This window comes from Diorhabda carinulata, chromosome 2 (genome assembly GCF_026250575.1).
Source record: "Diorhabda carinulata isolate Delta chromosome 2, icDioCari1.1, whole genome shotgun sequence".
NCBI classification, from domain to species: Eukaryota; Metazoa; Arthropoda; class Insecta; order Coleoptera; family Chrysomelidae; genus Diorhabda; species Diorhabda carinulata.
Genome location: NC_079461.1, coordinates 10,044,814 through 10,188,992, shown reverse-complemented (window position 1 = coordinate 10,188,992; position 144,179 = coordinate 10,044,814). Strand labels below are relative to the sequence as shown.

The 144,179-nt window shown below is 31.2% G+C and overlaps 10 protein-coding genes across 19 annotated transcripts; 7 read left to right on the top strand and 3 right to left on the bottom strand.

The window, feature by feature from the left end:
* Positions 1-14,234: 14,234 nt before the first annotated feature.
* Positions 14,235-19,818, bottom strand: LOC130904186 (peroxisomal biogenesis factor 3). The gene is made up of 5 exons (XM_057816807.1): positions 19,761-19,818; positions 19,354-19,694; positions 18,514-18,720; positions 18,219-18,398; positions 14,235-14,593 (listed from the first exon to the last, which is right to left on the bottom strand). Exons 2-5 carry the CDS (start codon positions 19,681-19,683, stop codon positions 14,285-14,287), a joined length of 1,026 nt encoding a protein of 341 aa, XP_057672790.1. The 5' UTR covers positions 19,684-19,694; positions 19,761-19,818; the 3' UTR covers positions 14,235-14,284.
* A 431-nt stretch (positions 19,819-20,249) lies between these two features.
* On the top strand, positions 20,250-24,535 carry LOC130903642 (m7GpppX diphosphatase). The gene is made up of 4 exons (XM_057815868.1): positions 20,250-20,638; positions 20,692-20,837; positions 21,865-22,086; positions 22,952-24,535. The coding sequence occupies exons 1-4, from the start codon at positions 20,284-20,286 to the stop codon at positions 23,225-23,227; spliced, it is 999 nt and encodes a 332-aa protein (XP_057671851.1). The 5' UTR covers positions 20,250-20,283; the 3' UTR covers positions 23,228-24,535.
* On the top strand, positions 23,229-24,314 carry LOC130903641 (E3 ubiquitin-protein ligase E3D). The gene has a single exon (XM_057815867.1). The coding sequence runs from the start codon at positions 23,229-23,231 to the stop codon at positions 24,312-24,314; it is 1,086 nt and encodes a 361-aa protein (XP_057671850.1).
* Positions 24,536-27,937: 3,402 nt separating the features above from the next.
* On the bottom strand, positions 27,938-30,698 carry LOC130903640 (uncharacterized). The gene is made up of 2 exons (XM_057815866.1): positions 30,459-30,698; positions 27,938-30,379 (listed from the first exon to the last, which is right to left on the bottom strand). The coding sequence occupies exon 2, from the start codon at positions 30,320-30,322 to the stop codon at positions 28,793-28,795; it is 1,530 nt and encodes a 509-aa protein (XP_057671849.1). The 5' UTR covers positions 30,323-30,379; positions 30,459-30,698; the 3' UTR covers positions 27,938-28,792.
* Positions 30,699-30,777: 79 nt separating this feature from the next.
* On the top strand, positions 30,778-31,620 carry LOC130903459 (vesicle transport protein SEC20). Its single transcript, XM_057815563.1, has one exon. It carries the CDS (start codon positions 30,917-30,919, stop codon positions 31,589-31,591), a length of 675 nt encoding a protein of 224 aa, XP_057671546.1. The 5' UTR covers positions 30,778-30,916; the 3' UTR covers positions 31,592-31,620.
* A 3,569-nt stretch (positions 31,621-35,189) lies between these two features.
* Positions 35,190-47,780, top strand: LOC130903465 (nuclear transcription factor Y subunit alpha). Of its 5 annotated transcripts, none has more exons than XM_057815574.1 (8): positions 35,190-35,437; positions 36,311-36,546; positions 39,869-40,016; positions 40,900-41,069; positions 42,973-43,143; positions 46,004-46,095; positions 46,925-47,051; positions 47,341-47,780. In XM_057815574.1, exons 2-8 carry the CDS (start codon positions 36,334-36,336, stop codon positions 47,392-47,394), a joined length of 975 nt encoding a protein of 324 aa, XP_057671557.1. In that variant the 5' UTR covers positions 35,190-35,437; positions 36,311-36,333; the 3' UTR covers positions 47,395-47,780. The 5 variants fall into 5 exon arrangements, with proteins under 5 accessions (XP_057671557.1, XP_057671554.1, XP_057671558.1 ...); XM_057815571.1 differs by having other exon boundaries at positions 40,900-41,087; XM_057815575.1 differs by having other exon boundaries at positions 35,419-35,761.
* Positions 47,781-50,441: 2,661 nt separating this feature from the next.
* Positions 50,442-123,351, bottom strand: LOC130903865 (centrosomal protein of 135 kDa). Of its 5 annotated transcripts, XM_057816220.1 has the most exons (22): positions 122,993-123,313; positions 122,655-122,781; positions 122,451-122,570; positions 120,481-120,665; positions 117,758-117,935; positions 113,264-113,423; positions 112,782-112,984; positions 112,311-112,447; positions 110,356-110,658; positions 106,558-106,668; positions 105,315-105,479; positions 104,829-104,924; positions 102,171-102,400; positions 101,307-101,517; positions 101,139-101,254; positions 67,907-68,032; positions 66,272-66,623; positions 66,037-66,213; positions 64,243-64,445; positions 53,210-53,748; positions 50,664-50,909; positions 50,461-50,611 (listed from the first exon to the last, which is right to left on the bottom strand). In XM_057816220.1, exons 1-22 carry the CDS (start codon positions 123,155-123,157, stop codon positions 50,589-50,591), a joined length of 4,173 nt encoding a protein of 1,390 aa, XP_057672203.1. In that variant the 5' UTR covers positions 123,158-123,313; the 3' UTR covers positions 50,461-50,588. The 5 variants fall into 5 exon arrangements, with proteins under 5 accessions (XP_057672200.1, XP_057672202.1, XP_057672203.1 ...); XM_057816217.1 differs by having other exon boundaries at positions 50,442-50,909; positions 122,993-123,351; XM_057816219.1 differs by having other exon boundaries at positions 50,442-50,909; positions 105,315-105,476.
* LOC130903867 (uncharacterized) lies at positions 56,572-58,876 on the top strand. The gene is made up of 4 exons (XM_057816225.1): positions 56,572-56,887; positions 57,090-57,312; positions 57,841-58,134; positions 58,593-58,876. The coding sequence occupies exons 1-4, from the start codon at positions 56,687-56,689 to the stop codon at positions 58,850-58,852; spliced, it is 978 nt and encodes a 325-aa protein (XP_057672208.1). The 5' UTR covers positions 56,572-56,686; the 3' UTR covers positions 58,853-58,876.
* On the top strand, positions 80,925-98,118 carry LOC130903866 (uncharacterized). 2 transcript variants are annotated; one of them, XM_057816223.1, is made up of 6 exons: positions 80,925-81,540; positions 91,161-91,334; positions 91,449-91,645; positions 91,756-91,950; positions 96,283-96,425; positions 97,394-98,118. In XM_057816223.1, the coding sequence occupies exons 1-6, from the start codon at positions 81,517-81,519 to the stop codon at positions 98,053-98,055; spliced, it is 1,395 nt and encodes a 464-aa protein (XP_057672206.1). In that variant the 5' UTR covers positions 80,925-81,516; the 3' UTR covers positions 98,056-98,118. The 2 variants fall into 2 exon arrangements, with proteins under 2 accessions (XP_057672206.1, XP_057672207.1); XM_057816224.1 differs by lacking the exon at positions 80,925-81,540 and adding an exon at positions 90,313-90,383.
* On the top strand, positions 114,632-116,726 carry LOC130903868 (uncharacterized). The gene is made up of 2 exons (XM_057816226.1): positions 114,632-115,598; positions 116,713-116,726. Exon 1 carries the CDS (start codon positions 114,695-114,697, stop codon positions 115,565-115,567), a length of 873 nt encoding a protein of 290 aa, XP_057672209.1. The 5' UTR covers positions 114,632-114,694; the 3' UTR covers positions 115,568-115,598; positions 116,713-116,726.
* Positions 123,352-144,179: the final 20,828 nt, after the last annotated feature.

Sequence of the window (144,179 nt, the reverse complement as noted above, 5' to 3'; positions counted from 1 at the left end):
CAGGTTAAATTCTTCTTCAATGAAGACGTGGGAATTAAGGTCGTTCCAGAACATGCAGTTATGCCGATTAACCGTACCGGCTAGATTGAAGATTGCTTCATCCGACCACAACATGGAATGTAGGAATGTGGATCATCCTCACTCATCCGAGGTACCACATCCCATGAGACGCCGAACGAGGTGGTTGAAATGGACGTCGAAAAGTGCGCACTGAAGAAGCTCTAACTGCTGTACAGGAAAGCCGGGAAGAATTTACGAAAGTATGGTGTTGGTTTTATTTAAACAAATGAACTGTATATGATTCTTTACTTTACATAAGTCTTACTGAATTTATAAATTTATAACAAATAATAGTTGTACATTACATAAAGCAACGTTTTCTCGTCTACCACTTGTAATTATTAATCTCTTATTTATTTTCTCGTTAGCACTCGTCTGTTGCGCTGACGCTGTTTAATCTGAACTCTGTGACAGGGCCGGAGCGAGCGGGAGAGTTATTGAATTGTTTTAAATTTTAAAGATTCAACTTATCCAAAGATTAAAACCAAACTACAATGTTATGCGCCGCCAATTTGACGAATGAACTGAAGCACAAATTGAAATTGATATCAAATTCCCAAAGAAAATTTTGATTTCCAATGAAGCCCAGTTTTGGTTATTAAATGGTTACGTAAATGAGAAGAATTGTTGCATTTGGAGTGAGGATTGTCTACAAGCTTGTGTAGAAATACCATACATCTATAAAAAATTTCTATTTGATACGATTTATGGGTTAGTGGAGTCATTGGTCCATATGCTGGCATTCATTTGCTGACATATAATTGCAATAAAACTATTACAAACTTGCCCAATGATATAGACTATGAAGCCGGTCCTATTCTAATATGTTATCGAAACGAAAGTTGGTGGATGTGCCGGTAATTTGTTTCTATTCATTTTTATGTTATGTTTATGTTTTTATAGAAAAAAATTTTTTGCATGGCAACATGAGATTTGTATGCAGGGGCGTTATCCTGCAAAAACAAAACACCTTTGGATAGCTTCCCGTATCTTTTCTCTTTAATCTTTTCCCGTGGAGTGGTCTGTAAGGTTGAATAGTAATCTCCAGTTATTGTTCTACCCTTTGTGAAAGGTCCAGAGACGTTGCAGGTTCGCTGTAATAAATGTATCCAATCAAGAGGAGAATATGTTGAGTAATAAAATATTTTGACATTGAAATTTTATTTTGTTCTATAGTTGGCTAAGAATTTTTCAATATATCGTCATTATGTGTATTTGCTTATGGCTCAAGATCAGGTTTAATGTTTATCAGGTACCATATGAATGTACATGTAGTAAAATCTTGATCAACCAGGTTCTAATTCAACTCCCAAGTTTTATTTATTCAGTTATTTACACAACTCGACGCCCCACGAACCAATTAATGAGAGGGGAACATGTACCTAAGACTTAAAAATTAAACATATAATAGTAATTTGTATGAAGAGAGAGGAAAATGATCATTTTCTTTCCGTGGATGAAGGGATCAAAAAGATTTTTACATGTGAGCTTTCCGCTTCCCTAAAATAACAAGTCATATTCAAATTATTTATTTATGGAACTAATAACCAAAATCTATTTATTATTTATACTAATGTTGAACGTGCAATTTTGAGCAGTGCTTATTTGAATACTACTAGAAGTGAGATCTAGAACCAACGCAATCTCGTGATATTTTCATTAACAATATTATTATTCAACTGGTATCCCCCGAAAGTACTCGCACTAAGCTGATTACAATCAATTTCATTAACTTCAGGGATACCCATAATTAAGATCAAATTTTTTGCAGGAGATTTCTGCACATATCCTTCAGGAATATTTGTGGAGTTCCAGCCTCCGAGTTGTTTTAAAGCAAAAATATCTTCTCCAGAATTTGCAAGTAAACTTGCCTAGGTTCTTCTGAAACTATGCCCGGTATAATTTATGGCATTAGTCAGTTGTAAGAATTCTGCAATTTTTTAGGTACTTTACCAATATTATTTTTTCCAATCCTTTGATACATTTTCCTGCTCTATAGTAGACAAATAAACATGTCAGATCTCTTTTAGGACATTTTTTATAAATGTCAATACAATTAAACCCCTCCCATAACGTTAATTTTACTTTTCCTCCCTAGGAAGGGAAAGTACGACTCTACACCCTACAATGAGGCCAGGATATGTATACTTTAGATAGAGGTAGACGGAATTTTTTTTTATAGAATTTGATTTTATTATTCAATATAGTTTTCGTCGTGTGCCATACAACGATTTTAGCGGTCATAAAATTCTCATCTCACAGTTTTGAAAAAGTAAACTATTAGAAACGTTTTACTTTTAATGGTTTAAGAAAAAATATTTTATAGCATCCGTAGAAAAATACTATTACAAGCTCGTCCACGACATAGGCCATGAAGCCGGTTCTATTCGGTGATAATCGAATTCTGAAATTTGGTGAATTGGCGGCGCCTTTTATATACTTTTTATAAACAGCGGCGAGATATTTATGTTATTATTTCAGAACTACTTTCTAGAAAGGTTATTTTATTTATTGGTTTTTGTTTCTTTGCTTTCTAGAATTATAAAAATGTCGTTAATAATTAGTTAATGTATAAGTTAGTTTAGACTAGTGTTAATGTTTAAATAAATTAAGTAAGTAACAGAGTAAGTGTATATATTCACCCCACCGTTGAAAAAGAATTTAAATAAATTATTAAATAGGAAAAACATTACAATACTATTTGTTATTCCATACACAAAAACTTGAAATTACCCATTATGTAAGATTCACTTGCTATATAATTATTTCCTTTTGTTGTATACAATAAATAGTTTCTAAATGCAACGGGTTATCTTTCTTGTTTTTCCAGTTTTTATTAGTACCATTAATTCTTATCTATTTGGTAAATTAACGGTGCGAAAGGAAATTGTTGGTATTATCGGCGAAACTGTTATCGTTTCGCTTTGTTTGTCTGTTTAGTGTGATATCATTTGTGCAATTCTCGACTTTGTGAAATTCAATGCCCATCGGTAATTGTATGCACCCCCATATGAGTGATATTTGTGGATGTGCAACGGCTTTTATTTGCAATCAATGAAATGGGTTGTTAGTATACATGGAAGGGGACGACTCGAATAGTTTCAATCTGGCTACTACCTCACTAACTATGCTAAGTTTCTAAGATTAAACAAGTTTCTCGGTAGCAGTCGGGTCATCGTTTGTGTAGTGAATTTCGGCTTTGTGTTATTACTTCCGTTTGATTTATTTTCAACAATCTGCGGAATTAATTAAACTTTGGCAAATTTCATTATTTTGTTGCAGAGAATGTACGTATGAACTTGTGTCTTGTGATTATTTGAATTGCTTCTCTTGATACAAGTTATTGAAAACAGTGTGGCGTTATTTCTGAGAACTGAAGTTATGAACCCATAAAATCCATAATTGGTATTGTGCAAACAAACAAAGTTTCGACAAATAAATATATTCTTAAAACTTGTTAAGTAGAGCAATTGAGAAGACACTACAGGGTGCTCCGGGACTTTGCAATAAATTCGGGAGTGAGTAGATGAAAATAATGCTGTGACATGAAAAAAAATTCTTATACGACTCCTCGTTTCGAAGTTATTTTCTAAATTATACATTCGAACATAATGAATTTTCAATGGATGATTACGTATTTCCATGTAGTGTTTGATGGAATAAATTATACTACACTACTATCTACTGCCAAAAAAACCGTTCGCCATAAAGAGACATTCTGACAAAAATTATCATAAATTGTAATTATTCATTGAAAATATTCACAGAAAGTATTAAAACACAATCAAATATTTCTAATTGAACTGCATACTCATTTCGTTCCTTGCGTTTACCGATGTTGCATACACCAAGACATCCCAAAAAAAAATGAATCCATTGTATTTAATTCAGGGGAAAGTGGTGGCCATGCAAATGGGCCTCCCCGACCTATCCACTTATTGGGAAAATCTTATTAAAATGATTTCTTACATCATTTAGGAATTGGTTTAGTCCGTCTCCATTTCAGTCCTCTCTTTTCCATATTATTCACTATTTCCGTACTCCATTTACTTCTAGGTCTACCTCTTCCCTTTTTTTGTTAGTTTTCTTATTTTGTCTAGTATTTAACTCTCGCTATTTTCCCAGTATTTTTATTTCGCACGTTGTAATTTTTTGTTTCAATTTGTTTGTTATCACCCAGGATTCGCAACCATCATAAATCAGCATTGACAGTAGATTCTCGTTTTTGTATCTTTTTTATCTCTTTTTTGTTGAAAAATACTCTGTAGAGGAATGCATATGTGGATATTGTCTAATTTATCCTCTTGGCTACTTCTTCAATACAATTTATGATTTTATAATTTTAAATTTCGTAACTTGCAATGCGTCATGTTGAATTCCAGTGTTTCACTTTTACAACATTCGTAAAAACCTGTCGAAAACGCAAAATAATACGCAAAGCGTTTCAATTTATTTGCATTCGAAATTTTCAGTAATTTTTGTAAATTTGTAGATTTTACAAGGTATTTGCATTTTAAATCAAACTTCAAATGGCATACATTACTCCGATATCAGCACAAAACGTACCAAAATAACAAAGTTGCCATTCATATACCAGATTTAGATTAACTCTTCATTTTTCTCTAATTCTCGAAAATAGTCTGTTAATAGGGAAGTATTCAAATTTGTCACTTCAACACAAATATATGAATATTTCAGTTCTATTTCCACTATTATCACTACAAAATTTACACTATAATTATTGTATGTGCTGTACATTTGTATTATCTCTGCTTTGTCTCCTTTTTATTAAATATATTTTCACATTTGTAGCAAATTTTCTTCATGTTTCCATATTTTCTATTATGAGTTCTAAGGGTAAAGGTTTGGAAGTGGAATCCACCCTATTTGTTTCCGAAAAGTGTATTTGAAAATTTTTTTCTTCAATGAATTGACAGAAAATTAAAAAATGGACATTTTCATTATTTTTTTCCATTTCTTGGTGCATTTAATATAAAAATGCAAGTTTGAGAACCAAAATTTTCAAAACTTTTTTGGTCAATAAAAAAAAATCTTATTATTAATCCTAGGTATTATTACGAACTCCCCCACACTGTTATAGAAGTTAAAGTTTGGTGGATGCGCCAATTATTTTGTTTTTATTTTTTGTGGCCTGTTTATTGTGCCTGCTTTGCATAGAAATAATTTTCAAAAAGGCCTTTTTGTGTGTTTATTGCAGTCTCGACATTATGATAATTCGAATATTCTAGAAATGATTTCAATACATAAGATTGGTTGGGCTAATGCCTTTCAAATAAAAATATTATATCACATAAAGATGACTATTTTTATTCCATGTTCACAAATTCACTGAAAACGTGACTTCTAAACAAATACTAAACAACGTGGCGTCCTCAAACTTGAAACATATGCTGTTCAAAGGCGTCATTACATTAAACATCCTGACCACCTGGACGACCACCTACAAGATGGTGTGAAAGCTGGTTTTCATCATCCCAGCTGCAACTAGGCAATTGATGCAAACACAGGACTTCGCCCTAACGTACGATGAAGAAGAAAAAGAAGAAGAAATTGTGATTTAACACTTTCACATCGATAGATTATAATCTACCGATAAACATTGCCTGGAAATTGTAAACAGTATAATACAGATTACAATCTTTCAACCGTTTACAATATCGCGAGATAGATTATACTCTAACGGTATTTACAAGTTTATAGTGACATCTATATATTATAAACAATAGCTTTATTTGCGAGTGAATTTAGAATCGATTCCGAAACAGTTGGTTATCAATTTAGAATCATTGTACAGCATAAATTTGATTACGAATCTACCGCGAACGTAATCAATACTTAATGTGAACCGCGAACACTAAAAATTTGGAATTGAGTAGGCCGCGAACGACAATTTTGAAAATGTATACACCATCCATAGAGAGACCGACATATAAGTGGTATTGTAATATTGGAAGGGAGAGAAAGAGCATCGGTTTACCACTCTCTATCTCCCTCCACTCGCCTATAAAATCAAAACTTTTTATTCCCCTCCTTTGTCACTCCTACCACTCGAAACATCGACGTCATGCCGATCTAATCAGAATAGAGTAGAGAGAGAATGAGAGTGGTAAAGCGATGTTCTTTCTCTCTATATCAACAGTTTTGGAAAACAGGCAAGCTCCTATACCTCGCTCTCTCTAACTTTAATATTAACTCTACGATACAATAAGTCCCTAAACTGATTCGAAATGATACTGGCGAATAAAAATGATAGTCTTCCAGGTAACATTCAAAAACTTGAATGGCTAGCTGTTGTACAGGCAAGAAATAGTCGAACTGTCAAAGAAGAAGAGGGAGGTAACAGAAGTTAAAAATTTTTATTGCTATTGTCAATTTGATTTTAGTTATTATTCTAAGTTGTTCTGAAAAAGTGTAAAACATGTTGAAAGCAATTAGGGATTTTATAAGCTATTGGTATTTTAGATATCTCTTAGTGACTGAATTGTATATGGTTGAAAAATGGGAAAGAGCAATGTTTCGTATCCTTTTTCTAATGGTTATTGTTTACAAAATCCATTAACCTCATTTAGTTTCACAATATATAAGCCAAAATTTCAAAATAATATATCTTTTATATGTTAATGAACGGTAATTAATTATTGAATTGATAAATATGGATGAAGTCATAAAATATCAACATTACAGTACAATAAAACATATATGATCAACAAATGGCTAACAAATACATTATCAAATTTATTCCAATTTGTCACTAAAATTGTTAGTAGATAATACCTACTGTTTAATAATGATTATATACTTGAAATCCTATTTTTGTTCACAATTCTAGTGATAATATGAAATTGTCAAGGAATTTCCATGCTGCCTTGAGATTTTATTATCAATAAGTTCTAGGCATGTGAAAAATAGAAATTTTTATTATTGGCCTAGGTATGACCTCAAATGTATAGTGGAATAGTGTCTTATCTACTAATCAAGACAACCCAGATCTAAACAACATTTGAAAATAAAAGTTCAATGTTTCACCTGTGAGGAGAATTGACAGTATAACTCAACATAGATATGCAGATCTGTAGTTAAAGTGTAAATCCTTTTAATCTGTTGTAACTAGAGAGTGCAACATAAAACAAACGATAAATGTATTGAGAAACAGAAATAAAAGAAAGTAGATAAACATTGGGGACATCAAAAAAATGTATATATAAGAAAGTTTACTTTATCCCAGGTTCAATACTACAGTAAGAAATAAAAATGAAATTATGAGAAAGATGCAAAAGATGACTGAGTTTAAGGAACAGCATAGCAAAATGCACATACATAATTATCTATTGAAAACAGCTGTGGAATTTACCTTCGCAGAAAGATGGTAAGATAACTCTGAACATATCCCATGTTACTGAGGCGTTTCAAGAGAAATCAAAGCAGTGTAGTATTTAATCTGGTTTATTATATAACAACATATATATTGTAACTATTAAAAAACAAATAGTTTCAATCAGATTACTCATTCTTCTCTTTTGTCTCATTCAAAACAAGACATCACCCTAAGATTTGTACTCTTAATATTATATATTTTCTTTAATAACATTTAGATATTGTATTGGCAATAATCTTGTCAATTCTTTATCTCTTCAATGTTACAGTGGTATTGGGATTGGTGAGATGGATTTCAGCAACACATGTCAAAATGAATATTCAGACTATAACAAATAATTGAATTATTTCGAGTAACAGCTATTCTTATTCATTCAATAGACATTTTAACCTAGTTATTATAGAAAACAATAATAATTGTAGTTGATTGTGAAGTTTCGATTATATATTTGTCTTATAAATAGTATCAAATAAAAGATAAACTTTAATGTAATGTAATAACATTCTAATGTTAATAAATATATCTAATAATTTTCATAGTTATTCACACATCCAAAATCACATCTATTAATTGCTCAAATAGATGTAGATGTACAAATTAGATTTCAACAAAATTCAATACACTTGTTAATCAAACACGCTATAGTGAAAAATAGAAATATAGCTTGAAAAAATACAGTAGCTCATTCAATTCATAATGTATAAAAAATATATTAATATCATTTTTAAGTACATAAAGTTCTTAATAAAAAAAGAAATTTAGTTTTTTGTAAATATTTCAAAAACTCTTGACAACTGAGGAATTCTACTTTCACAAAACATGTAAAATTTCATTTATGTAGTCTACAAGCAGTTTGGAGCGAGGAGCGATCGACAGCTGCTCTTCAAACTTTAAACAAGTTATTCTTTGTAACCAATCGACATATTTATTAAATTCGTGGTGCGTTTTATTTGATTAGTTGTATTTTACCCTAATATACCAAAAAATTGACAACAAAATTTGCCATGGAAGAAAAAGTGGAAAAAAAACGTTCATTTTACACATTTTTTAATACCTGTATTTTGTTTTTTTTTCAATTTTTTATCCAAAGGTGAGAAATTGCGATATTAGCTACCTTCCTCTTTAAAAAGCTTTTAAAAAGAAAAAAATAACCGGTACTAGTCCATTAAAGGAAAACTTCCTTAAAAAAGAAATTGGAGTATTAAAATTAATTTAGAAACTTTATAAAGTTGGATACAAATAATTCAAAACATTTTTTTATTTTATGTAGTCTTTTTGATGCCTACTTTATATAATAATGTCTTAGAAATTTTAATATTCATTTCGTTTAATATAATTTTTTTAGCACTCAACAAGAAATCGAAGTGATGTTATGAATAATTTTTAATTATCATTATCACTTTATGGTTTTGGTGTCAACCTTTATTGAAATGAGAAAAATTGTTTTCTTCACTGCTTTACTAAAAAATAAGTTTTTGCGATTATGTTGTCGTGATTAAAAAAAAGCCTTGTCAATAACATTTTTGTAATTAAAAAAAAACATTTTGAAAATAATTGTATTATAAAGAAAATATGGTTTATTTTGAATTACATAGTCATTCACAGAATTTTCAGCAGTTTAAAAAATAAAATATAACAAGTGTAGAGAGACAGAGATTCACAGGTCAAATTTGGTAGGATAAGGAGGAGGGTTTGTTGGAGTGGGCCCTGATATGGGAATTGCTCCTCTGCAAGGCTGGGGTTGTATTTGCCTAACTAAAAAAAGGCGAAAGGGAGCTTGCAAGCAATTGCCTAACTAAAAAAAGGCGAAAGGGAGCTTGCAAGCAAAAAGGTTCTCAAATTGATTTTTTTTTAATTGAAAATTTAGGAGGCGGGCGGGTACAGCTGCGTTATTTCCTATAGTCCGCCATTTTGCTGGAAAACCGGTTCACCTGGTTGCAAGGAAACTGCAGAAAACCAACAACACCGACGATAACAAATAATTTCATTTAGCGTAAATTCGATTCAAAAATATTATGAATTAAATTAATTATAGAGAAAATATTAAAACCAATTTCGACTTTTAGTGAGGCGTTCTAAAACTATTGAATGGTTGACTTTGTAAAGAAATTCATTAGAAAACGTTTATTGGCCTATTTTAGTCGGTTGTAGCAGTTAAATACAGAAAATCTTGTACTCGACTTTAGGGGTGATCTGCATCATGGAACATTCATCTAGACCAAATCAAGCGGGGCCCAGCACGCCTTATAAGTCTTACTGGCTCGATTATAGGAGGGCGTCGCAATGAAAGGTTAAACATGTTTTAGTCATAGCTTATAGTGAGATAGTGGGCGGTCAAAAGCTGTTAAGCACATAGGCCTGTCATGTGGGGCTGGCCCTAGTGTTTGAATGTTGGACACTACTAGATGACGTGATCTGCAGTTTCTTCGTACTCCATGTATCAGCGGCACCCAGGGTCGTCCAATGATGCTTATAGTGTGGATATCCCAAGCAGCACAGTGTCGTTACTATGACGTCAATTATAGGCCATTGGCGACCAATGGGGACGTCTAAAAAGACGTCTAAAATGACGTGATTATGACGGGTTAATGTCACATCCTACAGACGTCAACTAATGACGTACCTAGTCCGGCTGGTGAGACGTCAAAATGACGTACTTACTTTTGACAAATGACGTATAAGTAGGATCAAAAATATAAAAAAATGCGTTCAAATTAATACCAGTTTATTACAAAATCTTAAAAAACTACATACTATTACACTTATAGAACATAAAAGTTGAAATAAGGAATTACTAATGATGCAATAATGAAAATGACAACCATTCCTGCTTGAAAGGAAAAACAATACAAAACTTTGTGGCAGTGCAATAACTCGATATACTCTGATAAATTTTGGATGCGATAAACATAGAATTCTTTTGAGTCGACAGGGTATTTGTAAAATGAACGGTAATCCTGAAACCTCCTACCTAATATAAAAACTGCTCCATTATTATCCACTACTATATTTTCTATTTTGAAAACCAGTCCTTCGAAGGTAAGACAAAAACAATTTGCTTCTGAATATGATGCAATAGAAAAAATAAAATCTTTATAATGAAGCTTTTTATACTGCTTGCAAGAGAAATTTGGCGTTGGTCCTAAGAAATGGGACAATTCACATTTACAGAAGTGTTCATCATCAGGTGAAGTAGAGTCATGTTTTTCGTACACTGTCATTTCAATTTCTTTTAAGCGTCTATTAATCTGTTGTAACGGTTTATTCGGAGACTGAACTAACGATTTTAAATGGTGGAGATAATTTTCAAATGGAAATGCTGACGAATTGTCTAGTGGCCCGAAATTTTCAACGTCATCTGCCAAATGTAATAAGGAATGTACATTGTAAACTAAGAACTCTAATCCGTAGATCTTTTCACTGTGCGTTACGAATAAATGCAAAAGTTGGCGCGCAAATGGAACTCCGAATTTTTCAATATGGCGTTTAGAAATAAGTATCATAATTGAACAATGAAATAGCAAAAAATGCTCATATATTGCCAAATCGACATTCCCATACAAAGCAACTGGCCCAATATACAGTAAAAATGTTCGAAATTCCGTTGCTTTCCAATCTGCCAACTGAGACAAACTGCGCCCTTTCCGATTGAATTCTACTGGAATACATTTACTGAGAAAAACAATTTTTTCAGATACATTTTGAAATGCAGTAGAGCTCATTTTGGCTCGGCTTGCGCGTCCTGTCCAAATACGCAAAAGTTTTTTCATTACACCTAGACAAACTAGGTGCATATAGTCTAAAGAAAAGACATAGATCAAATCTATAGGAAGAGCTATTACAGGGGATTCTCCATGATGATGAGATACATCAATTTTAGTCCGAAAAGATTCGTTGTCTCTCTTGTTAAAAGGTAAATTTTTGAAAATGACACGTCCCAGGTGTTCTCCAGAGTTGTCGCACCTTTCACAGGAACTATACCCTGAATGGGTCTTCACACATTTCAGATATGCGCGCGCAGGAGCATCGCAAACAAAGCTGTGAACTTTTACTTCATCGATATTATTATTAATTTCAATGCCCGTGGTAAGTAAGTTCGATAACTCAATTAAAAAATCTTCTAAAAACGCTGACAATAAATTTGGTTTGCCACTTCCTAAAAAAGAACCAACAACAAACGGCTCACTCTTAAAATTTTTTACAAGTGCTAAAATGGGCCAGAGATCATGTTTCTGACCATTTCTATAAATGGGCAGTCCATCTACATTAAATGAAATGTTGATAATGCTGTACTGAGAAATATTAGGCACTGACAATAACTTTAATTTTAAAGCGTTAACAAGTCCAAAATGACAATATTCGCCATTTAACAACGATTTTGTTTTCGTTTCTCTGGGCGTTTTCAGCAGCGTTCGACTGTCTAACGGTAACTCATTATGGTATGGATGCAAGATATGCAAGAGATGAGTAACTACTGTACGTCGAACGTACCTTGAAGCTGCCCAGTTTGACAATTTCGAATGCAAATCGCTAGGCGGCGGTTCATTAGAAAATAAATCGTTAGGGGGCACGTTACTGGAATAGGAAGTCAAATGGTTGTATAACGTCGCATCATTGAAGAGCAAATTTTCATTAGGCGAGTTTACATTAAAATCTAAATCTCTTGAGGAACAGGTGTCATGTTTACTTTCACACATTGAATCAGCAAAAAAAACGGAATTTGATGATTCATTGGAATCATTATTAACTATTAAAGATGTATTATAACAATTCTGACTCACAGGTGCTAAATTTGCTTCTGCCACCCTTCTGTAGAGTTGTCTTTGACTAACAACACTTTTTTTCTTACAGGTTGCCATGCTGCTGCTTTTTCAATTTCTCTGGTGCATGTTTCAACCACACCTTGATGGTATCGTCTATTTCTTTCTGACTGACTAGAGGGGAGCTTTTTCTTACAGCACCTAAAAATGTTGTTTCAGATTAATAATAAATATGCACCTACAAGTGAAAACACTTACCAATAATCACATCCTTTACGTTTAAGTTTTTAAAAGCCTTTTTCTCACCTCGTTTGCCACAAAAATTCCAATTAGTTGCAAGAGAATGAGTGAACAAAAAATTTAAAATGCGGTTTGTATGTCCAGTAAAATCTCTCCCTCCAAAAGTCGATAGATATGCCGACTGGAATCACATAATTTAAATTGTAAAATACATATTAAGTGGTACAGAACACCCACCAAAGCCAGGCAATTATTTTTTTCACTCAGGTATGTTTCCAATTTGGTAATATCCTCTTGAGAATTCAAAGGAAACTGTACGCCTATATCATCTGGTAAATCTGTATTACTGGCGTGATTGCCACTGCGATCTTGTTTTCGGATCCACTGCAAAATTTGATTGTTCTGTTCTCTAATGGTCTTCAATAAAGTGATTACATCATCTTGAGTGTTTGCTGGCATGGACAAAATATACCTTAGTACCAAAACAGTTTTTACATTATTTTTTGGTTTTTACCTCCATTACTTTCCACTACAGCTCTGATGTTGCTCTGTACATCAGTTGCTTTACTAGTTGACGGATTATATGGTGACGAGTTCGAAACAGCAGCCTGGCAAAATGACTGATTTGACGCAGAACCTGTAAAATAGAGAATTAACAAATTCTCCTAGGAAATAATGGACATAAATAATAACTCACAGTTTAAAGTATACATTTTAAACAATTCATGCAAATGGACAATTATATTTTTTACCTCTAATAATTTGTCCTGAAGATTTAGTCAATTGAGTATCTTTTGCTGAATGTTGAGGTGGCAAATAATAAAGTTGATTTGTAGAATCACTATCCTCAAACGACCTTTGCGATTGTCCAGCTGAAGCTAATGGAAAAGTTTGAATTGGGCCAGAATAATCTAAAACAGTAGACAGTTAAAAATTTATATGTGCCAGATATCTTTAAGTATAAATCTCATTACCAGATAATATGTTTGTAATAGACTTCCGTATTATTGGTTTTGGTCTAGGTAGGGGTTTCTTGTTTTTTGGAAAATCATCTTCTGATGATGACAGCACTTCTTCCTGCTCATCATCAGTGGAAAATTTCTTTGGACGTATTTTCCTTCGATGTGAAAGCCGTCCGCCATTACGCGCACACGCGTTCACACCAGCAGTCCAGCACGCATGCGCCTGCACGTCTCGTATCGTATCGTGGCATTTCGATTAAAAACGCGCCAAAATTAAATCTTGGTCGACAGCCTCGACAGGAATCGATGCTAAAAATAATTGTTTCCTACTAATAAAATAGTTAAATAATTGTTAATTACAACATTCTCACTTCATCTTTAAATTCAAATTGCATTTCCACTTAAAACGTCAGTTTAGTATTTTCATTGCTAATTAATGAATTTATATTTATATCCAAATTTTAGGTAAACAACAATTTAAAATGTACAATTTTTTATAAAGCACGTATAGGGCTTAGTTTTTGTAATAAACTTTCGTTCTAATTTTTTTTATAGTTGATTAAAAAGCACTTAAAACGACCGAAAACAAACGTACGAAAGACGTCTCTAGACGACGTCAAAATGACATCTGAAATGTCACGTCATATGGACGTCGCTTATTGGTCTACGACGTCGCCGACTAATAATGTCCAATAATTGACGTCATTATAACGACACTGTGCTGCTTGGGATGACGACTTGATGACCATGTCCGGTAAAGGTCCAATCGCTGAGTATGTCTTATATAATTAGGTGAGCTCACTAAAAACACTTGAATGTCATAAAAATATATTCAGTAAAAATAAATTTAATTATACATATTACTATCACAATAAACTTTCATAAATATTGGCATTAAATGTTTGTATTTTTTTATTTGTATTGAGTTGTTGAATAAGAACTTGTGGAAATGATTGTTTTGTTAATAAACCATTAATTAAAGGTATTAATTTGGCTAAAGGTTTCTGTAACTCAAAAGGATTTATAAATGATTCCCCACTACCATTTGTTGTCATGTCACTTTTTGAATATAATTCTGCCAGTTGATCTCCTAACGTTATGAAACCTTGGTTAATACAATGCGTTACTAGTGATTTTACTTCTTCGCTTTCAAGTAGATCAGCTGTATCTCTTACCTGAAACAAACATCCATGCAAGGTATTGAAAAAATAATATTAATAATGTTCAGTATCTAAATTAACTTATTCAAAAAGGGACTTAAACTAGAAAAGTTCTCCAAATATATAAAACTGTTTCTCAAACATCTCACACTTTTTTGGGTCTAAAATCACCTCAAATTGGATAGAATCAGGAGTTACATCAGAGCTGTTTTTAACATCTTTGCTTCCATAGTTTCTAGTATAATGAATCTCATCAGATGCTTCCTAAGAAAGTAGCATTGAAGTGATTCTCTTCCAAAACTTTTACTCATAGATGCATTTTCCCACACTGCAGAAAGGCTCTTTATTTCCTTTTATCCCTATTTTATCAAATTTCCTATGGCACTTCCATGCCAGCTTGAAATTGATGAAATCAGATTTCAGTGAATTGATAGCTGCTTGACTATCAAAATGAAGTTTTTTTTCTGTCTATCAAATGCTCAAATAGGAGTCTAACAGGAATTCCCGTGTCACCTCCTGCAGTAGTTCTTGACCATTTATTCACAATTTAGTGGTATTTTCTGGAAAGTTTGAGTGATTTATTCCTTTTCTCAGCCTTCATTCTTACTTAGCATTGTGGTAAAGTTAGATGGTTACTTTATTACTCATTTTGTCATTGGGAGGATTTATTAACACGTTCGCGGACAGTGACGGCATATCACGTCATTGACTCTTGCTTTGCCAGGGCACAAAAAATAATCGAGATGTGTTCAAATTGTCGCAATGATAAAACGTGTATTTGAATACCTAAAAAAAATGAAACATATAGCTGGAGAATCACATTTTTTATAAATACATTTGTAATATTAGTTAGGTATGCACATAATTGACAAAAAGTTGCAAAAATCTTTATATCAAAAAATAAACATATATTATAGGAAAAAAAACGTATATTCTTGTGCTGCTTTGGTGAAACTAAGTAAAATCAAAAATCGCTAAGCATGCCAATCTTGGAAACATGTTCCTACACAAAGTGGTGGCTTGCCTATGCATTCGCGACACTGCCAGGCTGTTTCTTTTCTTTTTTCCTTAATAGAGCAATGCTTACAGCGCTTATAATATTTTCCTTTTTTCTTAGAGTCTTCTGGTATAGGAATGGCCTCGAAGACATGACCTGTATTCTTCCTAGCATTTCTAGATGGTACAATTTTCGATTTTTTTGGCATACTATTAACAAACTCTCTGCCATCTTTTTGATCAGGGGAAATTCCAAGTAATGATTTAATTATATCATTTCTGAATATCTTCAGATCCTTTTTTTCTTGATGGCAACTGTTATATAAATAGAGCGAGTTTCAAACGGCTATATCCAGTAGGTGGAATTTGTACCATCGGATAGTTTTCCTAGGACACGAGTAATAGCTTATTATTTGGTCAGCCCTATCAATACCTGACATGTTTTCGTTATAATGACTGATCACTGCAGGCTTTGTTTTTTTCTGTCCAAACCTGTTGGTTGTCTCAATTAATTTAAGTTGGTAACATGTTGTAATGGATAGGACATCACGTTCATCACGCCATTTGGAAACATACACATTACCATTCCTTTTCCATACGTGTTACCCGAGTTTCAATTTAGCCCGCGAGTTATTTCTTTGGGATTGTCTTTTCTATTGGAACGTAATGTTCTGGTACTATGCATCTTTTACTGTAATAACATTTTTGATAACTCGACACTATTATAGAAGTTATCTATATATATATATATATATATATATATATATATATATATATATATATATATATATATATATATATATATATATATATATATATATATATATATATATATATATATATATATATATATATATTTGAACACAGTTAATAGAATTTGCTTCCGTATTTACTCTTTCTATTTTTTATCGGAACTTCAGCCGTCCCCGATAAAGTAAGAGTGACTCATCCAAAGACAATGCTTTAGGAGGAAAATATCTTTTGACTTAACCTTATTATAGATTTCAGTAACCAACTGACTTTATAAAGAGGATCATTATTCATATCTTTATCATCTGAACAATTGAGGAGTCTTAAAATTTGTTCAAATCTCCTTCCTGACATGCTAGCAGGAAATATTGGATGATAAAATAACGGATCGAAGGAAAATAAATCACGATTTGAACGAAATTTCAGTTTACCAGCCAAAAGACACAAACTAAAAAATTTCTTCAATTCGTCTAAGGATACTTGTCGGAATATTTTAAACCGCTCGTTTATTTACTTACGTCGGTTTGAATCGTCGCTGGCATAAGAAGAATTACTTTGGGTGTATTCTGGATCCTCTACGGAATCGTCTGTACTATAAGGATCGTGTAAGCTTTCATTATCCGCCTTAAACCTTCCGTTTACACGCCCAATGCGTTTGTCAAACGCCTGTCTGGTGGGACACTTGATACTTTAGAACATGCAAAATGGACGTTATATACCATTAGAAGTATTAAGAGGCCAATCTTGAATTGACGGCAATTGCCGTCAGTGTCCCATTGGACAGAATGGACGTTGCGGCTTATGACGGCACTGTCTCACTAGACACATATCAACAGAAATGAGTGTCCGGAAATGTGTTAATGAGATGTACGTAACTAGAGGAAACTAGGCTCTTTGTTTTTTATACCCTCATTGCCGGTACCTACACATTCAGAGAATATTTCATGAGCCTGATCAAGTGAAATGTATTTTACTTTGCTTCTGCGAAATGTACTAGATTTATTTTGTTATTGCTATTTTACAAGTTACCTCAAATCAAGAAATATAGGTCATTAAATACTACTATGTTATCAGACTAAATACTACAACCTGATCAAATAGAAATTCCCATCTCACTAATTCATATATTCTGAAAAGTGATTCAAATTATGAAAATTCACATTCAAACAAATAGTGTGTACTAACTAGTGTTATAGTAAGATGTTTAATGGTACTAAGGAAGAATATAAATATTACCTTACACTAGGGTATAATTGTGGATTTGAAATAAATAAAACTGTGTGTCATACAGCAAGGGGTAATTGCGGCAATTGCATTTGCTGGTCAGAAGTCAGAAGAAAACAATAAGTAAACATCAACTAAAAACAATTTAACAGTGTCGATAAATTTATAGAATGATTACTTCAACATACTATTTCCTTTTTTGAATCATTTGTTTTCTGCTATATAAATTTTTCATATATAAATAAAAAATATATGAAAATTCATACGATAAAATTATTTTTATATATATTTTTCAATGATTAAACTACTGACAAATCCACATCCTATGTCCAACATTCTTGAAAATAAAAAGAGAATTATGTATCCTCCATGTGCCTCCTGATTACCGCAAGTAAATAACAAACATTCCAGAATCAATGCTAATAACAACAATACAATTTCAATATATGTACTTCAAAACTGGCCTATAATGAGAAGATTTAATTTACATTATCATAAATGGATCAGTAAAGGAAGTTAAAAGCTCAAATTGAACAAATTATACAACCCCATTAGTTGGCACAAAATCATCAGATTTTTCAGTTATAATCACTTGTGATTCAGAATCCACTATAAAATGACATATTTTCTCAAATGAAAATAAAACCGTATTAGTGGAATTAAAACTTACCATGCTGTCATATACAGAATCAGATTTATTATTTTCTTCTGGAATAATATATTTTCTAAATTGTTCAATTGGACCATACTTTAAAGACGAAAGAGATACTTGAAGTGACCAAAACAAACTCTCTATGTCACCCAACTTCAACAGTTTGGATAATTCCATACCACTAACTAATTTTTTCATCTAAAAAACATAATTGATTTACATCATGTTTTAAAGTCAATTTTTTTTAAAATTGCTTTAAAATCATTGAATGTATTGTTTTTGTTATTAATATGATTAATGCACTAACAACTACCTCATATTCTATAAGTTCGGCCAATTTTTGTATACCAAGATTTATAAATTTTTCTGACAGTGATAAATATTTCTCTTGTATGTCTGTAGGTACACAATTTGGATCTTTGTACATGTATCCACCAATTACCGTCAACTGTACATTTAAAACTACAGCAAGCATCACAATGGAATATACTGTAACTGATACTTTTGTAAACACTAACAGCTGAAAAAGAAAAAATATTAAGTATGCCAGAGTAACAAAATAATAAGCCTTCTTTGAAAATTGTTTGGCACAATCACAAAAAATGGAATGAAGCAGGAAACTAATGTTTATATGCACTAACTCCCTAGAAATAGAAGTAATTCTCTGCATTTATGAATAAATATCCCAAGTGCAAGGTATCAAGTGTAAATTCAAATGAAAAGATTTATAAATAAATATAAAAAAAAAAGTGAACTACTTGGCAATTAGACAGAAATACAGATGTTTTTAATTGATCTATGTTATTTTAAGGTAACTCAAAGGGCAGAAAATTTCAAACATTGTTTTCAATTAATTACATATTTAGATGTGTTCAAAAAGATTATGAAATTCAAGGAAGTTGTAAGACTATCTATGGAAACTTTTCTTCAAGTGAACAGCCTTGTTTTACTAAAGAAGAAAATATTTTCAAGTGCTGAGTTAAGACCAAATTATTCCTATCACATACTGAAACAGTTATCAATTTTTGGGAAACATGGTTATTTCATAAAGTTTTCACTATAGTAATTGAAGCGTCTTTTATTTGTTACGGAAAACTAGTTTATAGTATAGACCTAAACCAAATTGCTCACATACTTAAATTTATAACTCTACCTTTAAACTGTTCCATAATTCTACTTTCTTATCTGGGTTAGCTTTAATGTTTTCAATAACTTCATCAGTATTAATTATTTCTGAAATTAAGTCTAGTAATGCTACTGAAAAGTTAGACAACGTCTGATTAGTAGTTCTTCCAATACTTTCAAAATGATTTTGTTTGCGATTTCGATCAAAGAACTCAGAAGTTTCTTTTTCTTGCCACTCTTTAAACTTATATTGAGCATATTTCGTAAGTATTATTGACCCCGATATAAATGCACCCCCAATTAAAAATTTGTTCTTGTGTCTAGAAGCAAATCCTTGAATTCTGGAAAGTACCGACATGACGAATTTCACTAAAATCAATTATAAATCAAGAATTAACTTATAAGTAATTAAATCTATTATTAAAATGAAACCACCGATTATAAAAACTTCTCCTCATTCCAAATGGTAACCTCAATTTGTTTTCAAAAGATGTCAATCAACTCTTCTGTTCTATAGTGATGTAATTGATCTGTGTCCATAGTGACTTTATATTCAGCTCCTATATCTGAGGATGTTAAATATTTGAACTATTTGTACCACCAAGGCTTGTATATGAAAATAATAATTACATTCCTCTCTCATATTCTTTTACTTTAATTAATTTGTTATCTACACGTCCTTCAATAGACTATAATATATCTTCCCGTTCTACTCAATTCCTCTTCTCCAGGTATGTTATATGACCTTGTTTAATAAATTCCACATAACATCCTTAAATAATTTAGAAAAATGAGCTTTTTATTTTCTAATTATCAACGCAGTCCTAATTCTAGGACATTTAATAATAATAATCAAGTCTCTCTTCTCTCCATACAATTACCTGCTGATGAATTATCGACCAAAATATAGTCCAAGATAAGAAAAACGAAGAAGAAGCCATTAAAAGCTTGGTTAAAAATGTCAGCATTGCATTCAGTAGACTCAGCAGAAAGCCCTATTCCTAAGAGAATAAAGTTAGATATTGATGAGAAAACAACTTCTGAAGACAGTATCCATAATGACCTTAACGATCTTTCAAGTTTTAACATAAAAAGTGTTTTATCAAATAACACCAATCTAAAAAGACTCATTTTGAGGGGAACATTCGACTCAAAAGAAGGTGATGCAGTAGTAATTTTACAGAAAACTGCGTTTGAAGAAGAAGACTTGGCATCGTATAAAAACCACTTTACAGATACAAATCCTTTAGAAAAGACATTTCAAAACGATATTTATGGGGATTATAAATATTTCGCGGACAAAGATTTAAGTGGTAAATGAACCAATATTTTAACAGATTCAATTTTCTCATTATTAGATTTTTAGTTATTAAAACAACAGTGATCCATCCAGCAACTGAGAAGCATATTATTAAATTTTCGACCCAAAAGTTATATATTGTTGACGAAACTCCAGCAATATATAAAGAAGTAGTTCTTCCACAATTAACAGACGAATCCCTGCATCTACAGGTATATTTTAATTTAATTATTACGTTTCAATTTTTCAGTAAATATATTATCATAGGCAAGACTATAAATATTAGTTTTTGTTCATCTATTATTTTCTCTCATTGAAAGAATCCTTATTTAAAACTTCCTAAACATAGTGGCAAATCTATTCTACTGTCCAAAGCTATGCTCTCATATTTGCAAAACAATAAAAATAGGAGAAAATTTCAATTCAACTTTAATGTATCATATGGCTATACCCAATGGCTCCAAATTCTAGTATATTTTTTGCGTAAAAATTTTTATATTTAATCAATTTAATTAAATAAATCCCATTGGATAATTAACTTTATAAAAAATGAGACCTTATACTTTTACTACCAAATGAGCAATACCAATTTATTCATTGGGATATGCACTATAAGAAATATCAGTATGAGGAAAAAAAGTTCAAATGTTGAGATATTCATATGGAAATAACCAAATGTATGCATTTTTAATTAGGACTTATGTTGTTTTCATATGCAACTATTTGACTTCTACTTCTTAAATTCCTTTTATGCACATTACTTATTACAAGCTCCAGTGATATATTAAAAAATGTTGCTTTTAGTGATTCAATTTATCACACTCTTTATTAAATATTAATTCTTCATTTTGCTTCATTCTGCCTATGATCATCAGCACAAATTTTAAAAACAGTGGTTCGCAATCAAAGAATCCTCTAATGGAAGACAGTATGAAAAGAAATCAAATGTGCAGATATTGTGTATATATAGTAAGTTTTACTTTCCTCTTTAAAATGCTCTTTGGTGTACGACTTGATCGACAAATTGGTCTTACTGGTGTTCCTCTATCTGCTTCACATGACATAACCATCATTGGAGATTGTTTTGGAGAGTCATTTTTTCTTTACAGCCACTCTTCAAGATATTTTGTAAAAGACTTATTGTTCTGCTTCCAAAATGCATAGACTCCTCCCAAATCTATTGCCACCTGGTATTTCAAGAGTTTTCAAACTTGTTTCAATTAATTGAATTTTTTGTAGTGGGTATATAATATTATTGAACATAAATCAGAAGTGGAAAGAATAATATTTGAAGATACAGATCCAGACAATGGTTTTGTAATGCTACCAGATTTGAAGTGGAATGGACATATAAATACTCTCTATTTGTTAGCTGTCATCAATAGACGGGATATAAAATCTATGAGAGATTTGACAGGAAATCATTTGGAATTGCTTAGGAACATAAAAAAGAAAGGGGTGGTGAGTATCTATTAATTTTCAGCATTTTACATATTAAATACCCAAAGTCATCACTTTACTGTCAACTAATGTAATAATTTAATTTAATATGTGCTGGTGTTTATAAAAGAGTGCTTAATACTATAACTGTCAATAATGTATATAAATTAAGTTGAAATCGTTACTCTCCAGTGCCCTTTTACTTTATATGCAGTTAGTTTATATCTTCCTTACGTAATCATGATTATAGACAATGTTATAGTTTTCATATCATACATGACAAAACTCTGTACTGTGGTATTCGTAGCACTTTTTACAACTATATTCATCTAAAAATGCTGGAATCTTTCAGCGTAACCATATGCCCTATTAAGCTACACAATATCCATATCTATTATATAGAGGCACTCTCATATATGGGTGAATATACGTTATTTGAATTCCATTGGACTTATTTTTATTATTGTTTCTCTTTGCTTAAACAATAAAGAATATGACATTTTATCTGGCCCACATAGTCTATTCATGATAATTGTTCAATTTAGGAAGAAAGCCAGCAATAAGAAAGAAAAGAGACAAATTAAGAGCATATATGATATGACTGAAAGGGAACAAAGAGCAATACAGAGAAAGAAGACTAGAAAGCAAACTTGAAACATATGCTGTATAGATTGTGTACTTTCTAATACAGTGGTATTTTTCAAGCAACTATCGCCATTTCTAGGTCAGGCCAGTTACTTCTAAGCATCCTTGTAATGAAATTTGTTAAACATTTTACATTGGTATTCATATGTCCCCTTCAATATTTACCACTACTGTTTAAAAATATGTTTACTTAAGTGTAGTTATATTTATCATAGAATCCTCGAACTTTTTTTAATTACAGGAAGCCATCAAAGCCAAGTTTGGATTAGACGAGTCAAGATTAAGAATATATCTTCACTATCACCCATCATTCTATCACCTTCACATACATTTTGGTTTTTTACAACATGATGCACCAGGAATTCTAACAGAAAAAGCACATCTTTTGTCACAAGTCATCAATAATATTGAACTTTTACCTGATTACTACCAAAAAGCAACAATACCATTTGTTGTTAGAGAGAATGATGTATTGTGTAAAAAACTTCAAGAACACGGTGTTTTAAATATTTCTTAAAATGGCAGAAGTGTACAAGACTGTTCTTTTAGAAATTAGACCACGATTACAATGTGTAAATGCATTTATTAAGTTGTGTTCTAATAGGAATCCCATAGAAGTTGTTCTTGAACATGATGCCATATTGCTATTAATAAATAAGGAAATCACTAAAATTGGTTGCAAGAATATGAAAATAGTGACAAATAGTTTATCTTCATTGAGAGTGACTGATAATTTTTTAAGTTTCAGATTCTTGACAGAAATAACTCATGAAAACAAAGGTAGTTTTAAGGCAGAATTTTTACAAAACACAGTAGCTAGTATAGAATCGTTAAGTAATAAACCATTATTGTCAACTAATTCACGATATATTATACAATGTGCTAATTGTAAAAAATCACTTTCAAACTATCTTCATTTTCATCGAGTATTACCATTACCATCAGAAACTTTAGATGCCAGTGATTGGTTTTGTCATAACCACGGGAATTCTGGTAGCATCAGTTTAGACCCAAAACCAAATGACTTATTTTATTCCCAATGTTTTGTACATATTAACATTGAATGTGCAATTAACTTGAAAGTATCAAATAATGTATTGGTTTGTAAATTTTGTTTAAAATGGTTAGGAAAAAAACATACCAACAACACTATTAAATTGTGGTTTAATACAGTGATGTTTTCAAATGATAATACTTCAATTGCCTCATCAAGTTTAGAAGACAGTTTTCAAGTCATAAAAAATACTCTTAAACTTTCTTTGCATAACGCATCAAAACTGATCCTGTCTTGCCAGACTTCCCGTACAAATACTGATACTTTATTACTGTGGGTCTTGGAAAAGAACCTTCATATATTATTTGGAGAAGAAAGCCTTAAAGATTATCATGTGGCTAAAGTTTTATTCAAATTTGTCAAAATAGATGATATATTGCTTAAAGAATGGCATGATGATTCTTTGGTTAGTAATATAGACATATCTAAACCTATGATGGTGGATTTGTTGACCAATTTGTATAAATGTAATGAATTATTTCCTTTAGAATATTCTAAATCCAATGATTTTAGAGTATCTTATTTATTTCTATCTGAAATTTTCCAATAACAATTCCGATTTTATCCTACAGGTAATAGAAAATATCTGCTCCCTGCTATTTTATATATTTATATGTACCTACCACTAACCATTTGAAAAGGTTTTATATATTTTGTATTATGTAATTGGTACATGAAATATAGTATTTGTAAAATTGTTTCAATTATTTATAATAAAATACGAAAATTTGAATATGCAAGGTATCTCATAACTCCTAGTTGAAAAAAAAATACGAACCACAAGATGTACATTAAAGATATCTTATAGTACACATTGTTAAAATATTGGTCGAGATTTGGAAAAATATGTAAATGAAATTACAAAACGAACAAAATCAGAAAAAGTCCTCATTGAAATTTCTTTATCTATTGCTTTCACAAACTCTCATGGACTTTTTTTATCTTACTAAATTATTCATTTAAATACAAATACATATTGCTCGAAATAACACCAACTGGAGCGGAAAAATAACAAGATGGAGACCTTGGGGAGAGAAAAGAAGCACCGGCAGACCACAACAAAGATGGTATGATGATATCAAGAGAACAGCCGGACTTAACTGGTACCAAGTGGCACAGAACAGGGAAAACTGGAAAAATATGAGAGAGGCCTATATCCAAAGGATAGAAAACGGCTAGAAGAGAGAGAGAGACATATTAGCACAGCTGTGGATACAAATATAGTTGAGAACTGGATAATTTGATTTGCTTAACGGACTGTATTTTATGTGTTTATTACTGTGATATTCGTAATGAACACACTGTTTACACCATCATTACACCAACAATCACAATTACACAGAGACTGAAGGTAAACAGTTTACCTTCATTCTCTGTACAATTGTGATTGTTAGTGTAGTGGTGTAAACAGTTCACCTTCAGTCTCTGAAGACGATAATTTGGTTATCGAAACGCGCGTCAGACAATATAATTTGAATGTAAACAGTATTCAGTTTTAATGTAAACAACGTTATGTTCGTTCCCCATGTCAATATGTAGCCAGATTGTGATGAAATACCTAATAACCTGTAAAGTTGTATGTTTAAATTTTTTCAAGTTGTTTTTCGATTTAAATGTACACTTAAGTCCCGCTAGTCCGATCACGGGTAATCCGAACACGTTCCAGAAATTGTTTGTAAATGAAGTACATAATTTGGTCTAATGTAAATATATATTTTACATAATTAAAAGTAGACAAGGTGAATTATGTTGAAAAGAAATGAATTAGTATACTACAAGGGCCGAAAGTTAAATTTTCGGCTTCGCCACCGGTATCATGATGAGCAGGATCGAGAATTTAACTTTTGGCCCGTATATTGTATACGATTTTTCTTCATAGTCGGTCGAAAGTACGATATTAATTTCACTTTTTATGATATTAATAATTATTTATTACTAATGACAGCAATTAAAACTTTGTCAAAGCAAGAGAATAAATAGTCCCTTGTTACGAGTGTAATTACGCATGAGACATTTTTTCCTCCCGCAAACAATAAACAAAAGAACAAATATGAAGTCAAAAAGATTGTAGGTACATACCGTACTGAATAAAAGAATAAACTTTGTTTTTAGTCGCGCAGTTCTGCCATTTTCTCGTGAACAAGACATACGCGGTGTTGCAGTAGACTGTTGCTCCAAGTAGCGAAGGGCAAGGTCAAGAGCAGCTGCTGTCACATTGTGCGAAACTTTATTCTCTCCCTCCGCGCACCCTTGCTCATCGCCGCTCCCCTCCTCCTCGTCGCACTGAACCTGTTCGAGCGTCACGTCTGCGATGATGTCATTATCTGTCAAAGATTCGGCGTCTGCCGCCATCCATTCATTCACGTTTGCTTCGACTGCATTCTCATAACTTGGAGTGTCCATTGTTTATTCCAAGATTTTCTTATTGCCCCAACTGTAACATTTTCCCAAAACTCAGCTGCCCAATAGACAACATCTTTACGGTTGTTTCTTTAATCTTTTGTACCAAAGGGATGGTATGGTCTTGAATTAAAGATTTCAAAAACGGTTTTGGTATTTCAACTTCAGCGCCCGCAAAACTTCCTAGTTCATTGGCTGTAGTAAAGGAGTCACATTTGGTGATAAAAAGGCTGACTTTATCTCACCGCAAATTCTTCAATGTCTGGGTGGACGAAGTATTGTCAATCAAAAGGATAGCACGTGGGAGTAGATCATTTTCCTTACTAAACTGTTTAACAGAAGGCACGAATTTATCATGAAACCATTTTTTGAATATTTTGCCGCCCATCCATCCTCTTTTCTGGTGTCTATAAGTGACTTCATGTTGATATGTTTAAAGGCTCGAGGCTTAGCATTTTAAAACCGGTTTCGTCGGCATCATAAAGTTGTTGGGGCGAATAATTTGATTAAGCTATCAAATTTTCAAATGTAGCAAGGTACTCCTGTGCTGCAGCATGATCAGAAGAAAGCTGTTCTCCAGTTATAGTTAACTGTGGTATACCATGGTGCTTTTTCAATTGGCCAAACCATCCGGCACTGACCATAAATGAATTTTCGGCATTTAATAATACGTCCAACTACATAGGTTTTTTCTGAGTAGATCCACTTAAATGGGAGAACTACAGAAAAAATGCTTCGTCAACTTTGTCATACTGGACCGCAGCGCTATGTACCGATTGTCAAGAGTTGCCTCGGAAGACGTTGAAGTTTCGCACGGTTTTTTTTCCAGTCACACATTGTTGCTTTGCTAAAGTTTAACTCTTTTGCTAGTTTTAGTAGCCATTTAATTTTCTTTTCACATTTCAAAAATCTAATATTTCGAACACAACAAAAAACACTACAGTACAGTATATTCACACTTACACAACACGCACGATTCCACAGGTGACTGACCGCAGTACAAACAAAATTAAACTAGATTTAGGTTATGTTGGCTCTTGAGTTATGAAGAAGAGAGAGTGCAAAATAAAACACTACGGCGGAAATCGGTGCAATAACGTGAATATTTTTCTAACCAAAAAACAAGGATAAAAACCAGTACCACCAATACAGTCCAGGGTTGCCAGATCCTTGATTGCTGAATACGGGACAATCTACCTTCCACAAAAACAAGAGCGGGAAAATCTTCATAGAAATAAAGAAACATAAAGTTAAAAAAATAATCTTTAAAACGTAAAATTTCCTAAAATGTATTATCTTGACCTTAGTATTAATATAATTAATATCCACTTTTTAATAACATTTTAATCAATTAAATTAAAATATAATAAATAAACGAAAGTTTGGCTTAAATCAACTTGATTATTAGAAATGTTGATTTGTTTTTAAGTTCATTTTACTTTGATCAAAACAGTATTTTAACCAGATATTTAATCTTTTTTCTTTTTTAAATAGAAAGAGACAGCTTTCTCTTACAATGCAAATACATGTAGGGTAATACAGTAAATGAAAGAGTATTAAAATAGCTTTTACTCCTTTTCTTTCTAATTGAAAATTCCAAAATAATAGTGTCATAACATTACAACTTTACATTGTGGTATACATTTTATGTAACTTTTCATTCAATTTTTTTAATTCTGTCTCTCGTGAAAGTAAAATTCGGCACAAAAAGCGTCCCGTTTCACTTTCACTTCTACTAAGAGAATCAGTAAAAGCATAAATTAAAAATCTTGATATTAGTAAAAACATTTTATTAGTTTTTTGGAGTACCGATACAAATAATGAACAATTTATAACAAGAAAAATCTGCATTTAAAGTAATAAGACAAAATAAAAGTAAATTAAAACCAATTTTTTTTCTAAAGAATAAAAACAAATTAATATTTTTTATTCATTTAAGCATACAACGTTCTGCCTTTCAAGATATGTGGTAACCTTTGGAAATGTGGCAATGTTTAGTGTTTACATCAGCATCGAGTAGATGCTTTACAGAGTGGAAGCACCAAATCCATCCATTCTGTGAATAAACTATTAATACTTTCGTACCTTAGCTTAGATTTTTTGGGCAGCTGCTGAATTCCATTATTTATTGCAATAATCGCAACAAAAACTTTGAAAAAAAATTATTTATTAAGCTACATTTTCTCAAAGAAAAAGCCTCTGGAAAATAGGTACTTTCCGGACGGTTGCCGAAAAAAAAATTTTCCCCGTGGAAATAAAATCACATTTACTATCCCTAGTTTGCGTTGGGTAGGATAGATTATGGAAATCCTGCCTAAGTTGTGAGTGATTTGTATATATATTTACTGTCACTAGTATCAAACTGTAATATTTCAACGTGGTTTTCATAGTAATATGGACATTAACTACAGCTACAATATAAAATTATTTCCAGTCATACAGAATCCCAGAAGTACTTAAACAAAACATAAGATTTTTTGAATGAAAGGCGCCATATTTAATCATATTTTCAAATACTACATGATAATTTTGTCAGCTGTGAATAAACTTAGATTTTGTCTTGGGGGAAAAAGATTCACTTCCAAATTTGTGTTATTCACAGACGAATCTACTTTTTACAATAAAATTTCAAAAAAGATGCCTTCCATCTTCTAGAAATAAACATTTTACATTTAGTTTATGTGAAATCGGGACCTTTCCTCCTTTCCCTTCTACAGAAGCCCAAAAGACGTCATCATTAAACAGTAAAAGCTTCAAATTTCCTTCCATAAGTGCATAATTATCTTCGGTATAATTATTATAGTGATATTTTATATGAATCAATATATGCAATTGGTACCAAATAAATTTAATGCTAACTAAATATTGTCTAAATTTTACATAGCAAATACAATAAGGCCATAAAGGTTCAGACATAAAATATATGGAAAATTCAGTTGTATGAAAATATTTTATTCGTTCAAACTTTGAAAAATGGTGCACTTCTTCATAATGATTCTCAAAATCTGTATAAGTTGAAATAAAATTACAGGTGTTTTTTACACATTTCATATTTGACTGTTTTATACAAATAAACTGGTGACTATATAAGTTAGAAGCATTGAAAGCATACCCACAATTCCAATAGCAAAAATACTGTAATTTACTGTAGACACTATAAGGAAGTATTGTTTCTGTAACTCTAAGAAAGTTTTCATTGTTGAAAGTTTTGTAATAAATCGAACAATAATAACACAGGAAGTGATGCTGAGAATTTTCATAAAGATAATGACTTTGATAATATAATACAGAGTTCAGACAAAGCTGATTACAAAAATAACATTCTAAACTTATTTTCCCCAGTAACATATCACCACTTTGTCTAACTGCAGAGATATCTTTTTCTGATAATTGAAGACTTGATTTACACATATCAAAACTAGAAACTTTCTCCTGAGGTATATTGAATGTTTTGAATATACTATTGATTTGGAAATCAAATTCAATATAAGATACTCCTTGACATTTTGGATTATTCATTTTTATTTTGGAAATATCAAAATTATGGGAATTGTTGGAATACAACGGTTTTATTGGAGATTCTATACTGAACTTTGAACAATATCTAAAAATATATCTTTGTGTTCCAACAGCCTCTTGTTGATTGTAGCCTATCAATCTAGCATTAACCTGTAAATGATTCTCTGCAAATTTATCAAAACTTATATTTACAACAAATAAATTGTTAAGATTATGATAAAAATAAATTTTACTTGTAACTGATGGAATATCTTGTAGATTAAGTGAAATATAATTACTATTTAAAAGTACTTGCTTATGTTTTCGCATAACATGATTTTTCAATAAATAAATCCATATATTTTCCATACAAATAGGACACAAAAATTTAGTACTCAAACAAGTTTCTTCGTGTTTCTTTGCATCATTGTAGGACAAGATATTTCTGCATCCTTCATAGACATTGATACACTTGAATAAAATTTTTTCTGCAACTATCCAATAAATGGAATCTATTCCAGGGTCGTTTGGAATTTCTGGACATCTTCCACATTTTACTTTTCGATTATTGTAAATTTTTATGGGACCAACAGAAAGATATTTTTCACAAAAACTGCATATTAAAGAATCCAAAACTTCATCTGATACAAGCACCGGCATTTTAAATAGTGTATTACAGATATGGGTAATAATAAAAGCCAGAAACAAGAAATATGCCTAAAATAAAATTGATAGTTTTCGAGTTATCTTATATTTTTTGAATCGTCACATAAAATAAAACATATAGTATAGGTACCTTCAAATTTTGAAAAATATTGTAAAACCAAACAAATTTATACACGAAGTGTTATATACAAAATCAATTTGTAACAAATTATTTATTTTTAAAAGTATCCGCGTTTTCACATTTACGAATAATATTTATGAACTTAATATTTTCATTTGCATATCTAATCACATTAAATGCAAATATTTGATTCAGTTATTTTAACAGAAAGTACATTCAACAGGGAGTATGCCTTTATAGATATGTAAGATCATTTACCCTGGTCTCTTATTGGGTATGTAGCTATGGAAGCTGTCTTTATACCGGTGCATACAAGACCTTCATACTGACGTGGCAATGACAATAACAAGTAAGTTAGGTTATATTGTAAGCTAACTAGTTTTTCTTATAAAATTTAACATTCCTTAATAAAGATTTCTATGTTAGGATGTGAATTAAACCGATTGTTATACAATATTATATAAATAATGGATTCACCTGTGTTCGTATTAGAGACAATTCGACAAGGAATTACCGAAAATAATTTGCAGCTTAAAGCTTTAATTCAAGATATTGATGAATGTGTGGGGCCTCTTGTAGAACTACAAGCATTAAATAATGCAGGTCGTTCAAAAATAAGTACTCTAAGAAAATTGATAGGAAAGCTAAGCGATATTGCAAAAGAAAGTAAGCAGCCACATTTACTTAAAGATGTTCTTTTACATAGAGAACAATTGGCAAGTGGTATGGCTGCTTTTAAAAAAGCCAACCTTAAATCTATGCTTGCTATAGAAAAATGTGCAAAAGAAGAATTACTGAAACCTAAAAATGAAGAAACAACCCTAAAACAACGCCAGAAACGTAATAAGGAACATATGGCCACAATTAGCTCTAATGTAACAGATCAACTACTCTCTATTAGTAGACAATTAGCAGATACTACAAATAAAAGTGCAGTCACTTTGGAAACATTGGCTAGCTCCTCTGACAGTGTGACTGGTACACAACAGGAACTTAAAGTTACTTCAGGTGTGATTGGACAATCTGGAAAATTGTTAGCTAAATATGGGAGACGTGAATTTACAGATAAAATTTTAATGTGTTTTGCATTTGCGTTTTTCATAGCTTGTGTTGTATACATAGTTCAGAAGAGGTTATTTTAATAAAAGTGATATTTATTTTAGACTAAAAATAGGACAAGAGTTTTTTTATTCATCAATCAGTAATAGGTGATATATTCTAGATTGGTATTTTCAAACCTTTACATTGCTCTTATAAGATATTTAGAAATTTTCACATTGATTTGAGAAATAAAATAGTGATTTTCTTATAGGAATAGAAATCATATTTGATTTAATACAAATAAAAAATGTAAATTTGTTATAGATATCATATGAAAACTAAAGGAAAAACTATGTTCAAAAGAAAAGTTTTTCTTACCTTAAGGCATTAAAAATTGTTTTGCAATTTGTAATTTTTTATATTTAAAAAAGATGTAGTCTACCTTTACTCTTTTATTAAAGATACTATTTCCACACATTAAATTCATTTTGAAGATTGATGGGACAGGAGTGAATGTACTGTTTCAAATGTCTACATAAATGGAAAATCTATCTACTAAATTTGATAAATGAGTTGCTACTAAATAATATCACTTGATTTTATTTAAAGAATAAAAAAAAATCCATCTGACAATGATAGAATAAACTAAAATTGAGAATATCAATGAGCAATTACCCAAAGAGTTAGCAGTCACCTGATAACCTAATGGCATATTTTAGAACTGAAATAATTTGGAAGTTCATTGATGGGATAATTAAGTACAAGTTAGGTAGATTAGGTTAATAGGTTTCCTTTAGTACCTAAAGACGATAACTACTGTGTTCAGTAGGAGTGAAATAAACAATGCTGGATATTGTATAACAGCTTTATTGAGGAACCCAACAATGTATTCTAAACACACTGTTTACTTTACTAGTACATTAACACACATTATTATACTATTTTTCACACGTTTTAATAATTAAGTTATATCTTCTTCAGAGACTAAAGGAAAACTACCTAGTAGCATAAGCAGTGTTTAGTATTAATATTGATAATGATCCAGAGATTTCAACTTATCAACAATAGTTTATGGCAGAGAGGCTACTCAAAGAAAAAACAATTGAAATTCTTGAGCTCACAAAGTCACATAATAAGAATCTTGAAATTTGATACAGTTAGAAATTTCAAAATAGAATATAGGTACCTATTAAGAATGTATTACAGAATAGCTGAAAGTTCAGCTAAGATGATATGGATATGTCCAAAGAAGATCAATATCTCAAACAAATTTTGTATTAGACATCACAACAGAAGAAAAAAGCTAAACTTGATTAAGTTTTATATTTTCTGTTTTGCCATTCGTTAATATTTATCTCAAAACGCCTCGTAAGCCATTCCACGTGAGTTTACGATTATAATGCTCTTATTGGAACGAGAAAGATCCTGGTCGTGAATGCTTGAGTGGAATGCATCAATTACGAACAAGAGCTATTTTTTAGAAATTTGAGGACATAAATACCTATATTGATGGATAGAGAATCGAATTTGGAGAAAAAATCAGTACCTACCATTGACCACCAACCGTACCTCTCATATTCAATTAGGATTACTAGGAGGCGAGTAGATATACGATTACAATATGTTCAAATTACGAGCATTCGACCCTTCGGATAAGAGAAAAAATTGTTAGGCTCTAGGTTATCCATGTTCCTGCGGAACAGGTGCTTTTGAACAATTGGGGATAGCGAAAAACTAAAAATTGTGTTAGAAAGAGAAATAGCCGTCGTGTACATAGATCCTATGTCACGATTTTTAAGATGTTGCAAATATATAGGGAAAAATTGAAAAGTGATTCACCTAAAAAATTTTTCTCGATCTGCAAGAATTCCAATACACCTGTTTGAGGGTCCCAATTTTTCTCTTTCTAAAAATGTGTATTATTGTGATTGCCCCCCTTTTTGGGGGGGTTTAGATGAAGACAAAAAAAATCCATAATCCCATGTACATATTGTATATCGTGTTTCTGTGTACTTTTGATTATGTATAGTGTTGTTAATTTTTTAAAATTACTTTTAATAAATGTATATAACATTACAAATCTAATAATGTAATACATTTGTTCCCAAATCCTCATAAGGACTTAAAATGTTTTAATAGATAACTTATGAAGTTCAAGTGATAAAATGTATCAAAATTGGATCTAATTACTTAATATGTGACATTTCAATTAGCTATTTTTGTATGTAATATTTTATTTGAAAAATATTCTTCAGTTTTCAATTTTATTTCACCTTATGAATAAATACACACACTTTATGTTTAGATTTTTACTATATTTTAAGAATTATCAGATTACTTTCAAAATCTTTTTTGTCTACATTTTACTTGAGTAACGAAATAAGTGCTCTTACAATAATTTAAATATTTTTCCTCTAACAATATTACAACTAACAAATTTTCAAATTAATTTTTTTTATAATAGGTCTCAAAATTTCATCATTTGTGATATTTATCTTGAAAATATGCCATTTTAAAAAATATGAAGAAAAACATAAATTTGAAAATTCATTAGTTCGGAGGTACCAGTATGAACTACATTAAGATAATTCAAATTACGCGCCATGAATAAAATTAAATTCGACAGTACTTAAAGAAGGATGTCATATTCAAGTTGAGACTCCCAGTCTACGTCAATTTGATTCTAATAAATCCATCTAAACAAAGGTAATCTATGGTTAAAACCCCAGTCGATGTTAACTTGGATAGAACAAATATGGAGGGTGGGGGGTAAGGAGAACCATCTCGGTCTATCGAAAACTGTGTTGAAAGGAAGCAAATTAAGGTGGCGCTATCGTAGCAAGTGGAAGAATTCTAAAAAGAACGCTATAAACTATTGGAGTAGGATAGTAAATTAAATTCATAACTATTTCAAAGAAATTATTAATATACAAATTCATTCGAAAATTGTACATAAAATATATAACTGCTAAATTCATATCATGCTACACTAGCGCTACTTTGGCCATTTTTCGTATTATAATTTGCTGTTTACAGCTGGACACATTTTCAACTAATCCCTCTTACAAGACGGTTCTCCTTACCTCTACCCTTCATAAGAACAAATTACATTGTCGTAAAACATCTAAATTTAGGTAATTTATGATATAAATTTCAATTTTCAAATACCTTACCGAATTCAAATATTGAGAGGAATCTATTCAAAGTTAATGTATTGTTATAATATTCTTAGAATAGATGGCGCTACCGTTTACGTGTTTGTAATAACAAACTTTTTGTTTTAAAGCAATTGAAGTCATTATTTAATTATACCTCAAATTATTTCGATAGGGTCAAGCTAAGTTACTGAAAAATGTGATGATAAAATTTCCAATGCAATTTCTAGAAAGGGGATTTGTATTTTTATTTTATCTAGTATGTCATAGATGACACCGTCGGATAAATTTAATAAATAAAAAAATTCTTTTTAAAAATATTCAATCTAACATATTTGAAAAAATACGAAGTAGAACTAAATTGTGTTATAATAATTTATGAAAATATTCATTATCTATTTACCTGAGGCTCAGTTGGCTGAAAATATAAACTGTCAAATTAGTGTCTATTTTGTAGTTATGTATTTAAATAAAAGTTTTACATTTTAATAGGATAAAAAATATTGAGTTTGTTAGCTGTTTTGCCATTAAAACTCAACGGTGACGAGGGTTGTGTGTTTTTAAAACATATAAGTCACTTTTCCTTTTCTACTTTTGTAATTGGCCGCCAGTTTCCCGCGCCTGTAAAATTTCTACTCATCGATAAGCCGACGGAGCGTCGTCCGAATTTGCTGGTAAGGGAGTGGTAGTGAGTAGAACCAATACGTACCGTGTTTGTGTGTAGTGCGTTGAGACCATTGGTCTACAATTTGTCGACCAATCATTGGGAAAGTGCACACTAAAATATCCAATGTAAGTTCACAAATTATCAAACATATTCTAGAATACAATTGGGGGTTGAACCGCCAGTTCAAACCAAATATTTGTTGCTAATATAATAATTTATACTTATATTTGATTTTCGACTTTATATATGTAATGGCGACACTTGTAGAACAAAGACCTTGTAGTGAAACTGATGTTCATATTAAGTTAGTACCTACGTGGATTATTTTCATCATCTTTTCTTGTAAATTTGAAGCACGTTCTTATAAAAAACGCTGTAAATTATTAAAAAATCCTCAGTTTTACAAGGACTCTCAATATTTATCAAATGATGTCTTCAAAGTTATATTTGTAAGTACATAATTAACATTTCTTATTTTCAAGTAAGCTTATCGCCATGTCAAAACATTTTCAATTAACAATGAGGTTAAAACAAAAGTGAGGTTATACAATTCTGTGTAAAAAATTAATTTGTGTTAATATTTATGTACCTCATAATTTATTGAAATATTGCCATATTTGTTTATTTCTAAAGTTTGTTCATTAAAGGATATACATTACATTATATTATTTGAGTCAACATGTGTGCTTACAGCTTTTACATGTTGTTGGGTATAATACGTTGTTATAGGTATTTAAAGATTCAATTCACTACGAATATAAAATAAACATTATTTTTTACTTCTTGAAACCCATTTTTATATGTTTTATACACATTTATAAACATTAGTATGATCATAGTTTTGATTGCTCCTTGATAAATTTAGAATTTATAAAATATTCGTTTCTATAATATGTTGAAACACATTATTAAAAGACAAAGGTATTGGGCGAATTGTGAATAAATTTATTGATACTGGGATTAATAATTCATTAGAAATATATTCATTATATTTTCAGTTTTCAAGTGAAAATTATCCTACATGGAACAACAAATAACCACTACAGCAGATGGCCAAGTTGTCATCCAACCTATTCAAGGAGTTGCTCCTGGACAAGTTCAAGTGATGCAGATGAATGCTGGACAAGTCATTCAAGGGGCTAATGGTCAGCAAATAATGGTTCATACAGTACCATCAGGTGGGCAAATTCAAGTTGCAGCGGCTGGGGCCGCACAAGGATTACAGCAAATACAAGTAAGAAAACTTCAAATTTAGTCAAGAATTCACTGAAATAATATCAGAGAAAATTACATTTTTCATTTTTAATGATGGGTTATCCATAACTCATCAACCATGATCAAATTTTATAGGTTAGGTATGAATACATGAACACAGAATTGCATGCAGTATATTTAAAGTGACCATACATCCTGTATTACGCAGGACAGCCCTGCTTTCCAGGGTACTGTCTGTACAGTCCTGTTTTTGTGAGAGACTATTTTCTTTATATTTTAGTGATAATACTTGACATTTCATTTCTCTCTCTAGGGCATGCTAAGCTTGTTCTCCTAGTTCTCCTAGTTCTCCTTTTTATTTATCTTGCAATGGTCTTATCAGTGCAGTGTTTTCAGTTGTTGTCACAGTTATTATTGACACTGTGAACTGTGGTCGATGTCTCTGTAAGATATAAAGAAAAGTTCTGTTAGCTCAGCATTTAACCCAATACCTGCCTGGTGACCATCCACCTATCTATAAATGTGAATAACAGAATGATGGTAGCCGCCTTGGCCACCCACTACCACTTAACCCCCTGATACCTAGGATGGTTTTTCTAGGGTGTCTATCCACCTATATGAGTCCTGGTTGATATTCTGTTCTGATGGCCCAGCGAAAATGGGGAAAAGCGTGATTAGTTCAGTTTTTAAAAGAAGTCAATTTCAAAAGTAAGTAAAATGTCTCAACTGACATCTTTACATATGAATTTCCTGGTACACATGACTCAACTGATAGGGTTTTTTTGTTAGTTAACAAAATGTGGACAACAAAAAAATTTCAGTAAAATATAGAAACAGTAAAAGCAATGATAAACGTAAATCAGAATCTGGACTTGAGTTGTAACAAAGTTTCATTCAAATTGGAATTATTAAAATTTACTTCCCAATTTTCCCACTTGACTCATTCTTTCATGATATGTAGCTAAGTTTCCTGCATTCAACTCTAGAAAATATGGTCACTTTACACATAGTCGCTCATTCAAATGGTTCTTTATTTTAATTCGAGGTTTTCAGCATTTTAATATGTACGATTTGGAAAGTTATTTTGACATTTATATCCAAATTTTCAAGGTGGTAATATAAATTTACATAAAACTGATCAAATCCATTTTACGAAATTGGTGTTGATAAATTTGATGGATTTGATAAATAATTTACACTTTAGAACTATGATGAGTAATAATGGGAAAACGCCATTTTAAAAAGTTTAGTGTTATACAAATGCAAAACCTTGCAGTCAAATAAAACCCAATAGGACTATCTATTGGAAACAGTTTTATGGCAAAAACAATAATAGACGACTTAACTTTGTAGATATGAACATTAGGGTGGTCCTCAAAATATGGTAAAAAGTTTTTCTGGGGCATACTGTCATTTTGTTCTGTTCTGTAAAAAATATTTTTTTTCATTAATAACATAGTTTTAGGGGTCGCTGCCACCAACTAAAATTTCATATTTGAAGAAAAGAAATGAATAACCGAACCCTATTTTAGGAAATATAATATTTAATAAAAAAAAGTAAATAATATTTATAATTGATAAAATCAATGTTTTCAGCATTTCCATTTGAAACTTTTGTTGTAAAAGGATATACACTCCACTATGAATCCTGGTATTTGCCGTGGTCATATGCACTTAACTTTATCTGTGTTTCCCCATGATTCTAAGACATAACTAATGGCACATTCTATTTTTTCTCCTCTTTCGAATTATAATATTTGAACCGTAAATAACTGTTCAATACCTTTTCCTGATACAATATTATTATATTAACCAATACTTTTCAATGTATTGGTTTATATAATAGCAGCTGTTGTATCACTTAATTTGGCTAAATCAAAACATTATTGTCCAAAACACATTTCTTCAAACTCTTTTCTTCGGAGGAGGATTACCAATTGAAATCACCTTATCCAACATATGATTATGCTCACTTTGAGATGAGCTGTTTCCATATTCTCATTTATTTGGAGGTATTTGATTTTTTCAAATAACGTTTTGGATTTTTTTATCTCCATGTATTTTAATTCTTTCATTACAAAAATTTTATCAACACATCCCATTTTACCAGGACATCCTTTTTGTCTTCAAGCAATTAGATAATTTTTATTTTTTACCATGTATTGCTCAGTCACTGTTAATCAAATAACTAATTTTGCAGAAAAATTATGTTAATATCTAATTCAGAATAATGCGAGTAAGAAATTTGCTTAAAAACAAAACTATCAATAAAATTGTCTAACAGTACGAGGTATGATAAAATAGTACGCCAAATTATTTCATTGAAAGCAACATAAAAAGGTAACATTACTTAATTTAAAAGATTAATTAGATTTGATTATTGCCTTGGCTAGCAAGTTGAAAGAAGTTTTCGGGAAGATTTTTTTTGGAATAAGTTTCATCTGCTATGTTGTCATCTCAGTGTCAAAATAATGCCAAAATATTTCTTCTTTACCATTTTTTTATATTTCGGGAAGATCTAGGATAGTGCAATAAACAAATAAAAACTCGCCAATCAAAGACAAGGATGGTTTTTATGATATAAAGATGTTTGCATATTTTTCAGGTCTATTTTTTACCAGCGACAACTTTCATGTTATTAGCTTTTGAATAAGCAATCGCCCTGTTACAAACAAGTTTTGCCATTTTTTGTACATTTTCATATATTTATAACGTCGTAGGATGTCCCTGAAGGTTCCTAGTCCGTAAATAACTTATTTCCATTTTTAAATTCCCAATACTACTTGTAAATAATCTTCAAAGCTACTAAACTATCACTGTAGACAGATTTTAATTTTTCATTAGTTTCTTTGGAACTTATTTTAACTGGAAACAAAATAATATTAATGCATTGTTGAAGATTCATGTTCGATGTAAACATGACCTCACTAAAGAGGCTATAGTAGTAGGCTGATGAGCCAGAAGGGGTTCAAACTTTCAATGTTTATTTCAATACATAAGGGTATGAGACATACTATTTGGTGTAGATGCAGTATAAGTAATTGGTGATATAAAAATTAGTATAAATACCTGAGCGGTAAATAACCTCATTGTCACATTTTTATGAATGAAATAACTAAAGTAAACATTGAATAACAAAAAAAACATACAATTGGTTGTAAAAATTGAAAAGTTTTCCAAAATTCAATCGCTTCTTCTTTATAAGTGAATGCCGCCTAATAGTATGCCTAAACGATTAATTGCTATAAAAAACCTTTATTTAAATATATAAAAAATAAAAATATATATTATCCTTAAATCCTCTCAATCTAAATTTAAAATTTGTTTTTTATTCTGTCAAGGTGGTACCGGTAAGCAGTCTGCAGACTGGTCAGGTATTAGTACAACCACAACAACAACCACAACTAGTACAGACATCTGATGGTCAAACGTTCCTCTATCATCCAATGACACTAGAAGGAGGAGGAATTCAACAAGCAACACCAACAGGTAGGTAATTACTAACATATATGAATGGGATTTTTTTCCTTCATTTCACAATGTTTGGTTACTTCCTTCAAAGATCGATCACTGATATTGAATCTAGATACCTCCTACACATAAAAAAGTTTTAATTTAAAATTAAACTTAACTTAAATACTTGTCTTTTTTTCGTGATATTTCATATCTCCATAGTTTTTCTGTGTTAATAGACCATTATTCAATTGTATAACAGTTTCTAGGTGTTCAATAATTATTACAAAGGATTTAACGAATGATATTGAACCTATGGGTCTATTATTTTTTTTTAAATTACACCGGAAATGGTTACTAAAAGCGGAACCTTTGTATTGAAATATCTTCAATTGCAATCCAACTGAATTTTTATGTCGATAAGTTACAGTAGATGAAATTTGGGTATACTATTATACTCGAGAAAAAAAATACTATCAAAACAATAGACTTCGCCCCAAACATGTTTTCAAGAAAGCAATAAATGTTTTTTTTGGCCATGTCAAGGACATTTGATCAGATAAAATTCATTGATTACTTAAAAAAAAAAGAAAAACTATAACTGGCTAATATTATGACGATTTTTTGACGTGCTTTAATACCGATCTAGAGAAAAAACGTCCACTTTTGTTGAAGTTAAACAATTGTGTTTCATCACGATAATGCGAATGCCTATTTGTCCACCATATTCACCTGATCTGATTCTCTCCGAACACTTTTCGGTTCTCATACTGAAAAAATTACTTGGCGAAAAGTGATTTCAGATAAAGAAGAGGTGATAAATGCAAAACTTCTGAAATATTAATAAATTTTTATATTGGAAGTCATTTTTCCGTTAAACATACAGATATATCTTTATATTATATATATTTCTTTTCAGTTATAAATATAAATGGTAATTTGGTACAAATAGCGGGTACGACTCAGGCTACGACAAATGGAGTTGCTCAAACGACGGTGGCGTCTCCTACATCACAAGTGGTACCTCAAACGTTGACAGCAGCTACTTCGCCCAATCAACTAGCTATGGCTAACGGAAATTTAGTCATGGTGAGAAACACCACAGATGTACGTTAAGATAAGCTCATTCCTAATGTAGTTTTAAAATTTGCTTTATCGACTTTTTTTGGTGATATATTAATCAAAAACATTTTTTGTTTAAAATAGAGAAAAGTTGATGTGTTGTTCCTTTTCATTGAAAGGAAAATAGTTGTTGTTAAATTTCTTGTTGTTCATATTTTCATTAGCTTACTTTAGTGTCTGTTTATTTGTTTGCTTCTAAATTTGACATTTTAATTTGAAGCACTTCTGATGGGACTGAGCTGAAATTTTTTACACAGCATAACAATTTAATATCTAATACTTTGTTACAATTAATTTTATGCAGAAACTATTTTAATTATTGAAATTTGGCATTTGAAATTATGTGAATTTTGTTGGTCTTTCATATTTGAGTTTTTTTATTATACTTAGATCTGCAAATAAAATAAATATTTTTTTTTAAATATTCTTACAAAATATGTAAACACACCACAATTTTCATATAGTTGATGCTGTCATAAAATTTGGTATTTTCAATAGTATTACGGGAATAAAAAGTACTGAAAGTTTCTATTAATTTGAAAATTATTTACCTTTTAGACATTATAAAAATGAGCTTTTAGAGATTTTATTTTTATTTTAGTTTTTATAGTGTTTTTCAGATGTATGCATATTTATTTCTTATTTTGTTAATTAATGATCTTAATTCTTAATATAATAAACAGTTTTATACTGTTTCCCAAAAAAACTATTTTTTACTCGAGTACTTTAAACCGGGACCTAAAATTTACGTTCAAATATGCAATTACCTCCATTTTTATTAATAGTAATATGTTTTCTATTGTTTCTTTTACGATACTAATGCAAATTCAACTATAATTACATGTAACTTTCAATGCATCCATACAACTTACAGGCATCCAAATTATTTGTTAGTGATGATAAATATTTAACAGTGTATATCAAAAAGACACATAAAAATGGTAGAAGAACTAGTGACTTGCGAAAGTTTTATTCAAATTTTAAAAATAATTGAAATGAAATCTGTTGGGTGAAATCCAAAAATATCCTTTGACAAAAAGAAGTTATTGATAGAATAACTGAAATGAAAGTAAAAATGCAGTGACAAGAAAGTTTCAACTCAATAAGTACAGACTATTCGTCCAAAAATATTTCACACTAGAGTGTATTACGGAGATAGAATAGTATCCTTTGTTACCAGTACTTTTTTAATCAGACATTTTCGTCAAACAACCTTTCTTAGCTTTTCTTCTTCCATTACCTTGGTTTCGTCTTTAGACTGTCCCATACCTCTCCTCAAAATTTTTGCAAAACCTCTCTTAGGTGTAAGTTAAAATCATAATCTTGAAAGATATCAAATAGTTACGTTAATAAAAAATATCATATTTACCTTTTTCAGTAAATTGTGAATGACATTAAATCAAATACTGTATTAGGAAATCCAGACTTTTCAGGGTAAATTCATTTGTTTTGGAAAACCTTGATAAAACCCTCAATTGAATCTCAGGAAACCTCACACAAAATGAAATTCCAGTGTTTTGGAGAGAAATTAATTTCTTGCAGCCATTCTTGCAAAATAAAATCATGATGTTTCAAATGTCTCATCTCCCAAACATCACACCTTCCCTTAAATGGACGTTATTGCATATGATCATAATTTTCAAATATACTTTTGGTTTAAATCCATATTTTGTGACAAACCGCATATATGACCGAAACAATTTGGTGGGATTTTAATATCAATTTTGCAACAGGCCGAACTTTGTACAAAGAATAACAAAATTAATGATTTTAATGTGTTTCCAACTTTGAGAGATCTATATTAAAAGAACATTTCCTATGTTTATCAATAATCTTGTTTCAATTTTTGATACCTCTTCTAATTTTTAAGATGGTCCCAAATACTGCAGGCCAACCGTTCCAAAGGGTTCAAATACCAGGTACAGAGTTCCTAGAAGAAGAGCCATTATATGTAAATGCAAAGCAATATAGAAGAATACTCAAGAGAAGACAAGCTAGAGCAAAGTTAGAAGCTGAAGGAAAGATTCCCAAAGAAAGACCGGTAAGTAAATAAAGTAGTCAATTTTGTCAAATACTTGATAAAGAGATTTTACATTAAGTTTGCATTTTGAAATTTTTAGTGCCAATTGTAGCCACTAGACAAAAACTCGACACTCTATCCTTGTAATTTATTGTTGTCAAAATCAGGCAAATCATGTCTGTGCAAAATATTAAGATACAATCGGCTTGGGATCCTAGCAAGAGCTAATTCATTTCTAAACAATTCATATCTGAACTTTTGCTATTATCCCACATTGTTCTTGTAATTGTTTTTTATGGTAATCTATATATTTGTACTTCAGTTGTTTCTCTATAAAAAAAGATATAGAATATTAACCTTTGAATTAATGAACGAACATTTGAATTAATGATATCATTCTATAATAATTGTACATTTCCTTTCTTTAAACTTTTTAAATAAATTTGATTTACCTCATTCTTGATAATATGCCGCTTAGAGGTGAATTCCATCGTCATTTTTAAATTTAAATTATACATAACAAATACTATTATAGAATATAATAAAAATCAAATGTTTTTTGAATGAACTAAATTTTTTTAATCAGAATTACCAAGTACAAAACTTTATATTTTTCTGAACTATGGATCTTTTCCAGTAGGTCTTTTTCGCTTTGAAGGATTGTATAAAAATCTACAATTTTCTTCATAATTAACTTTGGTAAATCATATCGCTTTAAGTGTGTCTATTTCAAGTAGTCTTGTTACTTGTCCAAAAGCTATTTATTAAAGAAAATATTCTTACGGTAGAAGCATTTTTCTTCCGTATCGTATAATTTCATAAAAGCATACTCGTCGTATATATCATTTTAATATTAAAATGAGCTTTAGTATCGATACGTTCACCATGACTGATTGAAAAATCTGCACCTGACATCAGAAGAGCTAATCGTTTTTTTATACAAAAATATTTAACTCTTCATTGAATCTACATTTTCTTTTTTTAGAACCCATTTCTATAAAAAATAATTCACTATTTCATTTATGAAAAAAAATTAATTGAATAACTTTCCTTACAGCAAAAGCAAATAAAAATCACAAACTGAATATTAACTTAACCTTGAATTGACAAAAACCTGACTTAGCTAAGTAGGTATCTCCATACTGTCCAACTACCTCGATTTTGCGTTTTCTCTTCTACACATCGTGTCTCTGAGCGTTCGGCGGAAGGGGTTTCACAGAATCGAGAGTGTATGCCTCAAATGGTTTAAAGCGTACCGAGATATGCACAATTTTTTCGGTGCAAATTTTGTAAAAATAATTCTAGTTGAAGTTTATTTAAAGTAAATATCGAAAATAAGAATCCTTTCAAAAATTCGGGACAATCCGGTATAAAAAACCTGAATCCGGGACAAATATTGGTTTAGAAAATTTCGGGACGCAAGGTGGACATCCGAGAGTATCTTCGGCCAATCCGGAACGTCTGGTCACCTTAATTTCAAGTATTTAATTGGATTCTAATGTTTTTTAATTTCTTTCCAATTAAGTTTTGTTTCAAACTCTGTAGTCAAACTAAAATGTGAATTTCCCAGATTCAATATGAAATTTCCTCATAGGAATTCTTCTGTTTCATTAATTTCCTAAGTTTTATTTAAATAAATTTCAGCATTAGTGTAGTTTCCTTTAAATCACGTTTTTTTTCAAATTTTTGGAGAGATCAAAAATTCACATGCTATTAAATCTGGTGAGTAAAGCTAATGTGATCAACAGTAAGCCTTTAAGCGACTTTAAAAAAGAGAAATCAATTGCGATTTGACTCGCAGTACATTCTCAAGTTGTCGAAGTTTGGTCCATTTTTCAGACCTCTTTGCAATGACATTTTAAGCTCTTAACGGCGCTTTGGAAATCTTTGCACAAACCGCTATTGAGTACTTAATTTACTTTTTAAGGGTTTATAGCACTTATAAACAGTTTTTAAAGTTACCTCACTATCACTGTTATAGATTTCAACATTTTGTGAACTTTTTTGGCACATTGTTTCTATTTGAAACATAACGTATTGTTTGACGAAACGTGATTTCACGGAGAAGTCCAGGGCTTTAGCGAGGTTCCCAAAATCCCTAAAATTCTCTTTTTTATTTTAGGTACTTAAATAAGCCTTTTATTGCAAATTGGTCCTTTTTTTTAAATTTTGCATCAAAGATTGTACGAGTATGATATGTGTTCGAATAACATAATTTCAAATATTTATGTTATTCATATAAAATTAATCTGTTAAATGAATCAAGGTATGCAAATCTGAATTTTAATATCTTTATTCAAAAAATAAAAGAAAAACTTTGATAAAATAAAAGGTTGAATAATCTACATAAAATTATGGAAATCTCAAATTCTACACAAGCATTTTTATAGATTTTATGAATATTGTGTTGTCATTAATCAACTGTAAATGAAAAATGTTATATTCTAACTGCTTGATTTCGGGTATTGTCTTGCCCGGCTTACACTTGGTAGGAGATTATATATAAAAAAATACTCATTTATTTATTATCGATATCCCTAGAAGGTTATGAAACTGTTGTAATAGATGCAGCACAAATTGCTGCTGTACAAATTTATTCACCGCATTTTTTAATCACATTTCAAAACGTAATCAAGAGGAAAGGGGGAAAAATGATGCTCAAATTAATCGACATTTGTGTTATATTCATGTAATTTATAACTCCCGATATGATGTACTTTATTTTCTCTATATATTCCTAGTAATCTTCTTGTTGTTACTCAGATTCTATTAAGAAATTTTCAAAAATATCAATATTTTTTGTTTCCCTGTTATATCCTAACTCTCAGTTTACAGTTAGTTATAATTTATATTGAAATTACAAATTTTTATTTGTTTTTAGAAATATCTTCATGAATCAAGACACCGACATGCAATGAATAGGATACGAGGAGAAGGTGGTCGTTTTCACTCAGGATCAGTTAAAAAACGAAGGTAATTTAGTATACTCAATATAATTGTGATTAATATTCCTTGATTTCATGATAATATATATTTTCATCAATATTTCATCAGTCATTACTAGTAGAGGTTTTTCTATTACATACATTATTAGGCTAATTTTTACTCAATTCAACATACTAAGGTGACACTGGGTAACGTATGGTAATTTTGTGCCATTTACTCTAGACAACTAATTATAAAAATTCAAGCTTATAACAGTTCTCATACCATGGCAATATAAAAGCTTGCTCAATATATGATGATAGTTAATGTTTTAAACTGAATCTTCATATTACTGGCTGAATATTGTTATGTTGCCTTTTACTAGCACTGATTTTGGAACATGTGTTGTTTTTTAAAAGTAAACTGAAGACAACTGGGTACTATATATTATTCTTTATTATTTTAAGAATGTGGGAAAATGAATTGGGATGATGAATCAAAATTAATAAATAATAAAAAAAAAGGTTTTTGGCCAATTTAATCAATGACTATGATTGTTGTATTTGTTTCGACATAATAAAGAATATGGTCAACCATTATTGTTTAATAAATAGTTTACTTCAAAGTAGTTTTAATGTTTTAATACAAAGAATATGGTCAACCATCATTGGTTAGCCCGAAGATATATTATAGTATCAACTTTGTATACTTTAGGTGAATAAAACTCTGTCAAGAATGAATTTGAATGAAATTTAACAGTGGTTTTATACACATTTCAATACAGACTGCAAATGAAAAAAAAAACAAGCTTCTTTAATGAAATCTTCAACATCTGTTTCAAAATAATGTAATACGAAATTAAATATAATTGTTTTAGGGAAGAACAAGAGAGGTTGCATCATCAACAACAGCGACACCAACAGCAACAAACGCATCATGAGGTTCAAGGTACAATAGGAGTATCGTATGGTAATATTGAAATGGGTGCACCTATAATTATAGAGGTAAGAGAAAAAATTGAATAATTTTTTAGAAAACAATTTATCTAATACATTTTGTTAATCATGTCCAATGACTTATCAATTTATATACTTTTTAATGAGTATTTTGAATAAATTGAAATGTCTGAAACTATTAGTGATATTTATAATGATCACACTATTTATTACAACTGCTCTGATGCTCACAATTATACCGCCCTTTATGCGTTTCTGTAACCAATTTATCATCTTTGAAAATTATAATTGTAATATTAACTAATGATATTTTCAACATATGTTGTTTCTGTTTCAGGGCGTGATGCCAGAAATAATAAAAACGGATCCTTTATCTGTAGAAGGAAATTGAGTAATATAAAATTAATTCAATTATTTATTTCCTCCCTAAGATGAATGTTGAACATGTAAATAGTTTTATTGTTTTATTTTGTACTATTTATAACTATTATGCTGACTTTTTGATCCATTTAATATCTGAATATGTGCAAGATATAAAATTTTTTTCCAGTGATACGTTAAAAACGCATCTTAATGTTTCATAGTGTTAGATGTCAAATTGTCAGGATAAGAAACAGTTAGTGACCTGTTAGGTGGATATTTTGATTTTTATTTGAACTGTTCCGTGTATAGGAGTAAGACATTTTGTACAATTGTTAATACTTTTCGACTGATCGATTTATATTAGTTGTATTTAGAATACATAATTAGTTATACAATAAACGAATCTTTATTATATTCTGAATTTTCAATCACTCGCCATGTTAAAAAAATTTGGTTTTATAACCTTACTTTCCTGGTAGGAGACTCTTCCTCAGGAAGTGGTATTTGGCCTCAGTTAAAGTATATAAATAACAAGTACTCAAATGGGATGAACAACTAATATTAAATTGGATGCCACCAGCTTTTTAACCAACGATGTTAAAAATTAATAAAAAAAGGCGGAAAGCCGGAAACGTTATTAATTAAAATAAAATCACCACAAATATACATTTCGAGGTTTTATTGAATTTCTCGAAAGTGTGTAATAATTATGGTATAATGATTTGTTTTAAATACTTGCGTGATTTAATATTTATACCAATAAATTCCATTGCATATCTAATAGATTTCCGCGGTCAGGATTACAAAGAAAAGGGAAAGAACTAGGTTCACGGGTTGGGAATTTGAAAATTCTCGACGTTTCGGCTCTCGCTTTGCAGCCATTATCAAGAGATGGGTGCTTATTCGTTCATTGGTAATTAAGAAGTGATTCATTTCTGTGGCTTCCTTGGAATTTCACCGAGGAAATGAAAAGCTGAAACAAAAAAATATAAAATGATTAAAATAGAAAATAAAAATAATATGCTTACCATGGAGAACCCTGTTGACACTAACACAATCACTACTGGTCTTAATCTAACTGGGGAGCTAGTCGCCTGGACCTTGTAATTATAGGGGACCTATTGGCCGGTTTTGGGTTTTTGGCGAGCGTGGGAAATATATCATTGGCGGGAGGGGTTATAAATGTGTGGAGATCGGCTTCTCGGGGGGTTTTAGAGGATATGTTATTGTTGGCCGGAGTGGTAATGGAGCGAAGTGGATGGAGAAGGTATTTTAAGTTGCCGGTAATCTCTGGCTGACGTCTCTTGTTTTCAGACAGTTTGAATGTTTCTCTATTTCGATAGCTTCTCGAATAATCCTGGACTTGAAGGAGCAGAGTAAGGTGATGGTTTTGGCTCTATTGATATCGATTATATGTCCGGTATGGACACCATGTTGTTTGGAGTTGGATGTTGTTTCACAAAATTGAGTTGGTCCGGATGATAATGGGATTGAGCGTTGAGGAAACGATTAGTGTTAGTGGGTTTGCGATAGATGGAGTGAGAGAAACCATGTGGAGGAGGTTTTTTTATTATGACGTTAAGGAACGGCAGAGATGACTCCTCCTCCATCGAGAATTGTAAGATAGACAAAGTTTCATCGATGAGGATGTTGGTAAATAAGGAGATAATATCAAAGCTGACAATAATAAAGAATAACTGTGGGAGAAATATCGAAACTTTTGAATAGGATTGGGATTGTTCAGCAATTGGCTGAAGAATATCAGCATGATATTTGGCCAGAAGTTGGACAGGACAATTAAATGCATTAGCAATGGGACGTAGTGGATAATCGGGTTTGTGAATTTTTGGAAGACCGAAGAGGAATGGGAGATAATTTTTCTCGAGGTATGAGTGTGGCTTTGATGACTGAAGGAACTTTGGATTTGTTGGTAAGATTTTTTTTTGTCTTTTCTAGATATATGGTGGCGTCATTGGGGACAATTTTATATATATTCAGCTTTTCATTTCCTCGGTGTAATTCCAAGTAGGCTGATTGAAGCCTTGGAATCAACAAAAAAAGATGATTCATTGCGTGGAGTAGGCAGATTGAGAAGACTGAATCGGATCACTTCTTATCAATGAACGAATAAACACCCTATCCCCATCCTTCTGTTGATAATGACTCCAAAGCGTGAGCCGAAACGTCGAGAATTTTCAAAATTCCCAACCCGGTTATATCCGTGAACCTAGTTCTTTAGTTCATAATCCTGATCACAGGAACCTTTCCGAATTTGACAAACAAATGAGCCATTTAAGAAGTTTTGATCAAAAAAATACTTTTATCGAACTTTTCAGTACGTTATCTTCGTCTATTCTGTTGTAAATTTCGATTTGATAAGAATCTGCTGTAGTTGTTGGACGTTAAATTGGTAGTAAAGTATGCTGAACCGAACTACTCCACAAAGTTGGTCGTTGCATAATGTATATCAGGATTAATTCATCATTTTAATATGTTTTATTTATATCAACAAGGCAGAAGTAACAACTAATTTTTTGTTCCATTTGTCATAGACTAACCACTCATTTTTTTCTGTCTGCTTTAGAAAATTCACTAACCAATATACGCAAATGTACTTTAAATTAATCAAAATCATTGATTAATTTTTAATGACATTCACTAAAAATGAAATAAAACACTGCGGGTTATTCAAGCATTTTCTCTTTGATATAAAAATGGCTTAACTAATCAATATTGTTTGCGCCCACCCTCATATAAAATACAAAGAATTAATAACCCAAGCTGAAAAATGGAAAGGTAGATAGGGAAGCACCGTACCAAAATCTACAGAAAAAGTGAAAAAATTGTAAAACTTTGTTAAAATGTTTTTTCAAAGAAAGCTTTATTTGTGCTGATTGATGTCACCTTTCCATTATCACAATTTTAGTTATTAGAGTAGGGTCGATTAAACAAAATTATTATGATAAGAAAATTATAGTGAAACAACTGTTTCGGAGGATAGCTTATTGAATTTCAAAATTAATTTTATTGTGCCTATAAAGGATTTTGAATTATCCAGATTAATAAGAACAACTGTTTTTTATATTGTCAACGATTTATCAAAATAATCTTTAGATTACAAACAGATGTGATTTCAAACATTCGTCCTGGAACATTGCTTATCATAAAATATATTTTGAAACTGAAGATTCATGGGACAATTTGAACAGCATACACTTTGATTTAAAATATCATCTCCATAATAACTACAATGGCATTTGCAAATCAATTTGCATGGGCTTTTTTCTCTATTTTTACTTAATAATTGTTTACAGCAATCACAATTCCGCTCCAAACAACTGCAAGTGTTTTTTATAAAATCTGTTGTTTTTCCAATATTTTTGTTTTCTCTTTCGGACAACTTTTCATATCCAATTTTATCTTTCAAACAACCACCCAAATCAACTACTTGTATTACTTGTTCTGCATCTGTATCTTTCTCTGAATCTCTTTTCTCGTCGTAAGATCCACATATTGTTTTCTTTTTATCCGCAATATTTTTTTCTACAAAAAATTAAAATGAAATACAGTAGTGGTCCTTGTTAATTTCAGAACAATCACTTGTAATAATTTTTTCGAGGTGTAAATTTTGTGAAAATTGCGAAAAGTGCGAGGCACTGGCCGAGGGATATGTATGTAAAAAATTCGCAACCGAGAAATCATTTCCGGAAATTAATTCAAACTCAAAATCAATAATATGGAATAAGAATATATTTTGGGCATATGCCTCTATTATTATGACATTCGCACGTGACAGCTGTCAAGACAGTTGGGTAACGCCATATATGTGATAACTCCTATATAGAAAAAAATGGAAAATAACGCCCCTACATTACGGTGCCGACAATATTCATTTTCTCTCTCTCGTTCGAGACACTTTATACTGCGCATGCTTGAGAATGAGCAAAACCGAGCTGGAACCTCGGAGGATAGAACCTAACGTAACCAATTATAGAAACTGTTCATATAGAAGTATTACATATATGGGAAACGCGATCGAAAACATTTTCGAAACATTCGGGATGTTGTTATAACAACCTGTCAAAGTTAAAATATTTGACCGGTTTAAAATGACATATATAAAATTTTCTTAAATATCCAAATTCATTGAATCAAGTTCATTTTAAGTTAAAGTTATCTCGTAACGCACCGGAGGTTTATTTATTAGCCTAAATCGAGGTGTATAACATCATTATGGCGTCTATGATGATTCTCTTTCGAATATACTCTTAGGTCCTTCAACATAATAAGTAGAATAAATAATGGGTTACAATATAATTATTCAGGGTAGCCTTCTGCAAATATTAGTAGTGAGTTTTATTATTCATAGCTGGAACCTATAAGGAATATAGACTTTTGTGATGGAAAATATTTTATTTGAATGAATTTTGATGAAATAATTTCATTAAAAATCTTAATTTTAAAGCTGATAATGAGTGCATTTCAATTAACACCCATAAAGATTATAACACCTTTAGTATAGCTCCATATAAGACCTGTTGTGGTCACGAGGGGTCAATGGACTTCATTTATGATGCCGCCGTTCCCAGCTTTATCCATAAAATATTAATAGGGCCTTCATCTAAACTTACCACTATTTCTAAAAATTGGACGTATCAAGTCACAAACTTTTGTGCTAGTGGAAATATTGTCAAAAACGCTAACTTAAAATCAATAAAAGTCAACTAACCAGGAGTGTTGAATACATGGAAAGTTTCGCATTTCTAGGTTATGTTTTTGACGTCACCTCCTGTTGCAGCTATATTGTTTATACTAATGCAAGTTCTGTTTTTATTGTGATGTTTTTCTTATTTATTTTTATGATTTCTATTCGTGACGTGAATTAGTAAACACTGTCTCTTACGTTATCAATTTATTTAAATACTTAACACTACACTAATTTATAATAATTCACTTTTCACTAAGACTCAACTATTGATTTAAATTCAATAGAATAGTCAATTGTTATTATTTTTTTTTACTCTAATGCACTGTGATTTTGTTGAATTTTTTATTAAAAAATGAAAATGCGTATAGAAAAAAAAATTGTGGTGTCTGGAAGCAATTGAATCTTATTTTCATCAAAGTAATCAAAAACAAAAGTAATTAAGATTCCTAGTTGTGTCACGAACATAACCTTTAGCTATTTACCAATAATTGGTCATTCTTTGTTAATTGATTCCATTAGTTGCAGTTGCAGTCCATGCTAAATAATTAAACTAAACTGCACATATTCACCATAATTGCCATTTTGTGAGTCTATATTGTTCAAAATATGCTTTGCAGCTTTAACTTTCGCCTACAATGTCCACGCCGATTTTACGTAAGTGGTATGAAAATTTCAGTAGTCGAGGAAGCTTTGTTCTTTGTGTGGAATGAAACCAACTAGTCCTAAAATTGAGGACCACAACAATTATAGGACATAAATTTTGTACGATCTCGCCTATTGACATAGACCGTGAAGCTGGTGCTTTTGTTCTAATATGTTTTCGAAGCTAAAGGTTGACGGATGCGTTGAGCATTTGTTTTATAAGATGTGTTTACCTACTTTTTGTGGCCTATTATGTGTGTGCATTATTTCCAAGAAGAAGGCTATTTTGTTTATTTACGGCAAAATAGAGATTACCAGGAATCGAAAATTCTAGAATGAGATGATAGTGTATAAAAAGAGACTCGTAGGTCTTAGTAGAATAATTAGGTGTCACAGTGAGTATATCGGTACAAGTAAATCAAACAGTGTATTTAAATAAATTAGATGTTGAGTTTTAGTAAATAGTTAGTGTAATTATATAAATCATGATTACCTGTTTGGCCGGTTTCGGACTTTTCTGTCTCCGTTGAAGGATAACTTCTAGATCGAAATGTGTGATCGTCTGTTCTCGAATAATGTTTTTCATTTTCAATCAAATAAAATTTTTTAGAACGTGGTAATTGATCATTGCGTTTTTCTCTGTTTTCCTCACATAGTGTGTTATGGGAAAATTCGTTATTCAAAATTCGTGAGCAAGTTAAAGTGTTTTTCTTATCGCTACATGTTTCTTTATCAAGTTCTTTCAAAGGATTTGACATTTGTTTGGATTGAGGTGGATGTATTCTTGATGATAATTGCGTAGTCGTATTTTTTTCAGAAGAGCATTTTTCACAATAAGGATACTTGCCATATCTATTATTGTTAACACATGAAGCTTTTGAACTAAGAGTACTTCTTGAATTATCTTCCACGCTACTAATTTGTTTTTTGGTAGACGGTAATTCAGACACATTGTCTTCAACAATTGCAGCCACTGGAGAAGTGCACGATATCACTTGCATGTTCTTAATAGTTGTAGTTTCATGGTTCGTTCTGAGAAAAATTATTATTATGATGTTAGTAAACACAAACGTAGTTATTGTGATTGAAAGTATGTTCTCCGGCTAGTTGGCTACCATCTATTGTTAGGTTAGGTTAGGTTGCGTATACTATTTCGGAATAACGCGCTCATTACCGAGTGAGTATCGATGCTCCGTACAATCATCTCTGTCCGAAGTCCGCCAATCTCGGCTTCGTACAAAATGGCTTGTACAGATCGGACTTCGTACAAATTCATTGTACGAAGCTCGACTCCGTACAAGATCGGGCTTGGGACGTAACATATATAATAAGGAACAAAAAGACACAGGTAAATACACAACAAGAAGTATATTGATTTTTGGGATAAAAATAATAAAATAAAATTTAAAAGTCAAATCGAAGGGATGTCAGATGTTGTGATATGGTTGTAATTTTATTTAGAGGCGGAAAAAAACATTCAGATATTGAACAGGGGAGGTTTTGCTGGTAGGATTGGGTGACTCATAAAATTATGCAATCGATCTCTACAAGCGTTTTCTTAAAATGAAATATTAAATAGAAACATACAAATAAAAGGAGTGCATTTTTTGAAATAAAAAATATCTATAGTTATTCACTGAAAATGTTACCTTATGTAATATTACAAAGTTGTTACATTTTTTATACTTCCATTATTTTTTAACGAATAGCAGCAGTGATGTTTGTTATAGAAAATATTTAAGAAACATATTTGCTACAAGAAACCTTTATTTGGGTGGTTTAGGACAATGTTATTTATTCCAACTCTCAAAAAAATACTGGAAAATTTAAATAATGGAAATTTAAACGTTATTTGACGGTAGTTCTAGAGAAAAGTAGTAATAACAATAAATTTTTTAAGTTATTATTTATTGATAAGGCGAAAATAAAACATTCAAAAATAAAATAATAATTTCCATACAAAAATGTTCAATTAAAATATTCAGTATTTATAGCTAGAAGCCATGTCTTAAAAAGATTATGAGGATGTGAAACAAATGCAGAAGTTCTGTATCAGTGGGAAAATAAAACAATAAAGAAAATTACTAGGGTAATTTATTTTTATTTGAGAAAAAGAAGCACCACGAAAACAACGTTAGTAAACATTAGCGATTAAGTAAAACTCATTTTGAGAAGCTTGACATATATTACATCACTCAATAAGTCGTGTGTCTAACTAAGAAAAACACATTTTTTGCCAAAAATCGATTTTATTTATGAATTCATCTCCTTCAAGAATTATACAATCACAATATGAGCGCATATGAGCGCGGTTTAAACACTTGGGCAAGCTACACAACTTGACTAATGACATCAAAGGGTTCAAGCTAAAGCACCTGATCGGCTTCTCAAAGGACATCGGCCTTTGGTAACCTCAAGTAAGACACGACTATGTAGTTCAAAGTTGTGTATTTTATAAATGTTACTCAAATGGTTCTATTATAGAACCTCTCAAAACAAGTCATCTTAAAAATATTTGTAAATGAGTTAAATTTACAATTAAGAAACAATAAATGTAACCTATCTGATTGTGCAGTCTGAAAAAATTATATGTCGAATCACCCTGATAGCTGAAGCTTTTCTAATTCCCCACAAGAAAATGGGCACAAGTTTATGTTTAAAAGTTTCCTAGAAATCTAATTTGAAATTACTTCAAGTTTTTTCTACGTAAATATCATTAAACAATTATTATCAAACTAGGAAGACAGAGACAATTCGACACGAGTTTTTATTCAATATTCAATGCCGACTGTTATGCATGTTACCTATTCTTTGATCGGTAAAATAAGTTGAAATATCTGGAAGACCAAAAATGGAAATAAACCACCGGTTGTCACCGAAGAAAAAGGAAGTGAAAGTCTTGAACTGCTAATAAAAAATTGCGTTAATCAAATTTTAGTCTTTTGTTTTTATAAATCATTTACAATAAAATTTCATTCACAACATTGTTTTTGTCTGCCAAATTTTCTCCTGAAGTATTCTTTACTCTTAATCAGTCAGAAGCAAGTGGAAGTCCTATATAGTTCAAGATAGTTATTATTTATAGAGGAGTTTCAGCACCTATGCCTTCAATTTAAGAAACACTACAAGATGAACAACTAGAAGAAACATCAACAAAAATAGAAACAATATACTAATTTATCAACCTTTCTGGTGAATGATCCACAAAAATTTGTCGAATAGGATATGTACTTGCATGGTTTGAGAAAAAAATAGTTTTAGATAGTTTATATAAAGCTTTTATTTTAATTTTTTTGCAATTCTTTGATCAATATTTGTAGATAAAAAAATTATTGAAATCTCAAAAATTCTATAGGTAGTTTAAAGATTTCAGTAAGGCCGCCATAATCCGTGACGTCATAGATATTATAAATACTGAACATATGATACAAAGTAAATACGACAGTTATTCACTCGGTTATTCTAGTGTTATTATTAAACTTTGATTGAAAAATGGTATATAAATCGTATTTTATGCAAAGATGTAAGTCCATCACGATTAAGTTTTGTTATGATGCCAAAACAGTATTATAACAGTACAATATTTAGATATTATTTTTTCACTTTTAAATAAATATTTTACTTTCTGCCATTATTTCATATCAAGAACTTATAAAATGAACAAAAAATAGTTACATTTTAAAAAATGCAAGTACCCTATAGTAGCAAAAAAGTCCGCTACTTGTTTGCATATTTCAATTCGTTCTAATTCGTATAAATGAATGCCCTCCAGTATCGACCAACCAATCCAATATTCGGAATGAGTACGATTTTATAATATGAGGTTATGTATTATTTTTACATAGAGAAAGCTGGTTGCCCTATCGATGTCCATTTGTGATCATTTATGAAGAGCAAGATTTATATTTTATTCGATTCAAAATGACAGCTAATCAAACTGTCAAAAAAAAGTCATATTTGAATTCTCGAAATGGCAAAATCGATAAAAAAGTTGGATGAGAGGATGCCCTCGAATATAAATCAACTTATTGATGCAGATCCCGATTTTTATAGAGGAACTGGTTCGTTCAATTTTCCAAACGGTGACAGATATGAAGGAGAATATGTTGCTCATAGGAAGGGTCTCGTTTGGAGAGAAGGAGAAGGAATATATTATACACAAGATGGGCAGGTATGTTTTCCCTACTTAATAAAGATATTTCTTATCAGCTATTGTTAATAAAGTAACGCATGTTATATTATTTATTGAAACATTAAATATTCTACTTAATATGTCAATTTAAGCGAAATAAATATGCAATATTGAATAGTATATAATATTAATGAAAATGATTTTTGAAATTTGTATTGGGAATTAAATGTTCTTATTTCAGTCTTATAAAGGAAAATGGTATAATGACAAGTTAATATCGGCAGAAGAGGCGGAGATTAATTTTCCAAATGGTGCTAGATATATAGGACACATAGATAACGGTCAATATGTGGGATCTGCCATGTACACCGTGGATGAAGGACTTCATATTTTGGCAGAGTTCGCTGGTAATAAGCCAGTTGGACCTATAACATTATTAGATATCAAAGGACGCGAGTGGAGTGGTAATAAATTAATTTTTTCAAATAATAAACTACATATTATATTTTAAACAAAAATTGTGAAAAATGGAAGATATTAAAATATATACAACTTAGATATTGTAAAGTCTGAAATGTATCCAATAAAGTTTGTGGAATTGTTAAATCAGAAAAGGGTCGCACAAGATATGAAGGCAATGTAGTAAAGTGGTAAAGGGAGAGAAAGTGGGATATATTTTGAGTAACAACAGAGCCCTGATGTCTGAACTAACCACTCTATCTAACCTCTTTATAGTAGTATTTTTAGTACATTTTATACCAATTACTCTAAACTTAGGTCAGCAGCAAGTTAAAGCAGACTGAACTTCAACCAGTCTATGCTTCGATAACCACAGCTAGACTCAACAATATCTCAGCCAACCAATACATAAACTGTAATCTTAAATCCTATTCATAGACATTTGTACATTATTTATTCCACGATGTTTCCACCAAACCGACAATGTCATAGTTTCATGTATAAGTTATAAAATATCGGCTCCATGTTTTCAGCCACTGCTGGAGAGAATGGTGCACTTCTTCTTCCTGAACATGTATTTTTTAATAATATAGCTCCAAGATTAGGTAAAGGTAAATTGAAAATTCGAACAATAGAAGCAAGTACAGAGAAAATAATACCTAAAGTTAAACGCCATAAAATTAGTTTACAAACATTGGAAGCTAAAATCTTTGCAAAATCTAAGAAAACCATGTCAGATTTGAAATTTGAGGATTCTTCATGGTATCAAAATTATGTGAAGTTTAAAACAAGGTATGACGAAGTCAAGGAGAAAATTACAATGATAGGTTTGTTCATTTCAAATTGATATTTACAAATTAGTTATCTTTGGTGATATATAACATGATATAAGAGGTTTCCTCAAAGTTATCCTTGAATCTTTCAATATTTTTGAAGGCGGTTCCAATCACTTTTATCTGCCAAAGCTTTAGTTGCAAAGTCTTCCGAAATTTTAAGGATTCTTTTTGACCATATTTTGTATCAGATTTGATATGTTCCTTCTTATAAACAAAGTGAACATAACATACCATTTTTTCTTTTTTGTCATACACTTCCTTAAATAATCCCTCCAGATGAGATTTTGAAACTGATGTACTTCCTTAGTTTTAATTAGTTAAATGGCTTTTCCCCAAAAAATTTTTTTCTGGGATTGTATTATATATATTTTCAAAATAAATTTCAGATAAAAATGTATGTTTTGAATAATAACTAATTCGATACCATTATTGAATTAAAATAATTTTAGGGGAACATTCACTGTGCCAAGAAGATCGGGAATGGATCGAAAAATTCCGTGAGTTTAAAGAAAAATATACAAAAATAATGGAAAATAGAGCTACAGCTAAAAATAAAAATATTTGGGAATACGAACTATTTGAATTATACAATAGTGAGAAGTACATGCAAGGTAATTCTCCGGTATCCGTCTTTTATCCAACAGAAACACCTGGAGAAGGAGAAGAATGCGACTTTGACGACGCCTACAAATACAGTGTCAAATTTTAAATAAAAATTTGTGTATAAATTTTAGTATTCTATATTAGTATATTTCAATTTTTTTAAAGGTATTTTGTGGATTTACAATTGTACTATACTCAATATGATAAAACATTTTGTATGGAAAGACTAAGAAAACAGACAAAATAATAAAGCACATCAAAGTATGATGTAGTGATTAAACTGCCAATAAGACAATAAGAATAACGGTAATGGTTAGTATAAGATGTATTAGACTTTCGCTCAGGACCAACAAAAAAGTACAGTTGCTACAAATTAGTCACTTATCACTTCAGGTTTTAGTCCAAGTATCCAAGCGACAGGAAGTCGAATGTAAAGTCACTGTATTAGTAATATGCTAGTGACTCAAAGAAAAATAGACTACATTTAGTTTATTTTTGGCACAGCAGATTTGTCTAGAGTTAAATCTTTTGGGTACACAGGCAAAAAAAAGTAGTAGGAAAGTTGAAAAAAAAACATTAGAAAATATGTATGGGCTTTCAGATAGCAATCAAGATATTTAATAATTACATAGTACTTTCCAGACCTAAACGGATTGAGTCATCCCGGGTAATAAAAGTTTAATGAATTTGTCAAAAAAGGTAAACTTAACTACAGTTCAGAGGGAAATATTGAAATACCTTACGGTAACCTATACAGTGCAGCTATAAAGTGGTTCCACGGGTGGCCTACAAAATAGAACACAAGTAAATATCAAAACTATGCTGAAAAATTAATTTGGACTCAAAAGAGCGATATTACCTACAAACTAGAAAGTATTTTATATGCTGTATAAAGGGAGGATTTGAATTGTGTTTAGTACATTTCGTAAACTTCTAGCGACGTTCTAATCTGGGTAATATGAATTTGATCATAGGTACAATGAGACACTCATATCATGGTGTTTTCCAGATAAGTTTGTCAATCATGAAGTAGATTACGCAGAAACATAATTGGGGAAAAGGAAAGGACATATACGGTAATTATAATTTATCTAGGAAAATAGATGGCTATCCACAATTTTAGACTTCGGTAATCAATTAAATATATTTTTGAGTACTGGGTTAATACAAATAAGTTGTAGAAAATTGTATAATTTTATTAAAATGATAGATATATATTAGTTTAATAGCGATTTCAGATAAATTAAGGCACACACTATAAATTAATATAAAAATATTTTAAAAATTTTATAATAAAACTTAATTTATAAAATACATCTTGTTCTTGTAAAATTCCATTACATATAAGTTAAAATGATATTCTAATACGATATTAACATCAATATAATAACTCCTGTAGAGCAAGGAAAGAACAAAATTAATAAATTAATAATGGTACGTCAAAATCCATTGGTAGTGATATATTCTGATGTTTGTAGCAATAGTGGACGTTTGTTGATGTGACAGCGGACACATCAACCTCCATCGTTAAGAACATACAAATTATTTAGTATTACAAAAAATTAGTATAAAAACTTTTGGACTTATTTTATAGATAACATCGATAAGGTCTGATAATACACCAAAATCTCAGTTTTCAATAAAATCAATTATTTTTGTACTTAGCTTTAAGGATTAAAATAATGCTTTTTAAAAGTAACTAAAAAGTGATTCAATTGAATATATTATATAATATTGTACAAGGAATCAAACAATGTTAATGAGCTCTTGGTCTACCGACAATAATAAAATACACAGAGATGTTAACTTGAGATGATGACCGAAAAAAGGAGAAACATATTACAGAAAATGAAATGTAGGATAGATTGATAATAATTCTTATTAGTACAATTGTTTATAAGTAGTAAAATACTCATACTTCGCTCTGAAAGATTTCCTTATTTCAATCTTGGATATTATCGATAATAACACAATTTTTTAACATTCTTCTCTTCCAATAAGTCAGTCAATTGAATTAAAATCACTTTTTATATGATACTATCTGAATTGATAGCCTATTCGAATTAAAATGTCAGGTAATAAATATGAAATTACATAGAACTTTATTACGTACATTATATAAAACTTATCAGTCTGCTTATTTCAATCTTGGATATTATCGATAATAACACAATTTTTAAACATTCTTCTCTTCCAAAAAGTCAGCTAATTGAATTAAAATCACTTTTTACATGATACTATCTGAATTAATAGCCTATTCGAATTGAAATGTCAGGTAATAAGTACGAAATTATATACAACTTTATTACGTACATTATATAAAACTTATCAGTCTGCTTTGCCATTGAGGTCTTCCAAATTATCTAGCCAAAGTCAATTTTATGACGATCCTAAAATTTTTGAATTGGTAGCAACATTTTTGACAGATGGACAAGAAAAACTTGTATACTCTTATTGTTTATTGTGAAATATTTTTTTCTAGTTAAACGAAACTTTATGAAATTAGTGCAGAAGAAAAGTATTTAAGTAAAATCAATCCTAAACATATAAGACTGTTGTCTAAAAAGTTTCCGACTTCAGCCTAAAGATGTCAGAGCTTGCCTATCAGTATAAAGTGGGAAAAATATTTTTGACGCATAGTTTGTGTTTGACAATAGTATGAGTGAGTCATCGCTGTGAATATTTTTCCAAAAATATGTATTAAATAGTGTTTGTTTTTGAAAGAAAATACGCCTACGCAAATAAAAGAGGTGACTCCACACCATTATTAACGATCGTTAAATTTTGAGTACATGAATTCAAACATGACCCTATCAGCTTCACTCACGACAATCAGTGATGTCATCGAACAAGTTCACCAAATGGTACTGAACGACCGTCGGATTAATGTTAGGACCATAAGCGCATTCAAATGAAGATTTTCCAAGCCTTATTAATGCAAAATAAGTAGGATTTTTTGAGTCGATTTATAACTGTGGATGAAACATGGATACGCCACTATCCTCCTGAAATGCTGAAACAGCCAAGACAGTGGATCGCAAAGGGAGAACCTGCTCCAAAATGGTAGAGAATGTTTCGTTGCTCGGAAAAGTGATGGCGACCGTTTTTGTGTTCATCGATCATCTTCAAAAAGGTGAAACAATAATATGAGATTAGATGAGGTAAAGAGAAAAATAGCAAAAAAGCGACGTTCTCACACTTGATCGCGATATCTAAAATCCTCGAATTACACTTCGAATTGGTAGATCACCCACTGTATTCACTATCGATGACTTTTTCTTAAAGTTTCACTTCCAGGAGTGAGGTTTTCATCAGACGAGGATGCATCACATATGTAAATGCCTGTTTGGAAAAAGTTGAAAAATTAAAAAAGTGATTGAAAAAAATCACTTGTTTCTTTGTTATGTCGAAAACTTTTCAGACAACTCTTGTATAATATGTATACAATGTAAAAAGCTTAATATTAAGCCACAAAAGTCTGTTATATTCATTTACACTTATTTATTTATAGTGCTTTTTTGATCAATCATTGTGGTTAAAGTGAACTTTTCAATCAAAATGGAATATTAGCAATATTAAATACATCCATTTTAAGTAAGTGTTTTAAGTTTGAAAAAGAATTAATGTGTTTCAAAAATGAAGAAAAGAATGTACAAAAGTGTGAAATATGTAAAAACACAATAATTTTTAACAAAACCAGAAAAACAATAAACCAGTAATATTTGAAATAAATTTGAACGTAGGACAAAAGTAGTGTTTCTATAATTTTCGAATAAATGAACATTTGATAATATTGGGAGACTGATCATATTATTATTAGAAAACGATCAATAAATGTCAAATTTATAAAAATATAATATAGTAAAACCTTAATAACTTAAAACTCGATAACGTAATAACCTCCATAAATTCATAAAATGTTGTATTGCCAGAACCTCTTTTACTTTAAAATATGACTATAACTTACAGGAATAATTTGGATTTCGCACCTCTGTAACTCAAAGTTGTAGTGACGAAGACCTTTGTAACTTCAATTATCTATCAAATTGTAATTTACACAGAAAATTTTGGATGAAATAAAAGAAAACATTAACAATGGACAGTCCAGAAGATGCTTAGCCAGATAATACGGTTGAAATCATATTCCCACATCTTTAGGTCGTTTTAAGTCCGTTTTTGATTTGAAGCAAGAATTTGATTTAGTAAACAAAATAAAACAGTCGGATCAACGTTTTTACGGGTTGACAATCAAGGAATTACAAGCAGTTGTATATCAATTCGCGGAGGAATTAAAGTTGAATCATCCTTTTAATAAGACAACCAAAGTTGTTGGGAAGAAATGGATAACAACGTTTTGCCAAAAATATAACATTTAGCTATCAGACAACCGGAAAAAGTAAGCTTAGCGCGTACCATTGGACTTAATCTAGTTTTCAACAGCTTAAAGAAAAGTACTTGTTTCGGGGAAAAACAATTTTTAATATGGATGAAACTGGGATGCTAACAGTTCCCAATAAAATTCCAAAAATTGTGAGTGTTCAAAACTATGTACGGTCGAATATCGAAAATCTGGTGCTTTTAGTTCAGGACAATCATTCTTCACATACAATCTCGAAGCCATATCTTTTTATAGGGAAAATGGTATCCATCTTCTTAGTTTGCCGTTAGAAATTACAACCACTCGATGTCGGATTTTTCGGTCCCCTAAAATCGGTCTACAGTCAGAAAAGTGACTGAATGATTATGAATCCAGGGAAAGTCATTACTATATATCAAGTTGCCTCACTTTTTGGAAAAGCGTATATGAGGACGGCTTAAATCAAAAATAGTGAGGACTGTTTCTCAGCAAGGGGAATATGGCCTTGACGACGTGTGGGTTGGTAAAAATGACAGGGCTTGAAAACAATTAAATAATTCTGGAACCTTTCCATAGAAGCGTAAATACATTTATATTATTGGAAAATCTAATCAGTTTTCCAATTATATTCATAAGTGAATTTAATAAATTAGCACTGGCTTACTGTTTTTTTCTATAAATATCAAGTCATGAACATAAAAAATTTGAAGAAACATTATATCAATTCTTTTACACAAAAATTAAAGTGATGGATACTGTTTATTACCATCCTCCCTAGCTCTACTAAATCGTTCGTTTGCGATGTCCCTTCTCAATTGTTTATTTTGTTGACTACATTCAAAAGCTTTTGTTTGGAAGAGATCCAATTGTTCAGTAGTAGAGCTTCTGCAATTTATTAAATACAGTATTACCAACATGAATATTAAGTTGTATGCTCATGAGTTTATTTCAGTTTATCTAATCAATAACTGTTTTGTGAGGATAATTCCAATTGATACCAATAACGAGGAAAGTACATAGATTAACACATCTTTTACACTAAAGTTAAAACTCCATTTTTGATAGTCAACAATTAGTTTAAAAAGATAATTAAATTTCAGATTTGACTAATTCATGAAGGAATATAAGATTGTACTCACAATCTTTCTTGTAGTTCATCAATTTTTTTTCTCATCTTATTTACTTCAGACTGCAAGTCTTCGTTTAATAATCTTTGGTCAATTACTTCTTGTCTTGCTTCTTTTAAGAGTCTTTCCAAACCTTCCTGGCTATCATGATCTTTTTCCAATGCTCGTTTCAGCTCTTTATTTTCCCTTGTGAGAAAGTCTACCTGGCGTTCAATCTATTCGAAAAATAACAAAAATATAAAACTCATTCGGAATAAAGCGTATAAATGTTTTTTTAAATTAACCCAATTAAATTATAGATAAATGTCAACACAATAGATTCAATATTTTTTGTTAACTACTTGAACGGATAAATTATAAATTTAGTTTTCCTATACAATATTTAGACATGAACTGTTGTTATCTGGCTTCAAAACATATTACATGGTGAATCGTGAAATAATATACCATTTAACGAGCAATAGTGCCAATAACAGAACAGGTAACATAACACATTACTCAATAAGTCGCGTGACTAAATAAGAAAAACACAAAAAACGATTTTATTCATCAATTAATCTCCTTCAAGAGCAATACAATCATTCCAACGTGTCACTAACTTCTCGATGCCGTGCTTGTAGAAAGATTTGTCTTTTGCCTCAAAATAGGCTTCACTTTTAGTAATTGTTTTTTCATTTGAGCTGTATTTCTTACGGGCGAGCATTTTTTGAGATCAGCGAGTAGCCAGTAGTCACTGAGGGTCAAATCTGAACTATACGGTGGATGAGAAGCAATTCAAACTTCTTCTTCTTCCTGCTGTGTATAGGCATCATTGCCTGTTTTTTTTCACATCATTGCCTCTGCTCAGTCACCTAGGAGGTTCAATTCAAACTGTCGTTCAATTTAACAATCGTTGCCACCGAAACTGTTCCACAATTTCTAGCAGTTAGTGAAGGAACGTACTTATGAGACAATCTAGTAGCATCTTCGCATATGGTCAGGCCAAATGGAAAACTATGTTGAACCACTTAATACGTTATCAAAAGATAATCTAAGGAGATTTTTTTCAGATAAAATATTATGGGAGATGAATATTTTTATAGAAGTTTCAAGGAAAAGTTGTTTTCAATAATTGACACTAATTTTTGTATAGATGTAAAATATTTGTTATACGATTGATTTTTCCTCACACTTGGATTTTTTTTTTATAAAAACCACCTCAACTGTACCTCATTAACCGTATCAAATGTTTTAACTAGAATATGTCGGTAAGAGAGAAGACTGGGTCGTATAGAATATACTAATCAAAGTAGATTCAGAAACGATTCGCAAAACAGTATATCTTACTATACAGAGTAATTTGCTTATTATTTTTTTTTTGGAGAATATTTTGGAAGATGAAACCGATTTCTTTGTTTCATTGTCGACTATGTATCCAGCACACCAGAATAGAATAGAATGAGCTTTTGTTTTGTATTGGATATTTTCTTATTTTAATAACACACTGATTAATACCACTACACATATTACCTAACTGGCGTTTCGATAACCAAATTATCGTCTCTGAAAATGATAATTTTATTATAAAGTGTTGATGTAGTAATTGTTAACATTTTCGAAATAAAATCACAAAAACGTCAGTGCTAATGCTATGTTTAACTGTTAATAGATCAAATCTTGCATACAGTCAGAACGTTTCCGTAAATCGAAGCAAAATGACTGCCTAATACAGTTTTTTCATTATATCAAAACAGTTTTATAAATTTAAACTTTTCAAAAATGAAATGGTTATCAGTAGTCATCCTTCTATCTTAGTTCGTTACTTACTTTTATTGTTTCATCTTCTTGGTTTCTCAATTTTTTCTTCAAATCATCTTTATCACCGTCGAGTCTAACGCACAAATCTTTTAGTTGTTTCAGCTCAGTTGATACTCTATCTGTCATACAGCTACCCTGTTTAAGTTGAATTTCTAAACTTGCGACTTGATTGCTCAATTCTGATATCTGTAATAGCAAAACAATATTAATATGTAACTTAAACAATTCACCTGTTTCTAATTACCTGTTTTTCGTAACTTTTTATAAGAGCTTCTTGATTTTCAACTTTCCTTTCCAGATCTGACGCATGATCCAAAGCAACAGACAATTGAACTCTAGATTGAGTAGCCTCGCTCTCTAATGTATGATTGGTAGTTTCCAAAACGTTATTCTCCTGCGATAAACTCTTGAACTGATCTAATATTTCAGTTCTTTCTAATTCTTTTTGAGTTATTAGATCTTCTGTCCGTTTTACTTCGGCTACGTAGTGTTGAAGTTGCCTTTTAAGATCTTCTACTTGTCTTTTAGCAATTTCTAGTTCTTTCCTTGCATCACGACAATCTAGAGAAACGCAAGAGAGATCGTCTTGCAAACGTCTAAGAAATAGAAAGTGTAACCATAAGAAGTTAAATTTTAGTTAACAATCTCATGGAACAATCATAAATTTAGTAGATAGCAAACGATCTCGGCCATAGTATCCAAAAAGCTCAACAGAATATAGTCGAAGTACAAATTCGATATAAGTCTTGACAGAAAATTTAAAGGAAATTAAAATAATCTCAAAGACAAATGAAAAGCTCAATAAAGATATGCAACAAAATCCCTTAACATGCGAAACAGATACTCTTTCAATCCAATCCTAACGATGTCAACCCAAAACGCAAAAAATGAAGTCAATTTATTTCTCTAAAAACCTTCTAAAAACCTTACAGTAAGAAAAGTATAAACAAAAATATCCTAGCTAAGACTTAGACAATTGTAAAATTGACGTGAAATTTTATAAACCGATAAGCTCAATATAGATAGCATCTAAAATTTTAGACAAATTGTTTATATCTCGATTACAACCCATAGTGGTACAGCAACAAGTCATACCAATTTTGTCTACAAGTCGCCATGATATATAACAAATCCATTATGTTTACGACTATATTGATCCTTGGTAGAAAAATAGTAGCGTTTGGGCGTTATTCTGGACTTATTGTAGGTTTTCGACAGACTCTGGTACATCAAAATATAATTGCATCAACTTCGCTCTACCAAATAATGCTGTGAATTTGAACCAGTGTTGTAGCTTATATGTACAGCTAATGTTAACACGACACTGAAAGTAAATGAGTCCACGTAACTTTTACTAACCATCGTGAAACTTTCTCATAGGTAATCTTAAAACGGGTATTAACCAATCTAGAGGGGAGGTCAAATACTTAAGTATGTACGCAGATAAAAAACCTGAGGCAGAATCAACTATTACTATTAACAAATTAACTGGTAGATAAAATCCTAGTCAACAAAACAATATTCAGTCCATACCAAATATAGAAATAAATGAACGGTAACAATCTTAATATTATAACAGATGCCGTGTAGGAACGTTCCAATCCAATTTATATCCTGACACCTCCATATCAAATATATTGAAGAAGAAATTAAAAACTATTCAAACAAATATACCACCAGGATTAAATAGCTCTCAATAATGTAGTACCTTATAGAAGACACACCCATCAGCAGTATACTGAAGAAAACTACCCTGAAGGACCTACTAAATAGATTCTAGTAAGCTCTGAGCCCCTATCCCGATAATTACGCGATGATCATGCAACTGTTACTGAGAAACAGTTATAAATGAGAGATTTGTTGATTAACTAGAAAATACCTGTTTTCTTGTAAAGCAGCTTCTTTCAATTTTCGCTCATTATCTATATCTTGTTGGAGAATATGTATGGTTTGTCTGCAATTTCTTGATTCCATTTCGTGCGAAGATGATTCTTCATTGATTTTACTGAAAAAAAATGGAGTAAATAATTTCAAATTTCTAATATATAAAAATTTTTACAGTTAACAATTTTATAGACAAATAAAACAAAATATATTTTGAAGAGCGACAAGGGAATTTATAAGGAGTACGAGGATATATTGAAAAATTCTTAGCCTACTATAGAACCAAACAAAATTTGGGTAATTGGATACATTTATTACAGCAAACCTGCAACGTCTCTAGACCTTTAAAAAGAATGTTTCTTTTTGCTCTGCAAACCAGACCTCGACAGCTTTTATTACCTCCTCTTGGTAAGAAAATTTACAACCTTTTTTTTTAGTTGAGGAAAGAGATGATAGTCGGACGTAGGCAAATCTGGTGAATAAGGGGGGTGTTCTAGGATTCAAATCCTAAATCACGAATTTTTTGCATGGCAACATGAGATTTGTATGCAGGGGCGCTCTCCTGCAAAAACAAAACACCTTTGGATAGTTTACCGCGTCTTTTCTCTTAATTTTTTTCCCGTAGAATGGTCAGTAATGTCGAATAGTAATCTCCAGTTATTGTTCTACCCTTATCCAAAAAATCAATCATGATTACCCCATGGCAATCCCAAAAAATTGAAGCAAGAACTTTTCCAGCAGATTTTTGGACACGAAACTTCTTAGGTCTTGGAGAACTAGAGTGTCGCCATTCCATCGATTGTTGCTTTTTTTGGGATCGTAGAAATGTATTCATTGGACCCTTCGCTAAAGGTCTTCGTTGGACCGGGAACTTTTTGCGACTTTGTAAAATCAAGATCTAAAGTGGCCATTGAAATGTGGGAGGAGTAATGCATAAGAATTCATCGAACCAAAGACAAGCAACAAAGGAGTTTTTGAGTAGATTCTGTTGATCAGAGGAAGAAACTGTAGAGTATATACTAAATAACTGCGATAGTTCAACAAACGTGAAATTCGCAGTACTATGTTGAAGAAAGTCACTGGCAAAGAACTGAACCATTCATACACCAAACTGATGGACTTCATAAGAATTTAATTGGAGAATATAATTTAGATTTGGAGGACCACAAAAGATTTGAGAAAGTTGCAGTGAAGTAGGAGACCTTCTTAAAATGTACAACTATCTATCTATCTATTATTAACGTTATGGTTTATTATTTTGCCTTATTATCTTTGTACTATTTTGATTAATATTAGCTTGATAATAAGTCATGGCGATTGTTTTTTTCTTGTAGATTTGTAAACGGATCAGTTTCGAATAGGTGTCGCTTGACAGTTCTGCAGTCATAGTCATAGAACAACAGATGACCCTATAACAGCCAATAGTACCGCGCGCCCTTACATCTTACAACCCGTTCTCAGTGAGAGAAATGTAATAGAATTTTACAGTAAATTAGTGAATATCCTTAGAAATAAAACTCTATTATACCGCAGCTCCTTTCGTATTATCCTGTGGACGGTTTCTCAACGCCACCTGTCCTCTCTACTCTCCAGTAGCATTCATCCTCTGTCTTCATTCATGAGCTGCTCAATGATGGCATGTATCTGTACACTACACAATGACCGGTTATCTTGAACTTTGATAATCACTGGTTGACACATGTTACCGTGGTACTGTACAGTATGGTAGAACATTATTCCCAAACGCTATCACTAATTCATTATGATATTCCATACATGGTTATTTTGTTGTAAGCTCGCTTATGACACGGCTTACTTTCATATCACAAGTCACTTACCAATTGACTGATTTCATTTCTATCGCTGAGCTGCTACCGGCTATCACAGAGCCATCTGTTGTTCTGACTCCCGGATTGCCCGGAAATAATGGTTAACTTCCCGGAGAGCAATAATGTCTCAGATTTTACTAAAAAACTTAAATGCATCCGTCGCACGCTCGTTGCTATTCACTCGCTTTGCGGTTACAGTACCGCGCGCCGCCTCACTGCCGGTCTAAGCCTGTTCATCTCACTGTCGACGTTGTTGATTCGGCAGTATCTCTATCACGCACAAGGCGCACGCGGCGTGCATAATAAAAACAGAAACTGCTGAATCAACAACGTCGACAAGATAGACATCGCCGGCGCGTCACCTTTCCCCGCGGGTTCCGGAGTATGTCGCGCGTTTGTCTCTCGTTCTTAGTCTAATTAGATAAATCATTCAGTGAAATGCGTGTTGCGCTAACGGGAGGTAATATTGGTAATAATAATTGGTCATCATTATGTCATACAATACTTTTATTTGAAAGGCATTAACCCAACAAATATAAAATCTGAACTAGAATCTACTCTAGGTGAGACTGCTCCTTTGTTGCCATCAGTAAAATATTGGGTAGCAGCGTTTAAAAGAGGCGGTACCGCCTGAGAAGACCAGTATCGCAGTGCTTGACCAAATGAGGTAACAATTCCAAAAAGAAAATCCAAAAATTGGTACTGGATGATTGTCGACTGATAGTGCGCGATCTAGCAGACATAGTAAGCATTTGAAAAAGTTAGGTACATCACATATCAACTGAAAATATGAACGTGCGAAAGTTGTGCGCAAGGTGAGTGTCGCGTTTGCTCCCGATGGAACACCACAGTGTCGTGAAGATGTTTCCATCGAGTGTTTGTCAATGTTTCACAGAAATAAAGCCAAATTTTTGCACCGTTTCATAGCCATGGATGAATCGTGAGTCCATCACTTCACACTCGAAACAAAAGAACAATCAAAACAATGGACTGAAAAGAGAGAACCGGCTCTAAAGAATTTTCATTGATTTTCTTGAAAAAGGAGACGGCGAGTGTTATGCGAACTTTATAGCAACGTTTGAACAAAGAAATGAAGCAAAAATGGCCGCATTTGTTTAAGAAGTGTTGCTTCATCAAGACAATGCATCCTAAGTCAATCCTTATTGCAATCGCCAAAAATAATGAATTAAAGTTTCAATTGCTACCCCATGCACCCAATTCGCCAGATTTAGTCCCATCGGAACATTTTCTGTTTCCAGACTTGAACAAATGGCTAGGTTATTTCGAAAAGTAAATAAATTTTTTTTCCAAAATTTTTGTATTTCCTTTGTTGGGCCAGGTACCTACTTCTGGGACCATCCTCATAAATACGAACAAGTCACATTATTATACATGTGCATATTATATAGCTGGTTATATAATTTGGTAATGTTAATATACCCTAGAAACTGCATTGCAATAGAAGATATAAAAAGCAAATGCAAAAAGGCTATTTATATAATCAATATCAAACAAACCTTACAAATAAATTCAATTACGTTCTTACAGAGGCGGCTCGTGTTAAAAGAGTCCAAGTGTCCTGTCATGTTTCCAAAAAATTTCTATTGATTTTATCGACCATGTTGAAATTTTTGAAGTGGTTATTACTCAAGAAAAATACGAATTACCTCACCCTACTTCATATCTTTACTGTTTGACTTCAATTGATAATAAACCGTAAACACTCCCAGTAACTTAATCATGTTGAGAGATTTTTCGGATTATAAATACCTATTCTATGTATTTGAATATTCAGCACAATTTAATAGAGCTATAATATTGGTTGATCCTAATAACTCATATTCCATACAAATATAAAGATGGCTTTTGGAGTTTTACTTTCGAACTTAAGTGCTCTAATTTGTTGATCCCTATTTCGGTTCAAGCATTATCAGCGGGGAAAAAGTATAATGGATTTTTTTGGTAATAACCACAATTCCAATCATTTGTGATATAAATTTCGTGAGTAATATTTCTTGGATACGAACTTCTCTAATTATATCACACCACACTGTTTTAGACCGCCCGGATTATAACGTAGGACATTTTGTTTGCAGTTTTTCTTGTCAAGGTATTATGAGGTGCCGGCAATATATTAATAATTTTTGTTTGGATAAGTAATTGAGAATGTTGTATTATTTCGGATTATTATTATAATTGAAATTATGTAATCATCAATTTTTTGAGTTCTCAATTTTCTAAAAGCTGGCACTAGCCGCCCCTGTGTTATTATATAAAGTAAGTTATATAAGTATAAGTTCTATGTAAATTATTCATAGATTTTTATGTTAAATAATGTAATAACTAATTTATCGAAAAGGTTTATTCATGACAAACGGATCGATACAGATTATTTCTCTACATATTCTCCTTGACAATTTAGGCATTTGTCATATCTGAGAACAAGCTATGCAATATCCTCTTCATAAAATCCAGCCTCCATGATTGGAAGCGCCGCCCTCCAAGCCATTTGGTTAAGTGAAAAGATTACAATAACTCGGTGTTAGGTCGGAAATGTATGGTGGGTATTTGAAAATGTTCCATTGAAATTGTTGAGGGAGTCGTTGGCTTACACAAGCTCTGTGGGGACGGTCATTTTCGTGAATCAGAACAATTTCATAAGTCTTCGGTTGTTTCAAATAGCTCTCCGTAAACGTCGCAAAGTTTTATTGTATGAATCTGCATTAATTGTTGTTACAGGCTGCGTAAACTCCACAAGAAAACAGTTGCTTTAATCTGACGGCTGTTGAAGGTTCGTTTGAATTCTATAGGTCTCGTTGGAGAATTTATGCGCATCCATTGTTCTGATGGCCGTTTCGTTTCGGGCGTACCATACAGAATCCATGTCTCATCACCTGTCACAATGTCTCCATCAGTATTTTATTGAACAATGAACTTCCAATTTTGTCTAACCACTGCAATGTTCCCTTCCACCTGCAATAAACGAATAACAGGTCGCAATTCGCACTTGTCAGGAGAATCAAAAGCGACAGCCATGTTTATGTGACTATAAATCAAATTTTCTTTAGAATGGCTCTTTATGACGAATGGTTTCCTTGGCATGTTCAACTATCTATCTACATATCTCCTAAACCACGAATTTTATCGAGTTAAGCGAAGAGTACCTTTTTGCTATCTTTAGATTGTACAGGTTGTCCCTATAAAAGTTACGGATTGTTAACAAGCAGCTGGCAACTTCTTTTGCATTAAAGCAACACACGTTCACCAATAGCACGTCGAAATACTGGTTTCAATGTTTTGTCGTGGTCACTCCTGTCATTCTGATGTTAAATTGATAGATACGAGAGGAGTCAAGTCATCGTCGACCATTACTTATAGTATTATATATTATCCCAACTAATGAAACAAAAACACTTATGAGATTTATGGAAACTATTGTTTTAGTCCTTGGGATGTGACGAAAAAAATTATCCTGGCCCGAAGGCTTCAAAGTTTGCAGACCCCTGCTTTAGAGTAACAGAACATAAAAAGCTATGTCTTTGTAAGGGAGGATTGCTTTTATTAAAAAAAACTTTTTTTTTTCACATAAGAAGAAGGAATATTTTATTCTCATTGTTTTTAGTTGAATTCTACATTTTCGAATTTTTATAATTCTGAAATCATATTTTTTACTATTATACAAGTAATTCTGGATACTACCTTTCACTTGTTTCTCAAAATTATTTTATAAACATCTTCCTTACGAAATTATTCAATTACGTTCCTGAGACTGACTCTGTTTTGCATTCAACAAATATATGAATAGATGTTTCCGTTTCTTATTTGCAGAATATATAGTCGATTTCTTTCAATAGTTTGAGTTTCTCGAGGTATCTATTCAGTCTACAATATCCACTTAAAACATCTATTAGATTTCGTCAAGTATATTACCAGTTTTGTCTCGGTTTGTCTTAGCACAATGTGTTCTGGTCCCCTAAAGGGTGTCAAACCTCTTTGATAATTCACTTCTATTCCAGTGTGCCCTAGTATCCACAGCAGGGTAATACTATATTATCCTTTCGTAGATTTCCGATCTAATTCGATGGAAATAGATTTTTTTATATAATTAAATTTTTTCGTTAATTTTGGCAAATCTTTCTATTTCTATTTTACTTTTTTCCGAATACTTCTTACTTTACACTTAATTATTACGTGACTTGCTTCTAGGTATTATTAAAACACTTTCCTATAGATTACCAATCATCCATTAACATATTTTGTAATACTTATTCTATCAAAACATCTGATCATCGAGTAAAGCATGTTGTAACTGCTTTTTAGTATTGTTTGATCGTCCTCATTTTTGTAAAGATGTAAATTTATTTCTCAACTCCACTTTTCTTTTAAATCTATCACTTTATATGCAGTGTGTTATTCGAAAAGCGTGATCAAAATACCCGTTTATGTTATTTATATGTCTTCCTTGCAAACTACCATCTGGTATTGTCTTTAGAAAACGTGATGTTTTTTCAAATTGGAGTTTAAAAAAAATATAGTCGTGTCAGCCAAAATATACTATTGTCGTTTTTCGAAATATTATATCAAAGATACTATTTCCTGACATTCACATAATATTTTAGAAAGTTCTTGAAAATATTTGTGACTAAACATACGAGGTGTGATAAAAAATACGGCATTGTATTAAAAAAAATGAGAAAACAACCAAAAATTTAAATTGATTCGCTAGCCGGAACATATTTGGCGACTTGTTGCATATTTTCATATGTTTTGAGGTCAAAGGACGTACTCATCGATTTTAGTCCTTAATTGACTTCCAGTTTTCAATCTCGCTAGTATTTATAGTCTTTGACGCTACTACATTATCATTTAGTGAAATTTTTGGTAATTTATTTCAAAATGAAATAAAACTTAATTTTATGGCAGCACATCGTTTAGTATTGTCTTTGATACTTGATACTTACTGATAGGTCTAGGCTAGGGAAAAAAGAAAATGAAGATTAAACGCTAAGTACACACAACTTAAAAGTTCTTGTTAATTTTTGTCAGAGAATTTCACAAGAGTTTAATATCAAAATATTTATATTCCGTAATCATCTGATGTTGCGTATCGGAAAAATTTTCATTATCTAATTTTACTTTCTCCTCATAATGGTGCATCAGTTGGTCGCGACACCAGATTTTAAGCTTAATTTGAATATTCGAAGGTCGTTTAGCGGTATTTTCATTAATGACCTTCTATGTGTTTCTAAAGGAAATTCTATTGAATTTATTTATCACGTATATTTTTTTTATTAATTTCTATTACGATAAATTTGAATTAATAACTTTTGTGAATCCGTTTGTATTTGAATGGAAAAAATCATTAAACATCACTGACTCTAAGTCGTTTATTAGTCTCGACGTTATTTAAACTTGTTAAGGCCGTATTTAATAATGGCTGGTTAAGCTGTTGACTAGTAATAGCTGACATGAACAAATTTAAGCTTATCTGCTTTGGTGTACACTCTGAACTAAGCATTAATTTCGATATCTTATAACCAGGAATTTGGGTGTACTGTACACAAGAAAGTAGAACATCTAAAAAAACTAACGCCCAGACTCCAGAAGAACGGAGAAGCTTTTCAAATGCTTCTAAGATTTATAAAAGGTTTTTGATTATTTCATAAGACTTGAAAACAAATGTTTAAAAATCGGATATAATTTCTACTTTTTTCAAGCAATAGCAAGCGATTATTATTTCATAAAAAGATAATCAAAAAGCAATTCTTTTTTGATAATTGAATGAATTAATTGGAATTTATTTAAAACAAAATTAAATCTCTGCTTAAAGTGCGGTAGAAAATTTTTGTCGCTTTCTCGCGTCGCAATAGAAAATGCAAATAATACAATTATCAAACATATTTGATGTTTAATTATCTCAATTTGTATTGTCAAAAGTAAAATGGGTAGGTAAATATTTAATATTATTAGATATCTAGTTTATGATTGTCGATATTTAAGGGGCTGTATTATATTGGAATATCGATATCACCTATATCGCTTCAAGTGATGATGAAAGTAGGATGTACCTACTTTTATCATCACTGTAAAATATTTAAACAGAGGCTGAAAATACAACTTACAATATTTTACCGAGAAACTCTCAAAATAGATATCAAATCTGCTATAATCAGTTTATGAAATAAATTCTTTCTTGTTCGATAATGTGTTAATAGTCTATGTCAGTAATGTCAAAGATACGGCCCGCAGGCCGCTTCCGGCCCCTGGGCCAGAATGTGTCACAGAAAGAAGAATCATGTTTTATAGATTTTTTAGACTTCATTCGATTCCTCTACGGATATCTTAAATACTCGTCCTCGCCATCTCTTCGCAGGAATCGAAAATATCCTATTATTTTTGTCGAGAACGATAGAATTTTCCACGCGCTTGAGTCTAGATTAGAACATTCCTTAACCATATAAAACGAGTGCGTCGGCGCGACCTGAGTCAGTTGAGTCGAGTAATCGAAGCAATAGAAGAATTCAATTGTACTGCGAGGTAGTGATTGTGAAGGTATTGAAGTGATTGTGCGCTTGCGATATCTATAATTGTTACGATTTTGGCATAATGTCACAAAAACGTAAAGTTGATAGTGAGTGCAAAGTTTTTCAGTCTAAATGGAAAATTGCATATTTTTTCATAGAATGGAAAGGTAAACCATTGTGTTTGATTTATAATTCAACGGTTGCTGTTTGTAAGGAGTTTAATTTGAAGAGGCACATGAATCATGCAAATCATTCAAGTAAAAATTGGGATTGTTATCTTAAAAAAATAAGAATCGACACATTGTCATCTTTAAAATCTAAAATTCAAGGTTAACAATTGATGTTCACTAAAGCCAATAGAGAGTGAAGATGCCCTAAAACAAGTTTTATTATTGCATTATAAATCGCGAAGAGATCAAAATCTTTCTCTGATGATGATCTTATTAAAGATGTATGTTAAAAGTTGCCGATGTTTCATTTCAATCTCAAAAGTCAATAAATCAAAATATTTCGCTCTCAAGAAAGAATGTTGCTTCAAGAATAAATGATTTATTTCAAAATTTTGTTCTTCAACTGAAGGAGAAAATTAAGGAATATATTAAAGTGCATTCCATGAACAGTTACTACAACAGCAAATGATATTTATTCTGCAATTAAGCATTTGATAGCAGAATATGAAATCGACTGGAATATACTTAGCAGCACAACTACGGATGGCGCTCCTGCAATGGCTGGCAAACATTCGGGCGAACTAAATTCAAACAGAAAACATCAGGGAATTTTGTGGGATTTCACTGTATAATTCATCAGGAATCATTGGCATCAAAACATTTAAAAATGGACCATGTCATGCAACCTATAATTAAAATTGTACATTTTATAAAGAGCAGAGGACTAAATCACCGACAGTTTCAATTTTGAAGCTTCACAGGCACCAGTTCATTTGCAATTGGAGTTGATAGATCTTCAATTGGACAGTATTTTGAAAGAAATATTTAATGAGATTAACGCTCTTACATTTTATACACCATATTTCAAGAGTTTGGATAATTACCCGGAATTAAAAAGCATGCAGCATGCATTCTCTGCATGTTTGGTAGCACCTAATTATGTGAGCAGATGTTTTTCGTCATGAAAATAAATAAGAACATCGCACGAAGGAATATCTTCAACCAATGCTTAAAATAACTACAACGAATATGATACCTGACATGAATGAACTTGTCAAAAACAAGAGAAGTCAGGTATCTGAATCTTTAAGCTCAACATAATTACCTACCATCTTTTATAACTTTGATATGATTTTTAACAACTGTATATTATATACTAATATAATTTAATAAATAAAATGTTATAATAATTCAGTTCATTTCTTTTATTTTCAATCTAGCCCGCCTTAGAATTTAAAATTTAGTATATGGCCGTCTGTAAAAGTGAGTTTAACACCTCTGGTCTATGTAGTAGTACTGTCTTAGAAAATCTAAAGACTAAATAGTCTTTGAACACATTACTAGCACTCTTAATATTTATCATGATTTGCATATTATATAAGTAAATTATTATATTATATATAGTAAGCTAAAGGCACTACTAAAGCGTATGTGCGATGATTATACGCCAAAAAAGTCGAAAACTTCAACAACTTAACAAATTGATCAATTTATTCGTTAATCCATAACTTCGAACATCTGAGATCTGCAGCATTTATTGAAATCACCGGACCCCAAAACGAAAAAATCAATATCTTTCACACTAACTAGTGAATTTTCTAAAATTTTTGAAAAATTTACGCCAACAAACTTAATTGAAAGTCAAGTTTTCCTTAATTATCAACAAGGAAAACGTTAGGAGACAATAAGTGTGTGTTGATGAATATTATAATGTACCTAGAGTAATTACAATCATAAAATCCGAAGTTATGTAAGAGACATTTGGGTTAGAAGTCCACTGCATTGGCAGAAAGTTATGTAGATAAATTACAAATAAAATTTTCCGAGCAGTGAATGAAACGTCCACGACGTATTCTAGAGCTTTGACGGAATCAGTATCATTATGGGTCGAACCAGAAAAGTTGCAATCTGTTCAAGGAATATCGCAAACTATAAATTTCCAAACGCCTCCTATAAATTTTACAAATAGTACAAACATTAATATTATAATAAACATATAAAAATAATTACAATAGGTATGTAAATAATATAAAATGAATTGTTGATTTGAGGAAAGTTTATTGCATTGGGGGATTGTGAGAAAAATATTGTATTCGATGGAAATATAAACATTCACACCCGTGTATTAAATGTCACTTTCCGCGCTCGTTATGTAATAAACTATTCAATATCTAGTTCATTTATTTATATAATAAATGAATGAATTATACCTACGTGTGAAACTAATGCGTAATAAGTGATGTTTTATGAACGCACACAAGGTGGATTTAAAGGAACGAAGGAATAATCTACAGCTCCCTTATTTATTGGAATTGAAAAGTCAAATGAAATTTTGTTGATTGCAATAATTTTTTATTTAAAATAACATTGAAACCAGTTATCCTCTAAAAACTCTTCATCTCTTTATGGCCCAGCCGAGTAAAAAGATTTTTTTTCAAATTTGTAATAGGAATCTAACATAAAAATAGTGGAAGCCTTTGCTATTTTTTTCTTGTACCGTATTTTTATTCGTTAAAGTAACAATAAAGCTACTCTACAAAGAAACGTTTCAAACTGAACCATTATAAATACTAGAAAGAAAATTTTTAAGTTACTAAAGCTGTTATCAAAATTTTTAATTATACAGTTGGTGCATTGACAACTAACTATTGCAACGCTTGCTTAGTTTCGAGAATTTTTAACAAGGCCAATATGGCTCACATCACTCAATAAGCCATGTGACTGACAAACAGATGGCGCTGCCATTGTCAAATCCATATGACGTTTATGAAGTACCAACTTTGAAAAGACCATGTATAAAAGTTCATGACATTTCCCTTAGTCAGTAAAAAGTGACAACCATTTAAATGAAGCTACTTTTCTTATTTGCCAACAATGGATTCAGAACAATTTCGTGTGTTAATTTATCATTGCTTCTTGATGAAAAAAAATCTGTACAAGCTCAGCAATGGCTTCAAAAGTGTTATCCAGACTCCGCCACATCGAAAAGAACCATTTGTTATTGGTTTGATGAATTTAAACGTGGTTGTATAGACATCGATGATGTTGAACATTCTGGTAGTCCAATTGAGGTGGTTACTCCAGAAAACCTCAAGAAAGTCCACAAATTGGTTAAATCTAAACGTAAATTGGAACTACGTGAGATAACTATCTTTTACAATTATGCATGAACATTTGACCACGAGAAAGAAAGTGGATGCCGCGGTTACTCACAGTCGATCAAACACAAAACACAGTTTACACACATGTTTACACATAATAAATCAGATTTTTTCCATCAGTATGTTACAATGGATGGAACATGGATCTATCATAACACTCCGGAATGAAAACGATCATAATCTGAGTGGACTGCAGCCGGTGAACCACGTCCTAAGCGTCCAAAGGTACAAAAGTCAGATGAGAAGATTAGGTCTTCAGTATTTTGGGTGCCGATGGAATATTGTTCATCGAATACCTCCAAAAAGGAAAGATAATCAATAGTGAATTCTACATAGAGTTGTTGGATCATCTTCATGCAAAAATTAAGAAAAACAGCCTCATATATCGAAGAAAAAACCAAAGTTTCACCAAGACAATGAACCGTTTCACAAGTCGATGGCAACGATGGTTAAATTGAATGAATTACACGAATTGTTTCCTCATCCACCGTATAATCTGGCCGCCAGTGACTACTGGCTATTTGTTATTTTCAGACAAAACACAAATCTTTCTACAAGCACTGCATCGAGAAGTTAGAAAAGCGTTAGAATGATTATATTGGTCTTGAAGGAGATTACATTGATGAATAAAATCGATTTTTGGCATTAGGGATTCCCTTAGTTAGTCACATGTCTTATTGAGTGATGTATTACACACTAATTAATTCTTATAAAAATGTAAAAAGTAAAAATGGCTAAAATGACGAAAATTTGGAGTGACCCGTAATAAGACATGCAGCGTATAAAAATTGACCTCACGAGATTATTCAATTGCATTTATAATTACTGAGAAAATAAGATTATCCATTTACAGCCTCAATGTATACGAGATAAAGTTTAATTCGTGACCTATGTAGACATAATATGTAGGCGTAAAACGTGAAAGAATTTCAAGAAATTTAGCCAGTTTACTAAGTCGGGCGCAAATAACTCATTTGTAATTGTGTGTTAAGTGTTCTGAGTATGACAATGTCAGACTTTCGACTATAAAGTCACAATATTTTTAACCCGCCGTCGAGCGCAATACATGGACCATCGAATTCAGATGTACGCAGTATAGTTACTGCTATTTATATTATGATATAAAAAAATTCACCGATCATAAATATTCATCCCTTTAATAATGACTGTAAAAAACAGGCGATGGCTCCTGGACTAATCCTGATATATTTCTTTTCAAGTTATTAAAATAAATTTTTTATAAGTGTTTGTTTTTTCATATCTAAATTTGAGGTTTCATAATCTGCATGATTATGATTTATTACTTAACATACTTCTGCTTTAAGATACCTGTTAACAAATTCAATAACTAGAGCACACGTGGAAAAGCATCAAAAAGCATCCTCAGCCTAGAAAATATTGAAGGAATACAATAAAATCAAAACAGAAATCTTCACTATTAGCGACACCTTCTCCTCGGCATACACTTCCTCCAAGCCTTCCAAGTCTTTACGCGTCACATATACATATTTCGAATATCGCACACAAACCAAACTTCGTCGTCGAGTTCGCGGGATTCAGTTGTCGCTATGAATTTCGTTTACCGGTAGGTATTACGTAAAGACAATGGACATCGTTACCGAATAACTACGTTAAGTGTTACATTTAATTGAAAATAAATAATAATAAGTAGTTAAAAATTGTACTTTTTTCGCCTTTGTATAATAAGTACCGGCTTGCAACATATTACGGCATTGAAAGACGCTTATTGGCAAAAAACGGCGGGCATTTCCTAGTGAGAGCAACTGAAAAACCTTGAAAAGAATATTGTATAATCGCGTCAAGCTGCGGATTTGTTTATTAGTGTGTTGATGATGTCTGATACTGGCGGATAATGTGACTTTGTTCTCGTTCCAATTTGGATTGTTAAGAAAAGGAAAAGATGCGAGATTTTTTTATGAAATGGGTAAATGATTTTTTATTTTCTTATATTAATCATAGAATGATGTTTATTGCACGAAGATATATTTTTGTTGACTTTGTTAACTTATAAAAAAACCAGAATATATATATATTTATATATATATATATAATTAAAAACTATTGTATTTGTTTACATCACTATGCACTGCAACAAAAAATAATATACTAGCAAAAAATGAAACAACTTATATTAAATTTAGTATTTTTGAAGTAATGCTTGCTAGGCGTTGAAAATATTCCACGATTTTGTTTGTTTATTTACAAATTTTCGGTTTTTTGCACTTATACCTAGTATCTTAAGACAATCACAAATACAAAAAGGGATGGGCAATCAATGTCACTGCTTTAAATGAAATTCAAAAGAAAAAAAAATTTAGTGAATTTGAAATGCCAGATCGATAAAAAATAATTGGTTTTGAGTAAAATCTCGAGATAGCATTCTGGACATCATTCAAATTTTCAAATTTTTTGCCATTAAGAAAATGTAGCGATCGGAATAAATTGGTATATGTTGCAAAGTTCACTTTCTCTGTTGACAATCGCTGGATACTTTTTGATTAAATTTTGGTTTACTCGATCCTATTATTTACAACAAAGAGCTGCATCTACAGTTTGTCCAGGTTTCAGTACTTTACAATGAAGAATTACATGTATACTCCAACAAACACACAGATATAAACCCAACTTTGCAGTATGTACTTATTTATTTGGAAACAGCCACTGCCTTTTGCGTTTTTGATTATCATTTTTCATCACCAGTGGCCAAGCGATCAAGAATATATTCTGTTTGGCGTCTTTGAAGTAATTAGTTGCATGTGATGGATCGGTTTGATTTGTTCTCTTCTGACAGATAACGGTTGACCTGAACACCTGTCCTACTTAACTTCTCAATTCTTAGCATTGTTTCACAAATTCGCTATATTTCACTCAATACTTATTTCTCATTTAACTCTAGATATTGAGAAAGTAAGCAATAGTATATTACACTACACTACCAACCCTGGGACATCCTGCTTGAGGAAGTTGCATCCCACAACTTTAGTTTTGAGAAAATCTTCACCTCAACTATAAACTGTAAAAGCAAATGGTATATATAATATATAATATATATAATCGTCAAAATTGCCGCTATTGGTCTAATGGGAATCCTCACTGGATGAGAGAACATACGCAATATCCTGAAAAATATAATGTTTGGACAGGAATTGTAGGAAATCACATCGTAAGTCCTATTTTTATTGATGGCAACTTAAATGGAGATAAATATTTAGAACTGCTCCAAAATAATGTCGTGCACCCTATGACGAACTTATATCCTAATCCACCCACAAGGGTGTAATTAGAATAAAGTTTAAGCAAGATGGAGCAGCGCGCCGGCATTAAGTGAACCGCATTTTTCCAAATCTGTGGATAGGGAGGCAAGGATCGATGGAATGGCCAGCACGTTTTCCTAATCTGACGCAATTAGACTTATTGTGGGAATATAACAAAAGTATTTTATACGACACTAAGCCTCTCAACTTAGATGAATTAAAAATACAAATCACGCTTGCGATTAGATCAATCACGTCTAAAATGTCACCAACGTTAGAAGAGACTTTACTAAAATTGGGTAATTTTACATCAGTCACTTTCATATAACAACAAATTTATTTTTAAAAAAATTGTCGATTGTATAAGAAATCATCAATTCTAACAAGACATAAAGTGAAATGTAAAGAGAGCTATGAATGAATGTGTACGTTAATGAAATTAATAAAATATGAAAAACATCAATGGAAAGTGCGACCTCAAAGTTATCGGGTATTATTGGGTTGGATTTACAAGATATTCTTGTTCTCTTTGTCTGTAGGACTGCAAAGCCAGAAAGCATAATTATATAAGAAAAGAATGGTTTATTCGAAATAAGTATACCATCAGATATAAGTGGTTGGTAGATCCAAATATTATTCTACTTCTTCACACAATAAACTGGAACTTACGAAAAACTTTGTGAAGGTGCTTTGAACATTTACTTAACTATACCCACTATGGTATAAAATTCTATCACCTTCAGTGCCAAAAAATTATTTAGTCAGCTACCTTCGTAATTAAAAATGGCAGATACATTTAATAAGTTCCGAAGATTATTCTGTGGCAGAATTCTACAATTTTTGTCGTCTTTTTTCATTTCTCTAGTATATACTTTCTAAAAGATTTTTCTCTGCCCTTCAAACTCATCTTTCCGGTGTAAGCAATAATTTTTTTGTAATCTTAAATAGAACATTGCTAGACGAAATTTGCTATCCTAGGCTACAGACTACTCATCTTGTTGGTGAATCCACCACTGTGTCTAATATAGACTTGTAAATATTTATTTCTATGATAATCATGAAATAGAAATTACGTTCATGAGCAGACAAACAATGAACAACGTTAATTACATCATACTACGACAACCGTTATGATATTATATCAAAAAATATATTTCCTGGTTCCTTTTCGTTGGATTGGTAGATAGCATCTGAAGGTAATTATTTCTATGATATAATAGATCGTATTAAATAACTTGAGTGCTTTTTTTTCCAACACGATTTTATAATATTCATTTCAATCACCGTCCAGATAGTAGGAGATTTTTAGAAAGGATAATGATACAGAAAACATGGCTTATAAACGAAGAAATATTATCAAACTTTACCAGAACATATAAAATACCCTTAATATACAGAGTGTTCCAGAACTTTATGCAAAAAATTCGCAAGTGAATAGATGACGTGAAAATAATGCTGTGACATATAAAAACCATTTCTCATACGACCCCTCGTTTCCTCTGAGATACAGACCTTGAAAGCTGCGAAATCAGAACTTATATTTAAATTCTAAATTAATTCTAACATTATGAATTTTCAAAGTATGGATACATATGTCCTTGTAGAGTGTTTCACAGAATAAATAATTCTACACTACTATCTAAAGTTCAGGTGCCGTAACTTTTACAGGGTACAATCTAAAGATAGCACAAATGATTTTTTAACAAAAAAGTGCTCTTTGTTTAACTCGATAAAATTATGGTTTTGGAGATATGTAGATTTTTGGATCGATTCTATTTTTGACCAAGATGAACAGTTAAAAATATCACATTCAACATAATCACATCAGTGTTGCCATATCTCAAAACTTAAGCAACAACCCTCATATTATTCTAATTATTTTCCAAAATAATATCTTGTCAATCTAAAGGCGCAGTCGGTAGTTGTAAGTTTGCATTGTGAGAAATGGGTCTTATTGCAGATTATAAATTTTGATATTCAATTTTCACTTTTCTTCCTCGGAGTAACCCTCAGTCTTTGACATACATTTATCAAAATAGTTAGTAGGTTCTTATTATCCATAAATACAGTAAGAGAAATTTTACAACTGCGGCGCGTATGAACTGACATTTTTGACGATAAAAAATTTTTCTCAACTACACAGAAACATTCACTTTCAAACTCCAATGTAAACTGAATATGAGAATAAACTATTTTTGATTATAATATTATTGATTATAAATACAGACCTACCAAGAAATGAGGATCTAAAGAACACACCCAAAAGTGGTACGAATTAGGGCTTTATAAATGTTTTTCCGGTATTATGATAATTTTGTTACAAAAATGGTGTAGGCCAGTGTAATTTATGTATCCTCGTAGGTATTCTCAATACTTCCGTATCGGATTGCGATTTGAATAATGGAGGTGATTGGTAAATTTTTAATAGTTATGTTCGTAGTGATTATTTGATTTCTTCATGATTCATTAAATATCCGTAATTTTGAATGATCGATTCGATTGCTTAATTATATTATGTATAATTTGATTAAACGACATTTAACTGTAATAATCAAAAGAACCAAGTACAATTATAAATTATTCGTGCTTGAAAAAAAAATTGATATACTTCATTTTGTTTGAACAAATTGAATTGGATTCAGAATTATGATTGATGAAGCTTTCACAATTTGACAAAAAATATATCAAGATTGGCCAAATACCATTCGAATTAGGAATAATAGTAATAACTTGAAATTACGTAATTTGTAGTAGTAGAATATACGAGGATGGTTCCAGAAGTACTTGGCCTGACAAAAACTTGGAAATTTTGGACAAAAAATATATTTATTTTTCATCGTAATCTCCTTTAAGATCCATACACTTTTTCCAGCTAATTTCAATGAGGTCGATACTCTTTTTATAATAAGAATCGTCAAGCTCCTCAAAATAGCCATGAGGTAGCAATTCAAACTTTAATTCATTAATTTTGGTCGTTGCAATAACGGATGTGTGAGCTGGTGCGTTGTCTTGATGAAACAACACTTTGTTGTTAGCCAATTGCGATCGTTTGTGCTTCATTTCTTCCCTAAAACGTTGCAATAAGTTCGCATAATACTCGCCGATGAAAGTTTTTCTTTTTTTAAAATCATCAATAAAAATTATCCTACGCGCTTTCCAAAAAAACCGATGCCATGACCTTGCCTGGTTTCGGCTTTATTTCTGTGAAACATTGCCAAACACTCGATAGAAACATCTTCATGCCGCTGTTTTTGTTCTATTGTGAACAAACGCGGCACCCATCGTGCGCACAGCTTTCTTATGTCAAAATTTTCTTTTGATATGCGATGTACCGCACTTTTTGAAACGTCTACTATATCTGCTCTTTATCCGCATCTTTAGTCGACAATTATCCAGTATCGCTTTGTGGATTTTGTTTCAAAATTTGTGGAGTCGTCATCTCATTCGGAGGACCACTGCGATGCTGGTCTTCGCAGGTCGTACTCCCGCTTTTAAACACTGCTACCCAATATTTTACTATTGATAACAAAGGAACAGTCTCACTCAGATTATAATCTAGTTCTGCTTTTATATTGCTTGGGCTAAAATCTTTCAAATAAAAAACACTGAAAACGTTCGGTATTGATAGCTGCCAAACAAATACTAAGCAACATGACGACTTCAAACTTGAAACAGATGCTGTATACATTTTGTACTTTCTAATACAGTGGTATTTTTTAAGCAACTAGCGTTATCTCTAGGTCAGGCCAGGTACTTCTGGGACCATCCTCGTAATTAAGACGCAAAAGAGATGGATAATTATGAGGGCAGTTTGACGGAAGAGCCACTTTCCAGAAGACAATACTTTAGCTGCGGCGATCGTATTATTAGTGTGGAAAAATTACATAAATATTATCATGTTTGCTTTAAAAAATGCCATATAAAAACGGATAATGCAGAACATTGGGGCCGTCATTAACTGTAAGTACTCCAGGAATGGTTAAGGAAATACGCGACCTTGTACAGTTGTCGAATAATGCATTGCATAATGCTGATAAAAAACTCGCTCGCATAGAAAATGCAAAGATTTTTGGATATCTACAAATGTAGTATGAATTTTTTTATCGATATTTTACATGTCATAGTCACCTTATTTATTATTTATTAAGTCACCAATCATTAAACCAAAATAAATTCTATTCTATTTTTTTTCTTATTATTTCAGCATAAAATTTTGGTACCGAATATCCCACGAGTTTAAATTATTTTTAGGTTGCCCAATTTTTACAAATAATTTTTTATTTATTTAAGTTGTAAGATGTAAGGGAGTAAACGTTACGGGAGTTAAAATTAATGTAGATAGCTTGTGTTAAATAACTTTCAGTAGAATTGAATATTTGGATCCTCAAAAAAGTTTGGTAATATTTTTAATCTTTTTCGGAAATTTTAATATTTATAAAAAGTTTCGATTTTTCTGAGAGATCTTACTACTGCCACGTAAATTGACTAACTTTCCGTTGGAAAATAAGGCAACACTTTGTACAGATTTGAAGCAGTTTCTCGGAAGTTCAATACTGTTTTGAAAAATGAAAGTTTAAAAGTAGAAAAAGTAATATTATAGATGATAATCATTTCATTTGTTGGTATATTAATAAGAATATAAAATAAAATATATCTAGTAGAGAGAACAATATTATCAATAGCATTAAAATATAAATAATTGAACTACTGGGAAAAATGTGAAACGTAATGACAACTAATTATTTTTTCAACATAATAGGATAGCAAATTTATTTTCCTGAAACTTTTTCCACTAATTTTGTATTGTTACATTATATAACAATTAATGCAATATTAAGTAGATCGTCATTACGCTTTTAATAATTGTTTTGATGAAATCAGTACGAGAAACTAGAGCAGTCTATTGTTTGGAATAATGAAAAATTATTCTAGATTTTTCGTTACATCATGTACATTCCCAATGGAATGAAATACATAAGTCACAATTTCGAAATACTGCAGCTATGATATGAAGATCATTCTTAAATAATCTTCAATACTGTACGTTAGTACCCATCAACTTTACTCAAAAGCGGATTTTTCAACTAATTGCCAGAAAGTAATTAATAGTTCCTATTGACTAGCTTTCCTTTAAATCAAGTTAATTTGATTAGAAATATTATACATTGGCAAAAATTCAAAATAGAATATGAAAATTAATTAAATTCATTTATTTACACATTATTAAATATTGTCATCAAAATAGAGAAAGTATGCGAAAGTTCAAATCAATTGGTTGATTAAATATAATTAAAAAATTAGATCTAAACAGACAAACAAGAAATTTAAACTGAGGGTGCGAAGAAAAAGGCTTATTGTAGAGCACCCTGAACCAATTCCTCTACCGCCCGACAGCAACAATAATGATGATTGGTACACCTCTGACACAACCGTACCAAATTTTTTCACTAAATCTGAAGTGAATGATGTACCGAGTTATGAAGAATATTACAATTTTCCAATTTTGTCATCATCAACTCAACATAATTCTTGTAGACCAATTGTACCAAAATTTATGCCAATAATTTTATTTTTCTGTTTATTTCAAATAAGGTGTTTTGTTTCAAAAAATATTTTTTACCTAATGTTTTTATACATTTATAAATTGGAGGCTGTTTATGGTGACCATCATTTTCAACAATTAAAAATAGGTCAAAGTTATTTCTTCGGTGACGAGAATCGTTACAAGATGACCCACGTGTGACGATGACGATGAGAAAATATTAAATTAGTGGAAGAAATTGTTTTGAGTGACGGAGAGTCAAAATAGAAGAAATTGCGGGTAGCAAACAGGTCATGAAAAGCTCAAATATAACCGGGAACGTGGCATATTACTATGAGTTACTAAGGCAGTTGCGTCAAAAAATTATCGAAAAAGGCGTGGCAAAATAGCCGAAGTGTGTGCTTGCTTCATGACAATGCTGCACAGAGATTTAACACCCACCATATATCCCTTATCTGACCTCGTCCTATTATTTTTTGTTGGAAAAGCTAAAGGCCGAGTTAAGAAATAAAAGATCTAAAAACGATGATGAAATTAAACAGACGGTGTAGAAGCAGTATAACTCTAAAGATTCATCATATTTTTGTAGTGGCATAGAAGTTTTAGTCAGACTTTCGAAAAGTGTTTGGGAATAAGGGAAGAATATATTGAAACATAATGATAATTTTTATTTATTTATGATCTATTGAACTTTTTCGTAAAATTGGTACACTCTGTAATCATGGAACATACTCGAAAATTTGTGGTGTTCTTAGAGCTAATGATTTGTATGAAACCAGCTTAACCTATACAAATATGCTTTCCGGCAATTTTGGGGAAGTGTTTAAAAAAATTTTTATGCATGTCTATAGAGAACAAGAGAAATATTCTACAATTTCATTGATCACGTTTAATTTATACAGCGTTTTTTACTTTCTCGTTAATTCTAGATACAACAAATTGAAGAATACCGTTTTTTATTCTCAATAAAAAATGTGAAACACCACCCAAACGATAAATTTCTGCATAATAATGGGACAAATCAAAAGGATATCGTGCAACTGACATAATTGTATTCAAATTCGAACAAGACTTTCTTTTTGATAGTTGTTAAAAAACCGATTACTATTAATGATTGTTAGATAACATTGTCAACATTGTAGTTACGCCAACACGGTGTTGTCGATGAGGAATTTTTGTTTAACATTTTTCGATCGCCCAAACAAATCGGTATAAGTTATTTAAATTAAGTGAAATGCTTGTTTATAGCGATAATATAATCCTCCTCCCCATCAAACTATTGTAGAATTGAAAAATACTACAAGAACTAATAAATTGCTTTCAGCTATCAGAATGAATTGTATAATTTTAGGGTTATTTTTATTTCTTATTTTAGAACATCACTCAATAAGTCGTGTGACTGACACACAGATAGCGCTGCCATTGTCAAATCTATATGAAGTTTATGTACTATCTTTCAAGAGACTATGTGTAAAATTTCATGACAATTCGATTAATATGAAAAAAGTGACCACCACTTCTGTTATTTCTATAACAATGGATTCATAACAATTTTGTGGGTTAATTTATCATTGCTTCTTGGTGAAAAAAAAACACTGTGTAAGCTCAGTAATGGCTTCAAAAGTGTTATCCGGACCCTGCACTTTAACAGTGAATTTTCAGAGGACTTTAAGCTGATTCGGAATTTGCCCCGCGAACAAAGCTCATAACTAGTTATCGATCACCGAGTAGTGAAGAAACGAGAGCATCTGCAATATTTCGGAATAATTATGATGATGACATTACAAATTCCCAAATTTATATTGTTTAAATTTAGTTCTCAAAATTTCAATGCTTTGGGGTACATATGCAACTTTGAGAGCTGTTTAAGAGTTACAATGATAAAATTTTTTAACTAGTTGTTTCAAGTAATAAAATAATAGAAGGAATTGATAAGATTAAATAACATTGTCGTGAAATATATAAATATAAGTAAGTCTCAGAGATTTTTCCAAAGTTTTTGTGTAAAATTTGTAACTAATTAGAGCCCCTATTCTATGTTCTGTAGATTATTCTCTCGGTATTCTGCTGCTACAAGCTGACCTAAAAAGTCTACGTTCACAGTTAATTGTTGACTTGGAGCAATGAGTTGATTTATCTAAAAATACCATTCCATACCATTCTTTTTACTCTAATTTGAATGTTATGACTGAAAAATCTATTTCTATAACAAACTAAAAATGAATGATATATTTATTTCGTCATCTCTTACTAACAAATGAGTGAAGCAATTTAGTATAAACTTAAACGTTCAATAGCAGTACTGGTTTTTTTTTCAAGTACCTACCTACGTTTAGCAGTTACCATAAAATATGTGTAGTGTTATGTAATTCAGAAATAAACTACCTTGAACTTCGATAGAATAAATGACGGTATCTACGAGACTCTTTCAGAAAATAACGTCAAATGAGTAACAATGTCGCAGTTTTATATTTTTATATTATCTTTTATATAATTTATTTAATTTTAATTTATATAATTTATATTATAAGTTAAAATTTACATATTTATTATATTTATTTTTTTATATTGTTAGTTTAGTGAAAGAATTGTTCGAATTGATCATTTTTTCCACAGAAAAGAGGGAAAGACAAACATATAATTAATTGGTGTATAAAATGTGTATCAATGAATTAACTTTGAAAATATTGAAAAAATGGAAGAAATTACTTTTTCCTCAACCTAATATTAACGTATCCGTGTTTTCAGGTATGGGTATATCAACTGGAATTATTTTTTTACCTCTTTTGGATACCATACACAAAAGGTGCTGTAATGGCACCTCCTTGGGCAAACCCAAAGTTGAATCCGTGTGCTTCTCACCCTAGAGGATGGCAGCTTCTATTCTGGCCACCAGATGGAAAATGTTATAAAATATTCCAGGTTGTATGCAATATTATTAAATCTTCCGAATGATTTTCAATAAATGACATATTACACATGTGAGAATTCTTGAATGTCAGTTTTTTATGCATTAATATTTATTTCGACTTCTAGGTTGGCTACCCCTGTCCGAATGGTATGGAGCTGACCCCATCTCTTAATAAAACTGGTAAAAATTTGTCAGCTGAATGTAGATGTGTTCCCAAAACTGCACAGTCTGCCACAGATGGCGCTTGTTATCAGTTATTCACTTCGGGTCCTTGCAACTATGGATATTATTTCGGACCAGACACAAAATATAAAAGTGAAAAGTAAGTGAAAATAATTTCAATTTGTATTCAATCAGTACCAATATTTTTCTATAAATGCAATTTTAGTCTATATATTTCTTAGAAGCATAAATTCTTGAATATTATTTCAGTTCAAAGCGACAATGGGGTACATGTAAACAGCTTAAAACATGTTCCGAAGAAAATACACTTTATTGGCCGAAAGATGGAAAATGTTATCCCAAATATAGCAGAGGACCATGTCAAAAAGGATTACTTGTAACAGAGGACGTAAAAACTAAAATTCCTGTGTGTAAATGTGATGATGTAGAGTTACAAGACTACAGGTAATAAAATGAAATAACAAATTTACTATCTCTATTATATTATTCACTAGTATGCAATATATATATATATATATATATATATATATATATATATATATATATATATATATATATATATATATATATATATGTATATATACTCCTCAGAGGAGTTGTAATTCAATATTCGTTTTGAGGCATTAACCAGGAAAGTAGTTGATTTCTCCTTTGAAGAACGGCAGAATTCATTTTCGAAATATTGAATTATTTCAGAGGTGAATAGTAGAAATAGAGTATTTTGATACATTTTACAAACCTCATTTTCCATCGGAATCTATATTATCGGCGACTACGTTAGATTTCTAACTGACCAGTGGTTTGCAGTTGGAAGTGAGGATGGTGCCACTTAGTGTGCGCTGGGAAATGTTCAACTATGTGTTCCAAATATCGACGCTCTTTGACGTTGACTTCAGTTCAGGTCTCAAGCTCGAACGAGGGTTGTTAAACTGCTCTAATGAGACATAATGACGTCGAAACTAGTCAGTAGTTATAACCTCTTCTTGCAATTGCGAGCCATTGGGGATGTTAATATCGACAAAAGGTTGGATTGACATCACGCTCTTCAGAAGAGTTATAAATCAATATTCGTCGAGGCATTAGCCAAGAAAGTAGTTGTTTTCTCCTTTGAAGAACGGTAGAATTGATTGAAATGAAATGATTTCATAGCTGAATAGTAGAAATCCTGTATTTTGAGTCTCTCTTCACCCACATGTTTTCTTCCATTCTGGCTATATGACCCAACGAACGAAGTCTTTTTGCCCTTACCATATAGCTGATCTTTGCCTAATCATACAACCTTTTAATCTTTGCATTCGTTCTTCTTCTCCATTTATCTTCTTAACACTTCTCTCTTCCATTGATTCCGGCAATTTTATTATTTTTCATAACGTTCGTCCTCTTCCCGCGACTCACCTTCTCCGTTTTCCTCTATTTCTTCATTTAGCAGTTCATCAAAGTATTGCCTCCACCTATCCAATTTTCCTTTTCTACTTCCTATTAGACATCTGTTTATATTTCGATAGTATCTCTGTCCAACTACGACTGATCCGTTGCTCCTTTTTGAATCTCGGTAGAAATTTCTTATATCTTTCTAAATTTACCCGTTTCTTATTTCTGCAAATTTTTTGCGTTTTTTCTTTGATCTGTAAACTCATTTTCTTTCATCAGTCGGATTATTTACCATTAATTCTCTTGTCCTGTTTCTTTTTCTCAATGCTTGTCGACCATCTTCATCAAACCATTAATTTTCTGTTCTCTTTGTTACCCTCCCTAGTCACTTCCTTCATTGCTCTTCTTTTTCTCCCCATTCCATTTCGACCACTTCCCACGTTTGCTTATTCTCTAAAGTTGTGGCCATTTTGTGTCTATTTGGTTTTTAGCGTTTCTTCCTTTAGTTTTGTCACCATCAATATGTGGTTTGATGCATCTGCTCCTCTTTAACTTCTGACATCCGTTATCAATCTTGCGTGCTTTATTTCCACTAATACATAATTTTATTTCTTGTGCGGCTATCTGGAGAGGTCCAGATTTCTTTGTGGATTGAATTATGGTCGAAATAATCCTCACATCGTTATTTTCATTACTATAAATCATATCTATCATATAAATACTTTTTTCTATTCCACATATTTTTTGCTCCACTGTTAATACAATTCCCGTATTTATCCATGGCCATAGTCTCATTATTAGCTAATACTGTCGCTTGTTCTACTGTTAGGGCAAATGTGCATTCAGTTTTCCTTTTGTTCGATTCCATTTCGAAGCATTGCCATCTATTACTAGATTCTGGAACCACATTTTATCTATTTTTCCCCTCTTCTCGCGCCTCACCTTCATTGCTAATGTAGATTCTTTCCTCTTTCCATTCTTTCAGTTTACTCTTCGCCTTCATTACTCGCTCACTTTCGGCCTTACCCATTTGGACCAAACATGTTTCCTCTCCTAGTTTTATTTTCTTATCATTGGTATATATTTTTGAACTGGTTATAACCACATTATCTCTTTTCTTTTTCTAGTATCTCCACCCTGTTATTTAATTCTGTCTGTTCTATTCTTCTTTGCCCGCTTTCCTTCTGGATAATTTCATTTCCTTTCCTTAACCTCTCATTATCCGCTCTTAGCTCTCTTATTTATTCTGCGTATAAGCTTTGCTCCTTCTCAATATCATTAACATCCAATGCTAACTGCTGTAATAAGCATCATGTTATCAGTTGTATCTTCTTTTTTGGTAGGTGCCCCGAAGGTCTTTCTGATTTTTTTGTAAAATCCACTTCTTCTTCATTATTTCTTCTCCTTTTTCTCTTGTTTGTCAGTACATTTGTCGATATTTTTTCTTACTTCTCTTTCACACTCGTATAGTCGTATATGACCACTGTTCAATAATTAATTCAACTTTGGCATCGAAAGGAGTTCATTTACCTCAACGGTTCGGAAATTCCCTCCTATCCGCCTTATCAATCTTACCAATTGGAACAAATTGTTTCTTTCAATTTTTTTTTCGTTTAAAATGTTTTATTTAGTTGTTAAATTGCCCGTTCTAAACAATTACAATTGAATAGCTGAGGTGCAACGAAACACTAACAAAATAAAAAGTATATCACTGTTAATTTACTAAACAACTGCGATTTTTTAACTTTAACTCTGTGTACCAGCCCACTCGTGATAGCCCAATTTTCGAGTATTATCTTGGAGCACCGATACACACTGTTTACTTGATGGGACACAACTGAATTATTACTTATTATTAATAGATATTTGATGTACCAGTAATACCACTCTAAGATTACTGAATGATGAAATTTTATATGTCCTCTACATGTTTTTTCTCTCATCTTACTTTACAATATTATTCTTAATTATATCTATTTTCCTCTCTCTATATAGCCCAGATTTCTATTCTTTATGCGTTCAAAAAATTGAAATTCTTTCCACAAGTACTCAATTAATAGTTACTTCCTGATATTACAAACTGGAACCATTTCACACACAAAGAAAGTTATTTACTGAGTACTCTTAGTAAAGAACATTTTAAAACGTTTTTTACGTTGTTAATTAAAGCCTGAAAATAAATTTATGTAACTCATTTCTTGCTGCTTCCTATTGTGTCCTATTTTCTTGCTGTGGCACTGATGATACTCAATGTTTATAACTGATCTATTAATTCCACTATTTTTAGAACGTTTCCTACATCATACGCTCACAGGTGATATGTTATGGAGTTCCGTAGATTGTTCAATAGATCTTCTTTGGTTATAGTTTTCTATAAGGATCTTTTCTTACCTCAACCCCTGTAGATTGTCCAAGAAATTGGTTTTTCCTATCTACCATCTTTTCTTTTGTCCTGTAGCCGATTCTACAAAAGTATTCAGGCTGTATGTAAGGTTTATCCGCCCCTAATATTGCAAGTCAGCTATTTCATTTCACTCCATTCCAGTGTGTCAATGTCAATAGTGGCTCATGATTATTATGCTCTAGCTCATAACTGATGTAAGTCATTTCGACACGAAGCAAAATAAGTAATGCAAGATGTAATATGTCTTGAACTTAGGCATGTGCAGAGGAAGCTCAGCTGATCAACTACTACAACTTTATTCATTTGGTGACATTTGTATTTGTACATGAATTTTTGATTATGTTGACTTGTCTGAAATAGATTGCAATTTCAAATAGTTACTGCCTTTCAGTTCAAAGGAATTGATAAATCGTTTGTCATTTTACTATTAGGCTCCGTCACATTGAGAGCGAATCATCCTGTGTACAGTACTGTAACTGATCTTTCACAATTTTATAAGTTCTTGATATGAAATAATGCCAGACAGTAAAATATTTAATTAAAAGTGAAAAAATAATAGCAGTTGTCTACTTGATGATCACGAGGTTATCGTTGCCGACAACGTAGTGTGTGTTGTTATAATACAGTTATTATTTATTGGTTACGTAGAAATAAAATATTTCTCTAGATATGAAGTAAATAAATTGAATAACCGAGAGAATAACTGTCGTATTTACTTCGTATTATATGTTCAGTGTTTATTTTATATCTATGACGAAAAGCAATATGGCGGCCTAGCTAAAATGTTTAAACTACCTATAAATTTTTTTCCCTATAAATATTGATCAAAGAATTTAAAAAAAATATAATGAAAGTTGTATATAAACTATCCAAAACTATTTTTTCATCAAACCATGCAAGTATCCCATTTTATGTCAAACAATATTTTTGATTTTATAGACGGTTTCTAAATTGTAAGCGTTCATATAAAACGGATAATCTATTTTAGTTTTATGTTCTAGGGATATAGATAAGTTATGTTATCAACATTATACCAAGGGACCTTGTTTAGAGAAAGGACATCTCTTTTTACCGGACAAAACGTGTGGATGTTCAAACGATTTACCTAATTACCACGAAGAAAGTCAACAGTGTTTCGAATTAGGTGAAATTTTATAATTATAAACTCTCAAATAGTTTATTTCATGGCAGGGTTTTTCATCAGTGCAATTATTGCTTATGTAGGATAGAAAATTTATGAATAACTTTTTTTTAGTGCTACGTTATTGCCATGCCATTGCTAGTTTGGGTTGTACTCATTTCTTTATCCTTTTCATTCACAATTCTCTTGCATTATATCTTATCATTTTCTAATGACATGGTGGTGATATTCACCTGTCTCTGAATCACATCTCCGAATAGTCTGCTCACAAGATATACTCTGTGGAAAGGGATGGAAACACCTGACATGATACAAGCTAAGGCACACATAGATAGGCCTTTTTCCAGTCTTATGACTCTACTGCTCCGATTGAACTGGAGTGAAGTACAACTGTTGATTGATTTTTTAACCAGTCACGGTCATATGAGATACCATCTCCATCCTATTGACTAGTCAGATGATCCGGATTCTTGTTGGTGCATGAAAGAGGAAGAAACTACTGACCATGTTTATCAGTCAGTGCCCATTACTCACACATACCAGATTCGAACACATGGGCAAGCCTTACAGTTTGCCTAGTGACATTGAAAAGTTCAAGCCATGGTGCCTTATTATCTTATTCAAGGACAACGGCTTCTGGTAGGTTTAACTGGGACAGAACGAATCTATTAAAAAGTCTATATGTGCAACGGTTCTTTACCATCTCTTCGTAAGCACTTGGCAAAAGTCTCTATTGCACACGGCCTAAGCTCGAAGAAAAATTATTGTCAATCATTTTTAGAGGCTTTACAGTTTCACAAAAACAATGACTTCGCACAATCTACTGAATTGATCCAGTTTCTTCTCAATGTTTATTGTCCCACGTTTTTCTAGTCGAAAATAGTCATTTGACATTACAAAGTTAATCACTACTAAGCCTAGTATAGAAACTGAATATCTTGAAATTATCTTTAATAAAATGTCTGTTTTAGGTACAATAGGCCCTTGTGCTCCAGGACAACAGTACATCCTTTCACATCCCAGAGATAAATATGCTACATGCAGCTGTAGATCCGGATACGTCTCTTACCAAAATTCTACGTCTTGTTATCGCCTTTACACACAAGGCCCATGTGTTAAAGGTTATATTCTACTAGATTCCACCACATGCATACGCCAGCCTTGCGAACGTGGTAGTCTCTATTTTCCTGACCAGAATCACTGTTACCGTATAGGATCACGAGGTCCGTGTTCCATTAATCGTGTTGTTGCTTTCGACTTCGATACTAGACCTTCAGTGGACGGTATAAGTTATAACGGTGTATGTGCTTGTGCCAAACAAGACTGTGAACCAGTACGTGAACTTTGTGATCGTTCTAAAGGAATGATCCGATTTAAAGGAGAGTGCCATAAAATGTATACGCAAGGACCATGCTCGAGGGGTTCTTGGTTAGTGCCTAAGCGTAATGGTAGAGATGAAATTATTGGAGAGGTTACCAAAGAACGTTTGGGTATTTGTGAATGTATACCGGGTTACGCTAGGAAAGTTAGAACAGTTGGAAATGAGACTGTTACCGTGTGCATGTCACCAACTGTAGTTTTAGCAGAATATTTGAATGGAAACCGAACAGATATCCAAGTCATGAATGTGTAATAACTGTAGTACTATTTTGTATGTTTAAGATTTGTGAACTGAATAAATTGAGTATTTTATTTATTTTTGTTGTTTTATGTATACTTAGGATGGTATTTTATTAAAGTTTAATTCAGTTTAGATCAAATAAAAGAAAAACAGTATTACAAGTACTTAGTTAATCAATTTTGTACTGAACATACTCTTTACTACTACCCGAAGAGTTGGTCGTCAAAACGTGCGTCAGACAATGAAATTGTGACAAGTAAAAAATAGTGTTAGGTTAGGTGAATGGTCAAAATTGTATCAATCAAATCCCTTGTACAAATATGTGAAAACAGCAAGTGAGATTTTTCATTTTAATGACCAGAATTGAGAAATTAATCTACACTATACTATAAAGTTCAAAAAGAATGATCTGATTTCGAAAAATCGTAACTATCTTTCTATGAATCCAATGTGACCGAACAAAATACTGTTAGAAAGAGAAAGCTCTGGAGTTTTTACGTGGTTTCCGCTAGATAGAAGTAGCAGCACAGTAATTCTGAAAATGACAACTACACTACAGAAATGAAACAGATTTAAATTACTGAAAGCTTTGAATAAAGATGACAAAGAACGATATTTTGAGTTTTTTTTATTTTATCCAAAGCCAGATGGTCGACGGAAGTGTGGAAAATTATGATAGTGATTTTGTACCACTCATAGTACACCTCCCTTTCCAACAACATTGGTGGAACTGAAGAACCGTATAGAGATGCCATCAAATCCATCATTCAAGATATGGTACAAATTTGAGTATCTGATAGACATATACAGTGCATCTAAAAAGGGGCCATATTGAGTACCTGTATTATTAGTTATTCTTTACTTTGAACTCATGTCCATATGATGTTTATTCGTTTCGAAAGTATGAAATCTGTTAATTCTTTTAGACATGCCAAATATCACCAAGAGCATCATATTTTTGTTGTTTAACTTATATACAGGGTGTTTCTAAATCATGCGATAAAATTCAGAAGGTGATTACTTGTATGAAATTATAATGGGTATTTCCTTAACGCACCCATTTCCGAAAGATTACCCTAAAAAGGTGGTGCTGAAATTGAATTTTGACACGTAGACTGAGTTCATGTATGTTGGCTAGAGGTGGTTATTTCCAGCATTTATCATGAATCGAATGAATTTTACATTTTTACTGTTTTCCACTCAATTTATTAAAAAAATTATAAATTATGGTGTTAATTCTTTTTCTTTGCAGCTATAAACAAGTATTTTAAGTTATAAGTAATTTTATTTCATAAAACTTCATCTTAAATAAAGTGAGGATTGCTAACTTCACCCCTGTATAATGTAATAGAAATATTGAAAAAATACTCGTAGTTAGTCCTTTGCGAATACACGCAAAATAATAGGATTTCAAGTGTCTAGCTTTACTGAAATTCTAAAAAAAATAAAAACTTAATTTTAGTCACCACCTTTTAAGGGTGATAATTCGGAGAGGGGAGGGCTGAGGAAAGTTTGTTATTGGAAAGACCCATCTTAATGTCATACGAGCAATCACCACCTGAATACAAATCCTGGGGTTCAAAACGCCCTACGACTTTGTTCGATACTAAATTGCCACTATTTCTTGTCACTGCAGTTCTTATAATATAATATATAATATAATATAATATAATATATATATATATATATATATATATATATATATATATATATATATAATATAAAAAATATATAACTATGACCTTCCTCTCGTTCTGTTTCTGGTTCTGCGAGATTCACTATATTATTTTTTTGGCAATCTTTCCTCCCCCATCATCTGCATGTGCACTACCAATCAACTACTTTACGTCAATATATTCTATAATCGTTTCTTTCAGGTTATGCTTCTCTTTTATTGTGTCGTTTTTAAACAGATCTAGCCTTGACGTTCTATTTACTCTTATTAGGGCACCTACTTTCACGGTTTCTATTTTTTTCTTTAGTTGTTCTTTTCTGTTTCTAATCATTGTATTGTAGATCCTCATTTTTTTTTACTTATATTCAAGAAGTCCACAGGATTCCATTTAGTGATTTAGTTATTGTTCGTGCTTTAATTTATTCTACTTTTTATTTCTGTATCATATGTCCCTTCTTTGTCAAAAATAACTCCTAGATATTTATAGTTTTCACATCTAGTTATAATTTCGTTGTTTTCCAGTTGTATGTCGATTGTGTTCTCTCCTGTACATAAGTAGTGTGTCTTTTGCCCCATGTATTTCAAGTCATCTCAGTCGTTTGCTCATATTACCTGCAAATTGGAGAATAAACAGGTGTCATCGTCGATTTTGATTCCCTTTACTCTGCATTTTTTCTTCGAAGTCGTTAAAGCTTTTGAATTCGATCTTTTGAAAAGTATTAGAGAAATGCATCAACCCTGTCTCTGGCCTTTGTTGACTGTGAAGGATCCCGATACCTTATCTTAGATTGGAAATTGTTCTTCAACTTAACTATGAACATATTATCAAACTGATACATTTATTTATAGTCATAACAGTCATAAAAGTGTGAGACGTGATATTTTGAAAGAAATGTGCACAAGATTATTGGTTTGAAAGACTATTCCTTTCATCGAGCAATATGACAGCAGAATATTATGTTGATGTTTTACAAATCACTTCATTACCTTATATAGATGTTCACAAGTCGGTAAGATGTCACGCTTTCACATATTTCGCATAAGAAGTTTCCTTAAAAAACTGGCTTTAATATTTTACTATGTCGCCTGATTTAACGTTCATTAAACTTGTGTGGGAAAGAGACAGTTCAATTTGTACCACCCTCCATCCACAAGGTTAACAATTTTCTAGGAATTTCACTGTCAAAATGTGATATATTTAAATCGAGATATTCTATGTATCAAGATGAAGCGACCCAGCGATAGGCAAAACATGCAACCATAATATATGCATGAGAAGCTACGAGTAAATATATACCATACTTTTAGTTCGTGTTATTTGGGATAAATCAATTTGCTTGTATACTGAAAGTGGAATATTTCTTGTGGAAAGAAGAATTTGACTGTAATGAGATAAATATTTTTTGAGATATAAACTTACCACATTTGCCTCTTTAAATCTCTATTCTCCAGTTCCATGGCGCTTAGCTGATTCCTTTTTTCTTTTAACTGCGTCTCCAATCTATCTATTTGTTCCGTTTTATCATCAACAGCGTTCTGTAACAAATTATATGATGATCTGTTGCTCGAACAATTGAAATTAACATACCAATAATTCATCCTTTTCTTTATCGATTTTTGATAACTGACTCTTCATAACCTCTATATCGCCTTGTAGTCTCGCAATTTCTCGTTCGTAATGAGATGATTCTCTATGACTAAGATTCATTTTGGACTGTAAACCTTGCAGTTCCGTTTCGGCTCTAAGTAATTGAGTTTGTGTATCGGCTAAAGCTCTATTGGATTGATCATGAAGTATTCTGAAAATAAAGATACGTTAATTAGATATAATTATTATAATTAGATATAATATAATATATTAATGTATTAATGTATATATGTATTAATGTTCTTGATTTTAGGTCTCTTCTGTTTTAAAATTAGTTTTTTCAATTATTTTTGGGAGAAAGAAAAAATTTGACTTTTCTTCAAGTCTTTATCAAAATATGATATCGACACTGACAATTTGCATATTTATATTAATCAATAGATCATACATACATAGGGCAGACCTCTCAATATTTAGAAGAAAGATGAAAAGATCATCAATACGTTAAAAAAATAAAACTGCGTTAACGAACCATGAAATATCAAATAATTTAAGTAAAATCGATAGCTCTATTTTATAAATTCTAATAAAATTACAAATAATTTGATTGATCCAGTACTGCGACATATTTAAGATGTAAGCACTAAGAAAAAATAAATTTTTCTTATAAAAACATTTTATATTTTGATTTTATTTTTTTTATCTTCAGAAATTATTAAAAAAAAATAATTTTAAAACAGAAGAGACCTTAAATCAAGAATATTTCAAACAACAACAAGAATATATCAAAAGGTCTGAGAAATAATAAATTAAAGAAATCAAATATATTTCTATACACTCATTGTTATAAATTCTCTTACTTACTTAAGTTGATCATAGTTCGCTCTTTGGTTATTAGCGTCGATCTGAGCTAACTTCAGTTTTTCCCTGAGTTGTTGACAGTCGTCTTCCAAATGAGCTATATTTGATCTACTGCTACTTTGGGTAATTACTAAATCTCGTCTTTCATTTTCGAGTTTGATGATATGTTGTTCCATATCTAAGAACGCCTTCTTCATTTGTTCTTCGTTGAAAACTGAAGTTTCGTTGAGTGCCTGAATCAAGCAAATATATAATTTTACCATATTATTTCGAGGTAAACTCTCCTATTGTTTATAGAAAAAAAAAATAAATAAATAAAATAAAAACTAGATTGCGATTGTTACAAATCAAGATACTTAAGTAAATCTGAGAGATTTATAGTCTGCTTAATAAATTAGAATTTTTGGATAGGATAAGAGATTTTTTTTAAATTGGAAGGTTTGTTGGAGTTGGCCCTGATATAGGAGTTGCTCCTCTGCAAGGCTGGGGTTGTGGTGATTGCATTGTGGTTGTGCTGTGTTGACTGAAAAGAGGAAAAACAGTTACCCTATATTTTGAATTTTTATTTGTTTTTCGTAGTTTTTGTTATTTGGAAATTTTTTATGGTAGGCGGGTGGTACATCTGCGGCTGCATTATTCCCTCTCGTCGGCCATTTGGCTAGTGAACTGGTTCACCAGGTTACAAGAGAACCACAGAAAACCTGCAACACCTACGATCGAAGAAGTGTGAGTGATCTGTTTTATTTTATGGATATGGGAGAATTGTCTAAGTTAAGGTAGATCTCAGGGAGGGGTCTTTGTATGCTGTTGCTAGTAGTCGGAGAGGTGGATAGGGAAGTTTCCTCTTGAGCTTTGATGGAGGCAAGTGAACGTATATTGGTGAGCCTGGGGGTAAGAAGAGTTTCTCTGGCAACAGAATTGTGTGATTCGATGGTACGAATCATACAGCGTCCTTGGAAGTTTTTTAGACGGCTTGGTATGGGGGTTATATCTTTATGGAACTGTGTTACTGTTATATAATTTGTCATATCTCTTCTTGTATAATCAGATTGTTTATAACTGGAATTTTGAATATTTTATTTTATGATATTTTTAAAATTATTCATTATTTGAAGTAAAGCACACCTAATTCAACACTGTAAGAAATAGCAGTAGCCTCCCATAAGAATTAACATTAAAAATAACAAAAGTCAGAAAAACTTTGATGAGAATAGTAACGACTGAAGTAGAGGAGAAATGTTATACATGGTAGTTAATTTATTCCAAGATGGAGAGTATATTTTCGAGATTGACTGGATATAAATCATAATCGATGATGATAAAGCCACAGGACACAGAATAATGCAGAACATGAGATGAGATAAAAGGCAACAACATTATTGCTATAAGTATACCATACAGCTAAGAAGAAAAAAAATACCAGAAGATTTGCAAAGACCAATAATATACGAGAATGATCCTCGAGGATCAGTCTCAGGAGTAGAATCTAGTTCAGCTTTTATATTGGTTGTGCTAATGCCTTTCAAACAAAAGTATTGTATCACATAACGATGACCAATTTTTTCCATGTTTACAAATTTACTAAAAACGTTCACTATTGATACTTGCCAAAAATCGGGATATATAACAGAAAAAAAACCTTATAGAAAGCCCAAATTGTACACCAGCGCATTTTTAAGACCACAGAAATAATAGTAAAAACCCAACTTAATAAGAAAAACGCATACCACGCATTTACAGACTTGGAAAAAGTCTTCGATAGTGTAAACCAAAAGAAAATTTGAAATGTTATAAAAGGGTAATGAAAAAAGGATAATCATTAATATTTGGAAATTTTCATAGTTTTCAAATCAATACAGATTATTTGAAAAATATGATATTTAAATATTAGCTATTGAAATGAAATTTATAATGATAGTCGAAATTAAGAAATACAATGCTGAATACACTGTTTACACTACCACTACACTAACACTCAGAATTACACTGTCAACGCGCGTTTCAATCTTACACTACCACTACACTAACACTCAGAATTACACTGTCAACGCGCGTTTCAATCACGAAATAATCATCTTCAGATACTGAAGTTCAACTTATAAAAATCACCAACGATTCCAAAAATTTCATCTTAGGAAATTCAGTATCATACACACGTATTTCAGACAGAACTCAAAATAAACCCATTCTATTATTATATTGAAGAGATATAGTTGAGTTTGGTGGAGCCAAGTATATTGAAATAAGGATAACAGACTGTTTAAAATAATATGGTAGGTCAATGTATGACTATGTACTAAAAGAAACTGAGAAGAGGTTGAGCAGTAACACAACTTAAATAGCACAAGATAGAAACCATCATCCCACAGTGACAAACAGCAATAAGTTCAAATTAATACAAAAACTATAATAACATTTCGAATAATGACAGAAGTTAGCGCTATGTTGCCACAACTAGAATGAGTTAGTTTATGGACTAGTTGTGAATTTATTTGTTCACCATCATTGCAAAATAGACTTTTACCTGCACTGTAGTAAAAATACTGGGGTGACATGGAAGTGATAGGAGATATCAGAATCAGATTTGAGACTATGAAGCATATATGTGTACTGACAAGTACACATATATGTACATAACAAATTTCCATAACTTTCGATTACCTGTATTTTTGCTTTTAAGGAAATATTTTCTTTTTCTAAATGTTTTACTTCTTCACGGTGGACTTCCAATTCTCTTGCTTTTCTTTTGCAGCATGTCTGAAATCATTTGAATGTATGACAATAAACACAGATTCAACAATATGAGTACCAGTGGTAAATTATTCTAAGCTGAATATAGTTATAATTTTTATGGTTTGGTATAATAATTCTAAAGTTTGAGAAAAAATTTTTCAATAGATACAGCAACCATAGTTATGATAATAGAAAATATTTTTAAAAACCAAAAAGTGTATGAAAATTAATGTATAAATACTTTGACTTAGTAGAATAAATATTCATTAGCAACTGGACCACGAACAGTTTTGTTTGAATTATAATTATTCACATAAAAAAAATATTATATTATATATTGAAGCTTATTACAAGATGTTGAGGTTTTTTATATTTGAGGAAATTTTGAAATAAATGAATATACGACTTACTTACTTTCGAGCAAGTCTCTTCTAAATCAATTGTAGACAGTTCCCTACTTTGAGCTTCCAATCTAGACGTTAAAGAGTACTTTTCGCTAGTCAATTGTTTCAAATCTTCCTGAAGAGAACTAATTAGTTGATCTTTATCACGAATTTTGTTCATTAACTCTTCTACCTGCTGCGAAAAAAATATATTTGCAGAAAATAGAGAAAAAATAATACTGAAAACATCTTGGCTAACTTATTTCATTTTCATCCATGTCAGTAAGGTCTGGAAGTAAGCTTATTAAACAGTTACCCATTGCATTTGTTTTCTCATTATCGATATTTGGCTCACTTTTTGATTGGTTTCTTAAGTCCTTACGTGAATATTCAGGTAGTGTGAAATTATACAGAAACGGGTATTTTTTAATCTCTACCACCAATTTCCACATTTTCGACTCTAGAGACATTATTTTATTTAAAAAATGCGAAAACATGTTAAATATTCCGCAGCTACTCACTCGGATGATACAGAGAACCTCAACTGAACTAGCACACCAAGAGCCGGTATATCGAGAGCAAATCGTACCGAAAACGAATCCTATCGAGCAATCCAAATGTCTGTGTTTGATAATATTTGATAGCGTCTGTATGCATGCGGAACAGGCTGCCAGTTCTGTACAGAAACTGTACTTGCTAATGAGAGAGCGGCTTTAAAAAGCATCTGATGAGATATGGCCTAGCAGGATCTGAGGAGTGTAGATTTTGTGTTCTAGAATACGTTGTCAGTGCAAGACAAAAAATAATTTATTTCCAAAAAAAAAAAAATTAATCTGTACTCTTTGATGCGACTGGTAAATGTTACTTAAACGTTCCGTGTTAATCATAAATTCATTGGTAACTCATAATTGATATATATATATATATATATATATATATATATATATATATATATATATATATATATGCTATGTATGATCATTAAAGATATTATTTCATAGTAACAAGAGAAAAGGGCAATAGAAGTAAGACATTAGTAAATAAGAACAAATTCAGAATCAGACTAGATGGTATATATCACAAAATAGACGCAACAGATGAAGAAGATCAATTTAATGTGGTTCAAATTTCTCTACAGATAATTGCAATGTTAAGCAGGTTACATCTCTAAACCGTGTTGTATTGCTTATTAGCAGGATAGTTTGTTATTGATGAACACTCGCTAAATACCTATTGAAGAGTTTTCTTTATATACATATACATTTTGTATCTACCTTGCTAGATTTTTCAAAAGGTGGTGCCGATTTATTTTGTTCCAATATTTTATGGTATTCTTTCAGATAGAATTCCTTTTCACTACGTAATGATTCGATTTGTTGTGTAGCCTGAAAAAAAAGGTTTCCATTAAACAAGAGTAATAAATTGAAATATTCACGATTTCACTCAGTCTTGCCAATTTTTTTTCTTTAACATGCAAGTTTCTTAAGTATTCATAACTAGCCTCATGTTTGTTAAGTTTCATCTTGCTTTTTTTGGTCTTTAATACTTAATTCAAAAGTATCTTGTTCTTCTTTAGTTTGCGAAAACACAACAACATATTATAATGGCTGTTCTCACTTGTATTTATGTATAGGTAATTCTCATAAAATCTTAAAACTCCTGTCCTAGCAGTTTTTAGAATAAATGTAACCGACTTGGATATTTTTTTTTTAGAAAAAACATCATCAAGACTAAAAATGTTGATAATAACTTTGAGATTGTATGGGCATAACCTACAAAATTGTAGAAAAGTACCACCAGCAGCTGTTTGAGGTAATTACGTGACAACTAGCCTATTTAAAAATTCAAATGAAATATTATGCTTTTTTTCACCATAGTAAGAAAATGGGGCTTTTTTAAGAGGTAATGAGCTGGTGGAATACTTTTGTTTTGGGTAAAACTGATTAAGGGGGTTATACAAGATAGGAGATACTATCTGAAATAAGATAAATACTGTTTTTTTAAACTAGCTATTAGTACAAAAATAGATGAAAATCTTTTTGAATTTATAATGTACATAATAACCTTTTTAAAGTAGAGGGAAAGCAGGATAATACTCTATTTGGACCCAATAAAAGCGAACCTACAGTAGTAAACCTGAATTTTATTTATAAATGTTAAAAAACGATATAAGAGATCAAGCAAAAGGAATTAAACAATTGGTCCTCCATCCTCTTCGTTACAGTCACGGTCTTGTGAATCATCCTCACATTCGACATGCAAAACTCCACTTGGTTCACTGGCGTCTGAAAATTTTTAACTCGTTCGGCTTTGACCTCATTTTTCAATTCTTTGAAATAGGTTTTTATGTTTGCCAAATTTTTGCTTCTTCAATAAAATTAAATCAAATGTTTTTGAACTTACGTCATGTCGATAGTTTGGCTCCATTTTTATTCTAACCAAGCCCAGTCTGTCTTTTCTAAAAATTATCCGCTTCATGTCTTTTATACCTATAAACTTTTTCTTTCTTTATCCAGTGCTTTGTAATCTTAAATCAACCAATCTTCTCCAAGTTGTTTTACTGTACCAATTTCCTCGTAGATTTTTTATGTATTCCTAAACATTAAGCAGTACTTCATACTTCTTTAGTCTTTCTTCAAGTGTTCCAAAGACCCTATCAGCTGGCAAAAATGAGTGCCCTCTGACTGGGAAGGTTATTCTTATTTCTTGAAGAGGAAATTGACCAAAGCGGACGCAATTTCATTTGCTCCGTTTCCTGCTTGAGTTTCATTCCAAGTGTAAAAAAAATGGAGAGTGGGTTTCATAATCAGTTATGCAGAAATTATAAAAGGATAATTGTCTTAAGTAATAAGCCTTACGAATTGGCATTTGGGAAGATTTTGCACTCGTTGGAGATCGACACAAAATACCTGTGAATCCGGTTCCTCTACTTTCATCAATACATTGAATTGTTTTGCCCTTAATTTGTGAATACGCAATTTGTTCAAAATAGTCACTTTCTTGGAAGGATCACAATATTTAAGCTCATTTTTTTCGAAATCCAGAATTGTATACATCTGAAGGTGGGCTTCCGAATCCTATGAAGTTTTTTGAGAATTTATTATGAAAAAAAATGTGTCGAACGTTGAAAGCTTCTTCAACTGCGGAATTGTAAATTTTCCAAAGCCTTGTGATATTGACACTTGTGAATAGTCTTTCAGTGGCTTTTAAGTTACCTATAAATTCAACCACTTTATTCTGTTTTATTTGCAATTTCAGCTGAACAATGATCTTCCCTCTATTTTCTTTAATATCCTCTCCTAATATTATAGTACATGTAATTTTATGCAGACGTTTCAAAGAAATGCCGAGAAGAAAGATTTTGAAATAATTTTTTGGTACACTTTTTAGGTAGATCCATCTATTGTTTACATCCTGTATTTTGCCGCTAGTTGGTGCTTTTGATTTCTACATTCTGTTTTATACATTTTGCGTCTTCTTAGAAGAGCCTTGACTCTACAAAAATAAGATATTTTGCGATCTTGAAGGAGTTTGTCTGGTGTTCGAAGAACCCTTTTTCGTTTCTTAAAATTTTCTTAATTGGGAAAGTGATCCAGATATCTAAAATAACACGGTAACTAACTTCCTAACCTTGCTTAAAAACATTAATTAATGATTTACCTCAACTGCTTTGTTTATTGTCGTTTTGTAAAATGTGTACATCTCTTTTTGTTACTCTGATTAGCATTTCTGACTTAAACTCATTCAAATTCCATAACTTGTCACTCAAAAAATGAATATATTTCACTAAATCCGCTAGAAAACAAGTTGTAAACAATATTAAAGTGAAAAATATACGTGTGTGGATAAAAATCTTTATGAACCTACATCTGATTTCTGATTGTAAAAACTAGATGGGATAAAGTCCGGTCTGAACCAAATTGCACGTGTAAATAAAATTCCATTTAAAATAATATTTTTATGGATAATAATTCATTTCCACGTAGATTTTAAAGGGGATAAACATCCTTTTGAATGATTTGCAGTAGTGGATTAAATTAAAACGCAGCTTAGGTATGTATCGCCATCTAGAAGCGAAAAATGTAAACTTTGGATAATATTAATTTTGAATTTTCTGTGCACCAAAGTGAGCGATGCATGAGTCATGTATTTTCTTGCTTCAAATGGTATACTTTAAATAGCAAAAAAATTATGACTTGTATTTTTCTGGTCTCAATGAGTCAGATAATGATATCCAGCTAATATTTCAACTTTCGATTTTTGTGGACTTGTATCTTTTTGCACCATCTCATTGGTTCTTATTAGAAACTAGTGATTTGTATTTGAAATGTTAATAATATATTACATAATACAGTTGAGCATTGTAAATTTTAACATCTAAAACACGGTATATCTAATATCCGGACTGATTCCTTCGTATCGTAATTTTTTGCTTCTGTATTTGACACTAGACGACGAAACCATACATAACAATAGCATGAAGAATATATTTATAAAGTATTTAATCTTTTTATTATTATCATTTTATAAACGTGTTTTTGTGCAGTATTAAACGGGATTTTATCATATTTTGTGCATACCTCACCCTCTGTTTACATTATTATGTAATGCGACATGATTTCTCGTTAGCGCGATAGATGACGCTACCATAAATGCATTCAAATGGTCGTTTAATCTAAAATACGGAAAAATCTAAAATCCGGAACCAATCCTTTACCAGCGATTTCGGATTTACGATATTGTACTGTATATAAAGGTTTGTTATTTAATTTCAGTGTAATACCCTCAGTATTTTAGAAACAAGTCAAATATAATTATTATGACATAAACTATAAATAATACTCAACACAGATGTTGAAATAAAGGCAGTTCCAATGTTACACTAAGTGAAACATTTTGTGAAATAAAAGACTGATGTAAATACTCAACGTTATTTCTTTCAGACATTTACAGATTATAATAAAAAAGATTTAGGGTGCTTTCTTCCTCTCGGTTCAGGCTAGTTGTGGTCAGATAACATATTTTAAAATATTTCAAAGATTAGTGAAGTTTTTATATTTATTCATTATTACCTGGTCTTGTCTCAGTTTTATATCCTTTTCTAATAGCTCTCTCATCCATTTAACACAGCCTCCAGCCTCACAACAACATTTAGATCCCATTTGTGGATCATACTGTAAAGCAACAGATGAAAATTTCTCTTTTTCGGCATTACTTTGTTGAGATTCTTCTTTGGCTAAGGGCTCGGATTTTGTCAAAGATTTTTTACATGTTTTTTTATGAATTTTTCGTCCAGATGATGGCTTTTTAGGATGTACAGATTCCTTTGTACTAGTCACTTGTTTTTTCATTATATTACTGGCATCGTCATTTCTCTAATAACAGAAATAAACAATAATAAACCTTTTTACATATAACATCTAATAACAATAAATTAAAAATTATTAATTCTGTAGATTTTATTAAAAGTGTGTCTAAGATACTTCTCTTAAATACAGATCGAAGTGAACTTCATAAACTTATTGATTAACAGGGAGGAGAGGAACAGAAGAAGGAAAATATAATTCGCAATATTGATGCTGTTAGGTTTTTATTTACTCATCTTTCAATTTTAGATAGATACTTAAATGAACAGAAGATAATCCCATGCACAACATTTAGTTTTTATGGGATTAAATTTTGCATTATTCAATATTGAAAAGTTATATCACAGTTAAAATAATTGTAAATGTAAATGGACCAACAACGTTTTCTTTCCTCTTCATTGTACTTTTTATACTTCAAATTATTGTAAAATAAAAATGAATGAATATTGTGCATTGAAATAATTTGTAATTTTTCTTGTAAATAAACATTTATTTATCATATTTTAACAAACCGGTTTATAATATGATAATTTATGTAATGTTTTCCGACCAATGGTTATTTTTAATACACCAAAAGTTATTTTAGCAAGAATCAGTTAAAATATCAGATTAGTCATTATTCAGGTTGCACTGTCCCTTTAAGTGACTGATGACACATTAGGTATACCAATTTTCACAAAAAAATATTCCCTGACACTTGACAGTTCAAATGAAAAGCTTCCAGATTAACATCACTTTAGTTTTGAGTAGAGAACTGATTTTTTGCTATACTGTGTATCAGCTTCTTCAGAGGAAAAAGGGAGAAAATGAAATTTATGTTTAGACATATTTGTAACCTAACACCTTTCTGAATATTACACCTAACTTAATCTCTATTCAACAAATTTGAGGCCGCAGAATTTTAAATGAAGTTTCTCGACAGTCATATTCAGACAAAGCAACTGAATTTCATCTGAAACATCTTACAACAGCCACTGTGAACTATGGCATTAGTAAAGTGTGTCAAAGCTATTATGTTAGATTCTTATCATAGATTATGATCTAATTACAATCATAGTAATAGCTGCACTGCTCAAATTAAATTAGAGTTTAGTAGCGCTATAATATAATATTGGGGATTTTATTAAAATAAAACTGCAACATCAATGTACTAATAGCAAGATGTTTATTATTCGGATATTTATGGGTTCAGAAAGTAGATATTATTATCACTTGGGGTATATTTGATACAATATTATATGAGGGTAATCCCAGAAGTACCTAGCCTGATCTAGAGAAGGCAGTAGTTGCTTGAAAAATACCACTTATTAAAAAGTACAAAATCTATACGTTTGAATACGCCACGTTGTTTAGTATTTGTTTGGCAGCCATCAATAGTGAAAGTTTTCAGTGGATTTGTAAACATAGAAAAAATTACCTTGATTATCTTGAAAAAGGAAAAATTATCAACAGCAAGTATTATGTGAATTTACTGCAGCGTTTGAATGAAGAAATTGACGATTTTTATAATAAAAAGGGTATCGTAACTTATTGAACATCGCTGGGAAAAGTGTATGGAGCTAAAAGAAGATTATGTTGAAAAATAAATATTTTTCTTCTAAAATCTTTGTGTTTTCTTCGTTGGTCAGGTACTTCTGGGACTATCCTCGTCTTATACTTACAGTATGAATTGTCTTATTTTCCAAATTCGAAGAACGTAATTTTCCAGCAAAAACTTCAGATTCTAATTCTGCTATTTTCCGTTTCTGTTCACCAGATAACCTCAACAGCCTGTCAATTTCCATATTCAAACCTTGTTCTATAAATAATTTCCCATTAAATGGAACATTGTGAATGTATATCAAGATGGGCATACTTCATCAGAAGATATAACAATTGAATTGATTGAAGCATACCTATCTGATTTCAAGCATTTAATTGGACAGTTTTGTTATATTGTAGCTAGTCAGGATAGGTGGATGAATTGTACAGTACCTCTGCTAAATGGAATGGGAGACGTCAACAAAGAAATGTAATAAGTTGGAATTCATGGAACCATTGGTGATATTCATATCAAACATCATACCAATTAATTGGTGCAGCGGTAGTAAACAATCTTATATCCAAACATAAAATGGAAATTTAATACTTGCCTATAACAGTAAAATTATTAATTCTATCCGTTAATCTCTTCTTGTCTTCTGTTTCTGTTTCCAATAACATTTGCAGATTTTTCTTTTCAAAGTTTATAGTTTCTATCTCTGAAATAAGTTCCTTTTTTTCCAATTTCAATTTATTATTTTCCATTTCCAATGTTTGTATTTTTATCAACGACTCGTTCATACTATCCTGCAATCTACACAGCAATTAACGATTAATTACAATTAACAATATATTTATTGTTTCTCTTCTATGAGCTTTGAAAATGAAAATTTATCACATTAAATAATAATTCAATTTTGTTAGGACTTCACAGATTCCACTACTCCACTACTTATTAGATAAAAATAACATGACTTCGAATTATTTATAGATTTATATACTTATCTACTTAAGAAATCAAAATAAAAACTAACCAAATAGAAGAAATGGAAGAAAATGAATGAAATAATACACAATTTTCACAAGAACTCACTTTGTAACTTTTTCAAAGTTGCTTTTGACTGTATTATTACATTCTGCTTCCACTGTAAGTGCAATTTGATCGATATCTTTCATTTCGTGCTCTAAAAGTTTATTCCTTTCTGCTAAATTAAGGGCTCTTCTCATGGCTTCATGTTGTCTAGCTAATGCTTCTAAAATATTAATTCCACAATAGATAATGGGGTATTTGACTGTTGTTTAGATACATTATAAGATATAGCTACACAAAAAGTTTGTACTAAGAGAGAAATGTTTTTTAAGTGACAATAATAACAGACTTTTTATGAAAAATATAAATTTTTATTTGTTTTATGTTTCTTCAAATTCCGCGCATGGATAGTCTTTTGAACAATATTCCATGCGCATCCCAAAATACTGAAGCCATAACCTTCCCAGTCGACTGTTGTGCCTTTGGAAGTGGTTCACCGGCTACAGTCCACTCAGATGATGAGTGTTGAACTGATAGATCCATGTTTCATCAATTGTCACATATCAACGCAAAAATCTGATTTGTTACGTGTAAACATGGCCAAACACTGCTCTGAATCATCAACAAGTTGTTTTTGATCGATTGTGAATGAACGCGGCACCCATTTTGAAAAAAGCTTGCTCATGATCAAATGTTCATGCATAATTGTAAGCACACTGCCTTCTGATATCTTCACGGCCTCAGCTATCTCTCGCGATTTTAATTTACGATTAGATATAACCAATTTGTGTACTTTTTGATGTTTTCTGGAGTAATCATCTCAATTGGACGACCAGAATGTTCACCATCACCGGTGTCTGTACGACTATGTTCAGCAAACCAATAAAATATAATTCTTTGTGATGAAGCAGAGTCCGGGGATAACAGCTTTGAAGCCATTTCTGAGCTTGTACAGTATTTTTATTCATCAAGAAGCAATGATAAATTATTGATACACGAAATTGTTTTGAATCCATTGTTTGGAGAATAACAAAAGTAGCTTCACTTAAATGGCTGTGACTTTTTTTGACTAATGAAATGTCATGAAATTTTACATTTAGTTTTTTGAAAGTTGGTCGTATGGATTTGACAATGGCAGCGTCATCTGTGTGTCAGTCATACGACTTATTGAGTGATGTATTAGTTTTATTTTGAAAAAATTGTTCGAGGATACTGAAAGTTTCACGATAGCATAGTAATGATTTTACTTTTATTTACTATAATAAGAATATTTATATTCATCATAATCAACAAATAAGAAGGACCTCGTAATTTTTCGGAATAATTTGCAAAAGGACGTTTATTAATTGCTGAATAATAATAAAATATTGAAACAAGACTTTATGCAAGTGTCAATGTGACCATTTTAGGTTAACAAGTTATGATCAAAGTCATCAAAAATTTTAGTGGAAACAATTTTTAACAAACAAAAGTTACATTATTCATTTCATTAAAATGATAACCGATTATTTGCGTCTAAAAAAATCGGTAGAAGTTATTCTTATAATAATAATCGCCATTTGGATATTGAGTTTTGATAAATCGCCAGCACATGTAGATTCTAACTTGGACGAAATTTGGAAATTTAGATTCAGTAAAGAAATACGTAAACACAATATGGAAGAATTCATGAAATATGTGCTATCTTTTGTTGTAATAGTAAGAGCGTTCACATCAAGAGTATTCCTCATACTATATGTAATTATTCTTTGGCCAGCCGTTTTCGAAACGAAATCCTTTTTAATCATCCCTTGGTTAGTGATTGGACTCGTAAGAACGATCTTTGTAAACTTTTTAACCCTTAGTGCAGGATGTTACAGTTGTTTTTTGCAAAAAGGGGTACATTTGACTTGTCTAGATTTTATAATATCACAGATCGTAGACCACGGCCCTGCAGTTTATGCGTGGTTCTCCATATATAATTACTACATTCAAATCAGTAAACCTAAGATAGAGAAGAAAAAGACGGACCTTTTATTGACTGGAAAGGAATTTATAAATATAACCCCTTTGTCAAAATTAATGGGCCCTTTGAGACATTATGAAATACCTACAAGATCCCTAGACACTTTACTAAGTTTAGAAGAGTCCGTTTTAAATTTTAAAAGCAGAACAAATTGTAGTATTCCAGATACTACCAAAAGAGAAGTACAAGTTAGAGAAAAAAATAATACAACACGTGACGTAATATCGAGGAAGGATTGTAATGTAACTCAATCTGCTAGAGTATTTACTGGAATTTCTAAAAATTCTCTAGTAGAAGAAAAAGAGTTACATTGTCTTTCTTGGGATGAATCCTTTGTTAGAATGAATAAAGAAAAAATATGAAAATCAATTACATCTGATATGTTAAATCAAGGTATAACAAGTTTATTAAATATTTTCTTAGACCCATCTGAAACTATTATGGGGGTGACAAATTAATCTTTAGTAAAATTGTTCAAATTAAATGTTTTTTAAATGGAAATTATTGGACAATTATTATTCAATAAGACATCTGGGATAACGGAAAACGAATGCCTTTGCTCAAACGATTCTAAGACATTTGGAAACTACAAGAAAATTATATTAGCGGAGTAAAATCTGTCGGCTTTTTCGATTTTTCGATTACAGGTAGTCCAGTGAGCAATGGTAAAAATATAGTATCACCTCAGAATTCCATCAAGAAGCATGAGTTTGCGTGAAATTTTGGAATTAAATTCTATTTATCCTTCACTTCAAAATTTACCCTATGCCAATTTGTGCAAATTATTGTAAGGGATGAAAACTACCCCTTATTATCAAAATGCAATAAAATAAAAGTTAAAGCATGTAGAAAGTTACAAAAAAATCTGTAGGATTATAGTAGATACATAGATAAAAGATCACATGATGTTTGGGATACTATTTATGTTTTTCAACCCTTAATCCATGTATTTCAACCCTTAAAAATCAAATCCCTCTTATGATAAAATTGAAAAAAAACAATTATAGTACTTTGTCTTACTTAATTTATATTGAAAGTGTTCTTTTATTGTATTCATCTCATATGTTTCTGTATCACAAATTATTCACCCTCAAAAATCATCCCTTTTTGCAAAAAAGCTGAGAAAAAGCATTTATGATCCCATTTATACAATTAAAAATATTACTTTCGTAAAATTGATATTTTTGCAGTGCTTGATTTGAGCTAGTTATTAGATTAAAAAACCATTTTGTGGGAGAATTTATAATCTATTAGGCTAGAAAGGTTTGGAATACATTGAACCCCTTATTTTTAGAAGGGAAACGTTCAAAGTGCTCCAAAACGGTACTAGTCACACGCTACTTTGAACTTTGAAAGGTATATCTTAATTCTGAAGTTGAGAAAAAAATAATATCAGAAAAAAGTAGTTTTAATGTATCATTCATATTTTTTGAGTTGTTTGTATTAAGAGACAATTTTTTTAAAAATTAAAAAATATTTTCTCAGTTATAACCATAATTTTTTTCAGAATCAAGCTCCCTGAACTATACAAACTCCTTGATCCTATTATTTGTATTCAATTAAAGTTATTTGTAAATTTATAACATTGTATTTCAATTAGTGTGGCAATGTTTTTTTTTTATGAAATGAAGGAATTCAATCTGATTTTTGTCGTAACTTATAGACCTTATTTTTTGTGTTACAAAGTCTCATTTGAATGGTTCTTTGAAAAATGTAGAGAGAGAGAAATGCTTTATTGTCAAAAAATTGTTACAATTTGTAGAAAAAAGCTTGTAAAAACTAAAAAAAAACACAAAAATAATTTAATGAAAATAAAATAAAATTTTAATATATAGAAGAAAACCTCAATGGTTAACAAAATTATCAGTATATAAGCCCGTAGCAAAAATTAAACCAGTATGCAACATGCCCGGAATTAAATATTATTATTAGAATAGAAGGTGTTTACAGAGTAAAAGGCACTTTGTAGTAAATATGCCTTCAAATTATTACGGAATGTGGGAAAAGATTATATCGATTTGATCTTAAGTGGCAAGTGATTGTGCATTTTTTTTCATTGTACAATATTGAGCATTTAACAAATTCTGAACGTGGAGTAGGTAGGTAAAGGTCGTGCTCTGCATTCCTAAGTGGATAGCCGTGCAATGACCTTTCTGAAATTGGAGAAGTGTTTTTACGAATTAGACAAACGGATTCAAAGATGAATAAGGAAAGAATAGTCAGAACTTTTAAAGACGCCCCTGCAATTTCTATTGGTTTACCAGAAATTTATAATCTGCTGCATAAACCAAAAAATTACCATCAAAGAAGTTTAGTTCAATGTTGATTTTAATGAAAAGAAAATTGATCCATCAAATTAATTTTTTTAATGGCTGTAGAATAAATCCTGTTAGATAATTAAAGAGTCTTGATACTTGTATTGTACTACTAAAAAAATATGTTATTGTTATTTTGTAGTAACAGTATAGTTCTAATAGAATTTGAATTATTTGAAAAAATATCAACATTTATTTTGTCAACTTAACATGATTACCAAATAGTTTTAAGCTAACCTGTTAATTGATTCTGAAGTGAATTTTTCTCCCTCTTTAGTTTGTCAATTTCATCTTGAAGAGATCCAATTTTATTGTCTATATTTTTATAACAACAGTCTTTGTTTATTGCTTTAATTGGTCTTCCTCCTTCTAATAAAGCATTCAATCGTTTTATTTCTTCATTTCGATTTTCTAGCTGAAAATTTTTTATCTTTCATTACTTCAATATTATTGCATAATATATAAAGAATAATATACTCTTTTTTGGACTACTAATGTGCCAATAGGCCTGTTACCTTTTCATCAAATATATATTGTTTATTATTGTGGATAGGTAGTCTCCATTTTAATTCTAGTTTACTTAGCAACATTTCATATGTTCTTTTTCAACTATGGTGATATTTCTCGAGCATCTGTCATACTATTAATAGGATACAGCCCTCATCACAAAATCACAGATAGACAAGAACTGTTGAGAGTTGTAACCTCCTAGAATTCTTCAGATAACTCCCATTATATTCATTATATGTTCTGAATACACAGTTGATATGAATTTTTCCTTTTTTTGTTCAGGATAAATTTATAACAATTTTTAATGAGTAAAATTGTTCTTTGTAAGGTGTTTCCACCTTTTCAATCATTTCTTTTGATTCATAAAATTTATTTCACTATAAAGGAGACTATATCCATATTAGTGTTATTCACCTAATCTCAATATAAGTTGTATATAAGTTAAGCTGAATACTACATCCTGATAGAAAGTTTCAATCCTGGAACTTGAGATTACAGCCTCATTGTGAACTCTCAATCGAAGCAGATTTAACAGCAAAAATGTATCAAAAATCATTATTAGATAAAGCAAAAGGGAAGCAAAAGAACTCTCACGATTACAGTCTCATCATGACTCAGTTGAGAAAACTTTGTTTCAAAACCTTTAAAAAAATTGTAAAAGAAATAAATTCATGTTTTTTCCAACATGGAATATGCTGATAAATTTAAACAAAAAAGACACGAACTCCTTTTTTAATAAGAAAAAAGCTGTGAGATGCTTCCACAAGCTCAAATTCCTATTAAAAAGCAATCTGAATTCGGTTATAAAAGAGATTCCAATATTTACATTAATCACTTTCCTGAAACTATTAACAAATATTTGTGATGACGAAATACAAAAATACAAACCGCCAAAAGGAACATTCAAAAGCATCTAAAGTATAATAGCTCTATCTCTCTCTCATTGTGGATAGATAAATTTTATGAAATTATTGAAACTCTATTCCATATACTATAACCATAACTCAAACGTTGATGAAGATAAACATTTAGACAAAAAAATGTGAAAGTAGAAGGAACACAATAATCAGATAGTGTAACACTATAAATATCGAAACGTTGGAATTTTAAAAAACTCTTGGACAGTTTTATTTTAAGTCCTCAACCCACAACACTATTGAAAATTACTTTTATTACTCATACATTTAACTATTTTATTATTTATATATTTAATACCAAATGAGGAAAACCCAGGGGTGTGATAACATATGAGGAAACACGAAATAAATATATTTTTTGCTGACAATACTTTTCACAGAACCTAAAGCATACAAAAAACTACAAGCTTCTAGCACACAATTTCATGAGAACTAAATGTATGGATAAAATAAACAAGCTCCAGTTTTTCAATTTGGCAATATAAAATAGTGTTTTTATTATGCCCTATTGTTTTCTTTGACCTACATCTTATAGCTTTTATTCAGATTCTCTGCTACTAAACCATACCACTTTTTGTTAAGTTTATTTATTTCTTATCCATTAATATCAATATCTAGATGTACTGTTTATATGTTGGCCATTCTTGAAAAATTCAGACCATCTCAAATGACAGTTTTCTTAATTGGCCATTATGTGTTCTAAATTCTCTGATTATTTTCCTCATATCGAATCTTTTTATTTGTTCACACCACAATGATAATATAAATTCAATTATTCATATTTATTGTTTCATAGTATAGTTTCTTTTCTGTATATGGAACACACTGTTTAACAGTAGATGCTTAAAAATTCATAGAAAATAGCAGTTGTGAGATTCCAAAGACTTTTATAAAGAAATGGGGTTCACTTCAAAAAGAAAATGTTTAATTATGAAGCTGTAGATGAGCTTATTTATTCAACTGAAAGTAGATTCAGAATTAATTTTTTTATTATAATTTAGGTTTAGTACCTCACAGAGAATTGCGAGAATGTTGTCCTCAGATTTTGGAGCATTATATAATGCCAACAAGAGGCGCACTCCATTTTTAAATAATGTTTGTACGGGACAGTTTTCTTGTTGAAACAGCCCTAATATGATTAGGTTAGTAGTAATATATTAGTATGAATGTCACTAAAGGTTTCAAAAATTCCAACTTAGTCGTATTTTATCTTGTTTAGTCTTTTCTTTTTCTGTATGTATCATTAGATTGTCTGATCCATTTATCATATTATTCTTCATATATATATATATATATATATATATATATATATATATATATATATATATATATATATATATATATATATATATATATATATATATATATATATATATATATATATATATATATATATATATATATATATATATATGTTTCTATGTTTCTTTTTGTCTAATTCTGTATTGTTTTGTGAAGATATTTAAAATGTCTTTCCATCTTATCAATATATTAGTATCTACTTTTTTATCTATAAAAAGAAGTTTTGTTTACCTGTGAATTTAAAAAATCATTATTTTTCAACAAATGCAATTGTTCATCTTTTAATTTTTTGACTTCTTGACTTAAAAATGCTACTCTAGATTCGGCAGACGCCATTGCAGTACTCAAATGAAATTGTCTGCTTTTTTCTGTCAGTTTTGTTTTAGACTGCTGTTCCCGTGACTTTTGAAGATTATCTGAAAATTCAGAAAGCCTTGTGAGAATATTTAATGAAAAATTATTCATTATCTATTTTGTCAATTATTTATTTTATTTAAAAAGTATTATAGTGCTCCTGTAATCAACTCGATTTTTTTAGATATATAGAAGGGTCTAATCTTTCCTAGAAAGAAAAAACAACTACTTTCCTGGCTATGCTATATGACAAATATTGAATTACATCTTCTTGAAGAACGTGATGCCAATTAGACTTTTGACAGTATTGTCATATCTAATTTCACAATTTTTATCTTTTTGGATCTCAGATCTCAGAATGGTGCAATAAGGGTATGTAGGTGTCAAGAATATTGCGGACATTGTATAATCTTTGAATCAGTTAGCTAAAAAGGGTGTAGCTTTTGATTGATCAAAAGATTGTCAAAAATCACTCGAAACATTGAAAAACTGTAAATTTCATCAATCCTATGATATCCAAATTTTTTCTAAATTGCGAATTTATTGTACATACTGACGCTAGAGAATTGAATGAAATGATTGATGAATAAAAAAGTGAATGGGATTAAATATAATGATACGAGCATAGCACAAAAAACAAGAAATCAGTTTATATACAAATAGTGAATCTACATATATAACAGGCTTGATTACCCGGTTGTAGCAGAGTAACTTAAATTTTCAGCTAACGCAGTGGAATTACAAGCAATATTATATACAGAATTTGTTAGAATTAAAAATAAAAGACTAGTTAATCACAGTCACATTCACACTTAAAGTTATAATCATAAGAAGTTCAAAATAATTGCGAATTTTTTATATTATTCAGAATGGACGACTAGTGTATGACTTGGTACTTCGTTAGGACATCTGGAAAAAGTTTGTAATGAATAGAATATTTTGAAATTGTTTATAATTAGAAATGAGAACTCAGCAAAGTTAGCTACCTCTGTTGTTGAGCTCTTGCACTTGACTACTCTAGGTTAATATTGGGAACATCTGGAGGAACAAAATCAATTATCAAGTAACAAATTCTGAGCCAAGTCAGGGACGTGCATTCTGAAATAGCCCCTGCAGTTTAATATATATATATATATATATATATATATATATATATATATATATATATATATATATATATATATATATATATATATATATATATATATATAATCAGTGAAAGTGTATAAAACTAGAATTAAGCAATATAGTGATTAAGGAGATAAGATTTTTAGTCTTAGAAATTGATAAGAAAAAAAAACATATTAAATAAGCTTTCATTTCAATTTCGGGGGTTGACGGTATGCAATACTGTTCACTGCACTTTGAAGTAATAAGTAAAAATCGCATTATTGTTGCTATCTCTAGAAATATTTACAGGAAGTATTTAAATGTAAATATTTCATAAAAGCTGGCAATGAGTTCAGGTGGATTGAACTATATTTGAAGAGTAAGCAATTTCACATTACTATTTTCAATTTTTTATTTTTTTTTTTTATTAATAAGATGTGATGGTTTAGAATTTAACGTGTGCATTAGATTTGAGCAGAGGTGAACCTAAGTCCAATTTACAGCACACTAAAACTATAATATTATAAGTAGCATTTTTCTTATTCAAGGAAGTTAGACTTTGACTTTGAAACAAAATCTTTGGTTTGGTTATTCCATTGCTTGTGTATGTTTCAATCAGCTACTTCAAAACAACTTCCTCAATTTGTAAATAGAAAACTGCTACAGTTGAAGCAGGATTTATGACAAATAATATAATATATGTAACAAAAACAGCATAACATATCATTTAAAATTACCTTTACTAATTGGATGTTTCAGATCAAACTGCAAATCTCTCAATTTATCGAGAAGCTTTTGCTTTTCTATCCCACAATCTGTTAACTGATTTTCTAAAGATATTATTTTAGTCCGCAAATCTGAAACATAATAAAATTTATTAGAAAGTACTGTAAATGTGATTCAATATAGTGTAAATATCTGACCAATATTTTAATAATTACCTCTTTGAACCTTCTCGTGTTGCTCCTTAAACTGAATAAAAGCTAAATGCAATTCATTACATTCCTTGATAAGTTTTGCATTATCACATTTGTATGGTTCAGCACCTAGTTGCAAACTATCACGTTCCTATAAAGATATTAAAATTATTGTCTATACCCAACAAACAATTATGTATTTAAAGCGACAACATTAAATTTTTTTTGTTTTTAACTCAATCTATAAGGTAAGTTTGGGGTAAAGCTCATTATTTAGTTTAGAGTATTAAATTTCTACACTAATGTATATTTATAACAACCAAACATGTCAAAAACAAAAAATTGTTTCCGTATATTCTAACCTCTAAAGCTTGCTGAGATATTTTCATGTATTTCCTTAGACTCTCTGTGGTGATTTTTAAATCGCCAAGAAGCCTTCGAATTAAAGGTAGACATTCTGGCCTAAAAGTTTCTGTATAGCCTAGATCGTCTAGTTCTTTACGAACTTGGGCAAAAGACTTTTCCATTTTTCTTTCACTTTACCATTAAACTTATACTTATATTTCATGGCCAGTTTAATTAATTTTCTATTACTTAATCATGTCAAAACTATTAATTAATTTTTGAAAAATACAATTTAAACAAAACCTTCCCATTCATATTTACGTTACAATGTTTGTTTTCTAAACTTACAACTTTGTTTGTGTCTGATTCCAAATTCGTTAAAGATCGGTCGCATGCGCACTTTTACAACTGTCGTTCGCAGTTTGTTTGGTGCTATCTAATCTATGATGGCTATTCTTATAGCATAGATTATATACTCGTTTTATAGTACCAGTTTCGTGTTCATGAGTTACATCGATTGAACCCGAAAAGGTTATAGTAGTTACGGGATTTTTGTTAGAATTAAAATTCGATTTGGTTTCTCATGGTACTAACCAAAAAGTTTTAGAAAACATGAATTGAAATTTATTAACTGTTCTTGTTTCATATAATTGAGTATCCTAAACTTTTCAAATTTGTTATAGTTATATTCTACATACAAGTATCAGACATACAACAGAAGTGTGTAGCAAGTCAATCTATAGGTCAACTTCTCTCAACGTCATAATAGTTCGCGGTAAAACAAAATCCTGAACCAGATCTTAATGAAGCTTGCTTACCTCAACGATTTTGAATTGGTCATTAACTGTTTCGAAATCAAAATGTGAAGAATAATATATGCTAAATATCCGTTATAAAGTTTTATATTTATTCCAAAAGTAATATTTGATGCAAAGACATGTTCATAAATGTCTTATTTATATGGTTATTGAATATAACAGATGACTTTCACGTTCTAGGCCCAATTTTACAAGTGAAGTTTTTTTTTATTTCAGTTTAACGTGCCTCGTGAGGATGTGCTTAACAGACACAGGAACTTGACAACTTCGGCAGACAGGACGACTTTCTGACGACATCAAATAGCCGTGAGTAAGTTTCGTGTGGTTGATGCGAAGTCTTCTTATTGTCACAGCTTCTCTCCTATTCAAAAAGTTTAGGGAAATGTGAGAAGTAGATGGGTGAATTTGATGTAGTGCTGTAGTACTCTTGCTCCATGTATCGTGCCAAGATTTTTTAATGCGGTGTTTGAAGTTAATCTTCAGATCATTGACCAGCTGTACTGGTCTTTGTAAACTGATGCTTTGTAAAAAAGTTATGAACGATTATATGCAAAGAAGTGCGTTTATGATCACATTTAAAGTGATAAAATTGTATGAAATCTTCAGGCGAGATATTTTTTTTTCATAAAACGATTATTTAAGAAAAAAATTCATCGAATTTCGATTTTCTAGAGCCAAAAAACGAGGGGATCGCGAAAGTATAAAATTACTTTTATTGATATTAGGTTGCAGTTTCACTAATTCCTTTGAATTCTTCTCTGAAAGGACATAAGGCAATAAGAATACCATCAGTAGAAATTATATAACTGGCAAATTTGCCAACCAAGCAATTTGTTTCAAAATTACGAATCCTGTTGCCTCTAGTGTGTATTACTTGTTTCAGTAAATGATCTGGGAGCTCGAAATTCATTTTTTACCATATTCAGTAAACTCAGTTGTCGTGTAAAGGGGATCAAATAACTCTGGCTTGGTTTTTCTAAACAGAATTTATTTTTCTGGCTTAAGTGAAAATTTTATAACATTTATATAAGCTTCAATTCATGCCAATCAGGTTAGTTTATTGTTGAATTGGCATAACATTTTCATAAGAAGCCTTGATTTTATCTGTATAACATTGTTCTGGAGATTTTTCAAGTTTTCCATCAGTTCACTTTGTTGATTTGTTTAACCTCTATCACTAATACCTGGAATGTTATTTTCACTTGCAACTATTGGTTCATGTTGAACAAATCTAAAAAATAAAAAAAATAAAATATGTTATATAAAAATAGTTATAAAAAAATCTTTCTTTTGACATTACCTACCTACATGTTGTTTGTAGAAGAATATAGCTGAGAAATTCAAATTACAGGTCTGAATACAAAGCGAGGTAATCTCATTGACTTTTTTTCACAGTTTAATCCTCCTTTAATTAAATGACCAACAGATAAAAATTTTTACCGGTGCTATATAATACAATATATCTGTTATATTCAATAAAATTTCACTTATTTAATATATTATCGCTTAGGTTACTCATTCAAAAGTGTAATTTAGTTTCCTCCGCGTTTTTAAAGCCGAGCCTTTATGGCGATTTCCAGTTAACTCATTTAGTGCTCATCAACTGACAACGGTTCGTATACAAACAATTGAGGCTATTTTATTCAAACGTGTGATCCATATGGGCTGCAACTAATAAACGGACAATGTATATTGACTCACTAGTATGTATATAGGGCTATTGATTAGTAAAAGTAAAAAAATTTTAAAAACACGTTTAGAAGGCTTACATGAAAATTTCAATTATTAAGAGTGATTAAGTCTGCTACTTAGTGACAAAAGATATTAAAATGAAAATAATAAGATATATTTTTGTTAATAGAACAGTTATTTTTATAGAAAAATAAGTATGAACTAATTTCAGTAAGTTTAAATAAGAATATTTGAGACGATTCCAGTTAAAAATTTTTTGTCATTTAACCAATTGGCTCTCCTATGAGGATTGAAATATTGTTACAGGAGTATAGTTCTTCCAATATGAATTGCAAATTATAAAAACCCTTGACGACAATTTTGTTTGATCTACCATAGGCGTAGATTCCTCATTTTATAAATTTATTATATTAATAAATACTTTTAAAAATATGTGTTTCTTATGTGAGAAGGTATTCGTTAAAAGGCAATCGAATCATTATAAATTGGACGGCATTATACGCCGTTATTTAGATTGATGCACTTAATGGTAGTCAGTCATTTAGAAACAAATCATTATTATACCTCCTTAACTTGCTACAACTAAATATTAAATTATAAAACGTAAATAGACGAGTAAAATGTATTTGCCTGTATGGGCGTTTGGTTTAAACAGGGTACCAGACGTGAACTGAGCTCTTTTTGTACCCTATTCGTTTTTTTCTGGAAAATGAAATTTCAAACAAAAAGCAAACAAAACAAAAGAAAAAGTATCTTAAATCATGGTAGTCAGAATCGTCTGAACTAGAGTCATCATTTGATTGAATTATGATGGGTTGTAAAGAGGGTGATACCACATACTCATCTTTTTCTTTGATAACATGTTCAACACAGTTTTTCCAAAGCTCTTGTCGGTCTGCTGCAAGAACTTTCTTTACGAGATCTACAACCTCTTTACTCAGTTCTAAAGACTGATTACTTTGTAATTCTGATTTACGTTTGCCCATATTAACTCTATATTAAATATGCAATAGTTAGGAGGTAGTCTGAGAAGAGTACGAACCTGGTTTGTGCACAGCTTGTCAATATAATAAATTAGACCTTTAATAACAGTAAGCAATTCTTTGTTTATTGGGTCTTTTTTCAGACATAAATGCTAAAATTTGAGCTTTGTTACTACTATTATTTAGTATCTTAAGGAGTTGCCGCGAGTGGTAGGTTAACGATAACTGATTGTGGTGGAATATCTTCATAAGAATCAGCTGCAAAGTTTTTTTTAGCAGATATTAATAAAGTATTGGAAACGAAACCGTCTTTGCCTTTAGCGTGTACTATTACAATTTGATTCCCTTGAGAACATTAGTACTTCGGTAGTCTTTTATCTGACGCAAATAATCTTGTCGTCATCGAAAGATCCTTCACGATTCCGTTATTGCCATCCGTTTATTCAGTTTTTTGTTTTTAAAACCCCTTGCTGACAAAACTTGACGCAATGTTTCTAAACTGATATAATTGTAATCTGGATAATCTGCTACCTAATGTCGCAATCATGTTCTCCTTATATAAACTATAAATTGTCCTACATATAAAATCTTTAGAAGCTTCGTCAAGTTTCAGTTTTTCTTCACATGTTTTTTGGTCCTATGAATGATCCACAGCAACCCCTTTCGTGACTGCTCAATAAATGGAAAATTTATTTACTCTAGTTAATTTAGCAATTCTTATTATGATTGCATTATCAGATAGCTGAATATTTTTCTTTTTAAACATTGGAATATATTTAAAATAACTTGCTGTGTTTGTATATATAAATCTTTATTATTAAGTTCATACTTGTCTTTACTCTCACTACACTGTGCAATTTCATTGTCTTCATTTGCCCATGGTGTAAAGAACGCCATATTTCTATTTATTTAAAGAAATTTATAATTAAATAAATCTCACCAAACAAAGCCCCTGGTTTCAGACTGCCTCTGGCAGGAATATTTCGAAGAAATTGTGTACATACAGCTTCGGCCAATAGAAATGCATTTATATTTACGATTCGATGTTTTCATTAGTAAACAGTAGAGATGTTGAGTCCACGTGGACTCACGGTTTGTTCGATGTTTACCCAATTTATGAAATATTGATTATCCCTCGCATAACTGTTTTCTGAATTTGATATAGGAAAAACTATGAGAGTGTATGAAATGTTTCATAACATTAGAAAAACTTATTTTGTTAGAAAATAAAGTATGTGGGAACGTTTCTCACGTAAAGGTTTGTCGATAAAATTGCACAAGTTAATTTAACACTTAGCTTTCTAATATTCAATATTCAACAAAACTTCTACTGTGTGCCTCATATATGCTTTTGTGATGCTCCAAAACTTGGTAAAACTTTCTGTGTATAGTTACATCTAACTTCTTTAGAAACATCTAGAGCAGCAATTGAATGGTTATCCAATAGATGAAGCGACTTACTATTTCTTTTATAAATTCCATTACATCAAGATCTGACTGGCGTGCGGCTGAGTTTCCGTTACAATATTTATGTAATGTTAGAAATATCTAAATGACACATAAATTAGAAACAGCAGCATGAAATATTGAGAAAATCAATCATTAATGATTATGCTATAATTCGTTACAACTAAACATAAATATAAGGAATAAAATTTTTTATAAAGTGGTGTACTGTTAAAGGTATAAACAGCTTCACAGAAAGAGTGTTGATAGTTTATTTTGAAATTAAATCCAAAATGTTAGATATTATTTGTAATATCTATCAGGTTGCTTTAATATACGGAATCGCAGGAGCTCTGCGCAGGGAGGAATTGGAAAATGAAGTTTAACGATATTAATAATACTAGAAATGTTTTAATTATCACAGTACATAATACAAAAATCTCATGTTCAACGTCGTCATTTCTTTTTGCAGTGTAGAAATGGAAAATGCAAAACCCAAGTTGTAACTATCTATATCTTTTAAAAAAATCACTTCAAATTAATAATGCTCACAGTTTTAATTTTAATATTATTATTACAAAATGAAAAGTGATAAAAGTTTTGTGGATTTTTTAAGTCTACGGACGTAGAAAAAAATTTTGTATGAAGCTCGTGAGAAAAGTAACTTTTTTCTACATGTAGGAATTGCCGTCAACCGTCCTACTCGTGGAAAAAGGTATTACTTTACTCACTTGTTGCATAAATAACTATTGTTTTCATTTTTTCAATAAATATCATTTTAAAGTTAGTAACGCTATCTTTTGTTGAAATTATAAATTTTGGATCCTTGTAGCGCCATCTATTAGTGAAACGTGAAAGTTCTATAACAATTTGCTTCATAATAAATCAATTCATGTAATATTAATAAAGATTTTTTAAATAAATTCTGTATTGTTATAAAGACTCAGAAACTATGCAAAGTCAGTTGGTCGCTTCAAAATTCAATCTAAATGTACAAACTAACAAAGTGCGTTAAAATCATAATGCATATCTTAATCCTCGATATAATATATTTTCCACCTGTATATTCTAATATTTGTTTTAATCTCATATAATATTTTTAAAACTAAATGTTTCACGGAGACAAATCGTATTAAAAAAACCGCTTATTTTCCTGTCATCCTCACACGGACGTGATATACGTTTCACCGTTGGCGTAAAACTATAAATGAAGAGACCGCACGGTTTGGGGGCTTAAAGAGCCGCCCCGTGCCATTAAAAAGCCCAGGCAAAGCTGCCGCCCCCACACATTCCCAGTCGCTCCTGTTTCATGACCTCCTAGAGTGCAGAACAGACTTTAGATATTTTATTTTAAAGGAAAAAGAACTTGGAAAACTTCCTCATTTCTTATATTCAGAGTATTTTCCCTTCTGTAAATTTTTTCTTAGTTGGATATATCGGAATTATTGGCAGATCTGGTATTATCTTATTGTGATAGCCTGGGATGTCCTAAAGACATGCACTAGAGCTAGAAAATTTTTAACTTATAGTAAGCACGTCCAAGCTGAAAAACTTTACTGGAGTTTAGCCAGTCAATCAGTTACTTGTAGCAGATCATTCTTCTTATGAAAGCTAAGACATCGATCATTTAGTTCATTCACAGTGCATTCATTTGATAATTTATCTCAAATATATCATACTGTGACGTTTTTTTTATTTATTTATGTTTGTTTTTCACGGGATTTATAAACACGGTGTTTTTTACTTACTTAATGGTTTCATAAACTAACCTTAAACTATGCACTAAATACTAAACTATTAACTATTCACTAATTTATCTACTAATACTTAATTATTCACTTACTTATTACCAAAAGCTTCTATAATTTATTTTAATTCACCGTTTACGTGTCTATCCCGATGTGTTCCGGATAACATCAAATTATTTACAGTCTAACTGGCTGATAAACAATCGCCTATTTAAATAGATCGAATTTCTGGTTTATGCTGACTCTAAGATGTGAAAAAAAATTCCTTCTTAGAAATTGATTCTCTAAAAATGACATACTGTGAGCAGGTTATAAAAAACAATTCAATTGCCGCTTTATAACCGATCTTGGAAAGTTGTACCCGGCGCCTACACCAAATTTTGGATTATTTTAACATAATCAACAGGACCGGCTTTACGGTGCTTGTCGTTAATGAGTTCGTAGCAGTACGATTTTGAATATATTAAACATGAATTTTTAATATTACACATGGTATTTCCACTCTCCGCGAATTTGGTTTTATTAAAAAGGAAGGGAGTAGCAGTTAAAAATTGTTTGAAGAAGGAAATTTGTATCCCAGATATATATATATATATATATATATATATATATATATATATATATAATAGTATAATAGTATAAAAAACAAAAAAAATAGTAATTTTGCACGTTTGCTTGCGTTTGCACCTAAAAAATGTAATTTTTTGGAACTGTTTGCAATAAGTTTTATGAATTTTTTCCTTGCAAATGTATCCTATATACAAACACAACTTATTAGGCCGGTTAAAAGGCTTAACAATATTCACTAGGGCTCAACGTGTTGAAATCAATAACTTCGTAATTGTTTAATAAATGCGGCAAAGTAGTAAACATTCGTGACACTTGCAACACCAATATAGGATGAACCTCACTAATATCAGCATTTTATCGTGAGCATTGATGTCTTTTCGAAGTTTGTGGCGAGCAAAAACACTATATTCAAGATTTGAGTCTAGAGCTATCCACTCACGGTACTGCGGCGTCGTACGATAGGAACGAACGACAAGATCGTACAATTTGGTGGAGACATACTGACATTAATGTTAATCCAAACGCAATTGAAAAAATAGTACTGGTGTATAGTATTGGTGTATAGTACTGGTGTATAGTACTTGCGCCCTACATAACTATTTGCGAAATAAAGCTCCGAAGGGATATACCCGTCCACAACATTTGGACTGGAACTGGAACACACACATTAGGGCTTCGAGTTAGCTCAGAAGATTATTCACAGGCTGCAAAAATAACAAGAGAAGATTTTATGTCATATTTTAACAATGAAGGAGCTAGCCCATGGTAAAATAAAGCTGTGAACATATATACTTTTTATTTACTCACTTCTTCCTCCTCCGATAGATTGGAAATCGCTGCCCTGGGTACATCTTGATCATTCAGGAACGATAGTAGTTCAAAATACCATAATTTCGGTTTATAGATATCATCAGACCCCATTCCCATTGAGTTCTTTACTAATTTTAGTTCTATTTTATAAGATGTTCTAAAATTATTAATTTTTTCTCACAAAATCTTCGTTTGCTTCTTTATCAACCCCTCTAAATTTTTCTTTTTATTTCTAAACTTTCCATAGACACTCTTGTTCCTTGCACAATTCAAAAAATTCAGGAAACAAATTGTCCTCATAAGCCATTTTCCATATTTGAAGTTATGAGAAAACAAATTTTAAAACAAGAAAAGTTTAAACAAATCAGTCATACAGCTAAAATGTTAATCCAACCGACATCGACATTGCTGTACTGCAGCAGTCAGCCTTTTCTGTCTGCAGTCAAATTGTGCGATTTAGTTGGATGCAAGGCAACACACGATCCAATTGCATTCGATTTAGTTGGATGTGACGAAATTGTACGACGCCGCAGTACCGTGAGTGGCCAGCTTAAGGATGGTCTAAACAAGTCGTTTTAATCACCACCCAATTTGAATTTCCCCATTATTGTTAGCTTATTCTGTTAAATAGATATTGTTTTGTACATTCAATTGTATTGATACGACAAAATAGACAAAATGTTTGTTTCAGTCACTCGTGCTGAAGTTTATAAGATACGTGTTTACACTTCTTGATGTTTGTGTTTACGTCTTTGATACGAGTTTTCTATTGAGAATAAGTATCCAGAAACTGCGTGGCTGGAAGGCAACAAAACAAAAAATACAATTAGATTTCAAACAAAAAGCCAAGCTGTAACAAAGGCAAAATTACAAGCTATTTATTTTTAGAAAATACTTTGTTGCATTTGGTGTTTCAAAATAAGTTTATTTTATTCCAAGTTAGTCAACCTTTGAGCTCAGTTGGGTTATTATATTATAAATATTAATTCCTCTAAATACAGTGACGAAATAAATCAAAGTGAATTATATTGATGTAAATCAGCAACGTACATTTACTAACCCAGTAGTGACTAAGATTTTATTATTTGTTGATGTCTGTACGCAATGTAGACGTCTGCCGTGATCAAGTTTTTGATCTCAATGTTAGATCTGCTCAAATACTTTGAAAATTCAATTTTTTTTAGAAATTTTAAAATTGACTGCCACAAAGTAGACTGCTCTGGTCTGCTATTTTATTTTCCTATAATAATAATAATAATAATAGTAACAATTATAATAATAATAATAATAATGATAATTATAGTAATAATAAGCTGAGGACCAACAAATACTCTAATAACATTATTGCAGGGGTCGATTCATTAATGGGAGGCATCTGCGCCGAGTACAATACGCTCGAGCGGCTTCATTCAGTTATATATTGTGGAGCTGTTACAGTACTTCGTCTACATAATCAGCAAATATATGTGACAAATATCCGTACCAATAACACCACCAGAAATCCCTGGTGGCAACGCTGCCTGGAACGTTCCATCGAGACCATTAGGAGTGAGCTAGGACGCCTAACGGAGTACAAGATTTGTGCACACCCTCTAAACGCTTGAGAAACCACATCAGAAAAATATTCAAGAAAATAGGTACTCACACACAGTATCCAGAACATCAACAACATTTATAATGATCTACATTAAGTGTACAAAGAAGAAGCTACAAAATAATACTTTTCATAGCAATCAAAAAGTATTTTACAGGAAACTTGTAGCTACTCCCCATAAAAACACCAATCAACCTATACCATCGAAACCGACATTGGAAAAGTATTGGTCCTCATTGTAGTCAACTCCCAGAATCCACAAAAGAAATGCCTACTGGATAGCAGCCGAAGAGATGCGATTAAATATTGCTCCGATGCAGTTTGATGATTTCACACTGAAAGAAATTATTGACGTAATCCAAAATACTAACAACTGAAAAGCACCGGGAGTTGATAATATCTAAAACTTCTAGTATAAGAAATTCCCGAGCGTACACAGAGAATTAGCGAAGCAGTTTTCTCACCTCCTACATAACCCAGAAGATATTCCAACGTTTTTAGCACTGGGTTCCACTCATTTGCTTCCAAAGGGCTCCCAGACGGATGACCCCTCTCAGTACAGACCTATCACGTGCCTACCCACTTTATATAAAATACTTACAGCTTGTATCAGTAACAGAATTTATAGACACGTCGAGGATAATAACATCTTGGCAGAGGAACAGAAAGGTTGCAGAAGAGATCATCAAGGATGCAAAGAACAGCTTATCATGGACTCTGTGATACCTCGGCAAGCAACCAAAAGAGTGGAGTCACTTATACAATCTGAATTAAATGCAGACAACTTAGTCCAGGCAATCAACATCTATGCCATACCTGTTTTAACGTACTCTTTTGGAATCCTGAAGTGGACGAAAACAGAGCTAGAGGGTATTCAGAGGTTGACACGAACAATGATGACGAAGAACAGCAACGAAGTCATCCACTATTAGAACAACATTACCCCGAAAGGAGGGTGGAAGAGGTTTGATCGACTTTATCAACTTGCACTCTCGACAGGTAATGAAACTACGTGAATTCTTTCATATTAAATCGAAAGTCTCAACTCTGCACTGGATTATATCCAAAGCGGATAAGAATTATTCACCTCTCAACCAACCGCATGTTGACAAGGAGGCTTCAAACAGATGGCTTACTAGCGGCAATATTTTTCCAGAGACTGAAGGCTTCATGATGGCTATCCAGGATCAAGTTATTAACACCAATAACTACAAGATCAATATTATTAAGGATTCGAACACTCAATCTGACAAATGCAGACCAAAAAACATCAGAGACCATCCAACATATAACATCTGCTTGTACTGTGTTAGCTAATACCGACTATCTACATCGGCATAACCAAGTGTGCAACATAATCCACCAGAAACTGACCAACAAGTTCCGTCTTCTCAATATGTATACTTCGTATTACAAGTACCAGCCGCAGAAGGTGCTCGAAAATGACAATTTAAGACTCTACTACGATAGGTCCATTATCACTTATAGACAGGTGACGAATAATAGACCTGACATCGTGGTGGTTAATAGGAGAGACAATTCAGTCCTTCTTGTCGATGTAGCAATACCGAACACTCACAACGTTCTCAACAAACACCAGGAGAAACTGACCAAATACGCGGATAGGTAAATAATACCGGCTCTAAGCGGAGTAGTGCATAAGTCTTTCGCATAATAATAATAATAATAATAATAATAATAATAATAATAATAATAATAATAATAATAATTAATAATAATAATAATAATAATAATAATAATTAAATTCTAGCTACACCCCATAAAAACACCAATCAACCTATACCATCGAAACCAACATTGGAGGAGTATTGGTCCTCATTGTGGTCAACTCCCAAAATCCATAAGTGAAATGCCGATTGGAATTTTAGCCGTAGGATTTTAGATCTAGGCAGGACCAGCACTAGGGCGGAGATATGTTCGTATTTTCAAATTTCAAAACAGCAAACATGGTCAATTTGTTTTACAGCTGAAAATCGATACCTGTCTTACCTGAGGGCTAGTCGCGTCCACCACGTTAGGCTTAGTGAGCCCCCATCTCATGTACGGTAGGTATAAAGGCCCCAATACACAAAAACTCAGGTCGTGTCAGATACATATCAGAATACTTCAAAACATTCAATAATTGTGTAATCAGAGAGGCAAATTTGAACGACCAAACACATTCTAGAAATTAAATGGACACGCTCATAAAAGAGAAACTTTGAACGACCAAACACATTCTAGAAATTAAATGGATACGCACATAAAAGAGAAACGATGAAACATTTAAGGTAAGTTTGCTTAAATTACCTTAAGATATTCCAGTACTGATTGTATCCTATATAAAGATGCTTTGAGATTTCTTTTCACGTGGTCTCCTCTAGATAGCAGTCATCTGTCAACTTTTAGCTCGTAAGTTGTTAAAATGGCGTCTTTATAAGAGAAAGCAATATGTGTTAAATGACTGGCTAGATGTGAGTTTGTGCAACGTGAATTTCATACCAAATAATATGGCGTTAATATTCTTATATCTAAAAGCAAAAGCAGCAATTTAGTGATCATTCCTGTGTATTCAATAAAGACGTGAAGCGCATCTTAACATTTTTCGACATCTGTTCGGCGTATTTTGGGCCGACGTTTTGCGTATAAAACCGTACAAATTTCAGCTAACGCAAGACTTGCATTGAGGTGACAAAGAACGATATAAGTTTGTGGTCTTTTGGACTTAAGTAGGTCATGCTTTTTAAAGCAAGACCAAGATCGCAAGAGCAGTCTCGTTCATTACTAGATATTTATGTTATTATATTCGTTGTCTACTTTAATGACTTGTTTCCTATTATTGAGATATACTATAGATATACACATATCAAAAGTTATGGACTGAAAAGACATATTCCAATAGTGGATAATTTTTAATGGAGATTTTTGTATATTTGAGCGAAAGAAGAAAATTGATATACGAATATGTTTACTTGCAATTAAAATTCCATGAGTATTAACAGATATTTACTCTTAAACAATACAAAATGTTGAATTGAATTAGTTCAATTTTATGCTTGTTTACAATTGTTGTTTACATCACACGTGTTGTTATAAATGCGTTGCGTCGTTGTTTTTGTGGTCAATACATAAATTTTATATGTATATTCCTTTATTTTTATTCATAATATTGATGATAATGTCATGTAACTATGTCTCTGATTCTATAGTAACAGTGTGTCACAATTGAGATACCCTCACATTCAAAGAATTTTTATGTGAATTTTCGCATAACCATAGAAGATTATGAGCCTCATTTTAATAAATAATCATAAGAAACCTGAACTACTATGAATTTACGAATGAAGTTGATACTTGAAAGGTAAAACAGATATAATAAAGTAGAAAATATTATTTTTGGACTTTATTATATCTGTTTTATCATTAAAACTATTCTTTATTAAAAAATATGTAGATAATAATTTCATCCCTTCTGTTGAAAGAACAAATTGTACAAAAATTCAACGCTATCAGTAACCAACTAACTATACCTAATCGATAAAATTTAACTTTAATCATAACAAACAAACCTAATATAACCTATAAAACATTTATGGTATTCATAATTTAACAAATAAAAATTTACAACAATTTGAATAGCAACCAGAATCAATAGATCCCATATTATGTCAGCCGTTTTGAATATTGATTTTTGATATTTATGAATTTGATATATTTCATATTATATACAATCCTCATTTGATTAATATAGTAATTTTCAATATTCTTATACTTTTATACACATTTTTACAGAAGGTGGAGGAAACGCGAGATTTCCATGTTATTTTGTTGTTCATAGAAAAGAGACCTAAAATCAAGACAAATCATCACGAAAAACGTATTTTCATATTGTACTTTGACCAATTTGTCGCACTCCTATATGTATATACCGAACAAGGGTTGTTAAAGCACTCTGATGAGACGTAATAACGTCGAAACTAGTCAGTGATAACAAACCCCTGCAACTGCTAACCATTGGGTATGTAATATCGACAAAAACTTCGATTGACATCACGATCTTCATAGGAGATATATACAATATTCGTCGATTTGCCAGCTATATTATGAGCAGCTCCTTATTGAGACTGTGGAAATGCAACACCAAAGAGGACTAACTTTAATATATTATGTGTTCATCGTCTGGGACTGAAATTATGGTCAATTACAATATAAGAAATATGTACAAATGTCTGAAAATAATGAAATTTTACTTACAATAATTAATTAAGATTCAATATTCAAAGTGATGTTGATAGAAATATTGATTAATTGAATTTGAATTAATTATTATTTGTTTATAATTTCAGTCCCAGACGATGAATACATAAGTATTCGAAAGCTCGGAAATATATTAGAGTTAGTAGTATAGTAAATTTTATTTTTGCTTCGTTCTTAAATTAACAACTATAATCAATAACCTTAATATATATCAAGCATCAATTTAAATATTGATTTTTGAAATCGATGAATTTAATGTTTAAAAAAAATCATTTTATAACGCTGCAATTCTTGACCAATTATTGTAAGTAAAATTTATTATTGTTATACTTCTATTAATATTTTTTTATTGTACTTGACCATAATTTCAGTCCCAGACGATGAAAACATAAGTATTCCAAAGCTCGCAATATATTAGAGTTAGTACACTTTGGTGTCTAATTTTGCCACTACGAAAACTCTTATATGTATAAATGAAAGTAGCTGTTCAAAACACTAAAGTGATTGAAAATTAGTAAATAATACAGATAAATTGTTGTGGAAAAATTTTTTAAAAGTGGAAGGTGTAGTGAATATTGAGTCCATGTACTCAACTATAAAAATACTAATATATTCAAAAAAGGTCATTTAAATTTTATTAAAAATTAAAAGCGAGAGAATTGTTTTCAAACATGTCTGGGAAATAATATCAACAGCTTCTTCAAACATTACTTGGATTTATATATAAGTAGTGGATATACAAAAACAAATAAGAAGGAAATGTATACTGAATGTGTAATTAGTATTGTAAGAAGTAACAAGTGTAAGTTAGCATGTTCATTTATATGAGTGTTAATGGTATTTATTCCTTTCCATTTGACCTGGTAAATATACAAATGATATTCACACATCACAAAACAACTATAAACGTCGAAGCTGGACATGGTTACAACTTTTTTAGTGAATCAAATAGTGAGAAACACTGATTAACATAAAATATCAAGATCAATGGTGTAGTAAATGCTGTTTTTCTACTATTTATAATAGCCGATGACAATATATTAACTTCCAAATAGAGTTCCGTGAGAATTAACGGTGCTTTGAAGCTTCCAAAATCACAATAATATTGTCAAAAACAAAATACTCTAGCCATTGGAACATGTTCGCAATTCAATTTGTTCAGGAACTACCTGAAAAGAGAAATAGCAATTTTCTTAGACATACAATCATCCATAACCTCAGTCGATCATTTGAAAGGGAAATGAATACGATCTCAAACATTCGAGACTGTTTTTGTAAAATGGAACATACTGAATTCTGCAGGCTTTGTAAAGAAAAAGAAAAAACCTCAGGAGCACATAGTTATTGTATGAATCATGGTCGACATATGAGACCGTTCTGCTAAATTTGAAGTTTTGCCTTAATTGACTTGACCATTGGGTGCTTAGTTTGAAGGTGTTTCAAGGAATGATTTGTGCTCGAGGATCAGTTAAAACTACAGTTTCAGGTAATAGAGTTCTTCCACGTAGGGAGGAAGATGCTGCAGTTTTCAGTTGATGTAATTATTTCATCATTTGGAAGCAGCCGTTAATATTTCATTTCATATATTATGGAATGGAATAGAATGTCGTTCCACTGACATTCCCAATCCACTGACGTTAAAAGGCCGCGTGACGCATATTGAGTTATGTAGTTTCACAACATGGAGGATTGAGAAAACGTGTAATTTGTAATAAATATTTCTGTTCATTTATGGTTGCGTTATTTATAAAACAAACTGCAAAGTCAAGCTCGATATTGTCAAAAGTTAATTGTTTCGTTCTTATGGTTGAATCGCCTACAAGTTTTGATGGAAGTCCACTCTGAAAAACCAAAATTGTATGGGCGCAAAGGGCGTAGCGCGGTTGCGAACAGTGACATCATCTATGAAGTTTAAATCGCAATGAGCACTGGCTTCAGGTGGAACAATTAAGTATTCTGGTGACAATTAAAGGGCGACTCAAAAGTTTATGAAGCTTCGTGACGTCAGTACAGAAGTTTGGAATCTTTAAAAAGATCTGATTCCACTGTTTAGAGAAAGTATAACTAGTAAACTAGTCAATAGTGACAGGTATTTGAATCAAAAATTAAAAAAATATTACTATTGGAGAATCCTTATAATTTAAATTTTTAATTGGGGTAGTTATTAGTTATCATAAGGCAGTAATTTTATTAAGACAATGTAATTTCTTATACAAAAATTCCTCTGTATAAGCATATTTCATTTGCTCCCTTTATATTCAAAACATCTCAAATTTGAAATTTTGATTGATACATATGATTTTATTATTAATTCTTGAGCAGGATTTTAATAAAAATATTATTCTGATTTATGATAGCTCCAAGAAGATTTTGCTATGCAATTTTGATTTACCCACACGAATCCCATCCTGTCAAAAAAATTTGGAAAACAAATCGTTGCCCCAGTCCCATTGAATTAGACAATCGGCAACTTCACTGCTGTGGAATTTTATGAATGAAAATCTGCAGGCGGGAAACTATTAAATAGGCCAGTCTCTGGTATTTATTAAAACTACAAAGAAAAAGATTAATGATAAATAACGTAAACAAATAATTTCTAAACGACTTCAAATATTTGTGAAGCCTTAAAAGGTAATTAAATTGGAAGTTGATACATGTGAAGAGAGGAAAATAAGTATAAAATAAATATATAATTCGCTCTTCCAATTTAAATCAATGTCTTTCAATTATTTTTTTCGTTTTACGTTCGGCTGGGAATAATTTCTGTTAGTCTGCATTTTACTCATTAGTAGTTTATTGTAGATGATTCATCTATTGTTTGGATAGCTAAAATTCAAGATAGGCAAGTTGAAAAAACAAGAAAATGATATAAATTATCGTAAGTCTACTAACGGTGTAACTTTTGACCGTTTACAAAAGACTGCCTGTGTAAATTATATCAATTATAGTAGGAGACCGTGGAGCATAATCTATGTCACTGCGACAACTTAACAAACTGGCAGATCATGGTACTAAATATACATTAGAAAGCCATTGGTGAAGATTTCGTATAAAAGCTGATAGAGTTCAGGAGAGGAATGAGACTAAAAAATGTAATCTACATTTAGAGAATCAGCAAAACCACCAGTTGCTCCCTCTCCTTTTTATTATATCTATCAAATGTCTAAGAAGTTAGCTCAGTTCTCAGGGAGACGGATAGAAACACCTGGTATGAGACAAGCTGTGGCACACGAAGATGAGATTTCTGTCATACCAATCAACTGCTCCGTTTAAACAGGCACGAAATATAACTGGTGACTGATATATTCACCTAACACACATAGAATTCGTTGATGACGATAATCTGTTTTTGATAAGATGCTACGTAAGTACTCCTTAGGTCAAGAAGGAAGTGTGAGGACTAAAATCAACATTTCATGCATACTTATTCTTTTGGTTTTTTGATTATAAAAAGAGAAACATTACTTTTTCAATATTTATGGAAATCAGTATTCGATTTTGATACCTTGAAAAGATTCTGATTCTTCTAAAATAATTAAGTTGGTGAGATTTAGGTTTAGGTATATAATGATAGTGATCACCGTAAATGGGCTGTTGAGGACCAAAGTAAATTGTCTAAATTAGCTATAATTTTGAGAAAACTGGTTTAGATAATTTTACACATTTCTATCAAACTAATTTGCACCAGTTTCAAACCAATACTTATATTGTTTTACTCCATCAAGTGAATTTTCATAATGTATTAATTTTATAGCCAAAATAGTAGGTATTTTGTGAGACAATCTGGGACAGTCTCACTAGTTCAAAACCCTTGAAATCTAACGCAGAAGCTCAACATATAAGTTAGAGGAGTGCTGCACACAGATTCCTCTATGATTTGAAAGCCCATACCTTCAAAAATAAAAGTATTAATGATAAAAAATTTCCTCATATTCCAAAAAAATTGGTTCAATAGCTTAAGATGAATCTCAATGTCGTTTTTGATTGCTTAAATAATAGAAATTATTTGACTAATATTTTCTGTTTAATATTTTTATGAAATTCTTAAAATTTAGCAAATTGAATTATTTATCAAAAACCATTGTATGATATATAAAATTATTGATTTATTACTGAATTATTGATTAAATTTCCCTATCCCAATTGGAGATTAAAATCATCATACTTTCAGTATACAGAAAAGTTTCATGCCAGTGTAAAACACGGAAGAATACTCATAATAAAGAACACCTGTAGGTACTTTACTATGAGCCTAAAAATGTTATTGTTTTAGAAGTAAGTACGTTCAAAAACCACAACTGAATACGTACCTGATTCAGATAATACCCTGGCAGTCGATTTCCATATTTTGTAATTTATTTTTGTAATTCTTCATTCAGTATTTATTTATTCATAATGGATATCTTTAATAACAGTGAAAGCACTGCGTAAAAATCTAAAGTTCGAATTAATTGGAACTTATAAATAATTTGAATAATAATATGGAACAGAAAATATGTTTCTATTGGTTACTGCGGTTGTGACGTAGAAAGTAAGTAAATACTGAATCGTGGTCGACACGTGTCGTCTTTCAAACGACATTCTGTTGTTGTGAGTGGATGTAATTGTTTTTTGTAAATGTTTCAAAGACTATTCTTATTGAAATGATGGCCGAAATAGGATTTATCGAAGCAAGATCGGACAATCTACCTTACGTAGATGCATTTATCGTTGCTACGTTCTTTGCTAATAATCGATTATTTACTTCGGATGAAATACGTGAAGTAAAAGCAGATACATAAGTACTAGTAATTAGACTTTCTTATAGTAAAGTCATTATCACATTTGTTTGCTTGTACTTTATTAAAATGTAGTCATAAAGATGATAGCTTTGAAAGTTATGTTTTGATTAAAGCTTTCGATGTTAAAACATTTGTATTATCTTTCAATGCTGTTTACTTACTTTGGTCATTTAGTTATTTAAATTCATTTATTTTTCTTGTAACTAATATACCGCTTAAAAAAATCAATATAGATCGGATCAAAATCTGGAATCTCTATAAATTTCTTTATAGAGATATATCTATACTTTGCATAATTCAGCGTCTAATAGCAGAAAGAGATTTGTGTGGATACTGCATATCCCATTGGGAAAGTAAGGGTTGACACTACTTTAATAAACAGAGACAGACAAACTTTTCTTGAAAGAGCAAGCTCATACTTTTGTAAATTCTACCTTGTAATTTTGAAGCACTAAATTACTGTAATAATAACCACTAGAGGCCATTCAAATATGAACGTTTCAAGGCTTCACACTAATGAGTATACGTGGTTCCTTTGTGTGTTGTATTTGTAGATATGCTACAGATCGTTATGCCATTTTCGTAATGCTCTCTGTATGTCGCACCAAACATATAACCCAATACACCTTCACAGCCTTTTTCTGTAATTTAGGATGACTTAATTCTTTTTGTACATTATCAAGTCTGATCCATTTACAACAAGAAACGTAAGAGTTCATTGACATTATTTTTAATTCAAGCGAATCAGATGACAATGAAAAAAAAGCTAATTGAACTTTCTCACTAAACCAATCTATTAGTTTTTGCTCGAGGGGAAGTGGGTAAGATAGAGTTATGGACGATGTCTATAAATATTCAGGAGTTTGATGCTCTCTTTAATGTATGTTGCTGAAACCTATTTGCAAGCACTGAGGCTCATTATAACATTGACACATGGTAAAATGAAGATTGTTACATGACAGAGTTTTCGTAAGAAAGGTACGTCTTTGTGACAATATTGCGTCTTACATCTTTAATTGTTTTTAAACACGATTGACTAGATTAAGAAGTTAATATTTGTGCTATATACAGAAAACTTGATGTGACCGAGAGGCCAATATGGGCAATGAAAAGTTAAAAGTTGAAAGAAAAAATACTGTACAGAGCGAAATGTAATTTACGCTATGATAAATTAATATTTTTACTGCCAATTTGTCACACCAATGTTGATATTCAAACGAAAAAGTGTAAATCCAGGTAAGATCGTTGGAGCTCCTACAGACTGCTTAGTAGAAATTTGCCTTACTGACTACATAAACACAAACCTTTTTGTTACTTGGCTGAAAACATTCAACGAATTTGTTAAGCCACAGTAAACAATAAAGTTTTACTTGTGTTGTTCGGTTACTGCACGCATTTGAAAAATCTTGAAGCGATTGAACTTACTCGCAATAATGAGATCATTATTCTACAACTTCCAGGACATACGAGCCATAGTCTCCAACGTTTAGACGTGGTGAGGTTTCAAACTATGGTACTATACCGAGGCAAATAAAAAATGGTTAAATGAAAGTTATTCCGATAGTGATGTGAGCTTCTAGCTTACTATGTTAAGGCTTATGGGACCAACAAGCCTGAAGTAGAATCTACATAAAAATCGAAAGAGCCCACTTTGAAACCTAAAGCAAAAGTATCTACTTTAAGAACTTCCACTTTAAGTAGAGGCAGACCCGAAGCGGAGGTCTCATCTACTTCTAGTTTTAAAGCAAAGGTATCCACTTCCAATTCTGAAATTCTAGAAGACATATTATTAAGTCTGGTTGCATAAAAACAACATCACGGAGTACTCAAAAAGCACAGCTGATTATACTAAGTAGTACTACTATTTGGCCGTTTTCAAGCGTCTTTGCGAAGCAATTCATCGTAAGAGTAATTGCTCAACTAATGTATGTCCAAAATTGGCTTTCTTCTTTTCGAAACGTAAAAATTTGCGGAAAGCGTCATAAGTCTATTTAACCAGTAAAAAATTCGCTTGAGGAACCGTTGGGCATTCCAGCTGAGGCTTACAAAAAGTGTATGGAAACTTAAATGAAGCGTTTGTATGCTTCTTTCTTAAAAGGAGACTGTTTTCGCCAAATCGCTTCGATCTATTTCAATATTTTTCAAAAGATTTTGTTTCAAAAATTAATTTTCAACCAGATGAGTTTTAGAATCAAGACTATTTAGCATCAAATATATATAAAAGAGAAACCAAAATTAAGAAGTGCCACTTGAAAAGTAATGCATATATGGCTAATTGAAAAATCAGCGATTTCCCTACTTTTTAGTCGGCTTTAAAGTAAAATTACCAAACGGATAATGGTCAATATGCAAATGGTCCTAACAAAAAAGTCAATTTATTATTATGAGATAAGTACAAAAAGGTGAACATCAAACGGCCATCTTAAAATATAGTGGAAAAAATTTTGATGGAATCAAAGCGATAAATAAATAATGTTTATCCACAGCTCATAATTGTGGTATGAA

Coding starts and splice junctions, on each gene's coding strand:
- LOC130904186 (XM_057816807.1), bottom strand. CDS start 19,683: ATGTCGGTACTTTCCAGAATTCAAGGATTTGCTTCTAGACACAAGAAC. Junction 18,399..18,513: donor CCGAACTTATAGAATATGAG/GTAGTTGTTAGT, acceptor TATGTTTTTTAG/ATGAAAAAATTAGTTAGTGG. Junction 14,594..18,218: donor ATTCTGTATATGACAGCATG/GTAAGTTTTAAT, acceptor TGTTTGTTTCAG/GTAAGAGATACAGCTGATCT.
- LOC130903642 (XM_057815868.1), top strand. CDS start 20,284: ATGTCAGCATTGCATTCAGTAGACTCAGCAGAAAGCCCTATTCCTAAG. Junction 20,639..20,691: donor CGCGGACAAAGATTTAAGTG/GTAAATGAACCA, acceptor TTAGATTTTTAG/TTATTAAAACAACAGTGATC. Junction 22,087..22,951: donor ACATAAAAAAGAAAGGGGTG/GTGAGTATCTAT, acceptor TTTTAATTACAG/GAAGCCATCAAAGCCAAGTT.
- LOC130903641 (XM_057815867.1), top strand. CDS start 23,229: ATGGCAGAAGTGTACAAGACTGTTCTTTTAGAAATTAGACCACGATTA.
- LOC130903640 (XM_057815866.1), bottom strand. CDS start 30,322: ATGCCGGTGCTTGTATCAGATGAAGTTTTGGATTCTTTAATATGCAGT.
- LOC130903459 (XM_057815563.1), top strand. CDS start 30,917: ATGGATTCACCTGTGTTCGTATTAGAGACAATTCGACAAGGAATTACC.
- LOC130903465 (XM_057815571.1), top strand. CDS start 36,334: ATGGAACAACAAATAACCACTACAGCAGATGGCCAAGTTGTCATCCAA. Junction 40,017..40,899: donor TCAACAAGCAACACCAACAG/GTAGGTAATTAC, acceptor ATTTCTTTTCAG/TTATAAATATAAATGGTAAT. Junction 41,088..42,972: donor TGGTGAGAAACACCACAGAT/GTACGTTAAGAT, acceptor CTAATTTTTAAG/ATGGTCCCAAATACTGCAGG.
- LOC130903867 (XM_057816225.1), top strand. CDS start 56,687: ATGGCAAAATCGATAAAAAAGTTGGATGAGAGGATGCCCTCGAATATA. Junction 57,313..57,840: donor CAAAGGACGCGAGTGGAGTG/GTAATAAATTAA, acceptor CCATGTTTTCAG/CCACTGCTGGAGAGAATGGT. Junction 58,135..58,592: donor GGAGAAAATTACAATGATAG/GTTTGTTCATTT, acceptor AAATAATTTTAG/GGGAACATTCACTGTGCCAA.
- LOC130903866 (XM_057816223.1), top strand. CDS start 81,517: ATGCGAGATTTTTTTATGAAATGG. Junction 91,335..91,448: donor AATGTTATAAAATATTCCAG/GTTGTATGCAAT, acceptor TTCGACTTCTAG/GTTGGCTACCCCTGTCCGAA. Junction 91,951..96,282: donor GTAGAGTTACAAGACTACAG/GTAATAAAATGA, acceptor TTTATGTTCTAG/GGATATAGATAAGTTATGTT.
- LOC130903868 (XM_057816226.1), top strand. CDS start 114,695: ATGATAACCGATTATTTGCGTCTAAAAAAATCGGTAGAAGTTATTCTT.
- LOC130903865 (XM_057816217.1), bottom strand. CDS start 123,157: ATGGAAAAGTCTTTTGCCCAAGTTCGTAAAGAACTAGACGATCTAGGC. Junction 122,571..122,654: donor ACACGAGAAGGTTCAAAGAG/GTAATTATTAAA, acceptor ATTATGTTTCAG/ATTTGCGGACTAAAATAATA. Junction 68,033..101,138: donor GATTTAAAGAGGCAAATGTG/GTAAGTTTATAT, acceptor ATTTTTTTTCAG/TAAAATCAATGAAGAATCAT.